Raw genomic sequence first — 144,179 nt, forward strand, 5'->3', positions numbered from 1 at the left:
TTTCAAGACACAATCCATTCCGTTCGACTGTTCTTCCAAGTCCTTTGCTGTCTCTGACAGAATTACAATGTCATCGGCGAACCTCAACGTTTTTATTTCTTCTCCATGGACTTTAATACCTACTCCGAATTTTTCTTTTGTTTCCTTTACTGCTTGCTCAATATACAGATTGAATAACATCGGGGATAAGCTACAACCCTGTCTCACTCCCTTCCCAACCGTTGCTCCCTTTCATGCCCCTCGACTCTTATAACTGCCATCTGGTTTCTGTACAAATTATAAATAGCCTTTCACTCCCTCTATTTTACCCTTGCCACCTTAGAATCTGAAAGAGAGTATTCCAGTCAACATTGTCAAAAGCTTTCTCTAAGTCTACAAATGCTAGAAATGTAGGTTTGCCATTCCTTAATCTAGCTCCTAAGATAAGTCGTAGGGTCAGTATTGTCTCACGTGTTCCAACATTTCTGCGGAATCCAAACTGATCTTCGCCGAAGTCGGCTTCTACCAGTTTTTCCATTCGTCTGTAAAGAATTCGCGTTAGTATTTTGCAGCAGTGACTTATTAAACTGATAGTTCGGTAATTTTCACATCTGTCAACACCTGCTTTCTTTGGGGTTGGAATTATTATATTCTTTTTGAAGTCTGAGGGTATTTCGCCTGTCTCATACATCTTGCTCACTAGATGTTAGAGTTTTGTCAGGACTGGCTCTCGCAAGGCCGTCAGTAGTTCCAATGGAATGTTGTCTACTCTCGGGGCCTTGTTTCGACTTAGGTCGTTCAGTGCTCTGTCAAACTCTTCACACAGTATCGTATCTCCCATTTCATCTTCATCTACATCCTCTTCCATTTCCATAATATTGTCCTCAAGTACATCGCCCTTGTATAGACCCTCTATATACTCCTTCCACCTTTCTGCTTTCCCTTCTTTGCTTAGAACTGGGTTTCCATCTGAGCTCTTGATATTCATACAAGTGGCTCTCTTTTCCCCAAAGGTCTCTTTAATTTTCCTGTAGGCAGTATCTATCTTACCCCTAGTGAGATAAGCCTCTACATCCTTACATTTGTCCTCTAGCCATTCCTGCTTAGCCATTTTGCACTTCCTGTCGATCTCATTTTTGAGGCGTTTGTATTCCTTTCCGCCTGCTTCATTTACTGCGTTTTTATATTTTCTCCTTTCATCAGTTAAATGCAATATTTCTTCTGTTACCCAAGGATTTCTATTAGCCCTCGTCTTTTCACCTACTTGATCCTCTGCTGCCTTCACTACTTCATCCCTCAGAGCTACCCATTCTTCTTCTACTGTATTTCTTTCCCCCATTCCAGTCAATTTTTCCCTTATGCTCTCCCTGAAACTCTCAAAAACCTCTGGTTCTTTCGGTTTATCCAGGTCCCATCTCCTTAAATTCCCACCTTTTTGCAGTTTCTTCAGTTTTAATCTACAGTTCATAACCAATAGATTGTGGCCAGAGTCAACATCTGCCCCTGGAAATGTCTTACAATTAAAACCTGTTTCCTAAATCTCTGTCTTACCATTATATAATCTGTCTGATACCTTCTCGTATCTCCAGGATTGTTCCAAGTATACAACCTTCTTTTATGATTAAGTTATGCTCTGTGCAAAATTCTACCAGACGGCTTCCTCTTTCATTTCTCTCCCCCAATCCATATTCACCCACTATGTTTCCTTCTCTCCCTTTTCCTACTCTCAAATTCCAGTCACCCATGACTATTAAATTTTCGTCTCCCTTCACTACCTGAATAATTTCTTTTATCTCATCATACATTTCATCAATTTCTTCATCATCTGCAGAGCTAGTTGGCATATAAACTTGTACTACTGTAGTACGCAAGGGCTTCGTGTATATCTTGGCCACAATAATGCGTTCACTACACTGTTGGTAGTAGCTTACACGCACTCCTATTTTTTTATTCATTATTAAACCTACTCTTGCATTACCCCTATTTGATTTTGTATTTATAACCCTGTATTCACATGACCAAAAGTCTTGTTCCTCCTGCCAGCGAACTTCACTAATTCCCACTATATCTAACTTTAACCTATCCATTTCCCTTTTTAAATTTTCTAACCTACCTGCCCGTTTAAGGGATCTGACGTTCCACGCTCCGATCCGTAGAACGCCAGTTTTCCTTCTCCTGATAACGACGTCCTCTTGAGTAGTCCCCGCCCGGAGATCCGAATGGGGGACTATTTTACCTCCGGAATATTTTACCCAAGTGGATGCCATCATCATTTAACCATACAGTAAAGCTGCATGCCCTCGGGAAAAATTACGGCTGTAGTTTCCGCTTGCTTTTAGCTGTTCGTAGTACCAGCACAGCAAGGCCGTTTTGGTTAGTGTTGCAAGGCCAGATCAGTCAATCATCCAGACTGTTGCCCCTGCAACTACTGAAAAGGCTGCTGCCCCTCTTCAGGAACCACACGTTTGTCTGGCCTCTCAACAGATACCCCTCCGTTGTGGTTGCACCTACGGTACGGCCATCTGTATCGCTGAGGCACGCAAGCCTCCCCACCAACCGCAAGGTCCATGGTTCATGGTCATGGTCATGGTTATGTTGCCATAATTAGAAGGGTAGTAGTTAAGGTAGTGAAGATGGTTGTTATTTGCTGCGCCACGTAAAGGAAGGAACCGCCTTCTTATTTAACGACCTCTGTGTCTTCAAAGACTTGCTGGAAGCACATTTTATTAACTGACCTTAAGGCTGTAGAAAAGGTTCAGTAATGCGTTCATATGAGCTACCATGTTTTCTGGGACAATATCATTTGTAAAAAGACGTTTAGTGATTTGCAAGCACTCTAAGTCAGTGTTAATGACTGATTGTGCCCATAAAGCAAAATCTGTTCTGCGGAATTTGGAGGGGAGCTATATCAGAGTAGGTAGGGGCAGACTGGCAGCATCTAGCGGAAATCAGTGCTACAAAAACATCGCAAGTAGACGAGCTTTACATCTACATACAACACTAAACACTAGAATTTTAGTCCGCAGCTCGTGGTCGTGCGGTAGCGTTCTCGCTTCCCACGCACGGGTTCCCGGGTTCGATTCCCGGCGGGGGGAGGGATTGTCTCTGCCTCGTGATAACTGGGTGCTGTGGGCCGTCCTTAGATTAGTTAGGTTTAAGTAGTTCTAAGTTTTAGGGGACTGATGACCATAGATGTTAAGTCCCATAGTGCTCAGAGCCATTTTTGAACCAGAATTTCAGTCAAAAGAATTAAATGCGTCAGTTTACTTTTATTTGATTAACTCCTTCACTGTTGTAGCTTGCTATTAGAATCTTAGCTAACAATGTCATTCATTAATACGTCAGTAGGGAAAATGGCAAGAAACTTTTACTATTCATGTCATTCCTGTATTTCTGGACTTAGCCTCTTCTAGGAGATCGACAGTAACCTTTCAGCGTTGTCGGCTAAAGATTTTGTTAAAAACTCATGTTAATGTGGACTTGTGGTATGACTATAGCAAGCTGTAGTCCGCGACGTGTCAGTTTCATCCGCTAAAACCAAATACGAGGAAGGCAGCTACAGTGTAAGGCAGTTGCTACCCAGCCTCTTACCAGGTACAGAGAGTTTCTGGTACAGCTTACACTACCCCAATACAGCTGGAACAGAGAGTGCCAACTGGCTACATACAAAGTGTTTTTCTGTCGTAAATAACATTTGCCTTGGGCGATCAGATGTTAAGGTTACCGGACAAAAACTTAGTCGCCCATTCACCCTTTAGAAATTATTCCAAGTATCGTTCGGACTGCGTAATTCTCGCCCTCCCCCCATACATCTACATCTACATCTACATCTATACTCCGCGAGCCACCTTACGGTGTGTGGCGGAGGGTACTTATTGTACCACTATCTGATCCCCCCTTCCCTGTTCCATTCACGAATTGTGCGTGGGAAGAACGACTGCTTGTAAGTCTCCGTATTTGCTCTAATTTCTCGGATCTTTTCGTTGTGATCATTACGCGAGATATATGTGGGCGGTAGTAGTATGTTGCCCATCTCTTCCCGGAATGTGCTCTCTCGTAATTTCGATAATAAACCTCTCCGTATTGCGTAACGCCTTTCTTGAAGTGTCCGCCACTGGAGCTTGTTCAGCATCTCCGTAACGCTCTCGCGCTGACTAAATGTCCCCATGACGAATCGCGCTGCTTTTCGCTGGATCATGTCTATCTCTTCTATTAATCCAACCTGGTAAGGGTCCCATACTGATGAGCAATACTCAAGAATCGGACGAACAAGCGTTTTGTAAGCTACTTCTTTCGTCGATGAGTCACATTTTCTTAGAATTCTTCCTATGAATCTCAACCTGGCGCCTGCTTTTCCCACTATTTGTTTTATGTGATCATTCCACTTCAGATCGCTCCGGATAGTAACTCCTAAGTATTTTACGGTCGTTACCGCTTCCAATGATTTACCACCTATGGCATAATCGTACTGGAATGGATTTCTGCCCCTATGTATGCGCATTATATTACATTTATCTACGTTTAGGGAAAGCTGCCAGCTGTCGCACCATTCATTAATCCTCTGCAGGTCTTCCTGGAGTACGTACGAGTCTTCCGATGTTGCTACTTTCTTGTAGACAACCGTGTCATCTGCAAATAGCCTCACGGAGCTACCGATGTTGTCAACTAAGTCATTTATGTATATTGTAAACAATAAAGGTCCTATCACGCTTCCTTGCGGTACTCCCGAAATTACCTCTACATCTGCAGATTTTGAACCGTTAAGAATGACATGTTGTGTTCTTTCTTCTAGGAAATCCTGAATCCAATCACAAACCTGGTCCGATATTCCGTAAGCTCGTATTTTTTTCACTAAACGTAAGTGCGGAACCGTATCAAATGCCTTCCTGAAGTCCAGGAATACGGCATCAATCTGCTCGCCAGTGTCTACGGCACTGTGAATTTCTTGGACAAATAGGGCGAGCTGAGTTTCACATGATCTCTGTTTGCGGAATCCATGTTGGTTATGATGAAGGAGATTTGTATTATCTAAGAACGTCATAATACGAGAACATAAAACATGTTCCATTATTCTACAACAGATTGACGTAAGCGAAATAGGCCTATAATTATTCGCATCTGATTTATGACCCTTCTTGAAAATGGGAACGACCTGCGCTTTCTTCCAGTCGCTAGGTACTTTACGTTCTTCCAGAGATCTACGATAAATTGCTGATAGAAAGGGGGCAAGTTCTTTAGCATAATCACTGTAGAATCTTACGGGTATCTCGTCTGGTCCGGATGCTTTTCCGCTACTAAGTGATAGCAGTTGTTTTTCAATTCCGATATCGTTTATTTCAATATTTTCCATTTTGGCGTCCGTGCGACGGCTGAAGTCAGGGACCGTGTTACGATTTTCCGCAGTGAAACAGTTTCGGAACACTGAATTCAGTATTCCTGCCTTTCTTCGGTCGTCCTCTGTTTCGGTGCCATCGTGGTCAACGAGTGACTGAATAGGGGATTTAGGTCCGCTTACCGATTTTACATATGACCAAAACTTTTTAGGGTTCTTGTTTAGATTGTTTGCCAATGTTTTATGTTCGAATTCGTTGAATGCTTCTCTCATTGCTCTCTTTACGCTCTTTTTCGCTTCGTTCAGCTTTTCCTTATCAGCTATGATTCGACTACCCTTAAACCTATGATGAAGCTTTCTTTGTTTCCGTAGTACCTTTCGTACATGATTGTTATACCACGGTGGATCTTTCCCCTCGCTTTGGACCTTAGTCGGTACGAACTTATCTAAGGCGTACTGGACGATGTTTCTGAATTTTTTCCATTTTTGTTCCACATCCTCTTCCTCAGAAATGAACGTTTGATGGTGGTCACTCAGATATTCTGCGATTTGTGCCCTATCACTCTTGTTAAGCAAATATATTTTCCTTCCTTTCTTGGCATTTCTTATTACACTTGTAGTCATTGATGCAACCACTGACTTATGATCACTGATACCCTCTTCTACATTCACGGAGTCGAAAAGTTCCGGTCTATTTGTTGCTATGAGGTCTAAAACGTTAGCTTCACGAGTTGGTTCTCTAACTATCTGCTCGAAGTAATTCTCGGACAAGGCAGTCAGGATAATGTCACAAGAGTCTCTGTCCCTGGCTCCAGTTCTGATTGTGTGACTATCCCATTCTATACCTGGTAGATTGAAGTCTCCCCCTATTACAATAGTATGATCACGAAACTTCTTCACGACGTTCTGCAGGTTCTCTCTGAGGCGCTCAACTACTACGGTTGCTGATGCAGGTGGTCTATAGAAGCATCCGACTATCATATCTGACCCACCTTTGATACTTAACTTAACCCAGATTATTTCACATTCGCATTCGCTAATAACTTCACTGGATATTATTGAATTCTTTACTGCTATAAATACTCCTCCACCATTGGCGTTTGTCCTATCCTTGCGGTATATATTCCATTCTGTGTCTAGGATTTCGTTACTGTTCACTTCCGGTTTTAACCAACTTTCCGTTCCTAATACTATATGCGCACTATTTCCTTCAATAAGCGATACTAATTCAGGAACCTTGCCCTGGATACTCCTGCAGTTTACCAATATTACGTTAACTTTTCCTGTTTTTGGTCTCTGAGGACGGACGTTCTTTATCAACGATGCTGATGTTCTCTCTGGTAAGCCTCCCGTATTCGCTTAGAAAGTGAGTCGACAAGGTTGTTCAAGTGGGTCGCATCCAGGTTTAGCCATTCGCTGAGGATTTGATGGCGCTATTCCACCAAATTGAATGGATGTTGATTTTGGCATTTTACCTGCTGTCCCAACACATTCCACGGTTCACTATGTGTCTCAAGTCATGTGATTTTGCCAGCCATTCGAGATGTAATAGAGTGGGGGAGTATTCATAAAACCAGTAACATATTCTTGCAGCCCGATTAACTTCGCTGTTGTCATCTTTACGTGTATGTGTGAACCTCTTGGGAGATGGCCGACTCCAAATGTTCAATGTATGCAGTTTACATCGCAATGATATTTACCTAATACATTGGCATGGACTTGCACTCACTTTCAGCAGCAATTCCTATCGTCTACGGAAGTGATTTTGATTCACAAGCAGTGAAACATATTCTGTCCCTCTCAATCAGAAACTCTTCCGACCACCATTCTGACGTATTTCGCGGCCATGTGTGTTGCACATGATAACGGGTAATAATTGTAAACATTTTTATTGTACTCTACTTCCATCATTTTGACTTAGCCTCGTGCAGTGGCGTGTGTAATTATATAAACTACTCCGCAGTGCTTCAGGCCGGCTCCCACGCTATTACGCTGAGCTAGGGATACCACCACGCTACTGCTGAGCGAGACGCCAACTTTCTGCCGCAAACCCGCCAATGGGAGGATTGGGTAACGTCGCAGGTACGAAAGATGGTTGGCGACGTAGCGGCCCCAACAGCTGGTCGCTCTCTTACCTACCAGCTTCCTTAGCCTTTGGACATGTCTGCCAATCCTTCTTATTGTGGTGAAATGCTCTCCGTATCATGTGCGATTTTGTAAATATTGTACCGCTTAGTGGTAGTTTTTGGGAATAAAACCCATTTTTCCTGAATCCTGCCGTTTCTCATTTTACTTGGAGGAAAAAAAAACCGGATGTGCACCTGAGCTCCTAATATCATCCTGACATGTACAAAACCACTACCTGTAGACATACTGTACAGTCCGTCGCGAAACACACCATCGCGAAACACACCGTCTGGCCATGGGTAGGGCGAAACAGGAGTACCACTCTTTGCCTCTCTGTCACGTCCTTCCATTTATCCATGTTTATGTACAATGTCCGCTTGAAAAACCAATGTCTCACTGACCACTGCTGACATACCCATGTAGAGGCAGTACGCACGCGGTTGAGCAAGTGACTCGATTGCTGCACCATCTGTAAAGGCATCAGCCACTGCTTACTGACGTGGCAAATTTTCTGTGCGGTGAGCTTATAACATAGGTTTTGATTTAAATACAAGAAGCATTAGCGAAAGTTACAAGCACTTCCCAGAAGCCTATACCTCGCCCAGTTTCCCCGCCGCCCGGTGTGGCCGAGCGGTTCTAGGCTCTTCAGTCCGGAACCGCGGGACCGCTACGGTCGCAGGTTTGAATCCTGCCTCGCGCATGGATGTGCGTGATGTCCTTAGGTTAGTTAGGTTTAAGTAGTTCTAAGTTCTAGGGGACTGATGACCTCAGATGTTAAGTCCCATAGTGCTCAGGGCCATTTGAACCATTTTTGAACCCAGTTTCCCCATCACATTTCCTCCTCACTCCCACATTACTATAACAACTGTGGGTAAATTAAGAAAGTTCCTGGCGGATTAAAACTGTGTGCTGGACTGAGACTCGAACTCGGGAAGTGGTAGAGCACTTACCCGCGAAAGGCAAAGGTCCCGAGTTCGAGTCTCGGTCCGGCACACAGTTTTAATCTGTGAGGAAGTTTCATGTCAGCGCACACTCCGCTGCAGAGTGAAAATCTCATAGTGGGTAAATATTTTATTTAACCATAATTATATTTAATAGTGAGAATCGAGCAATAATTTTTTATAAGTCTTAACACTACGGAATTAGGGAAGAGGTTCAGCTACGTTTCTCTTCAAGTTTGGGTAGCAGTCTCAATAAATCTGGAAGACGTCTGACTGGACCCATGTAAAACAGGTCGTGCCACAGGGGTCTGTACAGATTCAACTGCTTTTATATATATATCAATGGTCTTCCAGAACACATATCAAATGACTCAAAACGTTTCCTCTTTGCTGATGACACAAGCGTTCCCATGAAAAGCCTGAAAAAAATTCATTGATGTAACTAGTATCGTAGTCAGTAAATCGACATGTGACTTTCAGAAAAGAGGTTAACGCTTAGCTGCAACAAAACGTAATTACATTATTTCTCAGATGAAACTCTTGTAAAACTGAGTTTTTACTGTTCCAGGGTGGTCAGGCACTGAAGTCGATCATTTTAAATTCTTATCACTGAAGTTAGTTTTCTTGGAAGTATGACGTTCAAGATATAGTGCAGGAACCAAATGCTGCTGTGTTGGCTATGAAATGATCTCAGCTGTCTCTGAGAGTGAGGCACAAAGGCCAGTTTACTCTGCTTACTTTCACACTATTGATTTGTGTGGTGTTAAGTTCCAGGATTACTCTGTGCACTCACCGAGAATGTTTTCAGCCCATAAACTGGCGCTTATCTGCATCGCCAATTCGCGAAATTTGTGAACGACGTTGTCCAGGTGTCTCGGATTTCTAGCTCTGGCATATCTGTACATACATTCCATCATGAGATTTCTTGTTGACAATGTTGACTGTTTCAGTAGGAACTGCAATGTTCATTTGGCGAACAGTAGACGGTAAAACAACGTGCACTTGGATAACATTTCCTTAAACACTGTACAGAAAGGTGTGCACGATTCATCGGGTTTCATTCTTAATAGTAACCCAGCATAATCGAAAGAAATTGAGTGATAAATAACAACCATTCAAAGAAAAGGTGAAAAGTTTCCTTCTAGGACACCCCTGTTCTCTACAGGAGACCCTTGCAGTATTCCGGAACTCTTCTCTGTGTTTTGTTACTTATTTGTGTACTCGTCCACAATTTTTTCGTGTTTTTTAACTTCTTTTATTCTTTTCCTTATCAGTTTTTGAATCAGCATTCAGTGAACTCTGCAATAACTCTTTAAGTCTAGTTCGACTGGTCCCACAGTACCTGAAAAATAAATAAACTGTACATGTACTGATAACTTCGCGTGTTAATAAAATAAACCCTCTACATTCTCATAAAGGGCGAAAATTATTCCGTGCAGCTACTGTTGTGACAGTCTGAAAATGAAATCCTTAACAAGAGAAATTCTGCTGTTACCTCGACGCTTTCAGCTAATGAAACAGTTCAGTATTTCCTGCGTCTCACTAATGTGTTACAGAAGACTTATTTCACTAATTACGGAACACACCATTCACATGCTATACCTTTCACCAAGTTATTAACTGAAACAAACACAGTTAGGCAACACTGTTGCTGAAACGGAGAAGTCTCCAAAAAGGAGATCTTTCAAAACTTCTTACTTTGTTACTGCGAATTCTTCCTTGCAAGCAAATGGATATGTAGTAGTTCTTTAGTATGTCACACGCAGCTAACAGTTAGTAGTACAAAAAATCAGTCAGTTGCTTGAAGCATCACTGTGTGGTGTGTTGATTTTCCTGCATATCAGTTTTCTGAATAGATTAAAGAACTGTCCACATTCGCTCTCTTTCTATTTGTTTGCTGCGCTACACACAGAAGTTCAGTCGCTGAAACAGTAGAGCACGTTCACGTGTAAAATATTCTGTTTCTGAAATCCTCCCCCAGTAATTGAAACGTCTGACCGCGCAGGAATCTTGTCGGGATGTGCAGACCATTCTGGTCGACAGCAAACAGTGCCTCTGCATCTGGATGTGTACTTTGCGAATGCACTTTTCGTTTTTTCGCATCTCAAGGTCAGTGAGATCCGTTGACATAAAGGGTATGCAAATATCACAGCGCGAGTACTGTATGTTTACAATCCCTGTGACAACACTGTGGGTGGAGGAAATGGGAATTGGATTCGACGTTTTTAAGCAAACCAGAAAAATTTCTCTTATTACTTTTCCTGTCCAAACGTCTCCGGATTATTTTCAAAACACAGATTAAATTAGGATCCATTAGTGATTGAATAAATAGGCGAAAAGCAATCCTTTATCTATTGCCATCTGTACCTTAGTTTGTAGTTCATTAGGCTTTGTAAAGCCACCGGCATTTAATTTTAGAAAAGCTCCAATTGGTGTTCACACACACACACAAACACACACACACATACACACACACACACACACACACACACACACACACACATACACGCATATACATGGTGTCCCAAAAACGTCGAAGTTATAGTGGCCGGCGCCTGCTACTAGGCCTCCCCTTCGGCAGCAAACGTGACTCTGTATGCTGGCGGACTGTATGCGGAACGTCTGGCATTGTTGTTTGTTATTCAACGATGGCGACTGATTACCCCTATCGCCAGGGGGAAGATGGAGCTACCTGCTGCGTAGACATTCCATGTCTCGTACGAATGTTGTGATCTCTTACGTTGGTGGATGACGGTTTTGGATACGAGGTTTCCAGTAGCAATTTATTTTTGTTCTGTATATCGAAAAACGTCAGAGACTTCAGAATTTCCCAGAATAAAAATAAACTGCACAGGTAAACGTGTATCCCGAACCGTCATCTACCAAGGCAACAGAGCATCGCATTTATAGGAGGCAAGGCCTTTCTAAGCAGCAGCTAGCTCCATCTTCTCCACTGGCGATTGTGGCAATCAGTCGCGATCTCTGAATAACGAACACCAACCCGAGACGTTCCATCAAAGGCCCGTGCCCTTGTGGCACTTATAGCTGTGGCACCCTGTAGCGTCGTTGAATGACGTTTCCAGATACGGGGTTCCTATCTTCGATTTGTTCCTCAGGACATTCTCTGCAACTTCTCGATGTTTGTTGCTACATTTCTTTGACATCATTTATATAGGGTGGCACTCAGCAAGCGATTTCTCATCAAAATTCAATAAAAAAAAAATATATAGCAGAAACGATTTGATAACGATGCCCTGGCAACGTTGCAACTGCGTCCAGAATGGCCAAGAGCAGGTAGCATGAACTCTGTGCCACACCACAACTGCCCCATTAGATCAGTGAGATGAGGCAACGCTGTAAGTAATGCGTATGAAGACTCGTCGACTTTCGGAATTTGTTCACACAAACTGATGTGTCGGCAGCTGGGCCAACACCTTGTAGATAGAGGTGGCTTAATGCACGCTAGACTAACGCAGACGGGCGTGAAGTACTGGAACAGCATACGTAATTAATGCTATGAAGAAAAGTACGTAGCTGATATAATACTTATCTTTAATAACTCATTGTGGTACATCGCACAAAGGAGACTTTAATTACAATCACTGTAAGGCTAATGGCGCCTTGCTAGTTCGTAGCCATTAACTTAGCTGAAGGCTATTCTGTCTCTCGGCTAATGAGAGAGAAAGGCTTCGTACGTCTAGTCGCTAGCTCTGTCGTCCGTACAACTGGGGTGAGTTCGAGTCAGTCTCTCGAGACCTGCCTTGTGGTGGCGCTAGGTTTGCGATCACACAGTGGCGACACGCGGGTCCGACATGTACTACCGGACCGCGGCCGATTTAAGCTACCACCTAGGACGTGTGGTGTCTGGCTGTGACACCACACAAACAATTTTTGAAGTCGAAACATCAAACTCTATCCAGTTTACACCTTCACAATGTGGTACCTTCTGTTACTGTTACCTTCATTTAAACATTTAAACATTAAGACATAATGAACTTGTTGTTGTTGTTGTGATCTTTGGTTTGATGCAGCTCTCTTCATGCTACTTTATCCTGTGCAAGCCTCTTCATCTCCGAGTAAATAGTGCAACCTACATCCCTCCGAATGTGCTTACTGTATTCATCTCTTGTTCTCCCTTTACGCTTATAGCCCCCCACGCTTCCCTCCAGTACTAAACGGTGATCCATTGATGCCTCAGAATGTGTCCTACCAAACTTCTCTTCACCCAAATTCTATTCAGTACCTTCTCATTAGCTACGTGATCTACCCACCTAATCTTCAACATCCTTTTCTAGCACCACATTTCAAAGGCTTCCATTCTCTATACTGTTTATCGTCCACGTTTCACTTCGACACATGGCTACACTCGAGACAAATACTTTTAGAAAAGACTTCCTGACACTTAAACTTTTATTCGATGTTAACAGATTTCTCTTCTTCAGAAACGCTTTTCTTGCCATTGCCAATCTACATTTTATATCCTCCCTACTTCGACTATCATGAGTTATTTTGATTCCCAAATAGCAGAATTCATCTACTATTTTAAGGGTGTTATTTGCTAGTCTATTTCCCTCACCATCACCTGATTTAATTCGACTACGTTTCATCATCCTCGTTTTGCTTTTGTTGATGTTCATCTTATATCCTCCTTTCAACACACTGTCCATGTTTTTATTCCTTCTCCATAGATTTTAATTTCTACTCCAAATTTTTCTTTTGTTTCCTTTACTGCTTGCTCAATATACAGATTGAATAACATCGGAAATAGGCTTCAACATCATCGCACTCCCTTCTCAACTTTCGTGCCCCTCGACTCTCATGATTGTCATCTGGTTTCTGTACAAAGTGTAAATAGCCTTTCGCTCCCTGTATTTTATCGCTAAGACCTTTATAACTTATAAGAGAGTACGCCGTGTACACATGGCCTAGGGGCAGCCGGCACGGTAGCTCAGCGTGTTCGGTCAGATGGCTGCTCGCCATCTGTAATAAAAAACTGAGTAAAGGAATCAACGAACAACTTTAACGGATGTCTCGTGACGTCCGCCCAGACCAAACGCAACGAACAATAGGAAGCCGGCACGGTAGCTCAGCGTGTGCGGTCAGAGGGTTAGCTGCCCTCTGTAACAAAACACTGCGTGAATTGATCAACGTAGAACCTAAACGAGTGTCATCGGATGTCCGCCCCGAACAAATACAACGAATAATATAAGTCAAAATGAGATAGAAAAGGGGTAGAGTCTTTGATTCTTCATCAGAACGTTTTTGGTCCCGGGTTCGAATCCCGTCGCTGCTTAAATTTTGATTAATAATTAGCACTGGCGGCCAAAGACTTCAGGCATAAGAAGTCACCCTCATTCTGCAAAGCCCTTGTCAAAGAGGGCGGAGGAGCGGAAAGAGGTTCATGGCACTCTCTTGCCCTAGGGATGGGAAACTGCCCCTAAAGGCAGAAGAGTCAGCAATGATCAACGACATGAGAATGCAGAAGGCAATGGAAACAACTGCACTGAAGACACATAACGTATATAAATGGGACATGTGGCCTGTAGCTGAAGAAGTGTCTTGATGTGATCTCTCAATTGGCAAAAGATTCCGGAATAATCCCCCATTCAGATCTCCGGGATGGGACTGACAAGGAGAAGGTTACAATGAGAAAAAGATTGAATAATCAACGAAAGGATAACGTTCTACGAGTCGGGGCGTGGAATGTCAGAAGCTTGAACGTGGTAGGGAAACTAGAAAATCTGTAAAGGGAAATGCAAAGCCTCAATCTAGATATAGTAGGGGCCAGTGAAGTGAAGTGGAAAGAAGACAAGGATTTCTGGATAGATGAGTATAGGGTAATATCAACAGCAGCAGAAAATTGTATAACGGTGGTAGGATTCGTTATGAATAGGAAGATAGGGCAGAGAGCGTGTTACTGTGAACAGTTCAGTGACAAGGTTGTTCTAATCAGAATCCAACACCAACAACGGCAGTTCAGGTATACATGCCGACGTCGCAAGCTGAAGATGAAGAGATACTGAAGATACTGAAAAGGTAGTTCAGCAGGTAAAGAGACATGAAAATCGAATATTCATGGAGATTGGAATGCAGCTGTAGGGGAACGAGCAGAAGAAAGGGTTATGGGATAATATAGGCTTGGGATAAGGAACGAGAAAGGAGAAAGACTAACTGAGTTATGTAATAGATTTCAGCTAGTAATAGCGGATGCTCTGTTCAAGCATCCCAAGTGGAGGAAGTATACTTGGAAAAGACCGGTGATACGGAAAGATTTCAGTTCAATTACATCATGGTCGACAGAGATTCAAAAATCAAATACTGGATTGCAAGGCGTACCCAGGAGCAGATATAGGCTCCGATCACAATGTAGTAGTGATGAGGAGTAGGCTGAAGGTAAAGAGATTAGTCAGGAAGAATCAATACAGAAAGGAGTGGGACACGGAAGTACTAAGGAATGACGAGATAGGCTTGAAGTTCTCTAAGACTGTAGATACAGCAATGAGGAACATCTCAGAGGGCTTTGCACTTGAACAGCAATGGAAATCTCTGAAAAGGGCCATCACAGAAGTTGGGAAGGAAAACACAGGTACAAAAAAGGTAACTGCGAAGAAACCATGGGTAACAGAAGAAATACTTCAATTGATCAATGAAAGGAGGAAGCACAAAAATGTTCCGGGAAAATCGGGAATACAGAAATACAAGTCACCGAGGAATGAAATAAATAGGAAGTGCAGGGAAGCTAAAACGAAATGGCTGCAGGAACAATGTGAAGACATCGACAAAGAAATGATTATCAGAAGGACAGACTCAGCAAACAGGAAAGTCGAAACAATCTTCGGTGACATTAAAACCAAGGGTGGTAACATTAAGCGTACAACGGGAATTCCACTGTTAAATGCAGGGATAGGTGGAAAGAATACACCGAAAGCCTCTATGAGGGGGAAGATTTGTCTGATGTGATAGAAGAAGAAACAGGAGTCGATATACGAGAGATAGGGGATCCAGTATTAGGTTCAGAATTTAAAAGAGTTTTGGAGGACTTAAGATCAAATAAGACAGAAGGGATGGATTACATTCTACCAGAATCTCTAAAATCATTGGAGGAAGTGGCAACAAAACGACTATTCACGTGGGGTGTAGAAAGTATGAGTCTGGCGACATACCATCTGACTTTCGGAAAAGCATCATCCAGACAATTCCGAAGACGGCAAGAGCTGACAAGTGCGGGAATTATCGCACAATTAGCTTCACAGCTCATGCATCCAAGTTGCTTACAAGAATAATATATAGAAGAATGGAAAAGAAAATTGAGGATGCGCTAGATGACGATCAGTTTGGTTTTATGAAAGGTAAACGGACGAGAGAGGCAATTCTGACGTTGCGGTTAATAATGGAAGCAAGACTAAACAAAAATCAAGACACGTTCCTATGATGTGTCGACCTGGAAAAAGCGTTCGACAATGTTAAATTTTGCAAGATGTTCGAAATTCTGAAAAAAAGCAGGGGTAAGCTACAGGGAAAGACGAGTCATATACAATATGTACAACAGCCAAGAGGGAATAATAAGAGTGGACGACCAAGAACGAAGTTTTCGTATTAAAAAGGGTGTAAGACAAGGATGTAGCCTTCGCCCCTACTGTCCAATCTGCACATCGAGGAAGCAATGATGGGAATAAAAGAAAGGTTCAGGAGTGGAATTAAAATTCAAGATGAATGGATGTCAATAATGCGATTCGCTGATGACATTGCTATCTTGAGTGAAAGTGAAGAAGAGTTACTTGAATGGAATAAACAGTCTAATGAGTACAGAGTAGGAAGGAGAGTAAATTTAAGACAGACGAAGGTAATGAGAAGTAGTAGAAATGTGAACAGCAAGAAACTTAGCATCAGGTTTGACGGTCGCGAAGTAGGTGAAGTTAAGGAATTCTGGTACCTAGGCAGTAAAATAACCAATGATAGACGAAGCAAGGAGGACATCAAAAGCAGACTAGCAATGTCAAAAAGGGTATTCCTGGCCAAGAGAGGTCTACTAATATCAAATATCGGCCTTAATTTGCCGAAGAAATTTTTGAGGATGTGCGTCTGGAGTACAGCATTGTATGGTAGTGAAATATGGACTGTGGGAAAACCTGAACAGAAGAGAATCGAAGCATTAGAGATGTAGTGCTACAGACGAACGTTGAAAAATAGGTGGACTGATAAGGTAAGGAATGAGGAGGTTCTGTGGAGAATCGGAGAAGAAGGAACATGTAGAAAACACTGATAAAGAGAAGAGACAGGATGATAGGACATCCGTTAAGACATGAGGGAATGACGTCCATGATACTGGATGGAGCTGTAGAGGGCAAAAATTGCAGAGGAAGACAGAGATTGGAATATATCCAGAAAATAATATAGGACATAGGTTGCAAGTGCTACTCTGAGATGCAGACTTAAGCACAGGAGAGGAATTCGTGGCGGGCCAAATCAAACCATTCAGAACACTGATGACCAAAAGAAAAGAATCCAGTCAACATCGTCAAAAGCTTTCTCTGTGTCTACAAATGCTATAAACGTAGGTTAACTTTTCCTTAATGTATCCTCTTTGAGTAGTCATATGGTCAGTATTGCCTCGCATGTCCGTACGTTTCTGCGAAATCCAAACTGATGTTGCCCGTCATCGGCTTCTACCAGTTTTTCCGTTCTTCTGTACTTCTTGCAGACTTAAATAGCCACTTTGTTTCGTATAAGACACAAATGAAGCAGATAGAAAATAACTGTAGATACAGTAACATCACCTATGTCCAAAGAGATACAGAAACACATAATATTTAGACTACACCAGACTGAACGTTATACTACGCACAGTATTTCTATTCTGTACTTTTACATCCTCGTTTATCCTCACAGAGCCGGTACATACACATACGAGCAACGTTAACTTTAGAGAGAGTGTTCAAAGTGAAACACTTCGTCACTTGCTGGATCGCACTTTGCTGAAACCTATCCAGCACCCCTGCGTCCACCATTGCTGAAGCGGCGTGCAAGCGTGCTTTGAAGTCGTGTACGTCCATGGCTGGAGTGCTATGAACTCGTCCCTTTAAGTGTCTCCACAAATAAGAATCAAGTGGATGAAGATCCGGGAACATGGAGTCCAGAACATTGGAGCCATACAACCAATGCATTTCTCTAGAAACGCTTGATTTAAATAGTTGCGCACATCCATTCCAAAATGTGGTGGTGCACCGTCATTCCGAAACGTAACTGTCGCCGAACATCAAGCGGAACATTTTTTTATGCGTGAGACTGCAAAAAAAAAAAAGTTTGATACAGGGGCTCATTCATCTTGTATGGCAACTGGGAAGGGCCAAAAAGCATTCCACCCTCGGTTCCAGCCCATAGGTTTATGCCAAAACGTGCATGAAAGACACATTCATAGCTGAAAAAAAAAAGGTTCAAATGGCTCTGAGCACTATGGGAATAAACATCTTAGCTCATCAGTCCCCTAGAACTTAGAACTACTTAAACCTAACTAACCTAAGGACATCACACACATCCATGCCCGAGGCAGGATTCGAACCTGCGCCGGAAGCAGTCCCGCGGTTCCGGGCTGCAGCGCCTAGAATCGCACGGCCACCGCGGCCGGCTTCATGGCTGACATGTGGGTTGTGATCCTATCAATTACGGCTGTTGTGGACGTTTAAAATACCTTCACGTGTGAAGCTAGATTCATCAGTCCATATCGTGTTATTTATAAAAAAAAAAAAATGGTTCAAATGGCTCTGAGCACTATGGGACTTAACATCTATGGTCATCAATCCCCTAGAACTTAGAACTACTTAAACCTAACTAACCTAAGGACATCACACAACACCCAGCCATCACGAGGCAGAGAAAATCCCTGACCCCGCCGTGAATCGAACCCGGGAACCCGAGCGTGGGAAGCGAGAACGCTACCGCACGACCACGAGACGCGGGCGTTATTTATAAAATGTACCTTCCACTTGGTGCAAAAGCCTTTCACAAAACTGTACTCATCGAATGCAATCTTCTGGTAGCTGGTGATGAGTTAATGTGTAATGATTGGAGTGCAGTTCTTCGTAGTGGAACACTTCAACAACCAGTATTTGAGATAGGTGGAACTGCCTTGCAATATCATCGGTACTTCACCGAGGTGACTGGTGAGCTGTTTCATGTATTGCATCCTCTGTTTGTGGAGTACGTCTAGTCCTTGAACGACCTCTGACCATTATTCATGGACGAAGATTCCCGATTACCCAGAGACGTTGCAGCAGGCAACGAGAAACATTCTTATCTGGATGGCGCCTTTTAGGGTATCGCGCAGCATACACCGGAGCAGCAGCAGCAGCTTGGTTGTCACATGCACCCAGTACCAAAAGCATATCGACGTATTCATCGTTTACGTGCTCCGTCGACAAGCCGTCCTACATGAACCTGATTGGCCCACTTGTGCTTGTGCGCGGCGCAATTGGAAGATACAAGCATGGAGTGTAATGGAGCCTAGCGTCATGTTGTAGGCTATTGTCATGTGACAAAACGATGTCCCGCATATAAACGACAAGAATAGTGAATGGGCCTCTAAAAATTAGAAAAAGGAACCTGACGAGGATTTGTAGAATAGCCCCATGGTGGATGTGGGTTGTATGTCCCAGCGGCATGCTCAGTGAGCTACGACAACAGGTATGGTAGTGTGGGGTGAAAAACTTTCCTCTGTACATGTACTGTGTGATGTGGCAGTGTTGCCAGCGCCTGGTTTCCATGTATGTGTTTCCAAATGCAAAAAAAAAAAAAAAAAAAAAAAAAAAAAAAAAAAAAAGTGGTTCAAATGGCTCTGAGCGCTATGCGACTTAACTGCAGAGGTCATCAGTCCCCTATAACTTAGAAATACTTTACCCTAACTAACCTAAGGACATCACACACATCCATGCCCGAGGCAGGGTTCGAACCTGCGACCGTAGCGGTCACGCGGTTCCATACTCAACGGGTCAGACACGGGGAATCATTCTGTGATAATGCGGACCGCATATGGGGAAACCTACTGACATGAGAGACTTTGACAGGGGGCTGATTGTTATTGTCCGGTACATACGAACGAGCACTCGGAAATGGCTCAACTTGTCGGCGGTTCGTTAGCTACCGTCGTGAGCATCCCTGGAATCTGTTGGAAGTACGCAACAGTCGCAGCTGGGGCGTGGTACGGACACGCCAATAGCAATGGCAATTTATACTAACAACCAAATTTAATTTAGTTTTTCTTCTCATGTGCGTCTGCAAAGGAGTATATCTGTGAATTTTTCTGTGTTGACTGGTATATACTAACACATTCTAAGTTTTAGTGTGAATTTTAGTGCATCTGCACTGTGTGAGCTCAATTTAGAGTGTAGTAAAACGAGATATAGTGAAACAGCAGTACTTAGGTTGATTCCAGCGTCTGTTTGACTAGTGTTTTATACCTTGTACCAAAGACGAGCATTGATTAATGGTGGGTCGTGAGTTGCCCATGTTGTGTTTGAATGCTGGTTAATTGGCCACTGTCCGCAAAGAGCTGGAAGTTGTGTCGGCTAAGGTCGACAGGCGCCAGGCTGCTGCCCCGGGCTGCCTGGAGCATCTGAAACGAGTTCTTTGGTTGTTGTGACATTGGCTAGTATGTTGAAAGTCACAGCAACTACCGATTCGCTAGTCCTGACCCGTTGACACTTACCTGAAGCTGAATGACGATCAGTGGCGGTTGTGGTGCGACCTCGCTAGTTAGGTTAACTGCGTCGTGAGATGAGCAGTACGTATTTATAACGCCTGACTTCCTCTCATTACATTGCTCAGTGCTCCTGTGAAGATAGCAAGCCACTTACATCCAAAACATACACTCCTGGAAATGGAAAAAAGAACACATTGACACCGGTGTGTCAGACCCACCATACTTGCTCCTGACACTGCGAGAGGGCTGTACAAGCAATGATCACACGCACGGCACAGCGGACACACCAGGAACCGCGGTGTTGGCCGTCGAATGGCGCTAGCTGCGCAGCATTTGTGCACCGCCGCCGTCAGTGTCAGCCAGTTTGCCGTGGCATACGGAGCTCCATCGCAGTCTTTAACACTGGTAGCATGCCGCGACAGCGTGGACGTGAACCGTATGTGCAGTTGACGGACTTTGAGCGAGGGCGTATAGTGGGCATGCGGGAGGCCGGGTGGACGTACCGCCGAATTGCTCAACACGTGGGGCGTGAGGGCTCCACAGTACATCGATGTTGTCGCCAGTGGTCGGCGGAAGGTGCACGTGCCCGTCGACCTGGGACCGGACCGCAGCGACGCACGGATGCACGCCAAGACCGTAGGATCCTACGCAGTGCCGTAGGGGACCGCACCGCCACTTCCCAGCAAATTAGGGACACTGTTGCTCCTGGGGTATCGGCGAGGACCATTCGCAACCGTCTCCATGAAGCTGGGCTACGGTCCCGCACACCGTTAGGCCGTCTTCCGCTCACGCCCCAACATCGTGCAGCCCGCCTCCAGTGGTGTCGCGACAGGCGTGAATGGAGGGACGAATGGAGACGTGTCGTCTTCAGCGATGAGAGTCGCTTCTGCCTTGGTGCCAATGATGGTCGTATGCGTGTTTGGCGCCGTGCAGGTGAGCGCCACAATCAGGACCGCATACGACCGAGGCACACAGGGCCAAAACCCGGCATCATGGTGTGGGGAGCGATCTCCTACACTGGCCGTACACCACTGGTGATCGTCGAGGGGACACTGAATAGTGCACGGTACATCCAAACCGTCATCGAACCCATCGTTCTACCATTCCTAGACCGGCAAGGGAACTTGCTGTTCCAACAGGACAATGCACGTCCGCATGTATCCCGTGCCACCCAACGTGCTCTAGAAGGTGTAAGTCAACTAACCTGGCCCTCAAGATCTCCGGATCTGTCCCCCATTGAGCATGTTTGGGACTGGATGAAGCGTCGTCTCACGCGGTCTGCACGTCCAGCACGAACGCTGGTCCAACTGAGGCGCCAGGTGGAAATGGCATGGCAAGCCGTTCCACAGGACTACATCCAGCATCTCTACGATCGTCTCCATGGGAGAATAGCAGCCTGCATTGCTGCGAAAGGTGGATATACACTGTACTAGTGCCGACATTGTGCATGCTCTGTTGCCTGTGTCTATGTGCCTGTGGTTCTGTCAGTGTGATCATGTGATGTATCTGACCCCAGGAATGTGTCAATAAAGTTTCCCCTTCCTGGGACAATGAATTCACGGTGTTCTTATTTCAGTTTCCAGGAGTGTATCTGATCTGAAGGAATTAAATTTTCCTTGAGATATGTGACTGGTTTCGGGCCTGAGCCCATCGTCAGACGGTGGCGTTGACTTTTTTCAAGTTATACATTTGTATCCTAAAACATAGCAAAGTTTTGTGAGTTATAGTTTACAAAATATTTTCCATTTTACATTTGCGCCCTAAATTTTAACAACGTTTTTGTGATTACACAGTATTACCCTCATATATGCTCTATAATTGTACTTTTAAATGATCATAAGGCTATTATAGCTTTACTGAATATGGATGTATATAAGAATGGAAAGGATGTTAGGAAGACATTTCTGTTTGGCAAGAATGACAGAAATCGGATTTCAGACTATCTATGCAGTCAACATGAAAAAATTACCTACCAGACAGAAAAACATTTTTTAATGTTCTTTACTTTATAAGTACATTCTGAGCAAAGTGGTCAGGGATAAGAAAAGTTCGCCTTAGAAGTCCTACGAAAGCGAGGGATACTTCACTACAAGCATAAACAAAGCCTCACAGACAAACGTAAACTGAACGAAACCAAAAATAATATAAGGAGCTTCTGATGCGAGTCGGTAGCCGTTAAGTTCCAAGGAGCCAAATGCTATGCCCTCGTCGCTGATGGTAAACTGATGTAAGGTGGCCAAAAGAATCGCCCGCATCTCGTGGTCGTGCGGTAGCGTTCTCGCTTCCCACGCCCGGGTTCCCGGGTTCGATTCCCGGCGGGGTCAGGGATTTTCTCTGCCTCGTGATGGCTGGGTGTTGTGTGATGTCCTTAGGTTAGTTAGGTTTAAGTAGTTCTAAGTTCTAGGGGACTGATGACCATAGATGTTAAGTCCCATGGTGCTCCGAGCCATTTCAACCAAAAGAATCTGTTGCAGTAGGAATCTGTACAGGCAAGCAAAGATTAGTTGACACACGTGCAGTTTAAGTAAATGTAATTTTTTCACTTGTGCGAAAGAATTACTAGAATTTTGATACCTTGTGGAAGACGCGGCTAACTATAAGCCGAGGCCCGACACGGGCGTGAGTCTGACAAGGGAAGTCTCTCGGTTCGGAGTGTGTGGGAGTAATGCACCCGACCGCTTCCCAGGAATATTGAAGCGTAGGCTGCACGTTGGAGTAAACATCTGATTGTGAAAAATAGAATGAATTTTTGTTATGAAAGTTCTGTTTCCTAATTTAATGTCGAAGTCACTGCAGAGTGTCCTTACAGCGTCTGTTATCCTCCTTGCATATATTCCATGTTGACGAAAGAAGTATACATCAGAAGGCTATATGTGTTTTGTTGTTTTCCACGGAATGATCATGCATTTAGTGTCTTACACTCATACGAATAATTTACTACTATTGTGTCCTTATGAGCATTCCAAGAATTACAAAGTAGTATACACTTCTGGATATTTGCGACATTGTCATTAAGAATATTCACGGAAAAGGATTTTAAGCGATCTTTTGACATTTTCTCACTTTTTCTAGCCTACAAATGTATGTTCGGTGGAATGTAGTGTTTAACAGCCTTTATAACTCTCGGGCCGACATACAGTTTCTTGTTGGGACTCCATAAACTGAAAGTCAAACATCTATTGTATAGTTATGTGTTCTATTGTTTGCAGACGGGACCAAGGTTTTTCCACCCTTTTCAGATAGTGTCGCACCACAAGCTAGTTCATAATAAAACCCACTTTGACAGAGTTACACATATATGTGGTTGTACCTGGAAACCTGCAGTTTTCTGATTTACTTCTTCGACAAAATGTGCCCCAGATTGGCGAATGTCTTGGTATTCCGTACACCCTGGCTGTCATGAAAGCGGTGATGTGTCTACGTCTACGTCTACGTCTACGTCTGTAGTCTTTCAAGATATGTGCTGTGAAAACTGCGGAACTTTTAAACACTGTGTGTCCAGTTTATGTTGGTTTTTGTATTGCTGAAAATTTCAGGTACCAGTCATGGACATATTTTCCTTAATTCTTGCAATTAACACTGGGATAGAACGTATTTTTTATGTCGAGTTCTTTGACTGCCTTATTTCTTAGAAACTTGCACTAATGGCCATTAAAATCGCTACACCAAGAAGAAATGCAGATGATAAACGGGTATTCATTGGACAGATATATTATACTAGAACTGATACGCGATTACATTTTCACGCAATTTGGGTGCATAGATCCTGAGAAATCAGTACCCAGAACAACCACCTCTGGTCGTAATAACGGCCTTGATACGCCTGGCCATTGAGTCAAACAGAGCTTGGATGGCGTGTGCAGGTACAGCTGCCCTTGCAGCTTCAACACGATACCACAGTTCATCAAGAATAGTGACTGGCGTATTGTGACGAGCCAGTTGCTCGGCCACCATTGACCAGACGTTTTCAATTGGTGAGAGATCTGTAGAATGTGCTGGCCAGGGCAGCAGTCGAACATTTTCTGTATCCAGAAAGGCCCGTGCAGGACCTGCAACATGCGGTCGTGCATTATCCTGCTGAAATATAGAGTTTCGCAGGTGTCGAATAAAGGGTAGAGCCATGGATCGTAACACATCTGAAGTGCCGTCAATGCGAACAAGAGGTGACCGAGACGTGTAACCAATGGCTCGCCATACCATCACGCCGGGTGATACGCCAGTATGGCGATGACGAATACACTCTTCCAATGTGCGTTTACCGCGACGTCGCCAAACACGGGCCGACCATCATTATGCTGTAAACATAACCTGGATTCATCCGAAAAAATGACGTTTTGCAGTTCGTACACCCAGGTTCGTCGTTGAGTACACCATCGCAGGCGCTCCTGTCTGTGATGCAGCGTCAAGGGTAACCGCAGCCATGGTCTCCGAGCTGATGGTCCATGCTGCTGGAAACGTCGTCGAACTGTTCTTGCAGATGGTTTCTGTCTTGCAAACGTCCCCATCTGTTGACACAGGGATCGAGACGTGGCTGCACGATCCGTTACAGCCATGCGGATAAGATGCCTGTCATCTCGACTGCTAGTGATACGAGGCCGTTGGGATCCAGCACGGCGTTCCGTATTACCCTCCTGAACCCTCCGATTCCATATTCTACGAACAGTCATTGGATCTCGACCAGCGCGAGCAGCAATGTCGCGATACGATAAACCGAATTAGCGATAGGCTACAATCCGACCTATACCAAAGTCGGAAACGTGATGATACGCATTTCTCCTCCTTACACGAGGCATCACAACAACGTTTCACGAGGCAACGCCGGTGAACTGCTGTTTGTGTATGAGAAATTGGTTGGAAACTTTCCTCATGTCAGCACGTTGTAGGTGTCGCCACCGGCGCCAACCATGTGTGAATGCTCTAAAAAGCTAATCATTTGCATATCACAGCATCTTCTTCCTGTCGGTTAAATTTAGCGTCTGTAGCACGTCATCTTCGTGGTGTAGCATTTTAATGGCCAGTAGTGTATGTTCATTACGTCGTTTTTTGCTTCACATAATCAAATATTACTACGATTTCCTTTTTAGAGACTGGTGTCTCCTCAATAACGAAGTGTACGTTGTGGCCTTTACGTGAAGGTGTATGATAATCATTACAAATATGTTCAACATGTTCTTTCGGAACTTTTGTTCAAATATTAACGGTACTTTATTTCTTTTCTGGTGAAGGTTCATAGTCACCATAAATATTAGATTCTCTTTGAGGAGTATTTGTTTCCGCCACTGCCACTAGCACTATAATCTCGAACACTATTAATCGCGTTGTCGTCTGTAAAGTCGTTTCCTTCATCCACTATCCTATCCAGTGTAACTTCAGTTGAGCAGTCAAACGAATATTCATTTTTCTAAATAATTAGACCCAAGAAAATCATTACGAAAGTGTCACCCTCCTGTCCTACTCAGTTTTCCGTTGGATAACGCCTTCTTATCTTGAATGACGCAATATTTAAAATGTGCTAAAAATTAATAGTTTCGTTCATATTTGCAGTCTCTGTATAATAATACTGATACACATGTACTAGACACGTCAGCTACTTGCTGCGGTAACTGATTGACTGCCGTGTTAATCCAGCCTCCCCTCTCCACGACTGCGAGCATTGTTGTGTAAAAACCAAGGGGAACTCAGTCACACGTCGTCGTGGGCATGGTCAGAAATGTGGGACGGGTCTGTGTACACATGTTTAAATACGAATTCTTGCTAGAGCCGAGGGAAGTGCCTTGTAAGTATACTGAATGTTTGCCGGTAGAGCTATCAACGCCTCGGTGTAGCGTTGGGCACCATCTAGTAACTAGAAGTTATCTTTTACCAGCATACTGGTGACCAGGTGGCCTCCACTTATAACGCCATTCTGGTAGTCCTGTTTGGTTGACGGACTGGAGGTTCTTTATTGGCGCCGGTGTTCAAAACACAGGTTGCGGCGCCCGGAGGAATCTTCGACGCACTGGTTCCGGCAGTATGGATAAGCTATGACTCTACAGGGAGTGCAATGCGTGAAGCGTGCTACTGACTTGACGGATAATACTAATAAGGTTGGGTATTGCGTTAAATAAGTGAACGAATCGAAGCTATCTGTCCACCCACTTTGAGACCATAAGGGTATCAAAACGGATTATGACAGAAGTTGCATTACTAAACCCTTCTTTCCAAAAAAAATTAACAGATGAAGATTGCTCTGTGGTTCGTCCCTTAAATCGTTACATTACGATCAAAATAAGTGACCATTAGATGGAAAACCCGCCGACCTCATTCAGTATAAGTGTTTGGGTACGCATATGATTCTGTATAGAGTATGCGTAAGAGCTTGCTCGTCTTCTAGCACTAGCTTACCCTACGTCGCTGGAGGAGTGAAGCGTTGCTATTGATTGGAAGAAAGCGAAGGTCGGTCCCGTTTCCAAGAAGGGTCGTCGAAAAGACCATAAAACTATACCTCTGAAGTCGCTCTGTGGCAGTACTTTGATACTTGTTTTATACTCGCACATTATGAGATTTCGCAATATTGAAAATCTGCTCTGTAGGAATGAACATGGATTCCGAAAACAACGACCGTGTGAACTCCAGCTCCATCTGTTCTTCCACACCAAGTAACGAGGAAGTACAGGTGCCCAGATAGATGCCGTGTCCCTTGATATCCGTAACGTGTTCGATACAGTAGCTGTATATGTCACTATTACGACGTGCACTAGGAAGTTTCTATATGTGCAACATCGTTGCACTTCCTATGGGTAAGTTCTTCGACCACAACCTACATGTTTCCGTATGGGCAACATCTTTACAACTGCTACGTCTAAGTTGTTTCACCATAGCCCACATATTTGTATGTAAACACAGTGTATTTCAAGAGTGCACGTCGTGAAAGTGACATATGCAGCTAAACTTTATAAAACTGAAATATGGACGTGAAAACGATAACAAGTGTGCAAATAAGTGGAAAAGCTGTCACCACAGCGTAATTATAATAATGGTGCTTCATCTTTATGTACGTACAGATATATTTTCGACAAATGCTGCCTTGCTACTGTTCCACTTGTATCTGTTTAGTCACCAGCAAATAATTTTTCTGTATTTATTCAGTGATCTCCAGCAACATAAACATGTAAATGAATGTATAAACACCTGAGAATTGGCAAAAGACCGAAACCGGTCGTGTGGCAAATAAATAACCTTCTATTCTGACTGGTAGCGGAAATTTTTCTACACCCTATAAGCCAATTATGTGTTTATGTTGAGATTTATTTTTGTACCTTTCTGGATGTCTCCGCTGCTATATTGTAAAGTACAGTACAACAAAAACCTACCGTACTGCGTCAAAAGTAGATAAGCTCCTGAATTCCGTGGTTACCAGTAAATGATCTGTGTTTTCTTTACTAAAAATGTCTGTGAACAAGAAAAGCATAGACAAAAGGAAAGAAACAAAACCTAAGAACCGTTATTACTTGGCTGCAGCGACGAAAATAATTTCGTTGCTTCTGTGTCTACTATAGTTCATGTTTACAAAAGATGTTCGAAATTGGTGCCGTTTGCGCGAATGTAAATATTATATTGACCAAACATTCCTTCACGCCCAGGCCCAACCGCTGTACGTGCGCGAGGTACATAGTCTGGTGACGTCAAATGTTGATCATTTCTCATCCTGTTCTGAAATATTTCCAGAAATTTGTGGCCCCATGCGCCCCATATTAAACTACTTGCCTCAGCGTCATCTATGTCGCTTTTCAAATTCTAATAAGGATGACCCTGTAGGTGTATGAGTAGATCGAGCAAGCTTACAGCTGACTGACTTCGCCGTTTCCGAATGTACAATCCGAGACGAAAAATCGAAACAATCTCCCCTCACTGAAAGTCACTTGGGTGAGAGAGGTGTTTTCCACTTGCGGTCCATATCCACAACACACTCGTTCTCCAATCGTCTCTGCTCCGAATAAACATTTGCCATAACGCGTCACGTGGCCCCTACATCATCGAGCAGCGTTCTATCGCACGGTTTGCAGAGGCCACAAAGTTTTGGCTTTTCACTGAACGAGCCGGCCGCTGTGGCCGTGCGGTTCTAGGCGCTCCAGTCCGGAGCCGCGCTGCTGCTACGGTCGCAGGTTCGAATCCTGCCTCGGGCATGGATGTGTGTGCTGTCCTTAGATTAGTTAGGTTTAAGTAGTTCTAAGTTCTAGGGGACTGATGACCACAGCAGTTGAGTCCCATAGTGCTCAGAGCCATTTGAACCATTTTTTTTCACTGAACGTAGTGATGAACTATGCCAAACTGACCAAAAATCAACTGTTACCGTGTATTCATATGTCACATTTTCGTTAGAACATGCAATAATATATAGGTGTCAGCAAAAGATGGCGACTAGGAGGACCCCTGAAATTTTCCGTCTACAACCTGTTTTTTGGATACGATTCAAACTCGAGGAGAATCTCATAGATTATTTCGCTGTGCAGTTTAAGTATTTCTTGCAGGTCATAAATATAATGTATTCCCAGTGTTAAAAGTCAATATCGTCTGCAGTTGCACTAGAGTTTCCACCAGCGTAGTTCGTAACTGCCACTTTTCCCGTACTTTTCAAAACCGAAGATGTTCAGACACGAAACGCCTTTTAAGGTATGTATTTCAGCAGGACAGTCTTCAGAAAAAACTTCCGCTTTCATTTCAACAGCGCTACAACAGTTTTCCATTGTGGTGCTATTCGCCGTCTCTGCGTTATGTCCTCTTTGTTCTCATTCTGCCAGACACAGCTTCCCACAAAGGACAGAGAACAAAGCTGTGCCGTCTGCGAAGATAAGCTTCCTCCACTCAGCTGCGCCTGTTTCGTGAAGCATATGCTCTGCTTTCCTCTGACAACTCCAGGGTAGAACTAATCACATAATTGTTTCCCACTTTCACTGATTCTCTCTCTCTCTTTCTCGCTCACACTACCACACACACACACACACGCGCGCGCGCGCGCACACACAAAGGCCTTCAATGTCCTCTTTCCACCTATCCGCTCTCTCCTCAGCATTTAACAGAAGAATGCCCGTTGCACTCTTGCTTTTGACTTCACCGAAGGTTCTTCTTACTTTCCTGTATGCTGTGTCAGTCCTTCTGACAATCATTTCTTTTTCGATTTTTTCACGTTTTTCAAGCAGCCATTTCATCTTAGCTTCAATGAATTTTCTATTTATTTCGTTCCTCAGTGACCTGCATTTCTGTATTCCTGAATGTCCTTGAACATTTCTGTACTTCTTTCATCGATCAGCTGAAGTATTACTTCTGTTACCCACGGGTTCTTCGCAGTTACCTTCTTTGTACCTAGGTTTTTCATTTCAATATCTGATTGCCCTTTTTAGATGTGTCCGCTCCTCTTCAACTGTACTGGCTACTGAGTGCTTCCTCATTGCTCAATCTGTAGCCTTAGACACCTTCACGAGTATCCTTTCATCGCTTAATAGTTCCGTACCCCATTTCATTCTGTGTTGATACTTTCTGACTTACCTGTTCTGTTCCTGCTGTATCTATAGATTTAGAGTATTTCAAGTTGTGAAGAAAACGGTTCCTGGAGATTTATTGTGACCCTGAATTTGTAATCAGACAATGTTTAAAGAAAAACTGCTTGAAGAAAATTAATATTGTGTAAACGCCACGAACCCGTTTTACTTCCGGAAACTTCATAAGCACACCTCTGTACTAGGACTTTCCGAATCCTGTTAAACTCCTAATAATAAAAGCCTTTGATAGTGGAAATCAGTAAAACAATCTAAAGCTAATTTGATAAATAATGACTCAGTGTGCTGTACTTTTGCTTACCAATAACAGTTAAACCCAGATAAATTTGCACCTAAACATGAATGAATGGGAATATAACATTAAGTGGCATGTAAACAAAGATCGCGTACTTTAACAACAGTCAGATTCAAAGCTCCATCCAATACGCTATCTTGAACCAATGGCGAATAGGCTAGTTCTTTGTAAGTAGTTGGTGTAAATAGCGCCAATGCCAGCTGCCTCAACTTACGCGTTTATCCATATTTTACAGTGCAACACATAAATTCTCCTGTCTAAATTACTGCAGATACACATCGAAGCAGGCCCTTCCGAAAGACACATACAACGCATGCATCGACTAATGCGAATACTCTGAAGAACAATAACAAATAAATGATGGCAGTAGTACTGTTAGGGGTGGAGTCAGCTATCATTGTAGGTGAACAGTCTTTACAATTCCCTACCGAGAGAAATATTAAGAGAAAATCTATTACAAAGCAAAAAGGAATAAAATTGGTTGCAATTGTGCTTGTCGGATACATGAATGTTTTTAGATCTTAGCTGTTCTGTGTCGGAGTGAGGTGGCGACGGCAGTAGAAGCAGTTTGAAGTTGCTGATATGAATCCTATAAGTTCATCCACTCGTGTCCTTGGTATTAAAATATCCTTTTTCCTTACATCCTGTTTCGGCTAGCGGTGGTAATAAATGGCGTAGCACCCATTTGTCGTTGGCCCGAAGAAAGTAACTGCTTATGCAGCACCAGAAGGTCGTATTAGTGCAACTGTAACTTTCAGACACGACAGTTTGGCACAGTCCACATGACATGTTTAAATTAACATTCTACTTGCTATACTTCGCCAACTGTGAAGCTAGACACTCCATCTACTGTTAATATTCACGGTTCATAATAATACTGTTCCCGCGAAAGTAATCACTTACCTATTAACACAGTTTCCACATTGACAGTGTTTCAGCACACATCATATACCGTAGTCAAGATAACGAGCAATATTAAATTCACAGTTTATGTAATGCACTTCAATTCTAAATCGACGACAATACTGTCTGTTCGCGAGTGCCTTGTCACTGCCAGAGGCATCGTTCTGGAAAGAGCAACAGCGTTTGCGTAATACAACGTCCTTTTAGAATATCCATCATAAAGTCAAATTCCAAACCGGTCTAACATAAAAACGTCCGGTCTTAATATCGCGTTAAATGCACACCATTGCCACACACAGTAGTCAGTACTTGCTTCCATACCGCCATGCTTTCGCGCCAATTCCTATGGTCTGCTCCACACTGTTCGACCCGACAACTTTCGATACCTCCCTCGCTCCACAGTTCTTACAACACTTCTGCCTATTTCATTCCGTTTCACACAATACATTTTGTAAAACTATTTGAAAGATAACCAGAAACAAAATTTAATATATATACTAAGATGGTATCTGTTCTTCCGGACATGTCCGAAAGAACAGATATCATCTTAGTGTATGTATAGTTAAGGCTCATCGGCCACTTGACCATCTTCTTCTTCTGTGCGAATGCACAAACAGTGCCCGAACTCTTACGGGAATCGGCAACGCGCCTTTGCTAAGTTAAGGCGTGTGCTTTGATAAACGTTACTGCATTTGATAATCTCCACTTAGTATCTGTAACAACATATTCGATATTCTTACTTCATAAAACGTAAACACATTCACATGAAAACTAGCGATATACTCTGGAGAAGAAAAGCTCTGAAGAATGATAGCTCACTACCGAACCGTCATAAATATGTCTTTTACACCTTTTTCTAGAAATCTAAGCAATCGACTGTCTTTCTGTTTTCATACTAAGTAGTATGGCTGCCCTGCACCTTACACGATATGTGTTACTGCGTGCTTTTCCCGTCAAACCTTGTATGTCGTTCATTTTCCCAAGCTCTTCATAAAGTCAGCATATCGAAAAAAAGATGAAAGTGAAAAAGAAGATATACAGTTGCAATTCATACACATTTTACACAGCTGAATAGTAACAGTGAAGAAGTTGTAACCATTTGTGTTTAGTTGTATTTTATCGCATGAGCAGTAGAAACACAGTTTTCGGCAACAGTGGATTTGTTGGCTTTCAGGGGACGAGTATGCTGCTGGTGCTCCAGGATGCAATTCTGAAAAGTTAGCGTAGTTGGCCATGTACAAGATTTACCACATTCGTCCTGAATACTATACTCATCTGACTTGCGCAAATCTGGATCATCTTTGATAGATTCCAAGAGCACCGAGATTTTTGATGGAGAACGAAAAATAACGTTAACCTTATCTCAACTTAATTCTCTGCCTATTTTCACTGAAAGATATCCCGTATTTGTTGTTTTCAAAGTCCCATCGTCTCCCATGTTCTGCTGTTTATAGGTCAGTAACGCTCTCTGTACTCGCCGAGACAAACATCCATTGTTTAGGTACAAATTTTATAGGTTTTCCTGTTCCTCTTGCAGGTTATTGTTATCCGAGACAGTATGCTCTCGGTGGGTCAAAGTCTTTAGAACGTCCATTATTCGTCGCGTGATGACAACTAGTAGCCTGTAAATACAAGTGTACACTGCACTTACGCCGCTCCAAAACTTCGGAAAACGGCTGACAACCTTATTTACTCTTCTCAATCGTAAATTATATGTTTTCATAGATGAACTTTAGATGTTGAAGGAACTCTCGGAAACTGTTCGAACCATTATGCCAAACTATGAAATTATCATCAACGTAGGGTCTAAATACTGTTGGTTTCCATAAAAAATTTCCATAAAAACATCGGCCAGAAGGAGATACAAATGACGTCCAGATTGTTCGAAAAATCCTTGGAAGCCACGTCGAGGATTGCGTTAGAATATCGCTGTAATTTCACTCCGAAACGTTAGGCCGATGAGATGTCGCCTGTCCAATGGAGGCACGTTTATAAAAAGTGAAACTGAAGAAGCTTCTTTCCACGCTAAGTGGTATAAGCCAAATGATAAAATCAGTAAAGTCCCTCACATGATGAGAAGGTTCGGCTGCAGTAAGTCTGAGAAAAGACGCCAGATACTTGGCTAAATCACAGATGGCTGATCCGACACTGCAAAAAATACGTCGTAGAGGCTGACTTTCGTTATGGATCTTAAGTAGTCCTTACAGTCTATATGGAACTGAACTAGGTGGTCTTAATCTCTCAATGACCTCGTTAGGTACAATAGTGGAAGCCTAAATTTCTGCTGTTTTTCTCATCACAGTATGTGTATCGATCTTGTGATACGTTAAATCAAAAAGTGAAAGACTGATCTCCTATAGCATGGCCACAATAGCGTTACCTCTATCCACTTTGAGTCTTAACTTACACAGGGCTGCCATACCCATATGCGAAATGTTGTTCTTCAGTCATGTGACTCTCATTAACACTTGGTAAGACTCTCGACGAATTTCACCTGATGTGTCTGTTACCAGACGGGCACAGCCTCCTCGATGGAAATGATAAAGTCCACTAATGGTGGCGAAACAGGCGTAGGAGCAAAGTTAAGGCCTTTTGCTATCATGGACTCAGTTACGTTTTATTATATCAGCAGACTTAAGTCACTTAAAGGGTTTTATGATATCAGGTCTTATTTTACATTAATGTTCAAGCTTTCTTTTTGCAATTTTTTTCATAGAAATTCTTATCAACAAACAATAGTACTTCTCTTAAACACTATGTAAATAAAATATGTCTGGTAAATTGATGAGCTTATTCAGCACACAATGGCGACCAAAACATGTTTCACATGATTATGGACGAAATACAGGGCTGCCATCAAAATTAAAGGTGTATACGAGGTGTGGTTAGAAAAAAACCGGACTAGTACTGGTGAAACAATAAAACGAATGCAATAAGGCTGAAAGTCGCGTGGCCTGTCACGTGACTCTCGCTCCGCCTACTGCTCGAGTTTCATCTGCCTCCTGCACTCAGTCTGCCCGTGGCGTCTGTTTTAAGTAGTTGACGTTTTGTCTGTGCGTCGGAAAATGTTGAGTGTACAGAAAGAACAGCGTGTTAACATCAAATTTTGTTTCAAACTAGGAAAATCTGCAAGTGAAACGTTTGTAATGTTACAACAAGTGTACGGCGATGATTGTTTATCGCGAACACAAGTGTTTGAGTGGTTTAAACGCTTTAAAGATGGCCGCGAAGACACCAGTGATGACACTCGCACTGGCAGACCATTGTCAGCAAATTGTGAGACACTTTGGAACCATTTTTGAACACACTTTGTTCATGTTGAAACTTTCATGAAGAATCTGCCTAACACTTTCCTTGTCAACTCCTGTTAACTCAGACACTGCTCTGATTGTTAAACGGCGATCTTGTCGAACAAGTTTACCGATTTTTTCAATGTTTGCATCAGTTTTTGCTGACAATGGTCTGCCAGTGCGAGTGTCATCACTGGTGTCTTCGCGGCCATCTTTAAAGCGTTTAAACCACTCAAACACTTGTGTTCGCGATAAACAATCATCGCCGTACACTTGTTGTAACATTACAAACGTTTCACTTGCAGATTTTCCTAGTTTGAAACAAAATTTGATGTTAACACGCTGTTCTTTCTGTACACTCAACATTTTCCGACGCACAGACAAAACGTCAACTACTTAAAACAGACGCCACGGGCAGACTGAGTGCAGGAGGCAGATGAAACTCGAGCAGTAGGCGGAGCGAGAGTCACGTGACAGGCCACGCGACTTTCAGCCTTATTGCATTCGTTTTATTGTTTCACCAGTACTAATCCGGTTTTTTTCTAGCCACACCTCGTACATGATCAGGATTAAATTTTCGTTGGGGTTAACCTCGAAAATGAAATTTCCTTAAGTGCATTTAAAAATGGCGGCAACTTGAAAACATAGGTGCTCGTACATGACCTACTTTGTTGCCTTTATATGTAAATAAATAACAAATAACGCATTTAATGCATATTTTACGAGGTTGACACCAAAATGTGAAATGTCTATTTTATTAAATCCAAAACGGCATCCACTTTACAGAATAGTTTTCTTAATCATGGGAACCAGTTTGAAATATGTTGTCTCGACAAATATACGTTTAACGTTTTTGAGTTCGAACTTGGTGGATATAAGTTTAAAACTATTTTGTTTATTGTTGAACTGCTGTTGCTGGGCCATTCGAAGATAAGCGCAGGTCTTTCTGTCTGCAGTTCTAGCCCCGAAGCTGCTGTGGAGACAGCGACGGTCCTAAAACTTTCGGCGTTTCTCGCCCGTTTTCGTGGCGAACGAGCGAGCCGTGACTACTGACTACCACGACTTTCATGTTACGCAGGAAACCCTTAAATCCGTGATTAAAATGGCCCATGCCCGACAGTTAGCAATTTTGACAACATTTACATTCTAAAATATGTGTTTTTGTGCATAAGACCAAATTAATGAGGTCATTGCTTCGTTCTTGTTCTGCGTATAGGCTCCAATTCATCTCTCCTTCAACTTGTTGTAATAATTTCACTCCTCATTGGTGGATTATGATCAGGAGCATTCAGTGTCCGGTTAATCTCAGCTTGCTTCCATTTACACCAACTTTCAGAACTGTAATCGCGCTGCGGACTGATATTCGCTATACTCCTGTGACTGGCACAACAGTCACTTTTTTCATCTCACTTTAGTCGAAAGCACATTCTTCAGGCTTCTGAGGGGGAAGTACAATACCAATATAGATGTTTTCGTCAAGATAGGCTGTTACAACATGGCCGGCCACAGTGGCCGAGTGGTTCTAGGCGCTACAGTAGAAGGTTCGAATCCTGCGTCGGTCATGGATGTGTGTGATGTCCTTAGGTTAGTTAGGGTTTAAGTAGTTCTAAGTTGTAGGGGACTGATGACCTCAGATGTTAAGTCCCATAGTGCTTAGAGCCATTTGAACCATTTTTGTTACAATATGTTTAGAGAAAAGAGATATCGTCTGAAGTCGCGAACAGGCCAAAACTCCTAGATCCGCGGTATTGTGCGTATGCGCCCTTCCAAGGAAGCAGGTTTTTCAGGTATAAGTAACAATATCCCGACAATGTGCTTTTTATCACATATTATTATGACTATAGGAAGTGAGTATATGAAAAAAATTGTTTGGAAACATCGAGACCGTGAAACCTCCATATGCAGAAAAGTAAGGAACTGGTCAGTTTTAATATAGTTTCACTCTTTATAAATGTCTTTCGATGGGCTGGTTACATCTCACCGGCATAAGGTTTCGGGCTGACAATATAGCGTTATTCAAATTAACATGTTCCTCCTCGTACTTTTTATTTAGTTATCAGTTTTTCGACCAATGTTAGGGTGTCCTATATAATCCCGTTGTAGCCAACCTACTCAGGGAAAATTGTGAGGGGTGTGTTTTCAATCAACAGTATTCCGGCAGTACTTTAATGATACTTTTATAATTTGACCACATTGTTTGGCCAGTCTCTGAGAGTTCCTTCTCGACAAACACAGAGAGCGCTACTGGCTCAAGGATGGAAGGAAAATTTTGTTAAACGTCCCATCGACATCGAGCTCTTTAGAGACCGAACACAAGCTCGGATCGTGTAAAGAATGGCGAAGGAAATAGGCCATACCATTTCAGAGAAACCATCCCAGCATTTGAGTGAAGCAATCTAGGGAAATCACGGAAAACCTGAATATGGATGTCCGGATTTGAACCGTTGTCCTCCCGAATACAAGTGCAGTGTGCTAACCACTGCACCACCTCGCTCGGTGTTACTGACACAAGTAGCAGAACAAAGAAAGAGACGAGCCCTTCGAAACGAAAGCTTATCTACTAGGAGGGTTGGAACTTAGATAGTGGCAACTATTTATTTACAACCGATAGAAAAGAGTTACATGTTTGCACCTGTTACTGTCCTTCAAACTATTCACCAGTGTTGTGTAGAGCCCATTGCCAGTGATGTGGAAGGCGTAGTATACCGTTGGCAGAGCCTGTTGTGTTGATGGTGCGAATGGAGTGGTCTACTGCTTGTCGAATCTCTGGAACAGTTCTGAAACGAATGGCACAAAGTCGTTCCTTCATCTTCGGAATCAAATTAAAGGCACAAAGACTGAAGTCCGGGGAGTATTGTAGATGGTACAGTTCTTCCCAGTCTCATCGACAGAACAGAGCGGCCACATCTAGCACTGTATGCGCCCGCACATGGTACTGCAAAATGATGGGTGGGTTTCGCAGAAAGTTGAAACGCGTATCTATTCTGTACCCGCGATGGCGAGGCATGACAGAATCTCTGACCAGAGAGTTGTTTACCGTTGCTAGTCTGCGCTTGACTGCGCGAGAGTTCAGTTGCGTGTAGCGAGTCGGCAGGAATAGTTGCGTGTAGCGAGTCGGCAGGAACAGTTGCGTGTAGCGAGTCGGCAGGAATAGTTGCGTGTAGCGAGTCGGCAGGAATAGTTGCGAGTTGTACTCAGTCGGAGTAGTGTGTGAGCAGTCGACGGGCGTCGACATGGGTCTCTGGTCACGATTCGGGACGAGGTATATTGTTAAATAAGGTAATGAAGCAGCATTGCGCACATCTGATAATGTAATGTATGCTAATTGTAACCAATTTGTTCAAGAAATGCCCTAATAATAATTTTGTTTTCAAAGCAATCGTTTTAAGAAAAGAATCATTCGAATTGAAACAATATTTCCTATGCTTTTCCTCCTAGAATCAATTTATCAGATTAATTATTGCACAAGGCGTAGGGTCAGCGCTGCTGCCCTGTTATTGTGGGTTTAATGATTAATGTTCATTTCTCAATTTTTGTGTCGAGTTTACATTGCGCCATTATTTTTCAATATTTTTGTAGCGAAGGTACGGTCGCTTTTATTTCAATTTAACGATGTTTTGTGGCAGCTCGACAACATTTGGGTCGTTATTATTCAGTAATCTTGTGGGGAACTAACTTTTGGCACGTTTTCATTATCATTGAGTTTTCTTTTATTTTTGCTGGGGGGTTACGTTTAGCTCTATTCCCATTAACATTTTTTATATTGTCTTTCAAAATTTGCGGGAAGGTTACAGTTGGCAACCCTGCCAGGATCGTATTTCTTTGAGAATCTTTTGAGAAGTAGTCAGATATCTGCTTTTATTTACTAAAATATAATTAGCATTTGGCGCAACGCTTTTACTAATTTTGTGACTTTCTTTCCTCAGATCATCGGCAATTCGTTGCTCTTTGTTGTATTTGTATTTGTTGGATTTTGCATTGTCTTTGTCTCATTAGTGAATAATCGTGATTTATGTAAAAATGCCGCGAAAAACTATTAATAGTACATCGTGAGGTGTAATGAATGAAATTACCGACTTAAACAACTTCACTGATAATACTTGTGACACGCAGTGTAATGATGACAATCCTGCGTTCACTGACAATCAGTGCGTTCCAACCACTAATGATGAATTTTATCTTAATGATGAAAAAACGAACTCAATTGTCTCCTCTGTTAATTTGACGACAATTGATGAGGCAGAGCGCTCTATAGTAATGAGCGCTGCCCAGCTTAACACACCCGGTTTGGAAAATTCAAGTAACGTACAGACAAATTTTTCTAATAAAAATGAACAGTGTACTGAAAGTACGAAGGATTCATTTAATTTGGAGGTAGTGACTAAAAGTGCGCATCCGATTAGCAAACCTTTTTGTGAATTACAGAATGACCAAATGGTCACACAAAACGTGACAATTGCAGGTACACCACTAAACAGCACAGAGAATAGAAATGCTAATTTTGACTTGGAACAAATTATGGCAAAATTGCTACAACAACAATTTAGTGAAAATTTCAAACAACTTAATGAAAAACTAGATAACAATAATGAAAATTTCAAACAACTTAGTGAACAGGTTAGACAACAGAATGAAAAACAAGACAATCTTAATGAAAAACTAGACAATAATAATGAAGATCTCAAACAACTTAGTGAACAGGTCAGACAACAGAGTGAAGATAACAAACAAGATAATGAAAAACTCAAACAATACTTTAGTGAAAAATTAGACAACAATTCCAGACAGCTTAGTGAACAAATTAGAGCCGTTGCCGCGCAGTGTCATGACACTAAGGAACAGTTACGTGAGGAAATTGAGGCTTGTTCAAGAAAAAGTAGCGAAGAAATTAGATATGTTGCTCAAGAATTAAGGGATATGCAAACAGCTGCAACAGAATCACTCAGAGACGAAATTAGTACAGTCGGTAAACAATGCTCTGAAAAAGCTACACAATTACGCGACGAGTTTAAACTAATGACAACTGAACTTTCGCGCACAATGGATGCAAAGATAGACGCGAAATTCTACCAACAGAACACTCAGATTGACGAACGTTTTAATCACCACATACAAAACAGTGATACGCGTTTCCGCAAATTTACACAGGATCAAAATAAAGTAAAACGTCAAGTCATGGAAACAATCACTGCACAGAGACAGGAAGACAAACGTAAATTGTTCGCGAAAGCAAAAACATACGTAGACAACAATATTGCTACAGTGTCCGACGAAATTAATACCATCAAACAGTTGAACACATAATTACGTGATGAAATTTCCGATCTTAAATCAAAAACAGATACACACACAGCAGATATTCAGACAGTGACAGACAGATTCGAACAATTAGAACTAACACAGGATTGCGATGTCATCAAAGCTGATGTTAAAAAATTGAACGAAACCACACATAAATTACAAAAACAGATTAATACTTCTGACACTAAAAACGATGATCAGGTAAAAATACTGACTGAAAAATATGATGAATTGGCCAGTCGTATTGACGTTATAGAAAATAATAATGACAGCAAATCAGACGATACTGCACTGATCTCGTTTAACCAAACACCTGAATTCCAAAATTTACAGCAGACAATCAATGAGATCGATTCATCTAATAATACATTACGTAGAAAGTTGTCAAGTTTACAGCAAGAAGTAACAGAGATCAAAAGTATTTCAGTTAATAACACATCACAGCAGACGCCACTTTGCGAACATTTGTCAGACTCACGCAGCGCGTATAATTTAGGTAATCTACAGAGAGTACGCGACTTAGATTCCGAACAGACACAGACAAATAGATTCTCTTACAATCCTGAACCTGTTCCATCATACAGAGACGATAATTTTGATTACAAACATTTTCTATCAGTGAGAAAATTTAAAGTATTTAATAATGACAGAGCACAGATACACAATTTGAACTGGATACGTCGATTTATTTTTGTACTTTCAATAGCATTGCCTGTAATGACGAAACTTGAATTAGCATGGATACAGCAATTTGTTTGTGAATTTTTACCACCATTGCCTGCAACGCAAATGCTGAAATTTATTTGTAGCGTGTAATAGACCTCAGGGGATTCATTACGCTTTAATGAATATGTGCCGTAGCGTGCATAGGGCCCCGAGCTGTACTAGTGCTGTTTCATCTTTAGTTTTCTGCACTGCTGCCTTCTCTTCTACTATCCTTTATATCTATCAAAACAGCTCTTTAACTATTGCTCTACCTAGGATTAAGAAATGAGTCAAGAAAACCCGATACAACAAGTTATACCGAAAGTGACAATTTTTTTATTAGACGCTCAAGAAATGACAACCACAAGAACTTTAATATAAAAAAAAAAATCTTAATCATCAATATGTACAAAATTTTCAGTAGTCGCAACCACATTTTAGTAACAATAGACGTTTTTCACCGCAACAGCATGAAAGCCAGCCGGTTAGCATACCTAACCAACAATGCAGTCTACAAGGTCAACCAAACTTTAATGTTTCGCCGCGTGCACGTATAGTCTCAGCTCCTACAAATAGTAACGCACAGCAACATGGAAATCACTACGTACAGAAAACACACCATTTCAATTCCTATTGTAATGCACCGTATAGAAATGACTATCACGACAGACGTAAAATTAATGAGCACAATTTTCAGCGTACATTTAATAACAGTCGATCTCATCAGCAGCAAGAACATCCGCCACAACAAATAATCATGAATGTACCAGACAGTAGATATCACCCAGAACGTAATACGTTAGGAAGAAACATAGAACAGTACAAATAGTTGAAATGCCACAGCATCCTCCATAAAAAAATAACACGTCAGAAAGAATTTGATTAAATACAGTACAGTGTGTAAATTCCAGTAACGCAAGCAATAATTTTGAGACGCAGAATCTTGTTCACGAGAATGTTATTTGAATCACGCCTTGTTGAATGCACCACTTTTATCGCACCCAGATCTTACTAGAAATTTTGCCATTGCCACCGACAGTTCCAACACCGCTTTAGGCGTACATATTTTCCAGGAAATTGAAGAAGATGGCTCAACAGTAAATAAAAACATCGCATTTGCAAGTCGCATTCTGTCACCTGCTGAACGAAATTATTCTGTTACTGAACTTGAAACATTATGTGTTGTATGGGCTTTTACAAGATTTAGGCATTTTCTTTATGGAAGACACACTACAGTTTACACAGATCACAGAGCTATACAATTTTTACTTTCAGCTAAATTCACTCACGACAGATTAAGCAGATGGAAACTTTACTTGCAGGAATTTAATTTTACAATTGTTCACATTCCCAGCACACAAAATGTTATAGCAGACGCACTATCTCGTTCTCTCAGCAACAATCAGCAAGACATCGCAACCAACTTCTGCAAAGCAAATTTCAGCGTGATGTATATTCAACAAGTTGCATTTGAATATTTCATTTCGTCGTCATTACAGGACATAGCACAAGAGCAGAATAAAGACAACGTGTGGAAAGAGATTAAACACCTCTGGCAAGATAAGAATAATGTTACCATTAGAAACCATTTCACTGTACGCAATGACATTCTATTTCGCCGCTCTCATCCTGACAGCAACAATTGGTTATTATGCATTCCTGACGAGCTTGTTAACAAATTAATCTGGTGTACTGATTTAAGTTACGCACATTACGGAGCTAGAAATTGTTTTCTTATACTGAGACAGAACTGTTATTTTGCCAACATGGAGAAACGTATACGACGAGTTTTAGCGTCATGTAAAATCTGCCAGAAAGCTAAGTCAGACACAACTTCACATATTCCTCCATTATATCCTATTGTACCTGTTAAATTGAGACATATGGCAGCTGTAGACATTTTTGGTCCGATTCCCAGAACTAATAGAGGTTTTTGCTTCATCTTTGTCGCTGTTGAACTCACTTCAAAATTTGTTACCTTCACTCCGTTACGCCAAGCTACTGCTAAAACTGTTTCGAAAGCATTTGTAAAACATTTTCTATTTCATGTAGGGCATGTGTTGAAAGTAATTTCCGACAATGGACCACAATTTCGATCTGCTATATGGACACATATGCTACGAGCTAGAAACATTTCTCCGATCTATATCTCCAGGTACCATGCTTCTTCGAACCCTTGTGAACGATTAATGAAAGAAATTGGTAAACTGTGTAGAATATACTGCCATAAAAGACATATTGATTGGAACACACACATACACTCATTCCAGGATGTAATTAATTCCATACCAAATGAATCCACTATGCTATCTCCGTCTGTTATACTGAAAAATGTTGAACCACATAACAATATTAAAGAATTGGTAACATTTCCTACATCTCGTCGACTACGACACCATGAAATAATCGACATTGCGCTGAACAACATCAAACGTGCCGCAGAGCGCCGGAGAAGACAGCAAAAACAGGTTTGTACACGCCGTGACTTTCACATTGGACAGAAAATATTAGTACGTACACACTATTTATCCAACAAAGGAAAAGGTAGGTGCAGTAAATTTGAACTTCTATACGCAGGTCCATATCGGATTCGCAGCATTCCTCACCCCAATGTTGTACACGTCGAAACTTTGAGAACCAGAAAATCCAAAGGCACTCACCACTGGTCAAACATCAAGCCTTTTATTGAATGAAGACACTTTATGATTTAACATGCTAAAAGGCCATTTGCTAATTTTTATGATCACTTATGCAATTATATTCACATGACTAATTACTGATGATTATCGTATTCTTTCTTGGCAAGTGCCCGGCAAGGTAAGGTTAGCAGGTCGCTTTTCTTGTCGTTACACATTAGACAGTGCACATTTTCCAGATAAAAATTACGTATGTTACGAATAATTATGCAATTCTATCTAGTGATATATTAATTTTATCAAATTTTCTCTCCATTAAAGTCTTTAATTCTCGCCTCTATTAACTACACAACATACAAGCTGAACACAACTAATATCATATTTTTGTCTTTCTTAGGTACATACGATTGTTTCATGTTTTGTTTGTATGCACTATGAAATAATTAAGATACAGCAAACACCAGTTGACTTTGACATTTTGCCTTATGATATCTCAACATCGTGACTACTTTACTGCTACATTGTCATACACTGGGTACATTTTTGTCTCTGAACACTATCTATGTTTTTTCACATATTACGTTTTTTGTCATGTTATGCTGTATGCTTAATTATGTTATCATAAACCAGTCATTATTTAGTGAATATATGGTGTAAATGCAAGATATTAATCTTTGTTCATCAATTGCAGAAAGAAATGATGCGTGAAAGAAATAAATTAAACAAAATGGGAATTTCACCTTCGGAATGAACAAAAGAGAATGCAATACTTCGTGATGAAGAGTAAATGGATCGGAATTAACAAGCATTAACAAGAATATACTATACACATCGTAGAATAGCAGTCTTAACTAATTTTTTCTTTCAGAATACGAGGCGATTGATGCAGGCTGTCAGACAGAACTACACATCTTAGTTTTAGTGATGGAATATGATAGAAATAGGGACTAGTTGTATAATTAGTAATGAAGTGATTTTTTCCAGATGATAATGAATGCTGATGAATAATGATGAAGTATATGCTACTATGGATAATGAAGTTTTACTTTACAGGTGATGATAATAATGGAGTTATGATAATATAGATAATGAAATGATGGATAATGAAGTTTTTTCTTTACAGATGGGGATAATGTTGGAGTTATGTATTTATGCTATGTAGTTATTTAAGTATTTGTTGCAGTTCATTTTGACAGTATGTGTTATATTGCATAGTAGGATGAATGAAGGTTTTGGAAAGGATAGCTATGGAACACATTTTTATACACATTTCACTACCTGTTAGTTCGAAGTTCACTAATTTTCAGCATAAAATGCGTTTCTTCTTTCAGCTTGATAATCCATTTTTGTATATTTTTGCAGGAGAAATTATTTATGAAATTAATGTGCTATAGGCAGTTGTTCATTAAATCTATGTCATTTATGAGTGTGATTACATATACTCTACTTGTTTCATAATCTTGCTACACATTTTTATTTACAGCAACAACCCAAAAGCATTTTTTTCTTTCCCCTGTAATTACCCAACGCAATGCATTGCTAACTAACAAAAAAAAAATGTATTACCAGTCCCAAATAATGATACCAGTTTAAGAAAGTTCTGAGTAATACTGATCAGCTCTGAATAGTATGTCACCTGAATAATGAATTTTGAGTAATACTGAATGATGTTTTCCAATCACAGACTTTGAGTAATAGTTACAGTATAATAATAATGCTTTGTAACTGGGAAATGAATGCTACTGATTACTGTATTGAGATGACCAGTGATTAATTATGAACATTATTCTGTAATACTATATTTTTGACTACCTCCAGTTTTATGTAATGACTTCTGATGATTTGTAATTAGGGAATGAGTGCCAATGTTCTCTGTAAAACTCCACATGAATATAATTATGTAATGACTACTGATGATTTGTAATTAGGAAATGAGTGCCAATGTTCTCTGTAAAGCAATTTATGAACATTATTCTGTAATACTACATACATGGTACAGAAATGTTCAATAACTGGGCAATGAATGCCGCAAACTACTAATGTAATTGTCAGTGAAGACTAGTATGTGACTTAATGTCCTTCACCTTCTGGCCTAACTACCCTGAATTACTGCAATATCCTTTTATCCTGTATATCCTCTTGATCATGGAGAACTATATTTGGTTTTTGCACTAATTCTACGTTGGTGTACGTTACAAGGACGTGGTGTTGACACGACATGCTGTCCACCACCTTGAGCGATGGAGATGTTATTATGGTCCCACTGTTTGGTGTACCTAATGTACTAGCAAAATGATAACATGGAATATTACTACGACATTTCAGTGTCTTGGCTACGCTGATAAACACTTCTGGGTAAAGAACTTCAGTTTGTCTCACTTGGTGTTGTACTTCTGTGGAAAGATATGGACTTTCAGTGCAGTTGCGTGCAACCTAAAGTGCTACAACCATGATGCAATCCTTCTCTTTCCTATCCTAATTCTTGTAACATAGTGAAAATCATTTTTTGCTAACATCATTTATATTCATGGCCTATACATTTTTTTCGATATATTCTGAACTATAGTGCATGTGCACTCAGTGCGTGTGCACTTTTATCATTTTTCTAACACGATTTCTACTTATTGTATATACATTTCGTGATTTGCTGATATATTCTGAACTACAGTGCATGTGCACTTATGTCACTTGTCAACATGATTTTTTTTGCCATTACGTTTATTTGTTGTGAAAATGCTAAAGAGTTTTTCAGTGCGTGTGCACTTTTATCATTTTTCTAACATGATTTCTACTTATTGTATATACATTTTGTGATTTGCTGATATATTCTGAAGTATAGTGCATGTGCACTTATGTCACTTGTCAACATGATTTTTTTGCCATTACGTTTATTTGTTGTGAAAATGCTAAAGAGTTTTTCAGTGCGTGTGCACTTTTGTCATTTTTCTAAAATGATTTCTACTCATTGTATGTGCATTTTGATTTGCTGATATGTCCTGAACTACGTACATGTGCACTTATGTCATTTGTCAATGAGATGTGTACTCATTACGTTTATTTGTAGTGAAAACGTTGAAGAATTTTTCAGTGCATGTGCACTTATGTCATTTGTTAATATGTTTTGTACTCACATTTTGTTATTGTCTAATATGTTTTGTACTCGGTGCATATGCACCACATTTACTTCATGTTCTACATCTGAATATTCTATGATTGTATAGTTAATTAGTAAAAAAAAATTTGTTGCTCATGGCAAGTCCAAAATGACTCACCATCGCTGCCAAATTTTTGCCTCCCCAGTCGAGGGTTATGAAACGCGTATGTATTCTGTACCAGCGATGGCGAGGCATGACAGAATCTCTGACCAGAGAGTTGTTTATCGTTGCTAGTCTGCGCTTGACTGCGCGAGAGTTCAGTTGCGTGTAGCGAGTCGGCAGGAATAGTTGCGTGTAGCGAGTCGGCAGGAACAGTTGCGTGTATCGAGTCGGCAGGAATAGTTGCGTGTAGCGAGTCGGCAGGAATAATTGCAAGTTGTACTCAGTCGGAGTAGTGTGTGAGGAGTCGGCGGGCGTCGACATGGGTCTCTGGTCACGGTTCGGGACGAGGTATATTGTTAAATAAGGTAATGAAGCAGCATTGCGCACATCTGATAATGTAATGTATGCTAATTGTAACCAATTTGTTCAAGAAATGCCCTAATAATAATTTTGTTTTCAAAGCAATCGTTTTAAGAAAAGAATCATTCGAATTGAAACAATATTTCCTATGCTTTTCCTCCTAGAATCAATTTATCAGATTAATTATTGCACAAGGCGTAGGGTCAGCGCTGCTGCCCTGTTATTGTGGGTTTAATGATTAATGTTCATTTCTCAATTTTTGTGTCGAGTTTACATTGCGCCATTATTTTTCAATATTTTTGTAGCGAAGGTACGGTCGCTTTTATTTCAATTTAACGATGTTTTGTGGCAGCTCGACAACATTTGGGTCGTTATTATTCAGTAATCTTGTGGGGAACTAACTTTTGGCACGTTTTCATTATCATTGAGTTTTCTTTTATTTTTGCTGGGGGGTTACGTTTAGCTCTATTTCCATTAACATTTTTTATATTGTCTTTCAAAATTTGCGGGAGGGTTACAAAGTGTCACCGCTTGTTTCGCAAAGCTGGTAGCAGGTGATGCTCCAAAAGGGAACAGTAATACTGTGCATTGACGGTCTGCCGTGGAGGAGCGTAATGCGTTAAGATGACACCGTCACAGTCGTACGCGAGAATCACCGTAACTTTCATCATACTCGGGCTCTGACGCACATTCGACTTTCGCGGCGACCCATAATGCTCTCGGAGGCTGTGGTGTTATGGTGTGGTCGGGTTTCTCATGCTGGGGGCTTACACCACTTGTTTCTTTGCGTGGCACTATCACAGCACAGGCCTACATTGATGTTTGAAGCACCTTCATGCTTCCCACTGTTGAAGAGCATTTCGGGTATGGCGATTGCATTTTTCAACACGGTTGAGCAGCATTTCATAGTACACGGTCTGTGGGGTAGTGGTTACAGGACAATAACATCCCTGTAATGGATTAGCCTGCACAGAGTTCTGAGCTGAATCCTATAGAACACCTTTGCGATGTTCGGAACGCCGACTTCACGCCAGGCCTCACCGACCGGCATCGATACCTTGTGAAGTCTCCGGGCAAGACATTTATAAAACAGTAGAATATAAAAAAATAATAAAAATAAACGTTTATCTGTATTATTATTATCATTACCGTATGAATGGTTGTAGATTATGTATAAAAGGAAATAATTTTTCATTTTTTATGTTTGTGCAATACTTACGTATCTATATTTCACAAATAACGTCTGTGGTCGGCGAATGTATGTATCAAACCAGATAATGAAAAATAATTACAAAGTTGCTTATTAAATTGCCTATAAATAATGGAAGTTAAAAGATTACTCTCTCTGTCTTCTTGTAGCGGTTGAAGTTGTATGAGACTATGACGCTCGCTTGAATGCGTAGATAGCCTTCGTTTGTCCTTTGATCGAGAAAGACGCCATTGGAGGTTGATATTGGCAAATGGTGCGTTATCAATTTATGTTGATTATTTAAATATAGAAATCGTTAAAATTATTACCTGTAATAATTTATTGCTAGCTTGCCCAAGATTTGATTCGACGTTCTCAGCCGTTTTCAGCACGTTAGGAATTTTTCATGACGCAGAGCCGTGCAGCGATCGCGGGAGCCGCTGTCGCGGTAAATTCAAATTAAACTGAATGAAAGCAGTTTTCCCGCAATATAGCGGGCAGGTAACGGTACATTAAAATTATCTCGTTCAGCTTCCTTGTGACTTCAGAGGGAAATTGTGGATTTTATTATGTCTTTTTCAGGTGGACATGGACAGCTGCTATTATGTTATCAGTTACGTAAATAATTGATGAGTGATAAAATTTTACTTGTGTGTGATCAAAGACTGCTGTGCAAACCTGTTCTGGCCAATAACATAAATAGTGCCCATATATTTTTTAAAAAAATCCACTGCAGCTTTTACGTTCAGTGAGCATAAAATACTGTAACTTCCGTACGGGTAATAGGAGCAATTTTCAGTACGTTCAAGAGATGAAAGTAGCGAAGGGCATTTTTTCCCATAATTAGTTACGGTAATGATACCATGTTCCATATCTAACAAGCCAGATCAGTGTTATATAAAAATAGTTTGCAAATCAAAGATCGTACGTCCACAGCAGGAAGCCGGCCGCGGTGGTCTAGCGGTTCTAGGCGCTCAGTCCGGAACCGCGCGACTGCTACGGTCGCAGGTTCGATTCCTGCCTCGGGCATGGATGTGTGTGATGTCCTTAGGTTAGTTAGGTTTCAGTAGTTCTAAGTTCTAGGGGACTGATGACCACAGATGTTAAGTCCCATAGTGCTCAGAGCCCTCCACAGCAGGAAATCTTTCAATATTTTCAACTACAGAAACTAATAGTGAAAATCGTATTTTATTTGTCGTGCTCGCAACAATAAGCAATATAAAATTAATTAAAATATTATGCCATATAAAGTGCATATAAAGTAAAAAATGGTGTGCGGTGGGGATTACGCGACAATTTGGCGCCCAGAAGCGCGGGGCCCGAATGAGCAGTGGCCATGAAAAAAAAAATGTTTTTTCTTTCAGAATAGTTAGTGGATATATATTTTTTCTGATAAATGTACATATGTATTTTGTAACAAGAGCTGTGTATTAATGCATGTTTAATTCTTTCATGAAAACTACACCACTGCGAGGAAACTGAACGAGTAAAGACTGATTCTACAGAGGAATTGCAACAACATAGCCTGAAGCAGCCGAAATCAGAAGCATGCAAATTAACGGTAAGACTACAGTGTAGTTGTCCTGTTAGTAGAGTATGAATTTCAGTGAAGTCATCTCATGTCACTAGTGGTGTGCGTGTAGTTTAAAGATAGTTGTTTGTGACACGACAGGGTTTGAATGTAGATAGAGTTTTTCATTGTGTAGTGTATTGTGCACCAGTTCATACGAGGGCCGTTCAGAAAGTAACCTCCGGTTGATTTAAAAAAATACACCAAGTTAAATAAAAATATTTTAATATATACATCTTACAACTACATCTTTGCACTATTTTTCTACATAGTCTCTATAGCGATTGAGGCACTTATCGTATCTCTTCACAAGCTTTGAAATTCCTTCTGCATAAAAATCACCCGCTTGTGCCTGGAGCCAGCCTGTGACCGCATCTTTGAGCTCTTCGTCGTCATCAAACCGCTGTGACCCGAGCCATTTCTTCAAATGCATGAAGAGGTGATAATCACTTGGCGCCAGGTCTGGGCTGTAAGGTGGATGGTTGATAACGTCCCACTTGAAGGACTCAAGAAGGGCCGTTGTTCTGCGAGCAGAGTGAGGACGGGCGTTATCGTGCAAAAAACGATACCGGAAGTCAGCATACCACGGCGTTTGTTCTGTATAGCCCGTCGTACTTTTTTATTGTTTCACAGTACACGTCTTGATTAATGGTCGTACCACGTTCCATGAATTCAACCAACAACACCCCTTTGGCACCCCAAAACACCGTTGCCATCAGTTTTCTGGCAGAAAAATCTTGCGAGGCTTTTCTTGGTTTGGTAGGCGAATTTGAATGTGCCCACATCTTTGATTGTTCTTTTGTCTCAGGGTTCACGTACTTAATCCAGGTTTCGTCACCGGTCACGATTCTGTTTAACAATGGCTCTCCTTCGTCCTCATAACGTGACAGAAAGTCTAATGCAGAGGCCATTCTTTGAGATTTGTGGTGGTCGGTAAGAATTTTGGGCACCCATCGTGCACAGAACTTACGGTAACCCAATCTTGCTGTCACTATCTCGTACAAGAGAGTCTTAGAAATCTGTGGAAAACCAGTAGACAACTCCGACACTGAGAAACGTCGATTTTCACGAACTTTTGCATCAACTGTCTGAACGAGTTCGTCAGTCACCAATGATGGTCTACCACTCCTCTCTTCATCATGAACGTTTTCTCGTCCACTTTTAAATAAACGTACCCATTCACGGACAACTCCTTCACTCATAACTCTTGGTCCGTACACAGCACAAAGCTCACGATGAATAGCTGCTGCAGAATATCCTTTGGCTGTAAAAAACCTTATGACAGCACGCACTTCACATTTGGCGGGGTTTTCTATTGCAGCACACATTTCAAACTGCCACAAAAACTAAACTAGCGCAGGTACGACGTTCACTCGACCACGGCTTGATGCCGACTGACCTGTTGAGTGCGTGAACGCACAGATGGCGTCGCTACTCCCCCCACAACCCGCACTGTGACCAATCGGAGGTTACTTTCTGAACCGCCCTCGTATATTTTGTGTGCAACGAGTAAGACGATAGGTATTTATCCAACTTCGAAGCCATAAATATGGTCGAACTGCGTAGGCAACGCACAGGTTACTTACGCTTTGCTTCAGGCTGATCTACGGCAGCTGGGTTGTGCAGGGTTTACTCAGGAGCATTTCCTATTTCTCTCTGGGGCGTGGGTTTGCGTGTAACATCTTTATTTGCTTGTGTGTCTTGGGTGTGGGTGGGCACGAATTATCTCCTGTCTTTGGTGCAGATTCCGTCTTATTTCGGATTATTTACATTACCGTTCCAGCATGGCAACGGGTCGCGCATAGCGTTCCCTTGGCTGATGCGGCGCTCCAAGGTTTCTTATCAGGGGACTGGCGAAAGTTCCAGTCCTGGTGTAGAATCTTCGTGCTATCTGTTGATGTCGTTGTGGCACTTCCAGTTCATCTGCGGCTTCATGGATGTACCGATGCGGGAACTGCGGGGGAACGTGGAAAACACGAAGAAGTACCCTATTTTGTAGCGGTTGAAAGCGCTGAAGATGTGTCTTTGCCGTGTTGCCCCATACCTCGCAGGCGTAGTCAAAAATGGGGCGGATGTACATTCTGAATATCAGTAGGCCGTTTGCTACGAGAGGTCCGAACCTTCGTTTATGAAGGGGCAAAGTGCCCCTATCCTTTGAGGCACTTTGGCGCGGATGTCGTCGACGTGGAGCTTCCATGTAAGCTGCTTGTCCATAGTCACTCCGAGGTAATTAACGGAGTCCTTCCACTGCAGTTCGGTTCCATAGAGCCGAAGGTTCCGAAGATGACGAAGCCGGCCAGGACCAGGTCGCCTCTTGGTGAAAATGATAGTTTGCGTTTTCTGCGGATTAAACCGGATACGCCACTTCGCCGCCCAGTCTTCTAGGACATCGCAGGCACTCTGCAGGCGCGGGACAAGTACTTCGAGCCATTTTTCCCTGGTGTAAAGCATTGTGTCATCAGCGTAAATGGCTTTTTCTACGCGTGGTGGTGATGGGAGGTCAGAGGTGAAGACGGAGTAAAGTACCGGCCCAAGCACCGAACCCTGTGGAACTCCTGCACGGATAGGTCGTGCCGTGGAAAGCGCATCAACGACTCTGACTGCGAAGGTGCGTTGGCTGAGGTAGGCAGCAACGACTTTGACGTATGCCCTGGAGAATCCTAATGCGTGGCGCTTCCAAACGAGGCCCTGGTGCCACACGCTATGAAACGCCTTTGTCACGTCGAGAAGAACAGCACCACAGAACACTCCGTTGTTGAAGGCCGTTGTGATGTATTCTGTCGTCCGAAGAATTTGCTGTGTTGTGGAGTGTCCTGATCGGAAGCCAAATTGCTCCGGAGGCAGGATTCGGCTGTGGTCCAGGATGGTGTGGAGCCGCTTCAGCAGGAGCCTTTCAAAGAGTTTGCTTAGGTGTGACAGCGAGGTGATTGGTCTTTAGCTGGTGGGTAGTTGTCTGTTCTTCGCAGGTTTCGAGACAGCCACCACAATGGAGTGCTTCCATGCCTCTGGGTACGCTGCCGTGGTAAAAATCCAATTGAAGATAGCCGCCAATCGTACTATGGCGGTCCACGAGAGTTGCCGTAACGTCCTTCCCGTGATGTCATCACAGCCGGGTGCTTTGTTGGTGGGCAATGCCCGGATGCCGTCTTCAACTTCAGCAGGTGCTACGGGAGGGATGGAGTCGCCATCTGCGCCATCTTCTTCGCAGAGGACGTCTGCAACTTCGTCTTCGATTTCTGCAACCCTCTGGGGGTCTACTCCGTCATCCAGCGGTCCGAAGTTCGCTTCAAAAACATCCGCCAGCATGTTTGCTTTATCTTCCGATCTATATGCTGTGCGGTTGTCCATCGTCAAAGGCGGGATCCGGCTTCTTCTGTTAGTAAAGAACCTGATCGAGTTAAAGTTATAGGGTCGGGCGGAAACGATCGGAGCTTCGCAGCCCACTGTTGATTGCGATGTTCGATAATGGCCGCCCTTATGTCACTCCGTAGTTGATTGATGCGCCTTTTAAGTTCCGCAGCACGCGTGAGACGCCACTCACGACAAAGTCTATTTCTGGTTCTTATGGAGTCCAAGATGTGCTGAGGCAGGCCCGGTGTTGGGATATGAGGTGGCTTCGGAGGCGGTGTGGCCAGGTTCAGTGCGTCTGTGATGGATGTGGTTAGCTGTTCGACAAAGGCCTCGTTGATTTCGGCATTGTGGTGTATGACGTCGATGGAGAAGGCGACACAGTCACGAAATCGATCCCAGTTGGTGTGCTTCAGGTTGAGGCGTCCTGTAGAAAGTTCCGGAGCAACCTGTAGCTGGAATAAGACCGGCAAGTGGTAGGAATTCATCCCGTTTATCACTTCCGCCGTCATATATTGTGGAATGCCCTCTGTAATTGCCACATCTATAATGTCCGGCGTGAGGTTCTAGGCACTACAGTCTGGAACCGCATGACCGCTACGGTCGCAGGTTCGAATCCTGCCTCGGGCATGGATGTGTGTGATGTCCTTAGGTTAGTTAGGTTTAAGTAGTTCTACGTTCTAGGGGACTGATGACCACAGCAGTTAACCGTTTTTTTATAATGTCCGGTGTTCCATTAGACGGGTAGCAAGTCGGCTCTTCGGGGCCACAGACGTGTGGCTGAGCTTTTTCTACGGCCTGCAGGAGAAAGCGCTCGCTCATGTTCGTATTCAGCGAGATCCAGGCAGCGTGCTTGCTGTTCAGATCACCTGCTGTAAGGAACTTTCCTGGAATGCTTAACAGTGTTCTGGCGTCTTCAAGGTCGAGTAGGTGACGGGGGCTGCGGTATGCCACAACGAACGTCACTGGGCCAATCCTGGTTTCCACGACGATTGCCGTTGCTTCTATGGTCCTCGTGGTGGTCACCTGTACTTCGTAATGTTGGATGGAGCGACGTATATATATTGCAGTGCCACCCCCATGAGTAAGTCTGTCTGTGCGCTAGCAACAGTAGTGGCTATGTTGCTTCTGATCCCCGGCTTTATGAACGTCTCGTTTACGAGACAGGCGTCGATATTATGATCGATAAGAAATTGCTGGAGTTCGGCCACATCATGAGTAAGGTTGTCGGCATTATTCTGGAGGATGCGAAGCTCTTCCAGATGAAGAACTCTAGGCATGATGGACGGTGGCTTCTCTGATTGCCTGGATGGCTCTGCTAATCGACCCGTCAACAGTGGCGACGATGGTAGCTGGAAGTTGGGCCAACGTCCTGGTGACCTCTGCCAGTGACGACGCGATGGTCGTCAATAACGTAAATAAGTCCTTCAGTTCAGTCTGCGAAGGTTGTGATGCTGGAGGAGTGTACTTGCTTGAGGGTGGCAGTGCTACTGGTCTGGGTGGGGCAGTCGACGTGGTCAAAGGCGGCTGCGTCTGCTGCATGGCTTCTGTAGCAGTCTGTCGTGAGCGAAGTCGAGCGGCCCTCCTCTCTATCAGCGTGGGCCACGAATGTGCTTCAGCAGTCTTCGGGGGCAACATGGACACTGAGGAACATCAGTTAACCAGTGCAATAAATGTAGAAGCGAGTGCTTTATACAGCACAAGCAATCTGTTTGAGGAAATACCCTGCGAAACTGTGTGGGGGCGGGGGCACAGGAAGTGTTGCCACCGTCCACCAGTGTCCAAGCAGAAGTAGAAAAAGAAGTAGTACAACCACCAGCAGAGCAGGAACCAGATTTTGGTAATCTGCCTAGTGGATATTTGATTCAGGCTATGTTAGAGCGCATGCTAAATTATCAGGCGAAGTTAGCGCAACAGCCAGCGGAAAAGGACAAGCAATTGGAAGCCTTTTTCCGCCAACAAACTGAGCGGGACCGCCAGCAAGCTGAGCGTGACCAACAAGTAGTACAGTCCTTAGAATCCGTGCAAAAGGAGATAGTAAACATGAAACAAACCTGTGAGTCAGTACCTAAAGCTGTACAGGAGTTAACGGCGCAGGTAAACAATCTGCAGTTAGCGAATACTATCATTGTAGATGAAATGGGCATTTTAGCTAACCGAATCGAAAAACTAGAACTAGATTCTACACAGCTTGTCGAACACAAACTGGACGAACAAGCTACTAAAATCGAGGCTGAGTTTTAATTCCTGGTTAGAATCGAAAGACAATGAAATCGAGAAAACGATTGATTCAAAGGTAAAAGCAGCTTTTGATGCTAAGAACTGTGACTCATTTAGCGTTGTAATAAACAGCCGGGTACAGAGTGATGTTCAGACTATCAAACAAATACTAAGTGATGATGTTCCGCATTGGCAGATGAATATAGCTAAGCGGATATCAGACTTGGAAAAAGGTTTAGCCGATAGTAGAAAACGTGCTGAAAATGAAAGTATGTTTCCAGTAACCAATGTTTTTGGTAACGCACAGACGTTTGCGCGACGCAATAATGAGAAATCTTCGTGCGACAATGCGAGTAGCCACAGCACCAGATCAGAGCAGGTAGCCTATGCACTAAGCGCAAATGCGTACCATTCAAAAATATTGGTCGAAGAAAGTCTAATTAAGAATAGACAATTCCAGACTTTCACTACCGAACGAAAGTCGGTACATCCGGTCGTGTTTATTAAAAGTTTCAGAAACATCTTGTCAAGCGAATGGAATGAAGCGCAGAAAATACGATATGTCATGGGCTACTGAAGTAGCGGGCAGCTGTATGACATATGCGCAATTTGAGAAGGCATTTTTAGCAAAATATTGGTCGCCTTGCGTCCAAGAGCGGCTTAGGAAAGAGGTCTATAATCCCGAACCTTATTCAACTCGTCTAGGAAACCTGAGACTATATTCTGAAAAATACATTAACAAGACGCGCTACTGGGACGAGCCTATATCATCGAGAGACATTATTAGGCTACTCAAATCACATTTACCTACCCACATTAAGAAAAATCTAATTAATGTTTTCGAAAACGACATGGAATATTTCCTGTCAGTACTAGATTCGATTGACCTAATACAGGAAGACGTGAAGTCAGCGTGCGAACACGCAAGAAATAATGGCTCAGGATGCACAAACGGTAGAAATGGTAATGTACGGAACCACAACCATGGAAATGGTGAGGGCGGTGGTAAAAGGCATGAATATCAGCCAAGTAGTAGCAACAACCAAAATCAAAATGGTTATGGTCACCCGTAAAATAATAAAAAAACGTAGATTTGACTATCGATGTGATTCCGGACAAACCGTGGCCAACCGCTGGAAAAATGCGCGAGGTCAATGGCACGACAATTACAATGAAAACAACCGTAACTGGAATCATACTCACCGACCGAACCAAGACAGACAAAATAACGAGAGGTACGATAACAACAGACCACCGCAGCAAAACGCGCCTATCGCGCAACCGTGGCGGCCTGCAAAACAAAATGTTCATATTATAGAGGTCACGGACAACAACCGTCCAAGCACCTCGCACGAAAATAGTTCAACAAACTACAATCGGCCGCGATATGATCTCCGTCGCTGGCCGTGGGGTGGAGTGAGAGCATCACAAATGATAGTACACCTGGAATTAAAATGCTGCGTTATAATGACGGAATTAGTATGGAGCGCGACCTCCTAACAGAACCGCACGAATGTGCAAAGAATAATAATGAAAACATACAAGCAATCCTAGGAGCAAAAATCTACGTTATTGCTGTAAACATAAACATTGACACCGGTGCCTCGCTCGGAGTGATGAGTGCAGAACAGTATAAAGCACTAGGGAAAGGACGAAATATACCGACTTTCCCAGTGAATAACTGCAAGGTGTCTGGAGCCACAAGCACACAGAGCCAGTTAATTAAGCGCCAGGTGCAGGGAGAAATTTGTAAAGAGGGCGAAGCCTTAGTGCGCTTGTTCCTCGTTGTTAAGGGGTTAAGGGTGCCTGCATTCTGGGAGTAGATTTTATCCTTGAGAGGGACGCAGTGATCGACCTCTCCGCAGGAAAACTAAGCATACTTAATAAAGGCAGAAAGGTTGAATTGTCAATTATGCAATCGAAAGAGGTACTTGTGCCATGTTGTAACAGAATAAATATCATGGGTCGGAACCCGTGTGTACTGCACTTAGAAAATAATTCAACAACGGCAGAGCTTTACTATCCCAATAAAGAAAGTAATGATTTTGAAGTAAATGTAGATGCATTCCACAATAAAGTCCAAGAATTTGAAAGTTTAAATAATATACAAAAACACCAGCTAACGCAGCTGCTGTAGAATATACCTTGGTATTTTCTGAACGACCAGGAGTAATTAGGGGTTACAGCTATGATATCGAGGTAACGCCCCACAAAACCTAGTGTCAAGCGTCTTACCCCATCCTATGGTCGAGGAGGGAGGTAGTGGCAAAAGAGATCCGAAGAATGGTAGAGTGGGATATCATCGAACCCTGTCTATCTCCGTATTTTTTTTTTTTTGTCATCAGTCTACTGACTGGTTTGATGCGGCCCGCCACGAATTACTTTCCTGTGCTAACCTCTTCATCTCAGAGTAGCACTTGCAACCTACGTCCTCAATTATTTGCTTGACGTATTCCAATCTCTGTCTTCCTCTACAGTTTTTGCCCTCTACAGCTCCCTCTAGTACCATGGAAGTCATTCCCTCATGTCTTAGCAGATGTCCTATCATCCTGTCCCTTCTCCTTATCAGTGTTTTCCACATATTCCTTTCCTCTCCGATTCTGCGTAGAACCTCCTCATTCCTTACCTTATCAGTCCACCTAATTTTCAACATTCGTCTATAGCACCACATCTCAAATGCTTCGATTCTCTTCTGCTCCGGTTTTCCCACAGTCCATGTTTCACTACCATACAATGCTGTACTCCAGACGTACATCCTCAGAAATTTCTTCCTCAAATTAAGGCCGGTATTTGATATTAGTAGACTTCTCTTGGCCAGAAATGCCTTTTTTGCCATAGAGAGTCTGCTTTTGATGTCCTCCTTGCTCCGTCCGTCATTGGTTATTTTACTGCCTAGGTAGCAGAATTCCTTAACTTCATTGACTTCGTGACCATCAATCCTGATGTTAAGTTTCTCGCTGTTCTCATTTCTACTACTTCTCATTACCTTCGTCTTTCTCCGATTTACTCTCAAACCATACTGTGTACTCATTAGACTGTTCATTCCGTTCAGCAGATCATTTAATTCTTCTTCGCTTTCACTCAGGATAGCAATGTCATCAGCGAATCGTATCATTGATATCCTTTCACCTTGTATTTTAATTCCACTCCTGAACCTTTCATTTATTTCCATCATTGCTTCCTCGATGTACAGATTGAAGAGTAGGGGCGAAAGGCTACAGCCTTATCTTACACCCTTCTTAATACGAGCACTTCGTTCTTGATCGTCCACTCTTATTATTCCCTCTTGGTTGTTGTACATATTGTATATGACCCGTCTCTCCCTATAGCTTACCCCCACTTTGTTCAGAATCTCGAACAGCTTGCACCATTTTATATTGTCGAACGCTTTTTCCAGGTCGACAAATCCTATGAAAGTGTCTTGATTTTTCTTTAGCCTTGCTTCCATTATTAGCCGTAACGTCAGAATTGCCTCTCTCGCCCCTTTACTTTTCCTAGAGCCAAACTGATCGTCACCTAGCGCATTCTCAATTTTCTTTTCCATTCTTCTATATATTATTCTTGTAAGTAGCTTCGCTGCATGAGCTGTTAAGCTGATTGTGCGATAATTCTCGCACTTGTCAGCTCTTGCCGTCTTCGGAATTGTGTGGATGATGCTTTTCCGAAAGTCAGATGGTATATCGCCAGACTCATATATTCTACACACCAACGTGAATAGTCGTTTTGTTGCAACTTCCCCCAATGATTTTAGAAATTCTGATGGAATGTTATCTATCCCTTCTGCCTTATTTGACCGTAAGTCCCCCAAAGCCCTTTTAATTTCGATTCTAATACTGGATCCCCTATCTCTTCTAAATCCTGTTTCTTCTTCTATCACATCAGACAAATCTTCACCCTCATAGACGCTTTCAATGTATTCTTTCCACCTATCTGCTCTCTCCTCTGCATTTAACAGTGGAATTCCCGTTGCGCTCTTAATGTTACCACCGTTGCTTTTAATGTCACCAAAGGTTGTTTTGACTTTCCTGTATGCTGAGTCTGTCCTTCCGACAATCATATCTTTTTCGATGTCTTCACATTTTTCCTGCAGCCATTTCGTCTTAGCTTCCCTGCACTTCCTATTTATTTCATTCCTCAGCGACTTGTACACACCTGGAAATTGAAATAAGAACACCGTGAATTCATTGTCCCAGGAAGGGGAAACTTTATTGACACATTCCTGGGGTCAGATACATCACATGATCACACTGACAGAACCACAGGCACATAGACACAGGCAACAGAGCATGCACAATGTCGGCACTAGTACAGTGTATATCCACCTTTCGCAGCAATGCAGGCTGCTATTCTCCCATTGAGACGATCGTAGAGATGCTGGATGTAGTCCTGTGGAACGGCTTGCCATGCCATTTCCACCTGGCGCCTCAGTTGGACCAGCGTTCGTGCCGGACGTGCAGACCGCGTGAGACGACGCTTCATCCAGTCCCAAACATGCTCAATGGGGGACAGATCCGGAGATCTTGCTGGCCAGGGTAGTTGACTTACACCTTCTAGAGCACGTTGGGTGGCACGGGATACATGCGGACGTGCATTGTCCTGTTGGAACAGCAAGTTCCCTCGCCGGTCTAGGAATGGTAGAACGATGGGTTCGATGTCGGTTTGGATGTACCGTGCACTATTCAGTGTCCCCTCGACGATCACCAGTGGTGTACGGCCAGTGTAGGAGATCGCTCCCCACACCATGATGCCGCGTGTTGGCCCTGTGTGCCTCGGTCGTATGCAGTCCTGATTGTGGCGCTCACCTGCACGGCGCCAAACACGCATACGACCATCATTGGCACCAAGGCAGAAGCGACTCTCATCGCTGAAGACGACACGTCTCCATTCGTCCCTCCATTCACGCCTGTCGCGACACCACTGGAGGCGGGCTGCACGATGTTGGGGCGTGAGCGGAAGACGGCCTAACGGTGTGCGGGACCGTAGCCCAGCTTCATGGAGACGGTTGCGAATGGTCCTCGCCGATACCCCAGGGGCAACAGTGTCCCTAATTTGCTGGGAAGTGGCGGTGCGGTCCCCTACGGCACTGCGTAGGATCCTACGGTCTTGGCGTTCATCCGTGCGTCGCTGCGGTCCGGTCCCAGGTCGACGGGCACGTGCACCTTCCGCCGACCACTGGCGACAACATCGATGTACTGTGGAGACCTCACGCCCCACGTGTTGAGCAATTCGGCGGTACGTCCACCCGGCCTCCCGCATGCCCACTATACGCCCTCGCTCAAAGTCCGTCAACTGCACATACGGTTCACGTCCACGCTGTCGCGGCATGCTACCAGTGTTAAAGACTGCGATGGAGCTCCGTATGCCACGGCAAACTGGCTGACACTGACGGCGGCGGTGCACAAATGCTGCGCAGCTAGCGCCATTCGACGGCTAACACCGCGGTTCCTGGTGTGTCCGCTGTGCCTTGCGTGTGATCATTGCTTGTACAGCCCTCTCGCAGTGTCCGGAGCAAGTATGGTGGGTCTGACACACCGGTGTCAATGTGTTCTTTTTTCCATTTCCAGGAGTGTATTTCTGTATTCCTGATTTTCCCGGAACATGTTTGTACTTCCTCCTTTCATCAATCAACTGAAGTATTTCTTCTGTTGCCAATGGTTTCTCCGCAGCTACCTTCTTTGTACCTATGTTTTCTTTCCCAACTTCTGTGATGGCCCTTTTTAGAGATGTCCATTCCTCTTCAACTGTACTGCCTACTGCGCTATTCCTTATTGCTGTATCTATAGCGTTAGTGAACTTCAAACGTATCTCGTCATTCCTTAGTACTTCCGTATCTCACTTCTTTGCGTATTGATTCTTCCTGACCAATGTCTTGAACTTCAGCCTACTCCTCATCACTACTGTATTGTGATCTGAGTCTATATCTGCTCCTAGGTACGCCTTACAATCCAGTATCTGATTTCGGAATCTCTATCTCCCGGCCATTTCCAAGTATACCTCCTCCTCTTGTGATTCTTGAACAGGGTATTCGCTATTACTAGCTGAAACTTGTTACAGAACTCAATTAGTCTTTCTCCTCTTTCATTCATTGTCCCAAGCCCATATTCTCCTGTAATCTTTTCTTCTACTCCTTCCCCTACAACTGCATTCCAGTCGCCCATGACTATTAGATTTTCGTCCCCCTTTACATACTGCATTACCCTTTCAATATCCACATACACTTTCTCTATCTGTTCATCTTCAGCTTGCGACGTCGGCATGTATACCTGAACTATCGTTGTCGGTGATGGTCTGCTGTCGATTCTGATTAGAACAACCCGGTCACTGAACTGTTCACAGTAACACACCCTCTGCCCTACCTTCCTATTCATAACGAATTCTACACCTGTTATACCATTTTCTGCTGCTGTTGATATTACCCGATACTCATCTGACCAGAAATCCTTGTCTTCCTTCCACTTCACTTCACTGACCCCTACTATATCTAGATTGAGCCTTCATATTTCCCTTTTCAGATTTTCTAGTTTCCCTACCACGTTCAAGCTTCTGACATTCCACGCCACGACTCGTAGAACGTTGTCCTTTCGTTGATTATTCAGTCTTTTTCTTAATGTAACCTCCCCCTTGGCAGTCCCCTCCTGGAGATCCGAATGTGGGACTATTCCGGAATCTTTTGCCAATGGAGGTATCATCATGACACTTCTTCAATTACAGGCCACATGTCCTGTGGATACACGTTACGTGTATTTAATGCAGTGGTTTCCATTGCCTTCTGCATCCTCATGTCGTTGATCATTGCTGATTCTTCCGCCTTTAGGGGCAATTTCCCACCCCTAGGACAAGAGAGTGCCCTGAACCTCTATCCGCTCCTCCGCCCTCTTTGACAAGGCCGTTGGCAGAATGAGGCTGACTTCTTATGCCGGGAGTCTTCGGCCGCCAATGCTGATTATTTATCAAAATATAGACAGTGGCGGGGATCGAACCCGGGACCGAAGATGTTTTGATTATGAATCAAAGCCGCTATCCCTAGACTACGGGTGCCTGACATTTTCGTACAGCAGTCCTCTTGTAGTGTTAGCGAAAGCCAATGGAAAAATTCGTCTGGTCTTAGACGCATGGGACATCAACAAGATTATTGTACCAGTAAGAACACGTCCGGAAAATTTAGATGAGCAAATACAGAAATCTCACGGTGTGCAGTATTCAACCTCGATCGATTTGCGAAGTTCGTCCTGGCAGATCCCACTTACGCCAGAATCGAGAAAATACACAGCATTTATATTCGGAGGGCGAAGTTATCAGTTCAAAGTACTCCCCTTCGGATTGAATGTAAGTGCCGCAGTGTTTATTACCGCACTAGACACGGTACTAGGACCGGACCTATTAGAACGAATTACATTATACGTTGATGACTTGGTAATCGCAATTGCTGCCTGCGTTGAGCATTTGCAATTAATGCGTAGAGTTTTAGAAAGTTTTAAACAGGCAGGTGTGACAGCAACCCTCTAGAAATCGAAATTTGGGTGCAACAGAATTAAATTCCTAGGCCACATCGTCACGCCGCGTGGCATCAGCCCAGACAATAAAAAATTAGAAGCAATTCGAGAATTCCCGGGACCAAGATCTAAGAAGCAATTACAGGTATTTATTGGACTTACATCCTTTTCCAGGAGGTTTGTCTCTGAACAGTTACTAAATGATGAACCACTATTAAATTTACTGCGAAAAAATGTGCAGTGGGTCTGGACTGATAAATGCCAGCAAGCATTTGAAGCTATCAAAACAGCCCTGGTGAATGCAAACATTTTACAACACCCAGGTACTACACGCAGGAAGCGGCTACAAGGGTAGCGGAGTACTTGTGGAGTGCACATGTGGGTCTTTTAGATTAGAGAATTCCCTCTCTAGGGCCGACAAGACGCCTCCTGAGACGCGGCAAGGTAGGAGTAGGCAAAATGCAACAGGGAATAACAATATTGATGTGCTAATAGTAAACTGCAGGAACGTCTGTAGAAAGGTCCCAGAACTGCTCTCATTAATAAACGGTCACAATGCCCATATACAGGGTGTTTCAAAAACGACCGGTGTATTTGAAACGGCAATAAAAACTAAACGAGCAGCGATAGAAATACACCGTTTGTTGCAATATGCTTGGGACAAAAGTACATTTTCAGGCGGACAATCTTTCGAAATTACAGTAGTTACAATTTTCAACAACAGATGGCGCTGCAAGTGATGTGAAAGATATAGACGACAACGCAGTCTGTGGGTGCGCCATTCTGTACGTCGTCTTTCTGCTGTAAGCGTGTGCTGTTCACAACGTGCAAGTGTGCTGTAGACAACATGGTTTATTCCTTAGAACAGAGGATTTTTCTGGTGTTGGAATTCCACCGCCTCGAACACAGTGTTGTTGCAACAAGACAAAGTTTTCAACGGAGGTTTAATGTAACCAAAGGACCGAAAAGCGATACAATAAAGGATCTGTTTGAAAAATTTCAACGGACTGGGAACGTGACGGATGAACGTGCTGGAAAGGTAGGGCGACCGTGTATGGCAACCACAGAGGGCAACGCGCAGCTAGTGCAGCAGGTGATCCAACGGCAGCCTCGGGTTTCCGTTCGCCGTGTTGCAGTTGCGGTCCAAATGACGCCAACGTCCATGTATCGTCTCATGCGCCAGAGTTTACACCTCTATCCATAGAAAATTCAAATGCGGCAACCCCTCAGCGCCGCTACCATTGCTGCACGAGAGACATTCGCTAACGATATAGTGCACAGGATTGATGACGGCGATATGCATGTGGGCAGCATTTGGTTTACTGACGAAGCTTATTTTTACCTGGACGGCTTCGTCAATAAACAGAACTGGCGCATATGGGGAACCGAAAAGCCCCATGTTGCAGTCCCATCGTCCCTGAATCCTCAAAAAGTACTGGTCTGGGCCGCCATTTCTTCCAAAGGAATCATTGGCCCATTTTTCAGATCTGAAACGATTACTGCATCACGCTATCTGGGCATTCTTCGTGAATTTGTGGCGGTACAAACTGCCTTAGACGACACTGCGAACACCTCGTGGTTTATGCAAGATGGTGCCCGGCCACATCGCACGGCCGACGTCTTTAATTTCCTGAATTAATATTTCGATGATCGTGTGATTGCTTTGGGCTATCCGAAACATACAGGAGGCGGCGTGGATTGGCCTCCCTATTCGCCAGACATGAACCCCTGTGACTTCTTTCTGTGGGGACACTTGAAAGACCAGGTGTACCGCCAGAATCCAGAAACAATTGAACAGCTGAAGCAGTACATCTCATCTGCATGTGAAGCCATTCCGCCAGACACGTTGTCAAAGGTTTCGGGTAATTTCATTCAGAGACTACTCCATATTATTGCTACGCATGGTGGATATGTGGAAAATATCGTACTATAGAGTTTCCCAGACCGCAGCGCCATCTGTTGTTGACAATTGTAACTACTGTAATTTCGAAAGTTTGTCTGCCTGAAAATGTACTGTTGTCCCAAGCATATTGCAACAAACGGTGTATTTCTATCGCTGCTCGTTTAGTTTTTATTGCCGTTTCAAATATACCGGTCATTTTTGAAACACCCTGTAGTACTAGGGTCAGAAAGTTGGCTGAAACCAGACGTAAACAGTAATGAAATCCTAAACTCAGATTGGAATGTATACCGCAGAGACAGGCTGGACATTGAAGGGGGAGGCGTGTTTATAGCGATAAGAAGTGCAATAGTATCGAAGGAAATTGACAGAGATCCGAAATGTGAAATAATTTGGGTGAAGGTCATGGTTATAGCAGGCTCAGCCATGGTAATTGGATGTCTCTATAGGCCTCCTGGCTCAGCAGCTGTTGTGGCTGAGCACCTGAAGGATAATTTGGAAAATATTTCGAGTAGATTTCCTCACCATGTTATAGTTCTGGGTGGAGATTTTAATTTGCCGGATATAGACTGGGAGACTCAAACGTTCATAACGGGTGGCAGGGACAAAGAATCCATTGAAATTTTTTTAAGTGCTTTATCTGAAAATTACCTTGAGCAGTTAAACAGAGAACGGACTCGTGGCGATAACATATTAGATCTTCTGGTGATAAACGGACCCGAACTATTTGAAACAGTTAACGCAGAACAGGGAATCAGCGATCATAAAGCGGTTACTGCATCGATGATTTCAGCCGTAAATAGAAATATTAAAAAATGTAGGAAGATTTTTCTATTTAGCAAAAGTGACAAAAAGCAGATTACAGTGTACGTGACGGCTCAACACAAACGTTTTGTCTCAAGTACGGATAGTGTTGAGGATCAGTGGACAAAGTTCAGAACCATCGTACAGTATGCGTTAGATGAGAATGTGCCAAGCAAGATCGTAAGAGATGGAAAAGAGCCACCGTGGTACAACAACCGAGTTAAAAAAACTGCTGCGGAAGCAAAGGGAACTTCACAGCAAACATAAACATAGCCAAAGCCTTGCAGACAAACAAAAATTACGCGAAGCGAAATGTAGTGTGAGCAGGGCTATGCGAGAGGCGTTCAATGAATTCGAAAGTAATGTTCTATGTACTGACTTGGCAGAAAATCCTAAGAAATTTTGGTCTTATGTCAAAGCGGTAGGTGGATCAAAATAAAATGTCCAGACACTCTGTGACCAAAATGGTACTCAAACAGAGGATGACAGACTAAAGGCCGAAATACTAAATGTCTTTTTCCAAAGCTGTTTCACAGACTGCACTGTAGTTCCTTCTCTAGGTTGTCGTACAGATGACAAAATGGTAGATATCGAAATAGACGACAGAGGGATAGAGAAACAATTAAAATCGCTCAAAAGAGGAAAGGCCGCTGGACCTGATGGGATACCAGTTCGATTTTACACAGAGTACGCGAAGGAACTTGCCCCCCTTCTTGCAGCGGTGTACCGTAGGTCTCTAGAAGAGCGTAGCGTTCCAAAGGATTGGAAAAGGGCACAGGTCATCCCCGTTTTCAAGAAGGGACGTCGAACAGATGTGCAGAACTATAGACCTATATCTCTAACGTCGATAAGTTGTAGAATTTTGGAACACGTATTATGTTCGAGTATAACGACTTTTCTGGAGACTAGAAATCTACCCTGTAGGAATCAGCATGGGTTTCGAAAAAGACGGTAGTGTGAAACCCAGCTCGCGCTATTCGTCTACGAGACTCAGAGCGCCATAGACACGGGTTCACAGGTAGATGCCGTGTTTCTTGGCTTCCGCAAGGCGTTCGATACGGTTCCCCACAGCCGTTTAATGAACAAAGTCAGAGCATATGGACTATCAGACCAATTGTGTGATTGGATTGAAGAGTTACTAGATAACAGAACGCAGCATGTCATTCTCAATGGAGAGAAGTCTTCCGGAGTAAGAGTGATTTCAGGTGTGCCGCAGGGGAGTGTCGTAGGACCGTTGCTATTCACAATATACATAAATGACGTTGTGGATGACATCGCAAGTTCACTGAGGCTTTTTTCGGATGATGCAGTGGTATATCGAGAGGTTGTAACATTGTAAAATTGTACTGAAATGCAGGAGGATCTGCAGCGAATTGACGCATGGTGCAGGGAATGGCAATTGAATCTGAATGTAGGCAAGTGTAATGTGCTCCGAAATCATAGAAAGATAGATCCCTTATCATTTAGCTACAATATAACAGGTCAGCAACTGGAAGCAGTTAATACCATAAATTATCTGGGAGTACGCATTAGGAGTGATTTAAAATGGAATAATCATATAAAGTTGATCGTTGGTAAAGCAGATGCCAGACTGAGATTCATTGGAAAGATCCTAAGGAAATGCAATCCGAAAACAAAGGAAGTAGGTTACAATACGCATGTTCGCCCACTGCTTGAATACTGCTCAGCAGTGTGGGATCCGTACCAGATAGGGTTGATAGAAGAGATAGGGAAGATCCAACGGAGAGCAGCGCGCTTCGTTACAGGATCATTTAGTAATCGCGAAAGCGTTACGGAGATGATAGATAAACTCCAGTGGAAGACTCTGCAGGAGAGACGCTCAGTAGCTCGGTACGGGCTTTTGTTAAAGTTTCGAGAACCTACCTTCACAGAAGAGTCAAGCAGTATATTGCTCCCTCCTACGTGTACCTCGTGAAGAAACCATGAGGATAAAATCAGAGAGATCAGAGCCGACACAGAAGGATACCGACAATCCTTCTTTCCACGAACGATACGAAACTGGCATAGAAGGGAGAACCGATAGAAGTACTCAAGATACCCTCCGCCACACACCGTCAGGTGACTTGCGGAGTATGGATGTAGATGTAGATGTAGATACGTAAAAAAACTTTTGTCTTGCAACGGACTCGTGTTCTTATGGCTCGATCGCGTGTCTGTTTCAATGGGAGGAAGGCAGCGGTCCGGCTGCAATAAAAATTATCTGATTTGCTAGTAGAACTTTAACTAGCTCGAGAGAGCTTACTCAGCGGCAGAACAGGAAGCACTCGCGGTAGTCTGGGCTGTAAAAAAGTTTAACTATTTTCTGTACGGAAAGGAAATCAAGGTTTACAGTGATCGCCAGGCATTAAGTTTTTTAGTGTCGTGTAAGTTATTGCGCCCCAAATTAAAGTGATGGATGCTGACCTTACTGGAACATCAGATAAAAATAATGTATATAAAAGGTCGAGACAATATAGTAGCAGATGCTTTGTCACTACTGCCGGTGGGCTTGCCAGAGTTAGCTCAGATGTTAAAACAATCAGCCGAATACGAAGTGCTTCTAGTGCAGGACCACATGCATGGGAAGGATTTCCTATGTATGTGCAAGAAAATGCACGAATTACGAAGATCTGATCCTGTGTGGGGAGAGCCGGCCGGTGTGGCCGAGCGGTTCTAGGCACTACAGTCTGGAACCGCGCGACCGCTACGGTCGCAGGTTCGAATCCTGCCTCGGGCATGGATGTGTGTGATGTCCTTAGGTTAGTTAGGTTAAAGTAGTTCTAAGTTCTAGGGGACTGACAACCTCAGATGTTGAGTCCCATAGTGCTCAGAGCTATTTGTGTGGGGAGAAATTATTAACAATATCGAAACCGGTATCGTCAATAAAGGTCAACAAAGTTACAAAATTGTGAATAACATTTCGTATCATAAACGTTATGTAATAGATGACTGCTGGGCAATATGTATACCCAATCAGTCAGTCCGAACTGTAATATGGCACACGCACTTGGCATGGGGACACGCAGGAATTGGAAAGTGTGCGGAGCTCATAGCGAGATACTGCTACTTTCCAAAAATGAAACATCAATTACAGGCAATACTGAGGACGGAATAACAGATCGAGAAAATTTGAACTCCATCCTACAGTTCCGCAACGACCACTCCAATTAGTATCCTTGGATATAGCAGGTCCGTATCCTATGGCTAGGAGAGTGATGAAATACATACTAGCAGAAATTTTTCCAATGAAATCAGCCACAGCTAAGAGCATAGTCAGGAGGATTAATCAAGAATACATACCTCGGGTAGGAAACCCCGAAGCAATGGTTACTGATAATGAGTCCTACTTTACTGGCCGTAGCTGGAAGAACTACTTAAGAGAACAAGGTATACAGCATAGCCTTGTAGCCAGGTTCCACCCCGAAGCTAGTTTAGTCAAAAGAACCTTTAAAGAATTATATATGTTCATTAGGATCTACATTTCAAATCGACACTAAAAATGGGATGAGTTCATCCCGAAATTTGTAGAAATACAGAATCTAGCACCCCACTCCAGTACAGGCTACCACCCTATAGAAATAATAAAGGGAGATAATAAGACGTGGAATGAATGGATTGTGCCTCTTCCGAAACTACCTACTAAAGTGGAGACAAAGGAGCTATTTGCAAAATGGAGCTATTCAACTGACGTCTAAAAGGCCATGATCGTCAGCTTTCTGGCCAAGGATGGAAGCCTTTCCGAAACAACTACGTTTGTACACTGTTCGGGTGCTGCCACGGTTAATGTACGGTGCATGGCAGAATGGCGCTATCCAAAACCGATGGCGTGGCAAAGCGTGGTGAAAAGGGGCGAACGACGGTTGCAGAGCTGTGTACGGGCGAATAGACGTGCAGTTTTTGTGTAACTGGTCGCCCAGATGAACCAAGGGGCTACCAGAAGTGTCTCCTCGACGACCTTTTAGCGAACGCTGCTGCATAGAGCGCCCACATAGGAGGCTGATTCTTAAATCCATGCTGACGGCTGTTCTTCGGTGACAAAGGTTGGATTTCCACCCACTACGGCAACTGGGCGTCCAGTGGATTACAATGGCAGTTTATTACTCCAATGGGCAGATGGCTGTTGACGTGTACAGCGTCTGAAAACAAACACCCTGCAACCAACTCGGAGCGTTGTAGTTTGGAGAATGTTTTCGAGGCATTCCCTGGGTGATCTCGTAGTTCTGGAAGTCGCAATGGATAAACACAACTATGCATGTGTCCTTGGAACTATGTCCGACCCTACATGCATTTTGATTTTCCTCGGGACAATGTGTCCTCGCAGCGTACGTCCGTGTTTCTAAGACCTCTATGATAAGTTTCCCATGTTACCATGGCCACGAAACTCCTCCGCTTAAAACACAATCGGCAATCTGAGGAACCACATCGATCGGGCTGCTTGCGCCATGGATCCTCAACCGAACAACCTACCGCAGGTGGCTATGGCTCCATATCCCTGTTTGTAACTTCCAGAACCTCACTGACTATCTTCCTGAACGTTTAGCAGAGCTGCGCCATGCAAAAGGTGGTTATCAAGGCTTTTGATAGAAAGCCACATTAATATGACTGGACAGTGTTAATAAGCTACCACCTGCGAATTAAATTCGATGTCTATACAGCTGGTTATTACAACTACAAGCCCATGACAATGACAAACAACAAGCGTCAGACAGAATACGTAAATGTTTACCAATTCACCGAAACCACACAAAGTATATACATGTTATGCCAACTACATTATGTGTACATGGAGTTATACACATCTGGTTTCTTGTCACATTCAAATGATGGTTGTTCATGAGAACATCGGGTTATTCCTCGTGTAAGAATTAGAAACATTTACCTTCATGTCTCTGAAGTCGTTAGTTGCCAGATCATGGACAATGGAGCGTGGACTTTACACATGTGCGACATTGCTTTTTGTGTTATTTGGACTCCATGACGTCATACAAATTCACGGATTCTGACTAGCGATACTCAGCGTTATGTAGGATCTCAATGGCTGTACATGACTAGCGCCCGATAGAACAAAAACATAGATCACTCGGCCGTGCAAAATCGCACAGCACGTATCATATTTTCAATCAGGAATGGTGTAGTTTTCAGCGAGATATGTATCCACACTGGGGGAGTGACGGCTTTTGCAACAGCTTAGTACATCAGCGTGGTAACCATTTCATCATTGCTGCTATGTCTACTGATAGCAGAGGAAGGCGGACCATGCTTCATGTGACCGACAATAACATTACACAGGAGCGCCGCCATGTTGTCTTTTCAGAGGAGTCCCGATTCGGTAGATAGCATACCGACGGGTTTACTCGTATTTCGAAGCTCAGAGGAGGTCAAATGCATTCGTCACTGCCATACTGGTTCAGCAGCTGGTGCAACGATACGCAGCGCGACTGGGTACGCAACACGATCGACTGTGGTTGACGTAGCTGGTAATTTAGATACCAGTCGCTAATTCGGACGCCAATGGTAAGAGTGGGCAGCACCACACCGCCCGGAAGACAGAGTTCAGCACCTCCTGCCAACGCTGATGCAACCAGCCGTCCATCGCTGGTCGACCCAGCTCGTTCGCAAATTTCGAGAGCATCAGTACTGATACTTAGCCTACCTTCTACGAGTAGTATTAGTCTGTATAAGTGACAGCACGTAGGTAGCACAGGAGCGCAAGTTAAGTAATGGTTCTCCACTTTGTAGAAATAGAATGTTACATTAATTTTCAAGTTTCGCACAGATGATTCTGAATTCCGGCAACCAGCCATCGCAACTTCCCTCCTTCCTTGTTTGTGTCCGTCCTGACTCCCACTGTATTCGATACAAGAAATACATTTCTGAAATATTAAGGTCCATGTATACATCCAAGTTCTCTGTCACTTTTTTTGCAACAAGATAACTGGAGACCCCATGTTGACCATGCTCTCCTGACATACACTCCTGGAAATGGAAAAAAGAACACATTGACACCGGTGTGTCAGACCCACCATACTTGCTCCGGACACTGCGAGAGGGCTGTACAAGCAATGATCACACGCACGGCACAGCGGACACACCAGGAACCGCGGTGTTGGCCGTCGAATGGCGCTAGCTGCGCAGCATTTGTGCACCGCCGCCGTCAGTGTCAGCCAGTTTGCCGTGGCATACGGAGCTCCATCGCAGTCTTTAACACTGGTAGCATGCCGCGACAGCGTGGACGTGAACCGTATGTGCAGTTGACGGACTTTGAGCGAGGGCGTATAGTGGGCATGCGGGAGGCCGGGTGGACGTACCGCCGAATTGCTCAACACGTGGGGCGTGAGGTCTCCACAGTACATCGATGTTGTCGCCAGTGGTCGGCGGAAGGTGCACGTGCCCGTCGACCTGGGACCGGACCGCAGCGACGCACGGATGCACGCCAAGACCGTAGGATCCTACGCAGTGCCGTAGGGGACCGCACCGCCACTTCCCAGCAAATTAGGGACACTGTTGCTCCTGGGGTATCGGCGAGGACCATTCGCAACCGTCTCCATGAAGCTGGGCTACGGTCCCGCACACCGTTAGGCCGTCTTCCGCTCACGCCCCAACATCGTGCAGCCCGCCTCCAGTGGTGTCGCGACAGGCGTGAATGGAGGGACGAATGGAGACGTGTCGTCTTCAGCGATGAGAGTCGCTTATGCCTTGGTGCCAATGATGGTCGTATGCGTGTTTGGCGCCGTGCAGGTGAGCGCCACAATCAGGACTGCATACGACCGAGGCACACAGGGCCAACACCCGGCATCATGGTGTGGGGAGCGATCTCCTACACTGGCCGTACACCACTGGTGATCGTCGAGGGGACACTGAATAGTGCACGGTACATCCAAACCGTCATCGAACCCATCGTTCTACCATTCCTAGACCGGCAAGGGAACTTGCTGTTCCAACAGGACAATGCACGTCCGCATGTATCCCGTGCCACCCAACGTGCTCTAGAAGGTGTAAGTCAACTACCCTGGCCGGCCAGATCTCCGGATCTGTACCCCATTGAGCATGTTTGGGACTGGATGAAGCGTCGTCTCACGCGGTCTGCACGTCCAGCACGAACGCTGGTCCAACTGAGGCGCCAGGTGGAAATGGCATGGCAAGCCGTTCCACAGGACTACATCCAGCATCTCTACGATCGTCTCCATGGGAGAATAGCAGCCTGAATTGCTGCGAACGGTGGATATACACTGTACAAGTGCCGACATTGTGCATGCTCGGTTGCCTGTGTCTATGTGCCTGTGGTTCCGTCAGTGTGATCATGTGATGTATCTGACCCCAGGAATGTGTCAATAAAGTTTCCCCTTCCTGGGACAATGAATTCACGGTGTTCTTATTTCAATTTCCAGGAGTGTATGTCGATACAGAGGCTATGCGACTGTTAGCCTGTCTAGACATTGTTCAGGTGTGACACTGTTTGTGACTGTTATGTTTCGAGGAGACTTGCATGAACCACTCGTCAGCCAGCACTATGGGACTTAACATCTGTGGTCATCAGTCCCCTAGAACTCAGAACTACTTAAACCTAACTAACCTAAGGACATCACACACATCCATGCCCGAGGCAGGATTCGAACCTGCGACCGTAGCAGTCGCGCGGTTCCGGACTGCACTAAGTAGGAATTCGTTGTTTGTTATCCCTTGGTGAAGAGATACCATGGCGGATGCCGTTTGCAGTCGTGCCAAAACTCTGGATTATCGCATTGAAACAAGGTGTACCTTCAACCTGTATGGCAGCTGACTCCCAGAGACTTCGAACATACCATACATTGCTCAGCAAAAATTCAGGTGGATATGGGTAAAGTAATGTAACATACACGGTCCTGTCACATAAATGTAACCATCCGTCAAATGCCTGGATATCATCATTTTGCAGAGTGTTCGATGAGAGAGACAGTCGGTGATGTTCTGGAAGGTACCGACAGGGATGTGGAGCCACGCCGACTCCAGTGGCGAGGACAGCTGTGCTAAGTTCTCGGTTGAGGTTCCATGCTGAATACAACCTGGACGAGGTAGTCCCACAGATTCTCGACTGACTTCTGAAAGTCCATTCTTCTTGTAGGCTTGGGACAGCGCATGACAGCATAACTTACTGAAATAGAACGCCACAGCTGTATTTCCAAAGCATTTACTGGTGAGACGACTAGTTTCAGCGCTGCATTTACTTCATCTTCAGGTCCTGTTTGTCAAAAAAATGCCTACATAATTACATTGGCTGTGTCTAAATTACTTAACGGATGCAGACGAAAGATACCACAACTACTTTAACATCATAAAAGGAACAAAACTCAAACAAAATACCCTGTAAGCGTACACATCAACACATGGAAAGGCTTCTTGTGTACACATATACAATTTTCATTTTTTTTTCAGCACGTCGAATCATGAAACACATAAAAGTGGATGAACATAAAAACACACAGTAGAAAATGGATCACAGTGACCATATGTATTGTTACTAGCGTAAGTCAAAAGGTGGAACCTTCTAAGGTTAGATGGTATAACACAACATAGCCTTCAATAAATGTAAGTTCTGAAATGGGCAAATTATGAAGCCTGTTACAATTTAAAAATATACAGCGATATACAACAGACATGATATGTAAAAGTTGTACAATTGGTGTAACTTACGACAGATAGCAGCAAGGAGCAAACATCCTGCAGATCACTTGCAAGCAAGTTAGGAGTTTAAAAGCACAACATACGTAAATGCGATTTTTGCTATAAACAAGCTCTGACGATCGAAACTAACAACCCCATGTAAAACCTGTGTTCAATATAAAAGACCAATAAATATATTGTTTTCTGAGTCATCAGCCTTCTGACTGGTTTGATGCTGCCCGCCACGAACTCCTCTCCAATGCCAACCTCTTCATCTCAGAGTAGCACTTGCAACCTAGATCCTCAGTTATTTGCTGGATGTGTCCCAGTCTCGGTCTCCTTCTACAGTTTTTGCCCTCTACAACTCCCCCTAGTACCATAGAAGTCATTCCCTGATGTCATAACAGATGTCCAGTCATCCTGCTCCTTCTCCTTGTCAGTGTTTTCCACATCATCTTTTTCTCTCCGAGTCTGCACAGAACCTCCCCATTCCTTAGCTTAACAGTCCATCTAATTTTCAACATTCGCTCACAACACCACATCAAAGATGATTCGATTCTGTTCTGTTCCGGTTTTGCAACACAGTACATGTACTATCTTATATATACATAATAAGTAAAAAACTGACAATGGTAAGAAAACAAAAATAAATGATGATACCCGTAGTATTGCATCAAATCCTCATTGAATACAAATTATTCTACGTGAAAGTGGTTAAATAGTATAACGGTCAACTCAGTTGCAGCTGTTCTAGAACAAGTGGTACGTTATACGAGTACGTGGCTGCCTATAGCTAATATTGTATCAAAAGTCGGGTTCGGAATATGGAATACTATCAGCTACCTCATTAAGCTTTCAACAAATACGGCAGGCACAAAACTGATGAGTCATATTCTCGACTGGGTTTAAATCCGAGGAATTTGGTGGCGAGGGGAGTATTACGAAATCACCCTGGTGCTGTTGGAACCGTCCATGTACACCGCGAGCTGTGCATTGTCGTCCCAAGGAAAAAACAAACTGCATGTAGGGCTGGAGATGGTCTCCAAGGATTGATATATACTTCTGTTGACCGACTGTGCGTTCCAGAATAACGAGATCGGCCCATACCATTGCGCTTCCACGTTTTCAGGCGTTTCACGTCATACACGGCAACGGCAGTCTGTCTGATTTAGCATAAAACACGAGTCATATTGAACGGCTACCTCTAGCCTTTCAGTGGCGTGCAAATTCCAGCATTCGTCGTCGATGAACAGCAGTCGGCATGGATACATCCACCAGGCGCCTGCTACGAAGGCTCGTATGCAGTAATGTTCACTGAACGGTCGTCGAGAAGATACTGCTGGTAGGTACTCGGTTCATCTGGGAGGTAAGCTCCTCAGCCGATCTTCTATTCGCCCGTACATATCTCCGCAGCTGTCATTAATTCCTGCCACCTATGGCCCCTGGTGCACCACAGTACCTCAGCACCGCTTCTGGATTTCACCATTTTGCAATGCATGGTATACTTCAACTTAGCCGTTTCGAAAATGCTTCCATCCTCAGCCAGAAAGCCAATTATCGTGCTGTGCTGTGCCACCTCAGTAATCAAGCATGATTTTCGATGTATTTCGTTTAACCTTCTGTAACCATGTACTTGAATATAGGTCCACGACACATTGTAATTACTATATCAATAAGCACCGTTAAAGTTAACGCTCTCTTGCTGTCATAAAGTATTGCTTCGTTCTTAAGGGACGCTCCTACGTTCAACGTTACACGTATGTAGGCGAACGATTTGGTTCCTGGAGGTTGTATAAGGGGAGGTGAAATTGTTGTACAGCTGAACGCTATCAGGCTCAGGGCACGTGGTGGCAGTTCCGGTTACCTCATCAATATGGGCAAGTCCATGTACAAAGGAAAGAAGCATATAGACGGACATGGGTAGATACCGGTATGTCGAATTTTGGCGCTTAAGAGGACAGACAATGCTCCAAGGAATGGCGGAGTATCAGATAAGCTGAAACATGGCGTCTTACAACTTTTCGAGAATCTGTGATAACAGTTCAGTAGTACAGTAGACCTGAATACATCTGCAGCCTCAGGAAAATGAGGCGCATACAGACCCACAACAATATTTCAATTTCCTTAAAACTACAGAAGTTAATGTCTTAGAATGAATAAACATTTTCACACTGAACCTCTGAATTAACAACTTTTAAACACTCTATGCGATTTTCACATACGGTACCTCAGATGATAGCACTTCACTAATCACCACAGAAAGCCACGTATCTGTATCAATCTTATTTCTTGATTTATTACTTTTTTATATATTTTCATAATGGAAATGTTTGTCAGAACATCGTATCCTCCACAATTAATCAGCAAAACAATAGAGCTTGGAAAACTCACTTTTGGTCATACTTGTGCATTTGCTTAATGAACGGTTCACTTTTTGGCCAGTAACTTTAAATATTAATTACAATTTAGAATACAAAATCATGGTAGTTTAAGAAATGGTCAATTGCACGTATTAGAAGACACACTTGTGGTCTAGGGGTTGCTGGCCCGGTAGCTCAACGTGTTCGGTCAGAGAGCTGGCTGGTCTCTGTAATAATAATAATAATAATAATAATAAAAACTGAGTGAAGCGAACAACAACGAACTTCGACTGACGTCATGCGCCGTCCGCTAGGATCATATACAAAAAATAAAAAACTAAGAAGAGGGTATCGTCTTTGATTAGCAATTAAAATATCTTCATTCGTGTTTTCAAACCCTGGCCCCGCTTAAATTTTAAATATAAATCATTAGCATTTGCAACCGAAGACTTCCAACATAAGTAATCACACTCATTCTGGCAACGGCCTTGTCAATGAGAGCAGAGATTCAGGATATTCTCTTGCCTTTGTGTTGGGGAAATGCCCCTAGAGGTAGCAGAATCAGCAATGATCAACAACATATTAGAGCAGAAGGCAAAAGACACCAGCGCATTAAAGACATGTAGTGTGTATCCATATGGCATGTGGAATATAAATGAAAAAGTGTCATGATGGTCTTTCCATTGGCAAACTATTCCGGAATATCCTCCCATTCAGATCTCCAGGACGGGATTGTCAAGGGGAAGGTGACCAAGAGAAAAAGACAATAACTATCGAGAGGATAACGTTCTGCTAGTCGGGGTATGGAATGCCCGAAGTTTGAACGTGGCAGGGAAACTAGAAAAAACTGAAATGGGAAACGCAGAGGCTCAGTCTAATTATAGTCGAGTCAGTGACGTGAAGTGGAAATAAAACAAGAAATTTTGGTGGGATGACTACACGGCAAGGTCGACAGCAACAGAAAATATTACAACAGGTGTAGGATTTGTTATGAAGAGGAAGGCAGGACAGAGAGTGTGTTATTGTGAACAGTTCAGTGACAGGGTCTTTTTCATCAGAATCGAGAGCAGACCAAAACCAATAACGATAGTTCAGGTCTATGTACTGACACCGCATGCTGAAGATGAAATGCTACAGAAAGTGTATGGGAATATTGAAGGAGTAATTCAGTATGTAAGGGGACATGAAAATCTAATAGTCAGGGGGGACTGGAATGCAGTCCTACAAGGAGGAGTAGAAGAAAGTGTTACGGAAGAATTTGGACTTTGTACTAGGAATGAGAGAGCAGAAAGACTAATTGACCTCTGCAATAAACTTCAGTTAGTAATAGCGAATACTCTGTTCAAGAATCACAAGGGGAGGAGACATACTTGGAAAAGTTCGGGAGATAAGGGAAGATTAAAACCCGCCTGGGCAGCCGAGAGCACTAAGGCGCTGCTTTCTGGACTCAGGTTGGCGCGTCGACCCCGGATCGAATCCGCCCGGCGGATTAACGACGAGTGCCGGTGTGCCGGCCGGCCTGGATGTGGTTTCCAGGCGGTTTCCCACATCCCGCTATACCGAGTTGGTCCCCACCTCCCGCCTCAGTTACATGCGTCGCATACATTTTACACACGTTCCCCCTATTTCACCATTTGCACTAGATGCAGACAGCTGGGGTACATTGATTCCATCCCGGGGGGTACGGGGTGGCGGCAAGAAGAGCATCCGGCCGCCCCTAAAACTAACATTGCCAAATCAGTTCTAACAGCGCCGACCCTGCGATCGCCGCGGAACTACGGCGTAAGCGAAAGAAAGAAAGAAAGAAAGAAGGAAGGGAAGATTAAAATTAGATTACTTCATGGTCAAGCATAGATTCTGAAATCACATACTTGGTTGAAAGGTGTAGCCAGGGGCAGATGCAAACTCAGATCAGAATTTAGTAATGATGAAGAATAGGCTGAAGTTTAAAATATTAGTCAGGAAGAATCAATATGCAAAGAATGGAGATAAGTAAATACTAAAAAACGAAGAGATACGTTTAAAATTCTCTAAGACTATAGATACAGCGATAAGGAATGGTTTAGTCGGAAGTTCAGTTGAAGATGAACCCACATCTCTAAACATGGCTGTCACAGAAGTCGGAAAGTAAAACTTAGGTAAAAAGAAGGTAACTGCAAAGAAAACATGGGTAACAGAAGAACTACTTCAGTTGAACGATGAAAGAAGGAAGTATAGAAGTGTTTAGGGAAATTCAGGAGTATAGACACACAAGATCCTTAGGAATGAGATAAATAGGAACAGCAGGGTAGGTACGGCGAAATGGCTGCACGAGAAATGTTAATATACTGAATAAGAAGTGATTATCGGAAGGCCTGACTCAGCATATATAAAAGTCTAAACAACTTCCGGTGCAATGAAAAGCAAAGGATTTAACATTAAAAGTGCAATGGAAATTCCACTGTTAAAGCAGTGGGTAGAGTGGGTAGGTGGAAATGGTATATTGAAGGTTTCTAGGTAGGGGAAGAGTTGTCCTATGTGACAGAAGAAGAAAGAGGAGTCGACCAGTATTAAGAAAGGAATTGTATTCAGAATTGTAAATTGGGAATTATTTCTTTTTCTTTTGTGACTGTAGCTTTATTTTTGCTTTTGTTCCAATACAGTACAGCCAAAATTGTCACAGTGTACGAGAGCCATCAAAAATCTGCAATCCAACTAAAGAACAGCACTAAGGTAAATTAAACAAAACACATTGGGGCCATCACCACTATTAGCAATACAATTACACATTCGTTCAAAGCTCACAGCCTCTTCAGGTGTTGTAGCTACAATCGCTAGTTTGAGTGGTCACTCGACACAACTGATGATAGTATGTGATAGCTTTGCTGTGCATTTGCTCTTTTTAGTGGTTGCTTTAGTGTCTGTGGTCTATCTTTCACAATACTACGGCAGATCTTTACTAAGACAAGGTGAAATTAAGGGTGCAGGAAGAAGCCAAACTTCCGCTTACGTACTCTAGGGTCCATCAGAATAAAATAACGCTTGTGGATTACTGCCCTAATGGCTAAAATACCAACTCATCTTCAAGAAAACGGTCACCAAGTTTATTATCTCGGAATGTGCCACCGAATGAACCATCTATGAGTATGGTTGCCGAATCGCTAGATTTACAGCGTGAAAGCAACGGATTCTAGTCCGCTACCCTCACACAAAAACTGACAATCTTTAAGTGTTGTTTCTTATAGCTCTTCCGATACTTTCCTAATAATAAATAATTGCAAATAGTTGCAGATCCGGCGAACTGTAAAGTATAATCACAGATTTCCCAGCAGAACAGTGCCTATTAAGCAAAAACCTAAATAGTCAATCACGAAGCCAGCGAATCAAAGCCTCCCAAAATATATAGTGCAGGGAAATTGAAAAGAAATATATAAATATCCGGTGGTCTCTTATCGTTACGACTCACCGCACACGTTAGGTGCCTCTTGACAATTGCCGGCCGCGGTGGCTGCTACGGTCGCAGGTTCGAATCCTGCCTCGGGCATGGGTGTGTGTGATGTCCTTAGGTTAGTTAGGTTTAAGTAGTTCTAAGTTCTAGGGGACTTATGACCTAAGATGTTGAGTCCCATAGTGCTCAGAGCCATTTGAACCATTTGAACCTCTCGACAATTCGTGTACCCAACAATATGCCCTTCTTGATAGGAGCCGCCTTCTCGTCCGGTACAAGTGGTACTGGCTGTCTATTGCAAGTAAAAGGATGGGAATTACTTAATTTTGAACAAATGTAGGATTCTATTGTTGCTTTTAATAATTTCGGTATTATTGGTAAAGGCTGTCGGCTGCACTCTCAACGGCCAGCTAGGGCTATGGACTGTAGCCTCGTTGGGCTGTGGGCCTGACGGGTTTTCCCGCACTGCAGCCAGTCACGGATAAGCAAGTACTGCATTCTGACGTTATGACATATGCAGACAATTACAAAACAAATGACAAACTACTTTAGAACCATTCATATGAAGACTTCCTGGTTTCTAACACGTGAACAGATCTAACTTTCAGTAAGGAAAGGCGCAAAAAAAGTGCGTTCTCCAAAATGACACAGCATAATGTCATTTTGGATGTCACATAAATCACTCCATTTCTGCTTATGACAACCACTGTGCTGTTTTCCGGTTTCCCACGACACGCTTTACATACCGTCCACTGCTACTGCTGCCACTTGCCATCTGTGGAGGCTATTGTCAAGCAGACGTCGAACATCGGCGGTCGCGCATTAACGTGACCGGGACGTGTATTAATTAGTGGGTGAAAGTGAATGGAAATGCGGGAACATGTTGCCAGAAGTGTCCCAGTTGTGCGCAGAAAATTTGACGTCTTATGGCGTGAGGTCAGGGTGACTATAGTCCAAATGAGGCAGACCCCGCAAAAAGAGGCAGCTGAAGTACCAGGCAAGAAAAATATTGCGAGCACGCAAGCGCGCTGGCGAGAGCGCGTATTTGTGTGTGTATCAGTCAGCCAGTAGTTACAGAGCGGTGTGCTGCTGTCCTTCATTACATCATCACCCGGAGACACAGTTTGGATGACTTCAGACGTTAGTGGTACATCGGGAAAGGAAAAGAAAGACGAAGTGCGACGCTTGCAGCCCAAAAGTTTGGTATTGCTAACAGCGTTATTTCATGAGCATTTCGAGCGTTTCGATTCACTGTAGTTGTAGGCAGAAGAAGGGGAGGTGGTCGACCGTTGTCAACTATTGTTACACTGTACGATACGCAAGAAAGAACCCAAATGAACGAACGTGTGGAATTGCAGTTACATTTATCAGGATTGCAATGTACACTATCTCACGCTCCACGGTGTCACGGCGACTGTATGGGGCGGATTCTCTGCTCGACGACCAGTACGTTGTGTTCCGTTGACTCCCGTACATCGCCAGCACCGTTTTCAGTGGTGCCGAGAGCTTAGGGACTGGATGAAGCAGGACCGTGAATGCATGCTCTTCTCAGATGACAGCTGATCCAGTCTGATTAGGGATTTCGGACACACACTAGTATGGCGAGACATGGCAGCAGGTAATGCACCGATAAACGTTGTCGAATGTAATCGGTTTTGTGGCCTAGGTGTTCTGATGCTGGAAGGCGTAATTTCTCAGGGGTCTACTGACCTCGAACTTTTCAAACATAACTCACCGGTCAGTTTTATTGTTATTTTCATGGGTCCATTCAGTCCTGACTTCTGTTTCATGGATGGCCATGCGTGACAGCATCAATCACAGCAAGTGGAAGACCTGTTGGAACGAGACAATAATTATCAGATGCACTGGCCTTCCCGTTGTCCCAACACAAACCCCGTCGAGTAGGTTCAGGTTGCGTAGGGGAAACGTACTGCAGCACTTCCACATGAACCAACAATCAGCTACCAATTGTGAGCCGAGCTGGTCGAGGCATCTAATGGCCTATTACAAAAACACCTTATCAGACTTCTGACTAGCGATGTGAGCACATTGCAGGGCATGTATGACGTTCACACACTCTATTAAGAATGATGTACCGCCCTCTATAGTGTCCAGCGGACCATCATAAATCACGTTTATGTCTGCGTAGTTACTGTCTTTGAACAAAAACTGCTACGGTCGCAGGTTCGAATCCTGCCTCGGGCATGGATGTGTGTGATGTCCTTAGGTTATTTAGGTTTAGGTAGTTCTAAGTTCTAGGGGACTGATGACCACAGATGTTAAGTCCCATAGTGCTCAGAACCATTTGAACCATTTTTGAACAAAAACGTCATTCCTGTTCGTCCCATTGCGTGCTTCATTCAGTTACCTCCTGTGAGTTGCTATGGCAGTTCTTTCTATCCATGGTCAAAGTTTCATCGACCATGTTACTTGGCAGTGATACATAGTGCGAAAATTACTTTCGTCTTTAAGATTTGCACATGACTGCATAATTTATTGGAAGTTTGCTGCGATCAACTAAGGGAAGACAAGTCGTAGTTGAATAGGGTTTCTGTTACCGATAAATCAGCTATAGGTACAGTATTTAACAATCATTTTCTGAGCATTTCTGGTGAATTACATAAAAATTTAGTTTCTACAGGTAATCATATAAATCTCTTGACAAATGCCTTTCCGAGATTGATGTCTGAAATATTCCGGTGTGGTACAGACAAGGGGGAGATTGAGTCAATAATAAAATCACTAAAGACTAAGGACTCTCATGGATATGATGAGATGCCTTTAAGAATATTAAAGTACTGTGCTGCCCATGTTAGCCCTGTATTTAGCCATATTTGTAATTTTTCCGTTAGGAATGGTCAGTTTCCTGAACGATTGAAGTACTCAGCAGTAAAGCCGCTTTATAAAGAGGGATAATGTAGACGATTTTAGACCTATTTCTATGCCATCAGTGTTCGCTTAAGTTATTGAAAACGCTGTATGTGAGGATAGTTGATCATTTTATATCACACTATTTGCTTTCAAATGTACAGTTCGGCTTTAGAACTGAAAATTCTTTATTCTCTTTTCTCTGTGAGATACTGGATGGGTTAAACATAAGGTTTCGAACGCTAGGCATAATATTTTGATTAAACTAAGGCATTTGATTGTGTTGATCACAAAATATTGCTCCAGCAGTTGGACCATTATGGAATACGGGGAGTAGCTCACAATTGGTTCACCTTTTACTTTAGATTATCATTCACAGTGTTGAGAATGGCTATGATGTGGCGTCTGATTGGGGTACAGTCCACTGGGTGGGGAGGGGGGGGTGTTACCGAGGGATCAGTGTTGGGGCCACTCTTGTTCCTGATTTATATAAATGATATGCCCTCTAGTATTACGGGTAACTGTAAAATATTTCTGTTTGCTGATGACACTAGCCTGGCAGTAAAGGATGTCGTGTGCATCAAAGGTTCATGACCTTACTTCATGGCCTGTAGAAAATAAACTAACGCTATATCACTGTAAGACACAGTTATAAAAGTTTCTAACACACAATTCGACAAAACCTGACGTTTTAATTTCACGGAATGGGTATATGATTAGTGAAACTGAAATGTTCAAATTTCTACGTGTTCAGATAGATAGTAAACTGTCGTGGGAAGCCCATGCTCACGATCTTGTTCAGAAACATAATGCTGCCGTTTTTACTATTCGAACGGTATCTTAAGTGAGTGATCGTTCAGCATGAAAATTAGTCTACTCTGCTTATTTTCATTTGGTTATGTCGTATGGTATTATATTTCGGGGTAACTCTTCCCGTTGTAAAATTATATTTTTGGCTCAAAAACGGGCGGTTCACGCAATAAGTGGTGTAAGTTCAGGAACGTCTTGTCGAGCCTGGTTAACTAGTCTGAGTATTTTGACATTTGCCTCTCAATATATATATTCTTTACTGTCTTTTCCTATTAACAATATTAGCTTATTCCGAAGAATAAGCAGCTTTCACTCAGTTAATATTCAGCAGAAATCAAACCTGCATTTGGAACGGACTTCCTTAAATCTTGTGCAGAAAGGTGTGCAGTACGCTGCTGCATCCACTTTCAATCAGCTACCACTAGAATTCAAAAATCTCAGCAGTAATCCATGCACTTTCAAATCGAAACTACAGAGTTTCCTCACGGATCACTGCTTCTATTCTGTCGAGGAGTTCCTTGAAAAATTAAGCTGGTTCTTTTTGTCCTGTTGATTGTGTTTACTTGAACTTATGGCCTGACTTTTTTGGGTTCATAAACATTTTATTTTTATTTGTTATTACTTTCATGTACTGACACGTTCCATGGTCTTGAAGATTTCTTCCTCAATTTGGTCCAATGGTACTTGAGGTATAAATAAATAAATGAAATATACAAGTACGTGTTGTGTATATAGGGGACTTTTCACTACATCTCACCGTCTCTCTCTCTCTCTCTTTCACTTCCTCTCACTCGCTTCCTTTCCGTCTCTCTCTCTCTTACACACACACACACACACACACACACACACACACATATATATATATATATATATATATATATATATATATATATAAACACGCACGCACTCACACATTCGCACGTGTCCAAAAGGCAAGCCGAACCGGACGACTCCAAAGCGCATGTCTCGGTAGACGCGCTGAGAAGACGGGGGCGCCGCCTTGCGTCGTCTATATTAGGAGGCAGTAACCGAATTTCGCACTGTGCGACATGTAAAGTTCAGTGCCGCATACACGTCTTCGAAATGGAGTAGCAAATTCAGGTGCCATCTTGACATCCCTTTTATTCGATTCAGTTGGGGATCGCTCTGTCAGCGTTACCTGTCTTATTTACGTCTTAGAAGCAATTAAAAAGCGTTCTTGTCCTCATAAATGTACAATATGTTTCAAAGGAATCAGCTATTTTCACAAGACTGTGTCTTCCACATTAATGGTGATAAAATCAGAGGGGTTATTTTCAAGTTAAACGTCGAACTCAAAGTTTACCATGAAGCCACTCGTAAGTTGCAAGTGTATGTGGGCAGCTGACTCCCTCGCTAGCTCTTTCATTCTCACGTCGGTCGGGACGACGATAACAGAGAAACAAAGGGCGTATTGCGTTGTCGTATTCACTACTCATTCGAATCACACGGCTAGTCTGATATTCCGTAATTTCGGTTTTGATCATTATGTTGCAGTGTGGGCCTGTATCGAACGCCTTACAGAAGGCAGGAAACACGGCATCAACCTGGGCATCTGTAACATTTTTCACAAATTTTGAAAAATAGGAAAATTTCACCAAGAAGCATGATCTCATCAAAATATCAGAAAATCGTAAAAAAATAGCCATCACAAGTGCATAAATAAAATTAGTGGTTTCCCTTAATTTTCATCATGTTTCATCTTTTTTCAAAGAGTATTTTTTGAATATTTTCGCTATTTTCCGTTTTTTTCACCATTTGTTTCTAAATTGTTTTCTAAACACCAATCACTCCCATATCATTTTGAAAACATTCCAATGATAAATCTTGATATCTCAAACAAATACATCCAGCAAATGTTTCAAGAATAAAACCTAGATATAAAAGTTGGAAAGCATTACCTTAGTTTTTCCGTTTTCCTTGAAAACGTGCATAACAAAATTAAAAAATCCTCAGTGAAGCAAGTAATACTTTTTGGGTTCCCACACACATTCATTTCCACAAAAATTTATTATAGTGTTCTCAATATAAATGGGCCTCTTTAATTTTTTGGAATTGTTAGAAAGTTGTATCATTCAATATATTTTAAAAGAAACAGTAAAGGTGATATCTGACAAATCTATGAATATTTTAGTTGTTACATGCACATTCTTTAATGAGAATTATGATGAGAAAGTTTTTTGAAATGTTACAATGTTGTGAATTTAAAACATGATAATGATGGGGGGAATATAGCTTAGGAATCAAAGAACATACAATTGATCTATTCTTAGTGGAGAACATTAATATATCAAATGCAAATTTTATAAAAATTAAAAGTATGTTAAATTTAAATATTATTTGTAATGCACATAATTAGATAATGTCTAAATGATAGTGTATCTATCTTAATTTTCAAACCATACCTTTTATCATTTTGTGCTTTCAAACAAACGATCTTTATAGTCTTGTATGCTCATTTTATTTATTACAACATATTTCTTAACTCCTTTCGATTTTTTCTCCACTTAATCAGATATTTTATAAGCAAACATTTCTGATCTCAAACCACAATATCCTTCTATTATTTTTCCATTACTTTCATCTTTAGTTTTGTTAATACTGTTATGTTTATTTGTGGAATATCATTAGGATAATAACAATTTATCAACAACTTTCTTCATATTGCCATAAAAATCTTCTTTTTTATCTTATTAATGTAATGTATTGTAATGTTCAGTTTTGTCTCCATATTTCTGTTTCGTAATGTTATACAGAAAATTATATTAACTCTTTAGATAGATCGAGTACACCCTTTCCAATATAAATTTGTTTAGTTTTCTTCATCTGAATCAAAGCAGAATTTACATTATACTCTGTTCTTCCTTTCAAATTCGGTATTGCTATAGTTTTTTCACACTTTATTGCTTTTGAAACTAATTCTATATCCACTCAGTTCTTTTTATATTTTCCAACATTCTTCCAAATACTGAATTGTTCATTAACTTGTGCAAATATTTTTCAAAAGTATTTTTCGCTTCAGTCCTCCTTTAATATTTAAATCCATGTACTTTTTCAACTAATCAGATTGCTTAAATTTCAAAACCTTATCTGCCTTTGTTACCTTAATTCCAAGAGATAAATATCATTTAAGATTTCTTCAAAAGTTATTGATACATCTTTATGTTCTTTATGTTAATCACGTAAATTTTTTGGATGTTCTAACCCTGAGTCACATACATACAGGTTGATCCATTTATCTTGACTACGATAACTAACTGTCGGTCCAGAAGCAAAAACGTTTCAAGCAAATGTTCTTTACCCATCAGAGGGACATCAGTCAGCATGATTGCCTTCGTTGTAGCTTTGTGATTTACAAATATATGAAAAGCAGTATGACTTTTTAAAATGGCATCCTATATTTTTTATTCGGTAATTAATTTCCTCTCCTAAAGACCCATTCAAAAATGTATCAGTGAAATGCAACGTTATAAATCACATAACACAACATTGACTATGAGCCCAGGATCACAAACTCGTCCACCTGCTGGGGTTGTCAGAAAACAAATGAAAACCAAGTAAAAACATAACAAAAAATTGACTTTGACTCTCCTGTACCACTGCCTAGGAGTAGAACATTCAAAGTTGGTCAAACTGGTAACCCTGGACACCAATACAATAGTGCACTCGTTGAATGAAAGACGTATTTACTGCTTTCAGCGTTTCCTGCTGAACAGAATTACAAGCAAGCACAATACGGTCCAGTATGTCTTCTGGAGTTGTTGGAATATCGTGATAGACAACGTCTTTAATGCATCCCCAAAGAAAAAAGTCCAGAGGACTTAAATAGGAGACGTAGCAAGCCAAGTTACTGTTCCTCCTCGATTAATCCATCTGGATGGATACCTTCGGTTCAGAACACGATGTGCACGCAAGGTATTATGTACTGGACATTCATTGTGTTGATACCACATAAGCATTCAGGTTGTTAGTGGCGCTTCATCCAGAAGAAGAGGATGAATTTGTCTGAGGAAGCTGGCATATGCTGTACCGTTTAGACTACCATTCATGAAATAAGGGCCAATAATTGTAGAACAAGCATCCCACACCAGACGTTAACTCTCCATTGATACTGATGTTCCACCTGCCTAACCATAGTGAGTTGTCCCTGGACCAATAATGCATGTTCCTTGTACTTACCTGTCCTTTGTTTGAGAAGGAACATTCATCTGTAAATAGATCATTGGAGAAGAAGTTTGGGTTGGCAAGGATTTGCTGCTGTGCCCACTGACAGAACTGTACACGACTCCGGAAATCATTCCCATACAATTCTTGATGAAGGTGTACATGGTAAAGGTGGAACCGGTGACGTGTAACGATAGTAAGAATACGATGTACAATGGTTTTAGGAGTGCCAGTCTCGTGCTTAAGCTGTCGTGTGCTAACATGTGGATTCATAGCAACAGAAGCGAGAACAGTAACTTCGGCAGCTTTGTCTGTGCGAGTGGTACGACGATTGAGTTGTCATGAGTTTAAACTTCCCGTTTCCTGAAGAGTCGCAACAAGACGAGAAAACATCCGTCCGGAAGATGGGTTCTTGTCAGGATATCGCTCTCTGTACAGTTCCGCTGCCTGCGTAGCATTTCGACTACTTACAACAGCAACAATAAAAGAAACTTTATGTCGACACAGTTTGTAGGAAGGACAGTCCTTACTGTATGTCTACTCTACACAACAGTATTTAAAAGGACTAAACTACTGTGAAACGGCTGGTTGAATCCGCAGGACAGTACATGTAGTTGGAATTGTGGAAAGGGGCCAAAAATGAGCGGCTGTCAGTTACACAAAAACCTATATAACTTTATTTAGTTGCCCAAACATTGCAGCGCAAATTCCTTAGTTTAACTATCGACTGAAGGCCCATGATTTAGAAACACAACTACAATAAATTTTCAAAGGCAGAAGGCCCAAAGTTTTAAACTTAAATAATTTAAAAATAAATGGAGGCTGAAGGCCCAAAGAATCTAAGACATAACAATAAGGAATTTTACTTTTAAAACGGCTGAAAATGGATGATTCAAAATGCAACTACAATAAATTTTTACAAGGAAGAAAGCCCAAAGCTTAATCCTTAAATAATCTCTTTTTAAATGAGGCTGAAGGCCCAAACAATCTAAGACTTAGCAAGTAAGGAATTTTGATATTAAGATGGCTGAAGGCCCATGATTGAAAAACACAACTACAATACATTTTCAAAAGGTAGAAAGCGCAAGGTTTTATCCTTAAATAATATTACAAATGAGGCTGAAGGCCGAACCAATCTAAGACTTGACAAGTGAGGAACTTTCAATTTTAAAACAGCTGACGGCACATTATTTAAAACCCAACTACAAGCATACAAATTCAAACCATCGGCTATGAGCCATTAAAATACACAAACACCAATAAGAAAAGGCAGTACAGCCAGCGGCGCTCAGAAGTTTCCGGGGGTCGGTCTGCGCATGAAATAGTAAAGTTCGCTTAGCAGAGACAGGTAGTTGGCCCAGTTATATCCGATCCGCCGGCAACCCAACCAAGAGACAGTCAACGGACCCACCGACAAGACAACTTGCTTTCCACCCGACCAGTACACAAGGAACTCCAAAGCCAAAACTTGAAAGGTGTAGCCGCCGACAACCAAGTATGCATAAGTTGTCAAAACTACATACTCATGTTGGTCAGCGGCAACATGGTGAGGAAAGGACACTGCTTGAATTTTACATCACCAGTCAGGGAACCGGAACGCTAGTGGCCACAAGACAGAAAATTCCACTGGTGCACTTGGACTTCAAATAACCAAAATACAGTTAAACTCCACCAGATGGTGGCCAAACTTCCGCCAACTTGAACACTCGCCGCTGCTCACGGGAATACCCCCAACAGCCATCCATGAAAACCAACGGCACAATGTGAACGAACTGGCTTCAGTAACTAAATCACCACTCAACTTTGATGTCCTGGGTCGGTGAGCCACGAACCTTGTAGTAATCGGAACAGCTCCCACACACTCTGACCCAGTGTAAAGACCACCAGCAGGCCCAACCCACTGCGCCGCACAGAGATTTCCTGGCTGATCCACACTAACCGAATGCACACAACCAGAATACCGATAACATTTAAAATAGGTTGTCAGTCAAAATCACACAAACTACACACAGTCCCACGAACACTTGCATGAAGAACTAGACAATGCTAACGGCAGTGACTGTGCAATAACAGGGACGAATCAGGAGTTGGCACACACAGCCAACCCATAAGCTATCACTGGTCAAATACACTTCGTCTAGCAAGACGACAGACCGACGACCAACCAAAGTCGTACCCACACCAATCACGTGTGTTGGCAACCGTTGGGCGATTCATGGCGGTCCGGACCTCACTGTTGCCGCGCCCTGACTGAACTTGTGCTGCGTCCCAACGCAAACACTACCAGGTCCGAAATAACTGCTGGCGCGTTCCAACTGACTCACTGTACACAACGACCAGGAAGTAATAGCTGTGCAGCAAAGATAATTGGCAGGGCTTATATCGATAAGCGCTGTTGCTGCCACTCATGGGCAGGCAAAGCAGCAACTCAGTGACACAAGTATTTTAAATTAACATAACGAGGTGGCAGTATGTCAAGAACAGGATGTTAAATAAGAGATGGCACAAGCACGAGCCCTGCACATATCATATTGTACTAAATTTATCTGTACATAAGAAAAGAGTGTTGCAATTACTGTTCTGCTAACATACATTCCCCATAGATGAGTAGCATTTCTACCTTCTCTTCGTTGGTGTACATTCTACTCACACAGTTCTTCAATTGACGATGGTTGACAGAATGACAGGTGTTCATTCTACTTATGTCTACATTTGTCCTCTGTCAACATCAACACATGGATGTATTCCATTACCCCGAGTACCTGCACTAAGTGCTGGGAGCGTCAATGTCAATGTTGTGTTATGTAATTAATAACGTTGTGTGAATCGTAAACTGTGATACATTTTTGGCTAGGACCTTATGAAAGGAAATGAATTATCGACTAAAAAATACAGGGCGCCATTTAAGAAAGTCATATTGCTGTTCATATCTTTGTAAAAAAGCAAAGCTACAACGAAGGCAATCATGCTGATTGATGTCTCCCTGACGGCTAAAGAAAATTTTTTTGAAATATTTTGTAATTTGTATCTGGACAAACAGTTATTTAGGGTGTTCAAGATGACTGGGACACACTGTATACATATTCAAAATCATCCGAAATTTCACTTTTCTTAGAATCACAATTATTTTAATTATCCCATTCAGAACTGTCACTGGCAAATATTGACTCATACCCCAGACATATAAATTATTTGCATCTAAATATGTTAACTAATTTAATTTCTTTTTTGAATAGTAGTGTTTGAAAAACGTATTACTTTCTTTAACAAATCTGTTACAACACTGAGATATTCCACCTCTAATTACTTTTACAATCATTAGAAGCGTATTATAATCATGTAGTAATTTTTATTTTACTTTTGTCATTGTTAACATCGAATCAAAGCTTAAACCAACAACTGAATAATACGAGATTTTTATACGAGTTCTTGTAAAATTTTTGGAAACATCAGATAATAATAAAACATCAATTTTAAAATATAAATCGTGATGTTTGCCAAGATTTTTTATATTAAATTGTTCCCAAACTAATTTCGTGTGTTTGTAATCTTGATCACTTATGTTATATTCATTTAATTTTGTGTAAGAATATTGTTTCGATGGAAGATTGGTTTATTTAAATTTTATCCAACTATCCACATAATAAATGTTGGTCATTTGATCTTTCCTCAGATTTGATGATAATTTATTAAAGCCTGAAACCATAAATTTAAGTGTGTTAGTAAATCACATTTTGAAATTTTCTGTTTGTTTACCAAAACTAATACATCTATCTTCATTATTTGGTATCAGCCCTTACATGGCTACAGCCATACATTTGTGCCTAGCAGATAGACTGCTCAGATGTACATGTATGCCTGGGTGGTAGAACGACTAGATGGCTATGGGCATTCAATTATTCCATGCAATTAGGGAGATCTGATGACTATGAGCATTCCTGTATGCCTATGCGAGGGATCAGGTAAACAAGCACAATATAATGGTAACTTGCTGTTAGCCCTGGTTCAACATTCAAGCCGGCCGGGGTGGCCGAGCGGTTCTAGGCGCTACAGTCTGGAACCGCGCGACCGCTACGGTCGCAGGTTCGAATCCTGCCTCGGGCATGGATGTGTGTGATGTCCTTAGGTTAGTTAGGTTTAAGTAGTTCTAAGTTCTAGGGGACTGATGACCACAGAAGTTAAGACCCATAGTGCTCAGAGCCATTTGAAACAACATTCATGGCAGTGCTACTAGGTAATGACAGTGCTTCTAGGTAATGACAGAAAACACTAAAGCTTGTGTCTGCTCCCAGGCGCTTTTTGACTATGAGTCGTGTGCAGAGTCAGTCTTTTTCCTGCATCTGGTGACACAACATGTGCTTATATTGCCTTTGTGGTGTCGGAACATAATTTATCAGTCACGAAAGTCATGAAAATCATCATCAGTAGCACTGATGAAGATGTTGGTGATACCTCGGACCCCTCTTTAGAAAAGAACTCAATATGTGTGGTTCTACACCACGTGGAACTTTTTCAGAATACTCTTCTCTTGAAGAAAGAAAAGGACAAGAATTGAGCGCAACTTCCTCACGAAAAAACACGTATGATTGATCGGATAACGATCCTGTGACAAAACGCCACCATTTATTGTACACATTTAGGGATATTGGCTCAGACGTCAGTCAGTTAGCAAGTCATTTGGAACATTTTTTGTACTTTAGTCGTTTGAATTACTTTCCTCATTTGAATTTGTTTCTGCCACTTAATATACCTTTCTTACAAAAAAAAATGGTAACAGTACTCAGCAGATTAGCACGATGGAAGCATGTAGAGAATACGGAAATTTATTGCTTTTTGGTGCGTTCCTTGCTTATACAAAAAACTAAAAGGTTAGAAGTGAATGAATAATGGTCAATCATGCTTCAAGCAACAACACGTTCTCACTTAATGTCCGGGGACTATTGTAAACTGACTCTGCATTTATGCATTATACAGACGATTCGGTAGTATCTCCCAATAATCTTCTGAAAATACGGCTCGTTGCAGAGCACACAAGGAAGAAATTCTGTGAGGCAATAGCCCCTTAGGAAACTAGGTCTGCTACTTTTCAAAAGAAGGTTGCGATTTAAGCAGTATATACTACAGAAATATGCGCTTTTGGCATTAAAATTTTCATTTTTTGTGACCTGAATAGTAATTACGTTCTTGATTATACGAGTTGCATTCAAGTTCTAAGGCCTCCGATTTTTTTTCTAATTAACTACTCACCCGAAATCGATGAAACTGGCGTTACTTCTCGACGTAATCGCCCTGCAGACGTACACATTTTTCGCAACGCTGACGCCATGATTCCATGGCAGCGGTGAAGGCTTCTTTAGGAGTCTGTTTTGACCCCTGGAAAATCGCTGAGGCAATAGCAGCACGGCTGGTGAATGTGCGGCCATGGAAAGTGTCTTTCATTGTTGGAAAGAAGCCAAAAGTCACTAGGACCCAGGTCAGGTGAGTAGGGAGCATGAGGAATCACTTCAAAGTTGTTATCACGAAGAAACTGTTGCGTAACGTTAGCTCGATGTGCGGGTGCGTTGTCTTGGTGAAACAGCACACGCGCAGCCTTTCCCGGACGTTTTTGTTGCAGTGCAGGAAGGAATTTGTTCTTCAAAACATTTTCGTAGGATGCACCTGTTACCGTAGTGCCCTTTGGAACGCAATGGGTAAGGATTACGCCCTCGCTGTCCTAGAACATGGACACCATCATTTTATCAGCACTGGCGGTTACCTAAAATTTTTTTGGTGGCGGTGAATATGTGTGCTTCCATTGAGCTGACTGGCGCTTTGTTTCTGGATTGAAAAATGGCATCCACGTCTCATCCATTGTCACAACCGACGGAAAGAAAGTCCCATTCATGCTGTCATTGTGCGTCAACATTGCTTGGCAACATGCCACATGGGCAGCCATGTGGTCGTCCATCAGCATTCGTGGCACCCACCTGGATGACACTTTTCGCATTTTCAGGTCGTCATGCAGGATAGTGTGCACAGAACCCACAGAAATGCCAACTCTGGAGGCGATCTGTTCACAGGCATTCGGCGATCACCCAAAACAATTCTCTCCACTTTCTCGATCATGTCATCAGACCGGCTTGTGTGAGCCCAAGGTTGTTTCGGTTTGTTGTCACACGATGTTCTGCCTTCATTAAACTGTCGCACCCACGAACGCACTTTCGACACATCCATAACTCCATCACCACATGTCTCCTTCAACTGTCGATGAATTTCAATTGGTTTCACACCACGCAAATTCAGAAAACGAATGATTGCACGCTGTTCAAGTAAGGAAAACGTTGCCATTTTAAGTATTTAAAACAGTTCTCATTCTCGCCGCTGGCGGTAAAGTTCTATATGCCGTACTGTGCTGCCACCTCTGGGACGTATTGACAATGAACGCGGCCTCATTTTAAAACAATGCGCATGTTTCTATCTCTTTGCAGTCCGGAGAAAAAAAATCGGAGGCCTTAGAACTTGAATGCACCTCGTATTGTCTAAACTCGTGCTGCCATGGAAATAGAATCACGAAATGCTGACTGAGGGAAGTTTGGCAATGTTGTTATGAGTTTGTTATTGCCATACCTCAACGAAGGTCATTCCACTCATTTAGACAGGTGGCATTCGAGCCCCAAATTATTCCTATTCGAACACTGTGGAAAGACCAAGAACTATTTGAGACCACTGCCTGATAAACTGAAAAAAGGGGGAATATAATTTAAGTTCTGTGAAACGATGTTGGGACTAAAATGGATAGACAACAAAGAATTCTGGATGTTTTAAACCATAAAAAGCGATTTTGTTGAAACCGAGAAGAAGGTTGCCGGCTTTCAAAAAAAAAAAAAAAAATGGTGGCCCTCAACTACTACCCTCAGACTCAGAGCTGAAATATTAAAAGTTTTGGGTGATTTCGTTGTATAGGGGATAAGTAGTTGCCACATTAAAAGCCAAATACTTCTGATTCTACAGTATACAATATGAATACACACATGAATCGAATGGTCAAAGGTTCCTATCACTCGGAAATTGCGAATTTCTAATGGAACATAGAAATTTATGAATGAAAGATCGCAATTAAATAAAATCTGCAGGTACTATTTTTAACGACTTTAAATGATGAGTACGATAGCAGAACTACCTCTAAGAATGCCGTTTATTACTGCAAAACACTTGTTGGTGTCGATGATCCAGCAATTAAATAAAATATAAGTTGAATAACAGGGAAACAATAGCTCCCTACTTCACATAATTAGTTATGAGCAACGACATAGCTCGCGAGATATTGACTTCCAAATGCATACGACGTCTTCACTGCAGCACCCACAGAAATCTCACAAGTGCACACGTTGGCATTACGAAATATTTCTATCTCCCGGGACGACGTGCAAGCTGCCCAACACTCTCCTAGTGTTTCCTGCGACTGTCCAATGCACCTTCCTGTGCCACACTCCCCTGGGTCCTCTGAGACCTGATGCTCCTCTCCCACTTCCATGCAGTCTCCCAACTGACTTCGGTAGTCTACTACCAGAGTAAGGAGTGCTGTGATTGGCTAGAGCGCTCCCACCATGTCTCCAAGCCAACGCACACTCACAAACATATTGAAACACATACGAAATACTGGAATTACAATTAAGTAACTTGAAATTAGATAAATATTCCTGCAGCTGGACCACAACCATGCTCTAACATACATTATTAAATACATAAACAAATCAAATAAACATATATCAGAGGAATAGAAACAAAAGTAGGCCAGTAGCCTAATGTCTCTGTGCTTTCTAAAACACAGTAAATATTGACCAATTTCTTCATGAATAGTATATATTGGATATAAACAGACATAGACAAATAAAAACACTTATAAGAATGCTGCTTCTGTTTTTTTGTGTATCAGTGGAGTACTTATGGCCTGATGCGATCAGTAGTAATTGGCCACTTTGACCTCCAATAACTTTTGTACTGTTCAAGTTACATACCTGTAATTCATACCAATTTAGGTTTACACTAATAGCTTTCCAAAGACATGTCGGTCGACAAAATCGGGCGAACCATTTAGATTTTGGAAATTCGTTGTTGGGTGTTACTTGTATAATTTACAGTGAGATATTAAAATTTTAATTAATAAAGATGTTGAAAATCTGACTACACCATCAGAATCTTCATGCAAATAATGGTAATGTACATGTTTATTTCTAAGATACCATGATTCCTTTGGCTTTTATTAACTTCTACATGAACTGTGAAATGTCTGCCATTATAGTTTCACAAATTCCGCCATCTTTGGCACTTCCGGCATACAAATCTCTTTCATCGACCTTAAGCACAGTCCTCGACACAGCGTCAACATGAAATTCCCAGCCGTGCTTTCAGCCTGGACCACGCTCTGGGTCTACTCTTCCTGCTCCAGCTAATGTTCGACACCACGAGCTTGCTGATGAGCCCCGGCTTGCCGAGCAGCCCGTGCGGCCACACCAACTCCGAACTTAGAATATTTTCAGGGTGTTACAATTCGCCCGTTCCCTCGTACACCTCCACTTTTTAACATTTTGGCTTGCCAGAATGTTCAGAAGTAGCACCCTAAAGTTCATACAAGTAGATATAAAACATATTAGAAAGAACAGAATTAAATGATAAAACGCCAGGACAATAGTGTTTACAAAATTTTTGTAGTAATTTGGGAGCAACATGAATTTCGAAATAAAATTAAACTAACAAAAATTAAGAACGAAACGGCATATTAAATGAAGACCTGCATTTCAGTTATGCATAGTCCGCCCCAATAGCTGAGTGGTCAGCGTGACGGAATTCCGTCCTATGGGCCTGGTTTCGATTCCCGGCTGGGTCGGAGATTTGCTCTGCTCAGGGACTGGGTGTTGTGTTGTATTCATCATCATTTCATCCCCATCCGGGGCGCGGTCGCCCAATGTGGCGTCGACTGCAATAAGACCAGCACCAAGGCAGTTGGACCTGCCCTGCAAGGTGCCTCCCGACCAATGACGCCAAACGCTCATTTCATTTTCAGCTATGCATAAACGAAATTTTTTTGACGAGAAATAAAATTTTTTAAATGCACTTTCACCTTTCTGCGATGTTGAAAGCACTTCTTGTGCCACTCAGCGCTACGGCGCCCTCTTGCACTAATTTTCCTGACGCACTACACACGCTCACACGGATTTTAGCACGAAGTTTTGATCAACTCACATCAGTATTTTGACCAAGCGCCTTGCAGAAATCGTTCAGCCTCTGAATTCCGAGCTCCAGCATTTATCGTGACAAACCCGTCTACAACGGACACCAAAAGTAGAAACCCGTCAGGAAACCATTTCCCAAACCCAACCACGATCCTCGCTAAAGATTCCCTCCAGCGGAATACGATACTTTAGGAACAAAGTCACAAGGCAAACGACTGAATCACAGTAAGCTCAAATTCCCACAAGATTTATTTAATTGACTTTAATAAATCCTTCCTACCTCCATGCACCAAAAAATGCGTGCCCATACAATTACAATTTTAATACCCTTCAAATTGACCACTAAATTCTTTGCCACACTCTTATACAAAGCATAAATCAATACATGTTGTTGTTGTGGTCTTCAGTCCTGAGACTGATTTGATGCAGCTCTCCATTCTACTCTATCCTGTGCAAGCTTCTTCATCTCCCAGTACCTACTGCAACCTACATCCATCTGAATCTGCTTAGTGTATTCATCTCTTGGTCTCTACGATTTTTACCCTCCACGCTGCCCTCCAATGCTAAATTTGTGATCCCTTGATGCCTCAAAACATGTCCTACCAACCGATCCCTTCTTCTAGTCAAGTTGTGCCACAAACTTCTCTTCTCCCCAATCCTATTCAATACCTCCTCATTAGTTACGTGATCTACCCACCTTATCTTCAGCATTCTTCTGTAGCACCACATTTCGAAAGCTTCTATTCTCTTCTTGTCCAAACTGGTTATCGTCCATGTTTCACTTCCATACATGGCTACACTCCACACAAATACTTTCAGAAACGACTTCCTGACACTTAAATCTATACTCGATGTTAACAAATTTCTCTTCTTCAGAAACGATTTCCTTGCCATTGCCAGTCTACATTTTATATCCTCTCTACTTCGACCATCATCAGTTATTTTACTCCCTAAATAGGAAAACTCCTTTACTACTTTAAGTGTCTCATTTCCTAATCTAATTCCCTCAGCATCACCCGATTTAATTTGACTAGATTCCATTATCGTCGTTTTGCTTTTGTTGATGTTCATCTTATATCCTCCTTTCAAGACACTGTCCATTCCGTTCAACTGCTCTTCCAAGTCCTTTGCTGTCCGTGACACAATTACAATGTCATCGGCGAACCTCAAAGTTTTTACTTCTTCTCCATGAATTTTAATACCTACTCCGAATTTTTCTTTTGTTTCCTTTACTGCTTGCTCAATATACAGATTGAATAACATCGGGGAGAGGCTACAACCCTGTCTCACTCCCTTCCCAACCACTGCTTCCCTTTCATGCCCCTCGACTCTTATAACTGCCATCAGGTTCCTGTACAAATTGCAAATAGCCTTTCGCTCCCTGTATTTTACCCCTGCAACCTTTAGAATGTGAAAGAGAGTATTCCTGTCAACATTGTCAAAAGCTTTCTCTAAGTCGTAAGGTCAGTATTGCCTCACGTGTTCCAACATTTCTACGGAATCCAAACTGATCCTCCCCGAGGTCCGCTTCTACCAGTTTTTCCATTCGTCTGTAAAGAATTCGCGTTAATATTTTGCAGCTGTGACTTATTAAACTGATAGTTCGGTAATTTTCACATCTGTCAACACCTGCTTTCTTTGGGATTGGAATTATTATATTCTTCTTGAAGTCTGAGGGTATTTCACCTGTCTCATACATCTTGCTCACCAGATGGTAGAGTTTTGTCAGGACTGGCTCTCCCATGGCCGTCAGTAGTTCTAATGGAATGTTGTCTACTCCCGGGGCCTTGTTTCGACTCAGGTCTTTCAGTGCTCTGTCAAACTCTTCACGCAGTATCTTATCTCCCATTTCATCTTCATCTACATCCTCTTCCATTTCCATAATATTGTCCTCAAGTACATCGCCCTTGTATAAACCCTCTATATACTCATTCCACCTTTCTGCCTTCCCTTCTTTGCTTAGAACTGGGTTGCCATCTGAGCTCTTGATATTCATACAAGTGGTTCTCTTCTCTCCAAAGGTCTCTTTAATTTTCCTGTAGGCAGTATCTATCTTACCCCTAGTGAGACAAGCCTCTACATCCTTACATTTGTCCTCTAGCCATCCCTGCTTAGCCATTTTGCACTTCCTGTCGATCTCATTTTTGAGACGTTTGTATTCCTTTTTGCCTGCTTAATTTACTGCATTTTTATATTTTCTCCTTTCATCAATTAAATTCAATATTTCTTCTGTTACCCAAGGATTTCTATTAGCCCTCGTCTTTTTACCTACTTGATCGTCTGCTGCTTTCACTATTTCATCCCTCAGAGCTACCCATTCTTCTTCTACTGTATTTCTTTCCCCCATTCCTGTCAGTTGTTCCCTTATGCTCTCCCTGAAACTCTCTACAACATCTCGTTCTTTCAGTTTATCCAGGTCCCATCTCCTTAAATTCCCACCTTTTTGCAGTTTCTTCAGTTTCAATCTGCAGTTCATAACCAATAGATTGTGGTCAGAATCCACATCTGCCCCTGGAAATGTCTTACAATTTAAAACCTGGTTCCTAAATCTCTGTCTTACCATTATATAATCTATCTGATATCTTTTAGTATCTCCAGGATTCTTCCAGGTATACAACCTTCTTTTATGATTCTTGAACCAAGTGTTAGTTATGATTAATTTATGCTCTGTGTAAAATTCTACAAGGCGGCTTCCTCTTTCATTTCTTCCCCCCAATCCATATTCACCTACTATGTTTCCTTCTCTCCCTTTTCCTACTGACGAATTCCAGTCACCCATGACTATTAAATTTTCGTCTCCCTTCACTACCTGAATAATTTCTTTTATCTCGTCATACATTTCATCAATTTCTTCATCATCTGCAGAGCTAGTTGGCATATAAACTTGTACTACTGTAGTAAGCATGGGCTTTGTGTCTATCTTGGCCACAATAATGCGTTCACTATGCTGTTTGTAGTAGCTAACCCGCACTCCTATTTTTTTGTTCATTATTAAACCTATCCTGCATTACCTCTATTTGATTTTGTATTTATAACCCTGTAATCACCTGACCAAAAGTCTTGTTCCTCCTGCCACCGAACTTCACTAATTCCCACTATATCTAACTTTAACCTATCCATTTCCCTTTTTAAATTTTCTAACCTACCTGCCCGATTAAGGGATCTGACATTCCACGCTCCGATCCGTAGAACGCCAGTTTTCTTTCTCCTGATAACGACGTCCTCTTGAGTAGTCCCCGCCCGGAGATCAATACATATTTTACTCAAATCCAACAGGTCATTGACCTCCGTGTACACTCAGTGCCTAAACCTGCCCCCTTGCACACGTACAGTGCCACAATAAACTAACAAATTTCTAATGAATCCCCAAGTAAAAGATATAAAATTAACCCTTCAAAATTACTACTACTAATTACAAATTAAAACAGCTTTTCATTTCGCCCCTTTCTTTATATACAGCCTTAACTCTGTCACGTTTCTTAGATCCAAAGGTTTCCCTGAGACAGGGTATTTTAAACTGTATGCAATTGGCTGAGTGCACTGTGCCACAACAAATGGTCCATAGTATAACTCGAATAACTTCTTAATCTCCCCATCCACTTCTCTGTAACGCTCTTTGGCGCGTACAAGCACTTTGTCACCCACTTTGTACTTCGCCGGTTTGTATCGTCCATCGTGTCGCCTTTTCCTTTCAGCGGCTAACTTCTTCATGCGGGCTGTTATTGCCCTCTCTCTTTCAGGAGCCGATTCAGCTTTTCGCGACGGGAATTCTACCGTTTCTGTGAGTAAGAACTTTGGTTTCACCCCTGGGACATGACTTCCAAAGGTGAGTACCCTGTAGCCTTACCTTTTACGCTGTTGAGTACGTCCTCAAACGCGCTCACGTACTCTATCCACTTGGCATTACGATTTCTGACATACCTCCTACATATCTGTCCTACTTCATGGGCATAGCCTTTACATGGGTTGCTCGCTGGGTGGTATACGGATGTGCGGTCGTTCATGAACGTGTTCCCGTCGTTAGAAGTAGACTGTGATCCGTTGTCAGACAACAGTCTTACTGGTTTTACAATATTACTGAATAAATCATTCTTCTGTTTGGCGATCAGAGTTTTAGTATTCGCTGTCCATATCGGATACAGTTTAATGAACTTAGAGAACACGTCCACCACAGCAAAGATGTACTTCATGCTGCCGCGTCCTGTGGGTGATGGGCCAAAATTGCCCACAGCCAGTAACTCGCCCACATTAGTAGGTATAATGCTTCGCATTTGCCCCTGTTCCGCGGTCGTGCAATATTTGACCCGTTTGCAACTGTCGCACGCCGGCAGCTGCGGGCGGACCCGTCTGGCCAGGTTATTTACGTGGGCGTATTCCTCGATTATTTCAGTGCACTTTTCGGCACCGTAATGTGCGTGATATAATGGACGTAGTCTATCAACTGTTCCACATACCTATTGGGAAAACACAGTCTCCATTTGTCCGTCTCTTCATCTTTCTGCCGGATTAACACTCGCTTGTGTATCTTAAAATATTTAGGTACTTTCTCGTATCTCTTGCTGCCGAAATTCACATTAATGTGTTTCAGCTCGGGATAGTCGTTTTGTGTTCGCCGCATGTCTTTGCACACCACACCAATTTCTTTCACCCCCGCAACCCCCTTCATGTACAGTAGCTTAAATTCCTTTCGGCTCCTCCCTTCCATCGTTTTCCGCCCCCACTGGTAATCTGGACAGAGCACCGGCAACACCATTTTCTGTACCCTCGATGTAGCGGGTTTCGTATTCGAATTGCTGCATGAAAATTCTCCAAAGCATTAAGCGGTCGTTCAGTATCCTGCAGTCCTGCAGATATTTCAGCGCCTTGTGGTTCGACAACCTTGTCACTTTTCTGCCCTCTAAATACATGGGGAATTTCTTAAATCCGTGCATGATCGCGAGAATCTCCTTCTCCGATATGCTGTATCCCTGTTCGTTCTTAGTTAGCATGCGGCCAGAGAATGCTACACTACGGTGTTCAATTTTTCCATCAACTAGCTTTACCTGAAATAGCGCACAACCTATTCCATAGTCCGAACTGTCCGGCACTAAACAGAAAAGGAGATTAATATCTGGGTAGTACAACATCTTACTATTGCACAATTTATTCTCTATACACTGGAATTCCGTTTCACATTCCTCGGTCCACCTGTAAGCTTCATTTTTCTTCAATAATTTACCTAAATTCGAAATATTCAATCCTCCCTCCCCAAAGAATTTTCTGTGGAAACCGCACAAGCACAAGTATGACTTCAGTTGTTCCCTACTTTTTTGTCTATTACATTCTTTAATTTTTGGAATTAGGTAAAATTCCTTCCGAAGTGTGGATATGCCCAGGAACTGAATTTCTGCTCGAACAAATTCACATTTTGCGAGCTTTAAAGTCAGTCCACCTCGTCTCAGAGCCATGAGTACCTCTTCCAAAACTCGATAATGCTTATTCCACGTTTCTGTAGCGATGAATATATCACCAACGTCTATCACGAGTTTGCTCATTACGCTTCCCCTAGCACATAACTCAACACTCTTACAAAAACTGCCAGAGAAATTGTATATCCGAATGGTACTTTCCTAATGCGGTAGCTTCGGCCTTCTCTCGCTTCCCGCGCCCGGGTTTCCGGGTTCGATTCCCGGCGGAGTCAGGGATTTTCTCTGCCTCGTGATGACTGGGTGTTGTGTGTTGTCCTTAGGTTAGTTAGGTTTAAGTAGTTCTAAGTTCTAGGGGACTGATGACCATAGATGTTAAGTCCCATAGTGCTCAGAGCCATTTGAACCATTTTTTTTCAAAAAGGAAAGAAGTGTACAGTCTGCTTTCCTCTGCCAACGGGATCTGCCAAAATCCCGAGGTCAGATCAACACTGGACATTATACAGGGTGATTCAAAAAGAATACCACAACTTTAAAAATGTGTATTTAATGAAAGAAACATAATATAACCTTCTGTTATACATCATTATAAAGAGTATTTAAAAAGGTTTTTTTTCACTCAAAAACAAGTTCAGAGATGTTCAATATGGCCCCCTCCAGACACTCGAGCAATATCAACCCGATACTCCAACTCGTTCCACACTCTCTGTAGCATATCAGGTGTAACAGTTTGGATAGCTGCCGTTATTTCTCGTTTCAAATCATCAATGGTGGCTGGGAGAGGTGGCCGAAACACCATATCCTTAACATACCCCCATAAGAAAAAATCGCAGGGGGTAAGATCAGCGCTTCTTGAAGGCCAGTGATGAAGTGCTCTGTCACGGGCTGCCTGGCGGCCGATCCATCGCCTCGGGTAGTTGACGTTCAGGTAGTTACGGACAGATAAGTGCCAATGTGGTGGCGCTCCATCCTGCTGAAATATGAATTGTTGTGCTTCTTGTTCGAGCTGAGGGCTGCGAACAAATGCTTTCTGGATGCGTGCTACATTTTCATCACTCGTTCTCGGCCGTCCAGAACTTTTCGCTTTGCACAAACACCCGTTCTCTGTAAAGTGTTTATACCAACGTTTAATACACCACCTATCAGGAGGTTTAATACCATACTTCGTTCGAAATGCACGCTGAACAACTGTCGTCGATTCACTTCTGCCGTACTCAATAACACAAAAAGCTTTCTGTTGAGCGGTCGCCATCTTAGCATCAACTGACGCTGACGCCTAGTCAACAGCGCCTCAAGCGAACAAATGTACAACTAAATGAAACTTTATAGCTCCCTTAATTCGCCGACAGAGAGTGCTTAGCTCTGCTTTTTGTCGTTGCGGAGTTTTAAATCCATAAAGTTGTGGTATTCTTTTTGAATCACCCTGTATTGATATTATTAAAATCCTTCAGCAGTTCCTCCATAATGCCAGGCTGGCCTAATTCCCTTACAATTACTTTATTTATTTTTCTCGCATCTAATACAGTTCTGATTGAGTTATCACGTTTTTTAACAATAACTATAGGTTTGTGGTAATCGCTCCTACATTGTTCGACTATACCCAAATCCAAAATTTGTTTCAATCGAACTCTGACGGCATCGCGATCAGCTACAGGTATTACATACGGTTTGCACTTTACTGGTTCGTGAGGTTTCACTTTTATAGAGTACTCGAAATCGGTAATTTTACCAGGTCGATCCGAGAATACGTCCTCGTAGTGGTACAACAACCCACACAACTGTTTCTTCTCCCCTTCTGATATACCCTTGACTGCATTAATCACTTCCATAATTCTGTTATGCATTTCGACTTCCTCACTCCAATCGACAGTAACTATGGCATGAACAATCTGATTTTCACCTGTTAAACGTCTCTGAAATTTTACTTGCCCTTTTTCACTCTGAAATTCAAATTCTATGCATTTCCCTATACAATTAAGTGAAGTATTGTATTTGCACAGGAAGTCAGTTCCTAAAATTACCTCCTTTACCAGACCACTCACTACGAAACATTCTATCTCGAATTTATTTTCTCTACATTTAAATTCTAAAAGTATTTGTTGTATTACTGGCTTACTCGTACCACCAACTGCCGTTTTAATCTGAACACTAGTGATTGGGAAGATTACTAGTTTCCTATTTTTGATCATGTTCATAAAACTTTCCGACAGTGCTGACGCATTACCACCTGAATCTAGAAGTGCATCTACCATTTCTTTGCCAACTTTAATTTCAATAATTGGCTGTACATATACTATTTCCTTTCGTTCTAGATATCTCTCCTTTAATAAATCGTTTTCTACGTCTCGTCCGTTCTCTTCCAATTCTAGAGTACACACATCTTGTTCTATCCATCCCTCAACCTCATGTTCATCCCAAAATAATTCATGAAATATTTCCTATGCCCCAAATTCATTCCTTCTCTTTTCTAAACCTCTAGCAATTTAAACTTCTCTAGTTTCCACATATGCGGCAGTAACGACCGTAATGTTCAACCGTACCAACGCCAATCAGTCACTCTAAGATCACACTCATCCTTCATATACCAATTCGTACGAACTTCATTACACAAACTACCCCCTCCACACTATTTACTTCACACCTCTCCAAATTTTCTGTTAGTTCTTCCTCACATTTCACCGATTCACTACCCACAGCATGCACAACTTTAATGTTTTTCCCCTCCAAAATATCGATACTTGCAGCTTGAACAAAATGACACATTAATTCACTGTTAAACACTTTATCTTCCTTAAATAATACATCGATGCCTATGCCATCATCACCATAAATATTTCTCTCAGCGTACTTATCTGCTGATTCACCATTTAAATCACTATATAAATTCACGTCGGAAACCTTACTTTCCTCCGTCAACAAATTAACTTTACGTGAATCGTACACAACTTTATCCTCCGCCGCTACCTTACACAAATTGCTGCTATCTTGTCGTACCATTTTGGGACGTCCAGACTTGCTACATTCCGCTGTGATCGGACATAAATCAGCACACATTGCCATTTCTACACGCTTTTCATCCAGATTGACCCCCTATCCTACTTTACATACATTCTCTGACAAACGTTTTAGATCCACACATTCATCAATAAGTTTCGTCGCCTTCAGTAACATCGACTCACAAATACTTGTTACTACGACACCTTCCTTACTACAATTGCTACTAATTGCTAATACCTCTTCAGAACTCTTCACACAATTTGCTTTCACAAAATTCATCCCTCTTTAACTTCTTTTTGAACCACTGAATCTTCTCATTTATCACCATTTACACACTCATTCATTACACATTCGTAAATTACATCATTTCCTGCAAATTTATTCCCATTACTTTTACTTAAAACTCTCACAAATCTATGCTTCCGCCGTCTGCTCCTGCTTTTATTGAAAGAACTGACTATATAGCATTCCTCTCTGGCATACTCCATATTACATATTTGTTGCCTTTCTCCAAACCTATCAACACTTCTACCATTACCATTATCTCCAGTCCTTTTAATCACCTGTTGAGATAGCCATCCCTGGACCTAAGATGTGGCGAACATCAGTTTCCTGACCGGTTGTTACGCGATTGCACTTCGCGCGAATTTTCTCCTGAAAATCTGGTTTCTTTACTTTGGCCTTGTTCGTGGAAGTTATCACTCCCGTTCGTTCGCCAGCCATTCTGCTCATTCCAGCTACTATCTCCCTGTGAACCCCTTTGATTTCTCTCACGATTATTATATTGGTGATGATTATTTGGATTGCCATTTTGATGACTACCACACTGTTTGCTCTGAGGTTTGAACTTCAAAGCCCTCTTTAATTTTTCTACAAATTCTAGAAATTCGTCCACGGACTCACATGGACTACGGACAAGATCCCACTGCAAATTTTCGGGTAATCGACTTTTTAACGTGGTGATTTCCGTTAAAACCCCGAACGGATGTTTCACATTCATAAGCTTGTCAAGTTCGCGCTTGCAAAAATCTCTCATTCTCATTGTCCCATTACCGTACTTGTAACTCAGCCTGTTTAAAAATTCATTTTTGATCAGCAACTGTTTTGCCTTGCTCCAAAATTTATTCAAAAAACACTTTCCGAGCTCTTCGTAAGATTGGCACGAACACATTTAACATTTGCCCCAGACTATCCGTCTACCCCCAAAAGCTGTTTAACGTATTTTATTTTCGCTTCGTCCGACATACCGAGAACAAAAGCGTCCGTACAGACAGCCAAGAAATTTGCTGGGTGATATCTTCCTTCACCTGTGTAACATTCCACAGGTCCAGTATTTGGCCAAGGGATATTTATAACCGGCGTGGCCTGTTGGGAGACTAACGAATTTAAATCACTTTTCGTATGTTGCATTTGTTTTTTAAATTAATTTTCACTTGTAATACTGGACCCCAACTCATTTTTAATTTTGCCCATTTCTTTCTCCCCCTCACCTACACGATTGGCAATGTCACTAACTGCTAAATTTATATCGCTTTTACGAGCATTTTGCGTTTTTATACAGTCACTTACCTAGCCCCCAAGCCCCATCTGTATCTTATCCATTTATTCCCCAAGATCTTTTTCCACTCATTCAAATTTAGATTTTACTGTTACAACTTCGTCTGTAATTTTCCCAAATCTATTCGGACACATTTTAATTTATCATCAATTGCTTTTTCAAGGTTACCCATAATTTTTTTAAACTTCCTCTTTCATCGCAGAACCTATTTCAATTCGCATTGTACCCATATCAGTCCGAATTGTATCTGTTACTGTTTGCAAAGTGCCCATATCTGTTAGCAATATACCCATACCTGTTCGAAATGTTCTGATATTATTTGCCATTGTATATCCCTTGATCATTCGCTTTAGCTGAGACATTATACCTCCCCCACATTCATTCCCCATGCCTGAGTTCCTATTAGTTACACTTTCTTGCTCTGATTTCAGGCTAACTGGCTAACTTCGGATTTCAGAATTACACATACTAGGTGACTGTTTCATATTCGCGAGACGTATAAGTGGAGCTTTAACTTCAGAGTTACACACTATCTCACTGTTTGCGCAGGCACTTACTTATCTGATCTGCGATTGCTCTCTCTGCATGGTGATGCCGTCGGTTGTAGTGCAAGTCGACGTTAAAGACTGCCGTGGAGTACTCGAAGACGCTGCCATCGTACTGCTGTTCAACTGCGTCCACCACTGGAGAAGTCGCCTGATGTGATTGTAGATGCTGCCGGTTACCGCATGCTCCAACCATCTCTGATACTGCTGTCCGATTAATGCACTAACCGTTACCATTCCCTGCACTCAACTTATTTAGACTCTGAGCCCCCACGCAAATTGCCTTTAACGTGATAGATTAGGACCTCCATCGATAGCATGTGTTAGTTGTGAAAATTGCTGCATCATTTCACTATATTTCCAGAAACCTACTTGCGGAAAAAAAAACCATCTCACACTGTTTTGTGAGACGTTCACTCTACAGAAATCTCTACTGGTTTTGTAAGAATTTTTACACTTTGCATAGTACGCTGAATAACAGAGAGCAAAGGAATTACCACTTTGCAGGGCACAAATCCCGTACAGCCCTCAATAGCAGGCTTAAAAAAAAAACAAAAAAAAAACAAAAAAAAAACACTGCGTACCCTCAGACTCAGAGTTGAAATATTTAAAGTATTAATAGTTTCAAGCCAATGCACACTCACAAACATATTGAAACACATACGAAATACTGGATTTATATTTAAATAATTTGAAATTAGATTAATATTCCTATGGCTGGACCATAAGCACTCTCTAACATACATATTATTTAATACACAAACCAATTAAACAAACATAATCAGAGGAACAGAAACGAAAGTAGGCCAGTAGCCTAATGTCTCTGTGCTTTCTAAAACACAGAAAATATTTGACCAGTTTTTTCATGAATATTATATATCGGATATATACATACATAGACAAATGAAAACACTTATAAGCATGTTGCTTCTGTTTTTTTGTGTAACTGTGGAGTACTTATAACCTGATGCGATCAATAGTAATTGGCCACTTTGACCTCCAATAACTCATGTACTATTCAAGTTACATGCCTGTAATTCATACCAATTTATGTTTACACTATTAGCTTTCCAAAGACATGTCAGTCGACAAAATCGGGCCATCATTTAGATTTTGGAAATTCGTTGTTGGGTGTTACTTGTATAATTTACAGTGAAATTTAAAAATTAAACTAATAAAGATATTGAAAACCTGACTACGCCATCAGAATCGTCAGGCCAATAATGGTAATGCACATTTTTTTTAAGGTATCATGATTCCTCTGGCCATTATTAACTTCTACATGAACTGTGAAACGTCTGCCATTATGGTTTCAAAAATTCCACCATCTTTGGCACTTCCAGCATACAAATCTCCTTCTTTGAGACAAAGCACAGTCCTTGACACAGTGTGACTATAGAATTCCCAGCCACGTGGTTGGCCTGGACCACACTCTGGGGTAACCTCTCTTGCTCCGGCTAATGTTCAGCACCACAGGGGTGCTGTCGACCCCCAGCTAGCCGAGGGGCCTGTGTGGCCACGCCAAGTCCAAACTAAAAATATTTTCATGTGCCACAACTCGCCCATTACCTCACAAGGTACATAAAATGGGTCAAAATAAACTGAATCTCATCTCTATAGTGAGCTGCAATGCATCAGTGGGTGCTGTTGATAAGAGAGACATTATTTTAAGTTCTGTGCCATGCATGCAAATAACAATGAAGTGATACAATAAGGTATTCCTCTATTTAACTGACTTTCGTGTGCTGAAAGCAAACAGTTTTCAAAATAAGATAGAAACAGACTCAGATGCGTACACATGACAATGACCAGAACATTATATTTTATTTTTGACTTGAGTGTAGCTCCTCCAGATTCTGACTGTTGCTTTTTGGCAATGTAATTTTACGATATAGCAATGTTTTATTGTGATGTAGACACCTCTAGAAGGTGTCGAAATATAGGTCAATGTACCCACTGCTTATATGCAACCTATTGGCTTTTTAATCCTATATTGAAACTGGTGTATGGTTGCTCAATAACAGCCATGTCCAAAAACGGTAAGTTTTCCCCTGAAGTGACCATGATGGCGAACATTTTTCTTTTTTCTGATAAATGATAGCTATATGGTGAGCATGTTTTCCATTTATTTTCTCTTGATTGTTCTGCAAATGTTAATTGTTTCAGTTCTTCAGTTTCAGAAACTATTTTACTAAATTCATCATGCTCCTTTTTACATATTCCATACTCTCTTTTTGACAGAATCGTCCTCTACATAGACTTAGATCTTTATGTGGTTCATTATATGTTGAATATAATAACTTGGTACATGTTTTCTATGTTTCACTGTATACCATTTCTCTGTATTGGGTTGTCAGTTACCCATATTTCAGAGTAAATGGAAAAATTAAGCATAAATAACATGGAATTTACACTGTATGTTGAGAATTTTTTAAAGGTATGTGTGAACTTTGAACCAATAATTCAACTTTTAATGGTTCATTAACCAAATAATTTCGAATGTAACTGTGTAGTTTTTCTGTATCATAAAAATTTATCAATCAGATGTCACAAATACATTTTGAATGCTCGTTTCTTGTAATATGATCTGAAACAAGTCGAAGTATATCTTTAATTCATTAACAATGAGAGTCATTTGCATTTTAAAAATATAACACATTAACATGCTTTATTGTTTACATTTCTCTATTTTCAGTGGATATCCCAGATAGTTTTTATCAAATGAATAAACATCTATAGATACATCATTCTGAGTGCAATTTTTGAATATAATAAATCACAACAGAAAATTCAGAGTTTTCGTTTTTGACCCGCATTGAGTCGAACATTTTATAATTCCAAATTGTATGTGAACATTTATTTACACTACATAATGCTGAATTTAATGACTACAAACATATTTGAACATTGTTTTGCAAATTACTACTTGCATGTGTCTTTGTTATTCCTTGTAAATTGATGTAAGACGAAGCTCTCAATGAAATGTATCTGTTCATCAATATTTATAATCTGAATATTTTATCAAGATTCCCACCAGACCATAAGCTGGATATTCTCACATTCGTGCTGCAATTTTTATATTTTAGTTTTTATAAGATTTATTGAATTTTTCTTAAATTCATGATTGTATACTTAAATGTCTCTAATTTAAATTCCTTTCTTTAGAAACAGATAATTTCATCTTATAATTACATGAAAGTATAAAATTCATTTTCAATCCAATATGCAACTAATTTTTTTTAGTGCTTCAAAAATTTTTTGTTTTGGTGCATTCAGACGGAAAATTGGATGAAGTAAGTTGAAACTGTGCTCTAAAATTTGCTTGCAATCAATTTTTAAGATTCTTTATAAATAAATATTGTAAAGTGTTTTCTTTGTTTTTGTTTTTCAAATGTGTTAGTAGCAAACGGAAATAATACTTTGAATAGTTTAGTTTATTTTGAATAACTTTATTGTCATTTCGACTTCAAATTAAGGTAATTGTTTCCAAGTATTGGCCTTCATATTATGTTTAATTATAAAATCAGTTAAATCATCTGTCTTAATTTACAATATCCAGTTAAATCATATTTTAACAATAGTCATGAAGTTAAGCAACTTTGAACTGTCTCAGTTTTGTACCCATGGAAATTATTTAGAATTAATTAAATGTAATATAATGAAAAAAGTGATTAGGTTCAAGATATAGATAATTTTACACTCAAGATATGTAACAGAATACAAGTTTTACAGTTATCAGAATATTTTTGTAGGTGATAGATTTGAGAAATAAGTATAAAAACTTTTAGTTTATGGACATGTTAAACATTTCTCTATTAACTCTCATAAATTGTAACTTAATTCTGATAATTCTAAATATCGTTTTTTGTTGTATTCCTGAATACATTTTGAAATTTTTTGTATATTAGTTTCATATGATGGATTTTACTAAAAACAAAGATTTTGTTTTGTTGTTTTGTGGCACTCTGCTTTCATTGTCAATAAATACTCAGAACATATCTTCGAATGTTGATAACTCATACCTCGTTCTGAATCGTTATTCTAATAAAATGTAGACAAATCTTCCACTTACACACAGAATTCGAGTAGTGTTATAGAGTTTGTATAGTACTTATGAAAACAATTTTCTATGTAATGTCTTAGAAACATCTGTTTTATATTTCTGTAAATTAAAATTACGAATGTATTTCTCAGTTTCAAGTGTTTAATTTTTTTATCCTGCTATCTGAAGATTGCTTTGGAATTACTTGATGGCTTCCATGTAAGACAAAAAAGTTAAAAGATAGAGTTTGTTACACATACAAAATGAAATGTAAAATCATTATGATCTATTAGTTAATTTGGATTATACAGATTAATGTATGAAAAAGGTGAAACTCAATGATAGATTGAGGAAACAACTTTTTAAACATTTTTTTCTACTAAATGGAGTATATTCAAGCTAAAAATAAATCTGAATAAACAGCAATGTTAAATATATTTAGTTATGTCATCCAAAATAATTATCAGTCAAATGTAGGATAAATGTTCAGAGACTTATGGGTTACATTGTTTTAATGAAAAAGTATTAATAACTTAAAATTTTTTAGCTTTTCATACGATTTTCTAACTAATAAATATTTATTCCCTGAAATTATATCAAAAAGATAAAGAAATTATGATCAATTTCTTAAAAGCTATTATATTCAGTGAAATCGAACATGATGATTCATTAGCTTTAGAATATTACTATATTCTAGGTGAACTTGAAACTTTAACACCAAATAATCATTTTTATGTTTTTCTATTTGGATTCTGTAATTATTTAATAGTTTATTCACAAACATTTATCTAATGAACATTCGTAATATTTTATTAACGAGTCTAACATTATTTGTTTTACATTCTGAACAAATTGCTTCAACCCCTCCAAAGTCCATTTTCTTGTTGTTCCTTCAGGATGATGAGTTCCCATGAATTTTTTACATTTAGGACATTAAATATGAATACTCTTAAGGACTGAGAAAGAATTTATATTGTTGCTTTATACAGATTAAATTTCACCACAAACTGGGTGGGCAGCAATCTACATTTGTTAGCTAATGATGCTGTGGTGTACAGAAGGGTGTCAACGATCAGTGACCATGGGATGATACAAGATGTCCTAGGAAAAATTTTTAGATTGTGCAATGAATAGCTCTAAACGTAGAAAATTTTTTAGATTGTGCAATGAATGGCTCTAAATGTAGAAAAATGTAAGTTAACGCAGATGAATAGGAAAAATAAAGCCATAATATTCGAAGACAACATTAGTGGTGTCGTGCTTGACACACTGCAAGGCGATATGAAATGGAATGAGGATGTGAGAACTGTGTTAGGGAAGGCGAATGGTCGCTTTCGGTTTATTGGGAGAATTTTAGGGGACAGTTGTTCACCTGTAAGGGAGACCACATATAGGACACTGGTGCGGCCTGTTCTTGAGTACTACCCATTTGTTTGGGATCTGTACTGGATAGGATTGAAGGAAGGCTTCGAAGCAATTCAGAAGCGAGCTGCCAGATTTATTACTGACAGGTTCGATCAGCATGCAAGTGTTAAGTATATGCTTCAGTAACACAAGTGGGAGCACTAGGAGTGAAGAGAAATTTTAGAGAACCAGCATTTGAAGCTTACTGCAGAATGAACCTACTGCCATCAACATACATTCCACATGGGGAACACGATGATTAGATATGAGAAATTAGAGGTCATACGGAGGCACATAGATAGTCGTTTTTACTTCCTTGTTTCTGTCAGTAGAAAGGGAATGAAATGACTTATAGTGGTACAACATACCTTCACACTCACCGTGCGTTGGCTTGCGGAGTTTTATGTAGATGTAGATACACTTGTCACTGATGAAGACTCGCCGTCAAGGACAACACACTGGGTTCTATTTCTTAAGAAGTCGTCGAACGTATTCCATATGCTTGTGTCTTCCTTAAAACACTGCAATAGGGCACTGTGCCAAATGCTTTCCTGAAATCTAGAAAAATGGAATCTGTCTGTTACCCTTCATCCATAGTTCACAATATATCATACGAGAAAAGGAAAACTGAGTTTCACAAGACCAATGCTATTTATTCGTGGATATAAGCTTCTCCGCCTGAATAAAGTTGAATGTATTCGAACTGAGAAAAGCCCAAGGATTCTGAAGCAAACCGAAATTAGGGATATCGGTCTGTAATTTTAGGGGTCCGATCTTTTGGCTTCTTATATACTAACAATCACTAGTACTTTTTCCAGTCACTTGGGAGTTTGTGCTGGGCGGGTGATTCACCATAAATGCAGGGCATGTAAGGGACCCATGCCGTAGAGTACTCTTGGTAAAATCGAACTGGGATTCCATCCAGACCTAGTGATTTATTTGTTTTCAAATATTTCAGCTGTATCTCTACGCCAGGGATGCTTATTACTATGCTGTCCTTGCGGGACTATGTCCGATGGTCAAATGACAGTGTGTTTTCACGGTCCTCCTGCGTGAACGATGTCTTGAACTTGAAATTTAAAACTTCGGCTTTCGTTTTGCTGTCTTCAACCGTCACACCACGTTGGTCAACAAGGTACTGAATGGATGCATGAGACCCGCTTAACAATTTTACATAGGACCAGAACTTTCTCAGGTTTGCTGCCAGATCTTTTGCTTAGGTGTCACGGTGGTAGGTGTTGTATGCTTCGTGCATAGATCTTTTGACAGCTGTTCGAATTTCTAATAACGTTCGCATGGCGTCATTTGTGAATTTGTAACAGCCTTTGCTTCCTCAGTATCTTCTGACTTTCGTAGTCAACCCCTGGTGGGACTTTTCCATCGTTTGTCCACTTACTAGGCAGATAACTCTCCAGACTACGATTTACAATCTGCTTAAACTTTGCCCATAATTCCTCTATACCTATTTTTCTGGAACTAAGTGATGTCAATTCTCTATCTCAGTGGGAAGCTAACAACTGTTTACCTGCTCAATCCATCAGAAATATTCTCCTAGTCTTTTTGACTCATTTATTAACTTTCATAATCATAATTGTTATAATGATATAATGATTGAAATCCCTGTTTCAGTACTGACATTATCGTTAAGGTTCGTTTTATTTGTAGCTACAAGCTCTAAGAAATTACCATTGTGCTTGGGCTACCGGGGTAGCAGCTCAAGACAGTTTGAGAAAACGGGTTCAGAAGTATTTCGATTGACTGTCTGTCTGTACTCCCCCTCAATGAATCCATTGGCATCCAAATCTATGCCTGGTAGTATTGCATCGTCTGGGCCCTTAAAAGCTACAGACCGTAGACTTTCTTTGAATGACTCTAGAACTGTCGCAGCACAATTGAGTGGCCAGTAAAAACATCCAACAATTAACTTATTTTCACCGACACCTGTTATACCCGACCAGTTAACTTCATTGTCACATTCATCTTCGGCCTCAGTCGTAAGAATGAACAATCCCCCTCCTATGGCCTCTAATCTATCTAAGGTAATCATGGCCCGTATCTAAATAAGAGGTTAGGATTAGCTGAGCAACTTGCAGAGGGTGTAAGTGGGGCCACAGCACACAAGGCAAAACCACTGTCGTTACTGGAATCATATGGCATATTTGTTAGGTTACAGTCAGCTGACAGACAGAGAGTATTGAAAGAAATTAGTGCAGTACAAGATCATGTAGGTGAGTTTATTGAATGCCTAGAAGATGTGGAAAATTCTGAAGGGGTAGATATTCTTTTTCCCAATGAACACCATGTAAGTACAGGGATGGAGAAGACATGAGGCATTATAGAACTGCATTTTCGTGAAGAATCAACATGGAATAATAAAATGTGCTGTCCATCTGAAGTCATCATACTGAACCTTCTAGGCGCTGTAGCGCAGGTATACAAAATTTGTCGTAACTAAAGTATAATGTATGTCAGCAGCAATAACACTAGAATAAAATCGTTGTTATTAAAGAACCTCAGTCAGAGGCTTAAGATGTTTAACGTAATAACAGCGAAATATTTCATTATGCATCTAACAACATGTCAGTTGTGTTGAAAAACAATTTTAAATGTGGACATCAGTATTCTTCTCAGTGTAAAATATAGCGCCCAGAAAGAGAAAGATTCTAGATATGTTACGTAATAACATTCTACTAATGACAGCAGACATACAATACATAAATTTATTTCTAAATATGTCATATCAAAAATTTCTATAACAATTCTCAACAATGGTAGTGGCTGTGAAAGCCGCAGTTTAGAATTTTGGGGAACTGAACGATTTTTGCTGTCGTTCAGTACTCTTACATTCCTGTCAAACGAAACGTTTAATGAACAAAAAAGCAGCAGTTCTTTCCAAGGTCTTTACACATGACAATGTTAAGTCTGCGTCTGCTACACAACAGAGACGCAACGAAATCAGTGGGTAAGTTTGCATTTTTGATGCATCAATCATCAGGATAGAACACAGCGGGAATCGAGAAAAACAACATTAAATTGTACAGTGTTTTGTTCATGGCACTGATTAGAAGGAATAAAAGAGCACGTTAGGCGCCTGAAAATGAATTAAGTATCCAGCAATGCGTCTTCACTAGCGAGCACAAATTTGAGTGACTATCTCTTCAAACCAATACTGAGTGTTAGTCTCATTAACACTTTACCTAGCATGATCCTGAGAGGCCCGTCCCTATTGCATCTATACATTTAACTTCAATGAAATTTTATCAATTTTTCTGATTTGCTAAGTTAGACATAATATTGGAAAAAAATTATTAAAATTTGCCAGTGGCTTTGTGTTAAAGTGTTGATGCACATTTCCTCCAGTACGATCCTCGCAGACCTGTGCAGTTATAAGCAATTTTCCAACAACCGGATTCATGTCTGCACAGCGTCTGTTACGTCATTTACCATTGTTTGCTCGAGTTGCTGTTCCATCACTGCTCCTTGTGATAAACAGATGTTTATTTTTGTGCATTATTTCATAACAGTCGTCTGTTCTACAAACTGAAAATGTTACGAAGACGACTGTTAGATGCCTAGTGAATGTGAACCTTCCAGTGAAAATAATTGTGAGGTAAATGTCGCTGAAAGCTCAGAGCTACACAAAGATAATGATCAAGAAGAATCCCTTTACGTTGATGAAGAAGAGCAATTTAGTGCAAATTCTATTGTGTAGATAATTATTTTCTCGTAATGGGCATGAAATATGAACTACAGCTCCTCAAGCTGGAATTTCTGTTAGGCAGAGCAAAAAGGATGTATTGAAAGAATACCAGGGACCTACAAGTTTTTCAATTAAGAACTGTGATAGTGAAGAATCTTGTTTTATGTTCTTATTTTGTCTAATCCTCGTAGACAGAGTGTGTATGTGGATCAACAAAGAAGATCCAATCGTTTATGTGGAGTGTTTGAATGTAGATACACATGAAATGAAAAAGTTTCTTGATGTCCTAATCCCGACTGTAGCTTAAAATTCCAGAAATGAATATATCGCTCAGCCTTGGAGTGCGGAGAATGGCCGACCACTGTTCAGTAACATTGTGTATCGCAACTACTTCCATGTTATTCTGAGAGTCTTGCGCTTTGTCAATGCAGTAGCCTGACATGAACATATGCGAAGTGCCAAATTGAAACCAATCAAAGAAGCTCTTGAGATGCGGAAAGTATCTCTTAGGGTTGCCTACATTCCAGGATGGTGCATGATATTGTGAAAGGTTGCTCACATGTCGAGGTCGAGGTCCATTGCGGCCATACACCCTATCAAAACCAGGTAGATATGGAACAGAGTTGTAGGCAATTTGTGACAGTGCAACAAGCTACTGCTGGAGGATGAAAGTGTGTTTTAGGAAGGAGGAAGAAACAGGAGGTGTACGACGTGGAGAGAATGTTGTGAAAACCCTGGTGATTGAACCTGAAAAGCCTGGTAGTTATATCACCTGTGATATATTTCTTTTTACATATCTCTATTTAGCTGATAATTTGTACTCAAAAGATCTAACACCAGTCGGTACTACCAGAAAAAATAAATTTCAACTGTCTGCCGATTATATTACACCAAAGGACGTGAAAGATATTCTACATTATTTGGTTTTCAACGAGATGTGACGATAGCCTCTTATGTTCCTAAGAAAAACAAAACTGTTACCGCTCTTAGCTCTCTTCACGACCAACCGACGGCGTCATCATCACAAGTACAGATTCCTGAAATTATGGTGACATACCATGCCACAGATGGAGGCTTGGACACCAAGGAATAGAGGAGGCGATGCTACAGTGTGAAGAGATAAACAAGGCTCTGGGATTTGGTGGTTTTCTTCAAAATGATCGGTGTAAGTGAGATGAATGCACACATAATTTGAATGATGCTGGTCAGCAATAAAATATGATACGTCGGACTTTCGTCATTAATTTGGTAAAGCAGCTAGCAGGGGTCAGATAAATCAGTGAATACGTTAGTAGTGGCGGATGCAGACAAGACTGTGGAACCGCTAGCTAAGAAGAAAAGGAGATGTGCATATTGCGTAGAGAAGAAAGATAGAATAAGGCAAATTACATGTTATGAATGCAGCAAACCTGTATGATTCGAACATTCTGCTATTGTCTGTAGACCTTGAGCAAATTTCGAATAAGAATAACAGTATATAAAAAAGATTTTTAAACGTATACTTTAAATAAATAAAATTATTTTAAAAAATGTATTTGTACCTCGAAAATCGTTCACGTCGTAAGTAAGTAGTCAAAATAGTCTCCGTTTATTTCACAAGGACCTGAGAGCCCCGACTGATAGGCAGCGCTATACAGATTTCCTGCGAAGCGGAGGGCACTTACTGGTTAAAGCACAGAGGCTTTGAATATGAGCAAACACTGATGTTTATATGCTGAATGCTTCTCGGAGCCGTGACAAAAGATGGGAAAGCTTTGATGGAAAAGAACGATAACGCAGTGTTGAATGCACATCTCTGCCAATCCTTTAGGAACTTTAGGAGCTGCATTCAAAACTCTTGCCTGGCCAGCTATATCTTTGACAGCGACTTACTCGAGTGGTACACCTAATCAACTCAAAGGAAGCTCTCATGCTAACTAATTAGGGGAAGTGCTAGTCTAGAGTTACCCCTCTCCCTGTCTGCACATCCCTTTCCTGAGAGCCGGGAATGAAGGAGATAAGCTTACGGTCACTCGTGTCACAGAGAGGCACTGGTCTGGGCCGGTAACGTGAGACGCCATTAGCGAAAGACGTTTCTGTCTGAGGATCCAGAAGTACTCTAGAGCAACGGGAAAGGACGTTCAGAGCGTCAAACTGAGAACTCTAGAACAATTAAGGTAGCAAAACGAATTCCTTCGCTCTTTCTCCCCCTGTATCTCTCAGTCTACAGCTAACTGGTTAAATATTTTGAATGTCCGGTAGAGTATTTGCAACATCTCTGACGAAAAGTTGAACTTTGAGCCAGTTTTAGGGTAACCTATACAGTTACATAATATTTTGTGCGTTTGGGTTCATGGCGAAAATTTGCAGAGTACTGAATACGGTAATGGCTCAGGTTCAATAGCTACGAACATATTATATTTTGTCACTACTCAGGTTACAAGTGAAACACAGATTTAAGTAAATATATCTTTCTGCTTTACTACACTAGTGTTCCCCGGGAAGTGAATAAGTGCTCCGCGGAAAAATATTAATAATGTTCAGTTAATTTTCCAACGTTCTAACGGTACGAACGTTTTTAAAAAAATTTGTGGTTTCTGTGTTATTAGTTTTGATTTAAAATCGAAGTAGTGACTGGATAAAAGTAGTTTTTTTCTTATTTACGTGAAAAAATTACTAACCTTCAAAGTGATCAAGGTGTTCCGTAAAAGTACAAGGATTCTCAAAGGTGTTCCGGCAGATAAAAGTTTGTGGACCTCTGGTGCACGGAATAGAAGGAGCTGTCCAGACGAAATGACATTAGATTGCCTTTCGCAATATGTTAGACATTTTATATTACTAGGTAAAAGATAAAAAGATATTTGTGGCTGCATATCGATCACCTTCCTGAGCCAAAGAGGTTAGTTCACCAAAGAAGTTTGATAATTTATGTGTTACATTGATATTTGGTATTAAATTGCACTCCTTTGTCATTACCGTGTGCAACATACAGGAATTGCAGGCATCTGACGTCATAATGTATTTCAGGGCAACAGTACCAAACAATCATGTCATTTTTCTAACAATATGCAAATAGGTACTCCGATAGGGCAGCAATATTTCTGGTTCTATTTTGCCAGGATGCAAATTTTCAGAAAGTGAGTCGTCTGCGGAGCCATTGTTGAACAAGAAGTTTTTGAATTTCTACAAGCGGAAAAACAAATTCATGTGAGGCGTTTCACACCGGTTTCAACGACCTGAATCTCCACGTACTGGAGAACTGATTTTTAGTTAGAATTTGTTTGCTTGACCTTATACGTATGAGGTGAGGAATAAAAGTTGGACCTATAATGAAAGATACCGGCAACGTTATATTGTTTCACAATACGGAATGAATGGGACCCGGGTGGAAATAGCTTTTGGTAACTGCTGATGAGTACTTGTGTCTACCTTTGCCCTGTTTAGCGGAGATACAGCCGGTGTAAAATTACACTTCAAATCTTTGTACGAATTCGTTGTTACAAGTTGGGTTTCGTGCCTCATTCGTGAAATTGTTTCAATATGCAACAACTGTTTAGTTTTGGTGTCTTTTACAATAGGAGTACTTTCTTGTTTTCTTTTACACTATGAATATCTAGAAAAATCGAGTGCTTACCATTTCAAAAAACAGGTTAGGTCTCTGTTTCACTAATAACAGGGCTACTCATTGAATAGTGGGGAGTGTCATTTTCTAGGCCATTGTCATTCAAGCCTATTCCGTCTTTCCTATTTCCGCGAGAACTTATATGTTCCGAAAAATTTTAATGCTTCCGCTCGAATGATTCACCCAATTTAATTTAGCTGCTCTGTTACTACATGTATCATTATTAATGTTGGATAATTTAAATAGTTGGTAGTCGGACTTTGTATGCTATTCACCTGAAATGAAAATCAAATAAATGTGCTCTGTGAACTTTTGGAAATGTTGAAAACGGTATGTGGAGAGAGTAGAAAGTTTTTTCCTCTAATACAGACTAAATTTACTTGCTACGAGAGAGAAAGAGGTATTCATTTCTCTTGGTTTGTTATTACGGTCTTGTGTGCCTTTGCTTCAAGTGGAAGCAGTGTACAGTATCCATGTTAACTGGCCACTGAGAATTATACAGGAAGAAAGACTTTTTTGTGTAGCTACTGAAGAAACTGTTAAATTTGTTTCAGACAATACGTAAACTTGCTAACAAGGATTACAACAGCTGAAATACTCTTATTTTTGTCTGCTAAAATCATTAAACGAGACAATTTGTGCAGTAATGCGGTTTCTGCTGTTTTGCTATCACTAGATAACAAATAAACAGCAGTTAATAAAGCCGTCTGTTGAGCTAATACACGAATTTGTGAAGATTTGCACCATCACTGCAAATGTTTTGTACTTAAAACTAGATACTGAACTCTACCTTCCAGTATATTACGTATATTAGTATTTTTTCTGGTTCCCTAAGACCATACAAACGAAAATTGATTGACATGATACCACATACATTTAAATAATATTATGGAACCGCTTACAACTACGTAGGAAGCATAATGAATGGAAATTACAAAACATTGGAAGATTGAAAGAAAGCAAAGCCATCTACTTCTGATACCGTATACAAATGATACCATAAGCTACTACTAGGAACACAATGAAACGATTTGTGTGTTACAAAATTCGTTTTGTTCTGCGAAACTTGCAATAGCTGGCAACGGTGAATGTGTGAAAGGTATGGAAGACAGAGTGTATAATTACCTTCATTCCACGAAACACGCCGAGGATGCCGAAAAGAAGACAACCTATAAAGACATAAACTGCCTAACAGCAGAGCACCTTGAAAATCCGTAGGTCTTGAAATAAACGGGGATTGCAGAAGACAAATCATAGATGTGGTTAATTAATAAGAATTTACGAATTACTGTCAAAAGTCAGCACCAGTTGCAGCCGGCGTCATCTCACAGTATAAATCAAGAGGGATTTAAGCTGCGTGCTCTCCTCTCTGGAATCCGCTTTCGGATTAAGGTCGACGTCAGCTTGCAGAGGTCTATCCGTTTCTGCGAAGCGCGTCATTTCCGCAGTTAAAGTGCTCGCACTGCTGGGAGGTGGAATTTAAGAGTAGCAGGAAAAACTCAGCCACACTCCTATCCCGTCTTTCCGCAGTTGCTGCGAACGGTACAGAAAATTTATTCACTGAGAGGCGCCCTAATCTCTGGTCCCTCACGCAGAATCCGACCTACAAATTGCCAGACCCGTTTAGCCAACTGCAGTGGCTGTGCGAAAGCGGTCAGACCGAAAATCAAATTTAATTTCCTGTAGAAAAAAAGTGGTTTCTAACTCAGCTGCGCAGGGAAAGAGAATGATAAGCGCCAAAATGCAAGTTTGGAGAGACAGAAGGTTGAAGTTTGTAATTGATCCACACGTCTGAATAATTTTATTCTAACATCCATTTTGTTCGCGACGGCTTTCAACACCTATATTCTTCCATAAAGTCACAAAAAGGACAAGAAACGAATTATAATATGTGAAATATTAAAAAATAAAGGCATTACTGTAATGGAGATATCATTATGTCACTCAAATCACGTACACCAATAACAAAATGTCATTATTGATTGTCATACGAGAACATTTACGAAGAGTTACAGAAGACTTAACTGTATAGCTCGTTGCTTAAAAGTACGTAAGTCTCTTCATTATCGCCACAGAAGTGTCCATTGTCCAAAAACGTTGTTTTAGTAGCAAGAAAAATCTGTGATCAACATTAGGGATGTAAGCTAAGAGGGACAGAACGTCAGCAGCTCTCTTCTTTTCAATGAGTCTGGATCCGTCGTATTTTAACAGAGGAGCGAGAGCTGGATTTGGCTTCTCACACGTTTACTAAAACATACTTTGTGCCAGATGTCGCGCTGATGAATGAAGATGATGGGTATTCAGGAGTCACATAACACCTACGTACATTCCTTAGGGTGACAGCCAGAAGCGTTCTGAACATCGAAGGTACCCATTTTCCAGAATGGTTTGAACGTTTGCCTCACATTGCTTTCACCTACTTTCCCAAAACATGTAAGAGGACAGAAGCAGTTGGGTCCTTCATCCTTTTTATTTTCAGCTTTTCCAGATTGAGATAAATATTATTCGCCTCTATTAGATGCCTTCTGCTTAAACTTCCTTTGTGGACTGCATCTCAACCTTTCCTGGGAAGAACTCTTAGTCTGTTCTTCTGCCCCTCCACGAATCTGAGACGGTTACAGACGGCTCGATATTAATGCCAATTCGAAATCCATTGAAGATAACCTAAACAGCAAGAGATATATCACTGTTATTACTATCATCATCGTTGTTGTTATTATTACTACCTGCACGAATGTAAGTGAAGGAATATGCACATACACGCTATCAAGCCTTCAACAGAAACCATTCAGTAATAACGTCATATTTCATGCATTTCAGAAACATAATTACATGTACTTGGACCTACCATTACGTTCCTGAATACATTAGGTACAAAACTGCCATTCTTCTAAGTCATTTGAGTCTCCGGGAATATATTCAGCAACCCGGTCAGAGATATAAGGTTCACGAAGAACATGTTTTTATGTAACTCGTGAAATGTGGCTGTAATCTCGGAAAACGCAAACGGGCCCTTGTTAATGTCACCCATTTTACCTGCCGCTTGCCAATGTGATCTCACTGTAGGCACTAGTGGCTACCGTGCTCCATCACCCAAACAAACGTTGTGTGAAATTAGAACCTTTTCCTTGTGTATTATGTACGTAGCGTAGGTTGCCCTGTAACTCAAAATACACGTCAATGGCGCTCAACATTGTGTTTCTCCGAGCCACTCAGTGTCATAATCGATTGTCGAAGCAAAGTCGATTGCGACGCCTAAAGAGAAATTCTTCGTCTCTAATCAAACATTACACGAAGTGAATTCCATTTTTTTTCTTATACATAAGACATTTGTTATCACAAGAGCTCTATGTTGCCGATTGCTTGATGATTGCTTAGAAACCATGGAATCCTTCTAAAATTGTACTTTAGGATCCCTGTAAGAAATCCATCTTTCGAATGTCGAAAACTTTTCAACACATTATCTCAAATTTGGGTACGATGAACTGAGAACAGAGAACAAACAAAGACAGTAGTATAACAAGTTTCATGAGGCGCTGATTCGTTTGGATAATTCCAAAAGCGTATGCAAAACCAAGCAGAAGTAGCAGAACATTTAGATTCAATTAAAAGTCTGTTGTTTTAACCAAAATTTACATCCACTGAATTCCAATTTCCTTTTCTTGTGCATAAGGCACTTTTACGACAACAGCAGAACATCATCGGTACCTTGCTGATATAACAGAAAACATAGAATCCTTTAGATATTGTATTTAATTGTGACTGTAAGCAATCCATATTTCGGAAGTCGAAAACATTTCAACATGTTATATATTTTAATGCCATGAACTGAGCATCGATAACAACTAAAGATAGAAGTATAACAGATTTCATTGAGGACCGAGAACTCCAAAGGCGTATGAGAAACAAAATGAAAAGTAGTGGAAGATTCAAATTCAATTAAAAGACTATTTTGAAAAGCAAAATTTATTCGGAGGATTCTACAGGGCAGGAGAACGTGTTTCATATAAACAACGTAAAGCAAACACATCAGATTAATTAATATTACTAAAACCTGCATCATAATATTAAAATCTCCATAACTTTGGAACTATCACACATTCACAAAATCTAAGACTTTTTGGAACCAGCACGAAACTTTCTTTAAGATGAAAAAAAAAAAAAATGGATCAAATGGCTCTGAGCACTATGGGACTTAACATCTATGGTCATCAGTCCCCTAGAACTTAGAACTACTTAAACCTAACTAATCTAAGGACAGCACACAACACCCAGCCATCACGAGGCAGAGAAAATCCCTGACCCCGCCGGGAATCGAACCCGGGAACCCGGGCGTGGGAAGCGAGAACGCTACCGCACGACCTCGAGATGCGGGCCTTTAAGATGAAAATTTTAGGTATAAACTCTCAAGCCTTTTAAATTTTATGGAAGTTTTACTGATACAACTTTGCTGAAACGACCGACGCCTTTGTGGAAATGGTGGACTCAAGTATAGTTGCTACCACGTTAATAGATTATGGATTGAAAGAAATTTAATGTGAAGCATGAAGACTCTTTTGTGTTAACACTGATAGAAATGAAAATAGGAGCAGGTTAATCATATTATTAAATACATTTTTGTACCTCTTTTTTTGATATTATGTTACTTCAACGGTTGAGAATAGGAAGTCTTTACATACTGTTTGTAGGAAAGCCGAGACTCATTTGAGAGTAAGCTGACATTGAGGTTGGCTATGCAGATCTTCAACACAATCATGAGCATTTTCCCTGAGTTACCTGCGAGAAAAATATTGAGATAGAAAGACGTGTTTCGATTTTATAAATACACAATTTGATTAAAAGTAACTAGATACCTATTAGAGGGCATTAATATGGGTGAGTCCATCTTTCGCCTTTATCACATGCTGAACTTTGGTGAAGATTGAATGAGGTGTTTGAATGTTTCTGGAGGAATGTGCAACCCATTCACCCTGAAGTGCCGAAACCATACAAGGTAGTGATCGCGGACGCTGGGTGCAGAGCGAAGTCGATGGTCCAACTCATCCCAGAGGCGTTCCCTTTGGTTTAGGTTTGGTCTCTGGGCGGGCCAGTCCATTTCAGGAATGTTAGTCCACAATCCATTGGCTAACAGACGCTGCTTTATGACAAGGTACATTGTCATGCTGGTACAAACAATTCTCAAGTATGCAGTACACGATACTGTAAAATGTGTTATATCCCTCATCATTGTGAGTTTCGTTAAGTGCGATAACGGGATCACACCTAACCACGAAAAACACCTCCACACTTCCACATCTTAGCACTATCTCCGTATTTCACTACGGGCACTGCACATAATGGCAGGTAGCGTTTTCCATGCATTCGCGTGACCCAAACTTTTCCAACGGATTTCCACAGAGTAGAGCATGGTTCATCACTCCAAATCAATTGTTTGCAGTCATCCACTGTTCAACGGCTCTTCATACCTCCTCAAGTGCTGCTTAGCGTTGGGGTGCAGAAAAGTATGGCTTATGAGGACTTGCTGGACGAGTATGCCCCAATCTTTTTAACTTCCTACGAGCGTCATTGCGCTAGCTGGACTTCTGGTAACACTGTGTAACTCACGGATGCTTCATTCCGCTGAGTTCATGTGAGATTTTACAACCACCCTCTGCAATGTTTGATTGTACCTGCCTGTCAGTGGAAGACGTCTTTCTGTTATTGGTTTAGCAGCGGTTGCCCCTTGCTGTTTCTACGTATTTCTCTCTCACGTCAGGAACAATCAACTTTGGTAGTTTTAGAAGGTTAGAAGTCTCCCTGATGGATTTGTTATTCAGACGACATTCAATGGTTAGTTGACGTTAGAAGTCGCTGAGCACTCCTTACCGACGAACTTTGCTGTTAATGTCTCTACTGGCATAGCAACGGGTCAGTGTGCTGTGCACGAATGACCACGCTTCAGATAAGCAGTAGTTTTAAGCCTTTTTAATGAAGCGAGCGCCAATTAGAATGCAGTGGGATGGCAGACGGACGGACGGCCAGAGCGGAGGTAGCGAGCCGGAGGGTTACGATAAGAGCCGAGTCGGGCGCTGCAGGCCGGCACGGTGACTTGCAAGAACGTGTAGGCGGAAGGACACAGCAAAGCCAGGGGTAGCTCAGAAATACGACGCAGCATCCACAGGCTGGCACCCCTTGGGGATGGAGAAGGCGGACTGGTCCGACCAGAGGCTGCTGAAGGGTAAAAAAGTAGTTCGTTAGGAAAAGCTTTATATTAGAGCAGAGGCCAGAGTAAAATTTGCAGAAGAGTGAAAATCCAAAGTGTACTTGCACAGAAAGCAACTGGGAAAGTATAAAGTAAAATTCGTCTGTTTTAAGGGCCGAGATGACGGTTGACGTCACAAGCGGTTTAGTGGGGGAGAAGGAGCGCACAGCTCGCCGTTGTTGAGGACTAGCGGTTATACCGGGGAGCAGTAAGGCTGGCCAGCAGTTGCGCTCCCGCAAGATTACCGACTAAGCTTTCCTTTGTGGCTTAATCTGCTTAAGACCGTGACAAAGTAACGTTCACGTAGGTGGTGAAGTTATGTTGATTGTGAAGGGACGTTTATCTTAATGTGTGACAACTGTAAGTAGGCTGTTTAGGTTTTTATGTTGGCAACGCCACGTAGCGCTCTGTATGAAAATCACTGGCTGTGCTGTGTGAAGTCTGTGGCTGGTTTGCATTGTTGGAATTTGCTACTGTAGTGTTGGGCAGTTGGCTGTTAACAGCGCGTATCGTTGCGCTGTTGGAGGTGAGCCGCCAGCAGTGGTGGATGTGGGGAGAGAGATGGAGTTTTGAGAGCAGATGATCTGGACGTGTGTCCATCAGATACAGTTAATTTGTAAGACTGGATGTCAGGAACTTATATATATTATGACTTTTGAACACTATTAAGATAAATACATTGTTTGTTCTTTATCAAAATCTTTCATTTGCTAACTATGCCTATCAGTAGTTAGTGACTTCAGTAGTTAGAATCTTTTGTTTAGGTGGCAGTATTGGCGCTCGCTGTATTGCAGTAGTTCGAGTAAACGAAGATTTTTGTGAGGTAAGTGATTCGTGAAAGGTATAGGTTATTGTTAGTCAGGGCCATTCTTTTGTAGGGATTATTAAAAGTCAGATTGCGTTGCGCTAAAAATATCGTGTGTCAGTTTAGTGATAATGAGAATAAGTGAAGAGAGAAATGTCTGAGTACGTTCAGTTTTGCTCAGCTGTTTGAAAATCAAATAATGTAAAGGGTTTACAAGCACACTAATTGACATATTTTTCTAAGGGGACGTTTCATACAATTACTGAGGTACAGATGCCAATAGTTAACTGAGCAAAGATTAGTGGCCGCGCGGGAGTAGCCGAGCGGTCTGGGGCACTGCAATCATGGACTGTACGGCTGGTCCCGGTGGAGGTTCGAGTCCTCGCTCGGGCAATGGTGTGTGTGTTTGTCCTTAGGATAGTTTAGATTAAGTAGTGTGTAAGCTTAGGAACTGATGACCTTAGCAGTTAAGTCCCATAAGATTTCACACACATTTGAACAAAGATTAGTGCATGCAACAACAAGAAAGTCATTGAACACGGTAAGCAGCTGCTGTGCTCGCTCCTGCAACTGCAAAGTCTGATTTTGTTTTCTGATAATGATCATTATGACCAATTGCTTATGATAATGCTTATTTTCACGTGGCGTTTCAAGTGTAAGTGAAGACTAAGTTCTGTGGCATCCAGTAATAGAAGATCCTGGTCTTGTGCACTAAAAGACCCGTGTAGCAGCTGAGTGATTTTTATTAATACGATCACAATTGAGATTTGCCCGATTGAGACGACAACAAAATTCAATCGGTATCCGACAGAGGTCTTAAACCCACTTAGAGGGGCATATCCGTCTGATCGCTATCTCGCTGGATTCTGGCGTGCAAACTACAATTTTGCAACTTGCTTGTAATAAATTGTATCAGAGGATTTTGAGACCCTATATAATTGCTTTTATCAGAGATGCGCTGCATTATTTAGTAGCAACGGAATTCCACTCCAAAACCTCAGTTTTACGTATTTACTAAGTCCACAATCCTCAGGGTGCCGAGTAACGTACGAGGGGCTGAACTGCAGGTAAGGGCAGGTAAGATTACGGTCGAGAAAGTGCGGAGGCTGACTACGCTGCCACCGCGCAGGTGAGTCACAAAGAGGACCCACCCCGCACCCCTGTAAATCTACCGCTTACCGTACCAGAAATTCCAAAGGGTCCAGTACGTTAAAAGTTAGGTTGGTTGGTTTAATTTTAGAATGGACCAAACTGCGTGGTCATCAGTCTGTATAAGTTAGGGTTCGACATTCCGCAGAGGGGATGTTACAAAGTAGTACATCGGCCTAGAGAATGTTACACCCGCCACCTATTACCCTGGCGCGTACACCTCTCGTGGCAAGTAGTGGTCAGTTCCGCATTACGCAATGATGTCTGGAATACAGAATGAGATTTTCACTCTGCAGCGGAGTGTGCGCTGATATGAAACTTTCTGGAAGATTAAAACTTTGTGCCGGACCGAGACTCGAACTCGGGACCTTTGCCTTTCGCGAAAGGTCCCGAGCTCGAGTCTCGGTCCGGCACACAGTTTCAGTCTGCCAGAAAGTTTCATGTCTGGAATACTTTGGTCAAATAGTGTATTCACATTCCTCATAGCGATAAATAACATGATAGTGGAAATGAACTTGGGAACGGAGACCAATAATAGAAAATGGGTCAAATGGCTCTGAGCACTATGGAACGTAACATCTGAGTTCATCAGTCGCCTAGAACTTAGAACTACTTAATCCTAACGAACCTAAGGATATCACACACATCCATGCCCGAGGCAGGATTCGAACCTGCGACCGTAGCGGTCGCGCGGTTCCAGACTGTAGCGCCTAGAACCGCTTGGCCACTCCGGCCGGCACCATTAATAGACTGCTGCCATTACGCTAATGACATTACATTGCTGAAATTTCGAAGCTGGATTTTTGGCACGCTATACTGAAGATCTAACGCCCCAAGTACAGATAACGTCCCAAATGCTGGCTGCAGACTTGAAGTGGGACGGCAGAATCGAGGTCTTACTCCTGCAGTGCTCTGGGTGTTAAATAACACCGGCAGAAACATAAATATAGGCGGTTGTACGAGTGGATTATTAACTATCAATGAAAAGGAGAAAATATACTGAATTTTATGGGCTAGTAAAGGACAATGCCCTTAATGTCAAAAAAAGCAGAGAAACTGCAGAAATTTATTTATTTATTTATTTACACCTCAGTTTAGGTAGGACTAAATTTAGGAGCAAATATCCAGGGCAATGGAACGTGTCGGTACTTGAAATTACATCATAAAACTAATAACAGATAAAAACAAAATGTTTATGAACCTGAAGAAAATCAATCCACAATCTACAATACAACAAGGATTGCATTAATTTTTCAAGGAATCCTCAACAGAATAGAAGGAGTGATGCATGAGGAGACACTTTAGTGTCGATTTGATAGCGCGTGTATAAAAGATTCTTGAATTCGAGTGGTAGCTTATTGAAAATGGATGCAGCAGTATACTGCACACATTTCTGCACAAGAGTTACGTAAGTCCGATCCAAATGCAGGTTTGATTTCTGCCGAGTATTAACTGAGTGAAAGCTGCTTATTCTTGGGAATAAGCTAAAATTGTTAACAAGAAATGACAGTAAGGAATAGATATACTGAGAGGCCAATGTCAAAATACCCAGACTCGGGAACAGGGGTCGATAAGAGGTTCGTGAACTTACACCACTTATTGCCCGAACCTCCCGTTTCTGAGCCCAAAATATCCTTTTAGAGTGGGAAGGGTTACCCCAAAATATAATACCATACGACATAAGCTAATGAAAATAAGCAGATACCGTTCGAATAGTATAAATGGCACCATTAAGTCTTTGAACGACATCCTGAACGTGGGCTTTTCATAGCAGTTTACTATCTATCTGAACACCCAGAAATTTGAACTGTTCATTTTCGCTAATCATATGCCAATTCTGTGAAATTAAAACGTCAGGTTTTGTTGAATTGTGTGTTAGAAACTGTAAAATCTGAGTCTTACTGTGATTTAGAATTAGTTTATTTTGTACAAGCCATGAACGTAGGTCATGCACTGCACTGTTTGAAAACGAGTCAATGTTGCTCACACCATCCTTTACTACCAAGCTAGTGTCGTCAGCAAACATAAATATTTTAGAGTTTCCCCGAATTCTAGAGGGCATATCATTTATGAAAATAAGGATCAGGAGTGGCCCCAACACTGATCCCTGGGGCGTCCGTCAGTAGACTATACCCTACTCAGACCCCACACCACAACCAGTCTCAACATTGTGAATAATGGCCTTTTGCTGTATGTTGCTAAAGTAAGAGGTGAACCAATTGTAAGCCACTCCCTGGATTCCTACATAATCATCTCGAACCACAACGCCTTCAATTGAAGGCAGTAGTTCTCCTGGAACCACCATATGTAGTTCAGACATCATCATTAATTGTGCCAATACCATCGAGGAAATGGAATGTCCCATATTGAAGAAAGTTTTCAGACCCACTGTCCAAGATGATATCTGTACACTTATACGAAGGCCTGTGTCTCCTCATTGAATGATTTCGTTCCTGGGCACGGAATATAATATTTTAAGGGTGTAGAGGATGAATGGACGCCTGACGGTTAACCAAGAATATACACTGACAGAATGAAAATCACAACACCAGGAAGGAGCTGTGCGACATAAACTGAAGTTGGTAGCCACATATCTACATCTGAAAGATCATGTGTACCCAGATTTCGCGGCAGTCGTGTAAGATTGGTGCTAGTAGCGCCACTAAGAGGATGCAAATCGCGTTTGCTTTCAATAACCATTTTAACGGCCGTGATCGTTAGCTACCTTTGAAATTGGACGTGGTGAGCTGATGTTAGATAAGAATGCATTGAGCGCGACAAAGACGTCGTTAGCAACGCCTCATTCACTTTGGGTGGAGTCGTGTAATAGGACTATGAGAAGCCGCATATTCCTTCTGTGACACTGCAGAAAGACTTAGCAGGAATGTAGCCACAGCACATGAGTGCTAGCACCGATAGTCACGAGAAAGTACAATAGCAAGAAGACCAGGCTCTGGACGGCCACATTGCACTACCCAGAGGGAAGACCATCGTGTGAGTGTGGGGCTCTGGCCCTTCGTACTGCGTCTGTAGCAGCAATTTGAGCAGCAGTCGTAACCACAGTGACACAACGGACAGTTACAAATTGTTTCCTTCAAGGGCAGCCCCAAGCCAGTCATGCCCTGCAGTGTGCATTCTTCTGACGCCAAACCATCGCCATTTGTGACTTCAGAAGTGTCAAGAGAAAGCTCATTGGAGGGCAGAGTAGAGGTCTGTTGTGCTTTCTGATGAAAGCTGGTTCCGTCTCGGTGCCAGTGGTGGCTGTATGTTGGTTAAGAAGAGGCAAATAGAGGGCCTGCAGACAACTTGTCTGCGTGCTAGACTCACTGGACCTGCCCCTGGAGGTATTATCTGGAGTGTCTTCGTATGGCAGCAGGAGCACTCTCCTGGATTTGCTAAGAACCCTGGCAGCAAACTGTACGTCAGTCTGGTGATTGGGCCTGTTGTGGTTCAATTCATGAACAGCACTCCAGTGGCTGTTTCCCAACAAGATAACGCTTGTCCATGTGCCGCTTTTGTAACCCGACATGCTGTACAGAGTGTCGACATGTTGCCCTGGCCGTCTAGATCACCATATCTGTCTCCAATCGAGCACAGATGTCGGACGATAACCATCATCCACAGACAGCATTAATGGTCCCTGTACTGGTCGACAAAGTGCAATAGAAATGTGACTCCATCCCACAAAATGAAACCCGGCACCTGTACAACACACTGTATGCACATTTGCATGCTTACATTCAACATTCTGCTGGCAACACCGGTTATTAATGTACTAGCATTTCTCATTTTCAGTGGCTTATCTCGCGCTTATATTAACTTATGATATTGCAATGGTAGCCACTTTCTTGACAAAGTTTAACTCGAAACTCATTTTTTGATGCTGCGAGTTCTTTTTCGTCAGTGTATTTCGCATCACAAAGGGGACCCGAAACCTCGAAGAACGGTGGCCAGTCGACGCCCCGAAGGGTATCACTCAAGCCGCCATTGACCTAGTGGTCGCTACATACATTGTTTACAGACCAACGGCCGACTCTGATACGTGCAAGTCTAAACCTTGGGAAGAACTAACAGAAGAGAGTCTGAAACCCAACAGCACGTGACAGCTGAAAAGACAAAGCAGCGGGAGGGTATGAAGAACAAGAAAACAGAAGTTACTCATGATTCTACGTGGTCTTTGAAAGATGAAGCCTAACAATACTAATGAAAACAATGGGACTAATATTAGGAATAATATAATGTTTTATATCATCACAGAGTGGAATATCCTGAGTAATGAGACCTTACAGCTATTCGGTTAAGTTTTCTTACCTCACGCAAACTTCAGCTTCCTTCTGTTACCGCGTAAAGTACTACAGGTATATATTAGGCAAGCAAATCGCATTGGCTAATAAACAGTTTAAAACAAATTTTTGACATAACGTGACTGTATTCTTGAACTGATTATTTTGTATTTACTTCGACTAAGTTCTCTAAACAGTCTAATTGTTCTAAAACGGAAGTAATAAAAATATTCAGTCGCGACTTTCAGAGAACGCGAAAGTTAATTATTACGTAACACAAAAAATTTGCCTGGTGGTTGCTTTCAGAAAAGATGAGTCATGAAAGTGCAGATCATCAACCAGCTATCACAGCCTAATTCAGTTCGTTACACGCTACAACTTTAAATTAGCCACGCGTTATTTACCACACGGAGGACAGATAATAATAAGAAAACACCAATTGCTTCATCACTACAGTTTTTAAAGTTCCGTACAAATCACTGCCAAAATTAATATATAAGTACGACAATTTCCAGACACAACGGGGGGAGAACTGTAGTCAGCTTACAGCTCTCTGCCTGGTGGACCACATGACTAGGTTTAGTGCAAATTCAATGACGGCGTTTAGATTTCCCTTCTCTGAACACCTTATGACCTCTGTTTCCTCTTTCATTCACACTTCTTCTGATCATTTCAACTGATCACTTCATTTCCATTTGAGACATTTCTGTGATCAGATAATTTTTTGCAGGAAGGATATCATTACACGAGTGAAGATTACACGAGTGAAGACGAATAAGAATTATCACCCATTGTACCAAGGTAACTCTAACACAATTTCTTAAAGACACAGTGCGTTCTCTGACATCACATCTAAGATATTTAATAATTTCATGTGGGATGGGTCCATAGCTTGCATGAAATTATTAGGTATTGTTGCTTTCGCTAAAGTAGCCATGTTCAGCAAAATATTTAAGTTAAGACAGTACAATTCCACACCACACTGTTATCTTCCTAACTGCGCTACATACTAAACTTAGTCCAACTGAAACCTTATGTAGGAAGGCGTGTTCTACGAAAATCTGTGGATCACTAGTTTCTACTTATTTTATATTGTACACAGAGAACACTAAAGTTAATGCAAATGTTTTGCATTTTAGATTATATGTTTTAGGAATTTCGAAGTTTCTATCTTAATACCTGCTGGACATAATTAACGTCATGTGCATATAGCAACATCAACAATACTTACTTCATCTCCTTGAAAATTAACCTAATGTTATTTTTTTCACATGCCAGAACGTAATGATCAAAAACACATAATAAAACAATTATACTAACGTCTAACTCTCACGATAGTCGTGAAGTAATGAGGTTCCGCTCATAGCGGACGTCATGATGGAGCATTGGCTTTCGTTTGAAAACCATTCGGCGGTGCAGACCGAAAACACAGCGTTTTATATCTAACAGACAGTAAGGCAATAATGGCAACACTTCTTACCGTCATTGCAGTGGTAAGACACTAGACTCGCATTCCGGAAGTTGCTGGCTCAATTCTGGCTCTGAGCACTATGGGACTCAACTTCTGAGGTCATTAGTCCCCTAGAACTTAGAACTAGCTAAACCTAACTAACCTAAGGACATCACACACATCCATGCCCGAGGCAGGATTCGAACCTGCGACAGTAGCGGTCTCGCGGTTGCAAACTGCAGCGCCCAGAACCGCACGGCCACTTTGGCCGGCGGCTCAATTCTCCAAGTAGTTATCCATACATAGGACATCCGTGATTCGCCATAAATTGATTTCGACAAATGCCAGGACACTTCCTCTGAAAACGGAAACGTCCATCGTTCTCCAAAGCTTGTACTCTCTCCCTTATGATCAGATCATCGACGTGACGCTAAGCCATAAACTTCTTTCTTTTCAGGCCCATGATGCGCCCAAATTACCAAAGTCCCTGCCGTAGTTCTGCGTTACATTTATCATCGTGGATGTACACGGTCAAGTCACATCAATGTAACCATCCTCTATGTTCGATGCAAACGTTGGATGAATTGGGGGAGGGGATCAAAAGGCGAGGTCATCGGTCCCATCGGATTGAGGAAGGATGGGGAAGGAAGTCGGTCGTGCGCTTTCAAAGGAACCATCCCGACATTTGCCTGAAGTGATTTAGGGAAATCACGGAATACTTAAATCAGGATGGCTGGACGCGAGTTTGAACCGTTGTCCACCCGAATGCGAGTCCAGTGTGCTAACCACTAAGCCACCTTGCTCATTCGGCGCTCAAGTGAAAAACCGCTTATATATGGCAGGTGGCAGCAGTGGCCAGTGGAGGGTGTATGAAGTGTGTGTGTGGCATGGGGTGGGGTGGGGTGGGGGGGAGTCAAGGAGGGGAAGCAGTGGTCCCTATAGTAACTGTCGCAATGCGAAAACGGACCGATTTAAGTGACATCCAAAGGAGCATGATGGTTGGCTTTCTGGTCAAAGGTGGAAGCATTTCCGAAACAGCTGATTGTAAACTATTCGCGTGCCGTCGTGGGTAAAGCATACTGTCTATGGCAAAACGGCGCTATCCTAAACCGACTCCGAGGTAACTGTGGTGGGCCACGGGCCTATTAACGGGCGATTAACGACGGCTGGGATTGTATACGGGCGGAGAGACGTACAACTGTTGGGCAGTTAATCATCCAGCGTAAACAAGGAGCTACCAACAGTTTCTCCTCAATGACCGTTCAGCGAACGTTGCTGCGTATGTGCCTCCCCAGCAGGCGGCCGGTTCATGGTCCCATGGGCACTGCTGTTCATCGGTGGCGAAGGCTGGAATTTGGACGCCATTGCAGCAACTGGACTTCCACTAAGTAGCGACAGGCGGACTTTTCAGTTGAATCAATTTTATGCTCCATTAGGGTGTGAAACATCTGAAGGCGGCCGGTTCATGGTCCCATGGGCACTGCTGTTCATCGGTGGCGAAGGCTGCAATTTGGACGCCATTGCAGCAACTGGACTTCCACTAAGTAGCGACAGGCGGACTTTTCAGTTGAATCAATTTTATGCTCCATTAGGGTGTGAAACATCTGAAGGCGAACACATTGCCACAATCTTCGGAAGAATACGGACTGAAATAAGGAGCGTAATGGTCTGGGAAATGTTTTCGTGGCTTTCCCTAGGTGATTTCGTCATTCTGGAGGGCGCAATGGATAGACGCTAGTTTGCAACTATTCCTTATGACCATGACCACCCTTATATGTGGTTTGATTTTCCTCGCAACGATGGCATCTACCAGCAGGACAACGCAACATGTTTCGAAGAGCACCAGGCTGAGTTTACCCTACTCCCCTGTCCAGAAACCCTCGTTCTAAAACACAATTGAGAGTGTGTGGGGCCACCTATGTCGGGCTGTTCGTGCCACGATCCTCAGCCGAGAAACCTACCCCAGCTAGCCACAGCGGTGAGGTCAGCACGGCCCTACATCCCCGTCGGTACCTCCTAGAACCTCACTGACACCCTCCCAGCACGCCTCGCAGCTATCTGCGCTGCAGACGGCGTTTGAAAGGTGATCACATTAATGTGACAGGCAGTGTGGCTCCTGAATCAGTTAAAAGTGATAGTTGGTAACTTATTTCCTGGGAAGATCAAGAATAATACATCTCCACCGCAATCGCCAACTCTCCGTACAGTCAGATATAGGAAAATCGGCCAATTTCTGTAAAAGATACTACTTACGTAGTTGTTGGAAGGAAAAAAAATACAGCGAAAAGCTGCTAAATATCTGGAATGAAGAATCATATATATCGTCTCTGCTGAAGAGGAGTCTTTTGTGAAAATACCCATTCAGTACGCTAGAGCAAGAAATGACGCGAAGTGCGGTAGACGACTGTAAACAGTACGAATCGTGTGATATGTGCATAAACAAAATAGACAAGAATATACGTGGTAGATTAGTCTAGCTTTGAATTATATACTTTTACTAATCCTGTCAATGGCTTTTGACAAGTCAGCGGAATACAGGTAGGCTGGGCAATTAAACTCTATGGAACTCTCTATAACATGTCTTAGAGCAAAAATAGCATCTAATGTGCTCCTGTTTTCCTCACTCCTTGCTGCTCTTCTGCTATTTCAATACAGAATTCAGAATTCTGCCTCTAATCGCTGGTGTAGACCGTTTTAAGGTGATATCTAGCACGATAATTCCCCGGTAATTATGTAATCTTCTTATTGGAATTGTAATACTGTTTTCCAGTGTCGTAGTATCCTACCTTCCTCCACAATATTGCTAAATGAAGCAGGAAGCTGTTAATAGAACACACATTTCCTTAACTGATTTTATATCGCATCTAGCCCTGTCAATTTCTTATTTTTACGTCGTTTAATTCCAGTGCATATTTTCTGTCGTGAGAAGTCTATTTGTTTGTCATTTTTTTGTGCTTTGGCGTCTAGATTCCATTTCCAAATTAGTTATGCGCTGATACTATAAGATTCATCGGAAGAATCCTCGGGAAATGCAGTACAACTGCGAAGAAGGTACCTCGCAAAAACCTCTTCCTATTGATACTTGAGTTCCACATAGTAGGGACTTCTTACCAAACTTGTGGGGGAAATTGAGAAGAACCACGGAAGATCTGCTCTTTTTGTTACAGATTTGAGTAGTAAGCGCTAAAGCATCACGCAGATGTTTATCCAGTATTAATGCCAGGTACTATAATAGAAAGGCTGCGCGACGCATAACGGTTTACTTGCAAAACTGCGGTCCGGCTGCAAGTACTTCGCGAAGACGCCATGAGGTAAAATTAGATTTGAGCTCTCAAGGAGGCTGATCAGCAGCTGCTCTTCCCAGGTGTTTTACGTGACGGGAAGAGTAAATCGGGAATGTTAGTGGTACAGAAATAACCCAGCGCCGAACACACATACATCTGTTCCAACAAATTTTCTAGTGTAATCGACCCATCTTCCAGTAGCGTTTAGCTGAGCTGACCATCTCGGGAAGCTTGGAGGTACTTTGACCAATCGATACGAGAGAACTGTGAAGACCACGTTCAAGGTGACACCACAGCCTGCTATACACTGAATGAAGACGATTATGAATTATAGATGCTCAATTTGAGACAGTTGTCACTTCTTGAAAATTATTAAAATCAAATAAGGCGTTTTTTACCTTTAATAAGAAAACGAGTTCCACTTTAATAATAATAATAATATTAATAATAATAAGATCAATGCTATGTTTCGTTTTTCGACGAGATGATACGGCGCATCATTAGGCAGCAAGATATTAGGCACCTTTACGCCTCATCCTTGGAGAAGTTAAACTGGGACGACTGCGTTAAGGAAACAAAAAACTACAACTCGTAAAGTGTGAAGTCAATTAAATACATGGTTTTGATTACAACCAGTCTCTTCAATAATCGATACAAGGGAAGTCAAATGAAACTGATCACCTGCCACAACGAGCCCATGAAATCGTTCCATTCAAAAGTAATCACCACACACCTCAAGACATTTATTCCATTGGGAGATGAGATGTTCAATTGCCGTTTCGTAGAACGCCGTAGGTCCCTGACTGATTCACAGCCGCACTCACTCTTGCACTTCCTCGTCGTCTGAAACCGATATCCATGTAGGTCTTTCTTCAGGTCACCAGTGATGCGAAAACCACACAGAGAACTTCCTGGACTGTACGGAGACTCATGCACTGTTTCCAAATCAAATCGTTGAAGCGTAGCCGTCTACTAGTTTTCAGTTGGGGGGCGGTATTACCATCCAACAGGATGATTCCGTCCGACAGCATTCCTGGGCGTTTCGCCTCTATGGCACGTCGCAGTTTCTGTGAAGTGTCTTCACAGCGCTGAGCATTGATTGTGGTTCGGCGCTCGAGGAACTCGACGAGCAGAGGGCCCCTATAGTCGAAAAAGATCGTCGTTACCTTCCTGGAGCTTGTGTGAACAACTTTGGATTTCTTTAGCGGGAGAGATCGTTGGCTCTACTGTTTGCCCTCTAGCTGTCGGAATGCTATCACACACGGAATCATCGTGTTTAATGATAACACAGCACAATCGGACGATGGCTACGTTTCAGCTGTCTGCTTGGGAAACACTTCAACATCCTCCATCGAATGATTCACCGTGCGATTTTCAGATATTTGGCGACCTGCAGAAACGCGTGCATGGACGTCAGTTTCCGTCACACGAAGAACTGCAAGAGTGGTCGCGCTTGTGGATCCGTCAGCGACCGACCGCGTTCCACGAAACAGGAACTGATCGTCTAGTATTCCAGTTGGATAAATGACTTAACGCATGTGGTGATTACTTTTGATGGTAACCATCCATGGTTCCGTTGTGGCGGGTGTTAGATTTTCATTTGACTGTCCTTCATATTTACTATGAAATATTTAACCATACCGTAGCTTAAACATTCCTTAACGTCTCGCACCCTTACCTTGCGCATCACTTGTGTAGGACTTGTGTAAACGTAACTTTGCACGTTTCTTTATTATGTGAAAGAGACGAAAATGTATCTCTGCGAAATCTTGTGCGAAATATTTGTGAGAAATGGTGGGAAATGTACTATGAGGATCCTCAGAATAAGGGACAGAAAGATATAAGCTTAGTATGATGACAGTCTCATACAGCAAACTATTTACCAGTCCAGCCATTCGAATTTAAATTACAACTGATTAGTTTGAATTTTATGCGACAGTAACAGAGTTTCGGCAGAGAAGTTGCCTGAAAGCCATCATTATTTAAAAAGAAAGTAGATTTTCTGTGAGGGAAATGTGTTGAAGTCTACCTAAATGCACATGCAAAAACCACATTCACTACTTAAAAGAAATTAAATTTTGTTTAGGAGCCAAATAATAATATCAGAAGAGCAAACAGGTTGTCACTGCTACATACGTAGAATAAAGTAGCCATTTGTAGATATTCGACTAGTAGTTAAAGGAATATGCGGAGACTGCCGATATGGAAAAAAATCCAGCGTAAGAGTCTGGTAGTAGCATTAACATCCCGAGGGAGATAACTTCGCAGTACTCCTGGAATAATACAGATGATAACAAGACCTATACAGGGGGCTTAACCTTAGTTGAGGATGAACGGTTTTGTATATTTTTCTGAAATAAATAAAGATGTGGAAGTGGTACGGTAGCGAAAGGAAGACACAATACTACAAAAATGTAAAATATGTGCCAAGAGTGTAAAAGGTATGAGATGTCGCAGGAATACAGAGAGAATGAACTTGAGATGCACAGTAAAGAAATGTGGTGGAGGACAAAAACTTTAAACGACCGACGGTTTAACAGAAAGAGGAAAAGAAGAGGAGGGTGGGTTGCAATGTGATTATGAAACCTCTCTTGCGGCTTGATTTTTTTTCTTTTTTTTCCACTCCGCAGACGCGACTTGCAGAACAATATAATTCTGATGAGACGCCGCAATCCTCCCTTTTCGCACGGAGTACTCTGCATAACTTTCCGTCAGCTCTGCTCTCAGGATTTTACTCTCCATAGACGCCTGGATGCGCCAGTTCGTTTCAGAATGTTCCCAAGGCGCTGACCTCCCACTAAACTGTGACGTGCATTTGGAGCATTTGGTCATGACTACACAAGTTGTATGACTTTTGATTACGTTTCTCTCCGACTTTCCTCCAGTACTTGAGCAAGAACGTAGGTCACTGAAAACTGCTGGCATGAGTGTTGTTAACGTCTCGCTTCATCTAAGTTGTTCGTTACTATATTTTAAGTGACAGGAAATGATTATAGCTGTTTTGGATTGTGAATTCATTTGAATATCGCTTGAAGACACACATGATTCATTTGATTCACGTCATTTATGCTGAAGACTAGATTAGACTAGGACCTAGAGAGATATTTAATTAGTCATTCCTCTCTCGCCCAATGCGCGAATGGAATGGAAGAAACCCTAATATTCGGTGGGGTGGTAGGTACCCCCTGCTATACACTTCACAGTTTAGTACGTATGCAATGCAGTCTGCCCTACGCGAATACCGTTTTTAAATAGCGTTATTTAACCCACATATCATGAACGTCTAGAAAACGTGCAACAATAGCTATGTGATGTTTACTAGTTCTTTGTATGACGAGATTACATCTTAGAATCAATTTAGTATTAGGATTATCTTCAGTCTTTTATTTTCGATTTAAGAATAATAAACTTTATGTTATTTTATCTCTAAATGAAGACCTCAGTTTTAACAATCAGAGCGCAGGTACGTTCAGTCTGCAAACGTCTCTCCTGCCCTTTTGAAATGTGCTCGGGCGAGCCACTATGTTAAGTATTTAAATGTTAGTAGCTGTATATAAAACAAGGATTGAACTTACTTTCTTAATACTTTACTATTGACCACATTTTCTGTTCAAAAATGTTCAAATGTGTGTGAAATCTTATGGGATTTAACTGCTAAGGTCATCAGTGCATAAGCTTACACACTAGTTAACCTAAATCATCCTAAGGACAAACACAAACACCCATGCCAGAGGGAGGACTCGAAACTCCGCCGGGACCAGCCACACAGTCCATGACTGCAGCGCCTTAGACCGCTGGGCTAATCCCGCGCGGCTACTTTCTTCTGTCGTTTTAAGTAGATCATAAACTGATGAATCAAAATATTACCACCGCGACATTGGATGCCGCTTGGTGGCGTTGCGGGCACGTGATGCGGCAGCAAAAGTATGTAAGCGGAGCAGATACCTACGGGGGACCATGATAGCGAACGCAAAAGCTGTTTGTGGGGAAATCCATTGGGACGAGTGACTTTGACATAGGGCAGAGCCTGTAAACGCGTATTTCGGGAAACGGCGAAGCCGGTCGAAAGTTCACGTGGTGCTGTCGTGATCATCTACGGAAGAGGTAGGAGGACTGTGAAACTGCTACCACGGTCCATATGGTGGAACACCCATCCACTCTTCACAGAACGTGGAAGATCTGTGGTATCTCTGCAGGAAGAGCACAAAGCTGGTGCACGCACAAGCGTTTCAGAGCACACTGTTCATTGTACATTGTTGGAGCTCCACACCGAACCACGCCTACGTATTCACATGTTGACCCGACGACATCGTCAGTTACGACTGAGCCTTGCGCGGTTCACGTTCATACCGTTTATTGTTTGTCATCTTCTCTTATGGTACTGCCGCTTCTTTTTCTTATTCCATTTACTGGCGTCACTAAGTTCCTGCCTTTCTTGCCCGCGAGTGGCAGTAGCAGCGCTTATCGGTAAGTGCACTTTCGTACCATCTCTGGAGTGACCGTCGTCGTGAGTCTGGAAGTATGTTAGAGACGGACCAGCAGTGAAGTCGGGGACGGACCAGGAGGCCGGTCGGGACGCGGCAGCAGTGCAATCGGGGACGGAGCCCCAGTGAGGTCTGCACAGCCAGTACCAGCGGGGACGACCGTTGGTTGCTCGTTCGGTCGGTCGTCTCATTGCGACGTGTATTTGCGTCGGTTCCTTCCTGTGCAGAGGTATCGGTTGTGTTCCCTCTGCATGGTTGGGTCCGAGCCAGTGTCTTCGGGACGTCGTCCGTCCGAAGGAAGACAGTTCAGTTGGGAGCAGTTGTCGGTCACCGAGTTGGCAGTCAGTAGCAGAGAATGGTGCTTTATCTACTCACTCTATTCTTCCACGTAATCTCCATTCCGTTCTATGGCCTTCCTCCAGGGAGAAACCAGGGGGTGTGTGCTCTGTCGGTACTGATCCTTGTCCTGGTGGCGGAGCCAGTGGTTCCTCATCGTCCTCAAATTGTCTTTCACAAATGGCATCCTTTAATGGTCCAAACAAGTGGAAGCGCGCTGCAACATGTCACATGTGACAGCCGTGGATGGTCTCCCCGATCACTGAAAATTGTGGAGCTTCGCCGAATCGCCTTTTGACGACCTCACCCTCTCTGCCCAGCTACTAACTGTACTTCTGTCGGCAGCAGATGCTCCATAGACTTGCGTTTTTGAATATTCCCCACAGTTTATTTCTCTGCAGTCAGAAATTCAATGACGGCACGTTGCTTGTAACGACCGCACCGCGACCGTAGCCGACGCAGACGGAAGGCCGTTGGTCGGTCGGTCGGCTAGTCGTCGGATGGCGCCATGTGGGCTACTGAGCACTGACACCAGTATCAGTCGGAGAAGAGTTCGCAGTTGGCAGCAAGCAACAGTCGGGTCCGTATGGTGTTAGTATTCGCCGGGACCGCTGTCGGCGAAGGTGGGCTGCCGTTGGTCGCTCGCTCGGCCGGTCTTCTCAGTCGACGACGTCTTTGATCCTCAGGATGAACACCATTTTCCGAGTAGGGATGTGGTTGGACCTTGTTGGTTCGTTGAAACTGAGCATCGACGCAGTCTCCACAGAGCGAAGCATATGCCGGGGCTTTTGCGCGGCGGGTACGCGCTGTTGCATTTGGAGGCGCTAGCTGTGTGAGCGACTTTTCGCCTTCTTCCGAAGCAGGATCCTCGAGTAATTAATTACCTGTTCTTAAAACTCGACTTTTACGATTTGTTCGTTATTTCTGGATTGTTGTTTTCTCAGCCCATGACGCGTGTCATAACAAGTCGTGCGTTTTCTTGCCTAGGCTCAAATGGCTCCGAGCACTGTGGGCCTTAACATCTGAGGTCATCAGTCCCCTACAACTTAGAACTACTTAAACCTAACTAACCTAAGGACATCACACACATCCATGCCCGAGGCAGGATTCGAAACTGCGACCCTAACAGTCGCGCGGTTCCACACTGAAGCACCTAGAACCGCTTGGCCACAACGGCCGTTGCTTCTTGCCTAGAATCTGCAGCCTCCGGTAGTGACTTGACAGTTGTGACTCGTGTTTTCGGATTCTTTTAAAATCGTCTTGACTGATGTTTGGAGCCTTGATCTTGGTGAGGTCCAGTTTGAAGTTACTGGTATCTCGGTTACTCTTCATCGGCCGTTATTTTCCATTATCTGTGCAGTTGGATCTGACCGCTGGAAATCGGTCAGATTGTCGGTCGGTCGTGAACCGTCCCTTGGTTGTGTTGCCTTCTGATTGAGAGCTTGTCGGTCTGGCTGCCTGCCTCACCTAAGCGTGCGTTAGTATTACTTCCCAGGCCGACCCCTGAAACCTTCAGAGCGCCGCTCCTTATGTTTTACATAGTGATTTCCATTTTACTTTTAAGTACTATGTGTGGCCTTCAGCCTAGTTTTAGCTTATTTAAATTTCAAGGCTGTTCTTTCAGGCCTTAAGCCGTAATATTGTTTTCTGCATGGTGTATGTGGCCTTCAGCCGAGTTTTAATCTCTCTTGACTGAAAATTCAAAATCTTGGTCTTGCCCTTAAGTCATTACATTGTTATTCTTTAGTATGAGGTCTTCAGCTGAGTTTTGCATGAAATATTTTAAGCTAAGGCCCTCAGCCTTTTCAAACTGAAAGCTCTTCTTCATAGGCCTTAAGCCGTAAAATTCTTTTGACATGGTGTGAGGTTTTTCAGCCGAGTTTGATCTCTCTTAAATTAAAATTTCCACATTTTTGTCTTGCCCTTAGGTCATAAGATTGGTATTCTTTAGTATGTGGCCTTCAGCCGAGCTTTAAACTCTCTCAAACTAAAAATTTAAAAATTTTGGTCTTGCCCTAAGTCATAACATTGTTATTCTTTGGTACGAGGCCTTCAGCCGAGTTTGCATGAAATGTTTGAAGCTAAGGCCCTCAGCCTGTTAAATTGAAAGCCCTTCTTTCTAGGCTTTAAGCCGTTAAATTGTTTGGTTGATTTATGGCCTTCAGCCGGGTTTCAGCCTATTTAGAATTAACATTGAAAATCTATGTTTTGGCCTTAAGCCGTAACACTGTTCTTGCTTAATGTGTGGCCTTCAGCCTATTTTTATTGAAGTAAAAAAAATTTTTTTTTGAAAGAAGTGAAACTTCCAGAAGAACTCTCGTGCCTCAATTCCTTGCTTAGGTCTTGGGCCCTCGATTTTCGGATGTGGATTTCAGCTGATTTAAATCAAATCAAAGAAGCTCTTTCGCTAAAACCTTGAGAGTTTTGATTATTGCTTATGTTACTGTGTGTTTTAACTAATAAAATTTATATGCTGAGTGTAACTGACAGTAACTTATTTTGGCGCCTTTCCACA

Source organism: Schistocerca nitens, chromosome 2, assembly GCF_023898315.1.
Source record: "Schistocerca nitens isolate TAMUIC-IGC-003100 chromosome 2, iqSchNite1.1, whole genome shotgun sequence".
NCBI classification, from domain to species: Eukaryota; Metazoa; Arthropoda; class Insecta; order Orthoptera; family Acrididae; genus Schistocerca; species Schistocerca nitens.